General features: G+C 41.9%; 6 protein-coding genes, 1 long non-coding RNA gene and 1 pseudogene across 7 annotated transcripts; 4 read left to right on the top strand and 4 right to left on the bottom strand.

The window, feature by feature from the left end:
* Positions 1–11,394: 11,394 nt before the first annotated feature.
* LOC138982954 (protein LSM12-like) lies at positions 11,395–18,420 on the bottom strand. Its single transcript, XM_070356351.1, has 5 exons — positions 18,226–18,420; positions 16,676–16,815; positions 15,492–15,601; positions 14,917–15,079; positions 11,395–13,197 (listed from the first exon to the last, which is right to left on the bottom strand). The coding sequence occupies exons 1-5, from the start codon at positions 18,377–18,379 to the stop codon at positions 13,081–13,083; spliced, it is 684 nt and encodes a 227-aa protein (XP_070212452.1). The 5' UTR covers positions 18,380–18,420; the 3' UTR covers positions 11,395–13,080.
* A 5,326-nt stretch (positions 18,421–23,746) lies between these two features.
* LOC138982942 (uncharacterized) lies at positions 23,747–33,149 on the bottom strand. The gene is made up of 7 exons (XM_070356338.1): positions 33,089–33,149; positions 31,510–31,568; positions 30,405–30,537; positions 27,713–27,794; positions 27,040–27,213; positions 25,536–25,587; positions 23,747–25,167 (listed from the first exon to the last, which is right to left on the bottom strand). Exons 1-7 carry the CDS (start codon positions 33,095–33,097, stop codon positions 25,014–25,016), a joined length of 663 nt encoding a protein of 220 aa, XP_070212439.1. The 5' UTR covers positions 33,098–33,149; the 3' UTR covers positions 23,747–25,013.
* Positions 33,150–33,161: 12 nt separating this feature from the next.
* LOC138982938 (DNA-directed RNA polymerase I subunit RPA2-like) lies at positions 33,162–67,339 on the top strand. Its single transcript, XM_070356333.1, has 30 exons — positions 33,162–33,263; positions 33,603–33,680; positions 35,507–35,566; positions 37,122–37,196; positions 37,691–37,810; positions 38,655–38,720; positions 39,194–39,268; positions 39,808–39,906; positions 42,722–42,817; positions 43,618–43,694; positions 44,617–44,763; positions 45,693–45,746; positions 46,014–46,131; positions 47,827–47,911; positions 49,357–49,599; positions 49,981–50,054; positions 51,292–51,498; positions 51,851–52,048; positions 52,947–53,054; positions 53,982–54,158; positions 54,667–54,750; positions 55,977–56,034; positions 59,536–59,620; positions 60,796–60,937; positions 61,828–61,886; positions 63,019–63,116; positions 63,552–63,677; positions 65,179–65,306; positions 65,642–65,806; positions 66,316–67,339. The coding sequence occupies exons 1-30, from the start codon at positions 33,189–33,191 to the stop codon at positions 66,532–66,534; spliced, it is 3,396 nt and encodes a 1,131-aa protein (XP_070212434.1). The 5' UTR covers positions 33,162–33,188; the 3' UTR covers positions 66,535–67,339.
* A 578-nt stretch (positions 67,340–67,917) lies between these two features.
* LOC138982936 (uncharacterized) lies at positions 67,918–72,887 on the bottom strand. The gene is made up of 5 exons (XM_070356332.1): positions 72,751–72,887; positions 70,814–70,876; positions 70,275–70,416; positions 69,424–69,766; positions 67,918–68,037 (listed from the first exon to the last, which is right to left on the bottom strand). Exons 2-5 carry the CDS (start codon positions 70,869–70,871, stop codon positions 67,969–67,971), a joined length of 612 nt encoding a protein of 203 aa, XP_070212433.1. The 5' UTR covers positions 70,872–70,876; positions 72,751–72,887; the 3' UTR covers positions 67,918–67,968.
* A 1,474-nt stretch (positions 72,888–74,361) lies between these two features.
* On the top strand, positions 74,362–79,847 carry LOC138982937 (uncharacterized). The gene is made up of 2 exons (XR_011461008.1): positions 74,362–75,692; positions 78,702–79,847. It is a non-coding gene; the product is annotated as an uncharacterized lncRNA (long non-coding RNA).
* LOC138981604 (uncharacterized) lies at positions 77,465–79,847 on the top strand (annotated as a pseudogene).
* Positions 79,848–85,210: 5,363 nt separating this feature from the next.
* On the bottom strand, positions 85,211–96,891 carry LOC138982935 (uncharacterized). The gene is made up of 6 exons (XM_070356331.1): positions 94,560–96,891; positions 93,878–94,170; positions 93,272–93,392; positions 91,307–91,405; positions 89,410–89,584; positions 85,211–88,783 (listed from the first exon to the last, which is right to left on the bottom strand). Exons 1-6 carry the CDS (start codon positions 96,679–96,681, stop codon positions 88,756–88,758), a joined length of 2,838 nt encoding a protein of 945 aa, XP_070212432.1. The 5' UTR covers positions 96,682–96,891; the 3' UTR covers positions 85,211–88,755.
* Positions 96,892–100,990: 4,099 nt separating this feature from the next.
* Positions 100,991–113,266, top strand: LOC138982934 (polycomb group RING finger protein 3-like). Its single transcript, XM_070356330.1, has 8 exons — positions 100,991–101,133; positions 103,213–103,338; positions 103,948–104,044; positions 105,238–105,293; positions 105,760–105,822; positions 107,151–107,380; positions 108,016–108,096; positions 109,286–113,266. The coding sequence occupies exons 2-8, from the start codon at positions 103,230–103,232 to the stop codon at positions 109,331–109,333; spliced, it is 684 nt and encodes a 227-aa protein (XP_070212431.1). The 5' UTR covers positions 100,991–101,133; positions 103,213–103,229; the 3' UTR covers positions 109,334–113,266.
* The last annotated feature ends 3,629 nt before the right edge of the window (positions 113,267–116,895 follow it).

Here is a 116,895-nt window from a genome sequence, read left to right as displayed (position 1 = left end):
GGAAAACATGATGGTTACGATGTTTCACTCTCGATTTCAAAAGACGGTAGAGGCGAGTTGCAGCAGCCAACACCGCGACATTCCCCACATCCAGATGTGCACTCTAGTCCGTGTTTCCTGCAACTACACCGCTTTGTGTCACAACCACTTTTGCATGTGCAGCGAATCACCTTTAACACATCGGCTGGTGCTGCCGGCAGATCTGTTGTCACTGGAACAAGGATGCCATGCTCAAGTTTCCAGCCGTAGTCCGTGGGATCCATGGCCACTTTGAGTCCCATCCATTCTTGTACTTGCAAGTACACTCGCATGCTGTGGAATCGGGCAGCTGCTGAGGTGGGTGGCAGAGTGTGAATTTGCACAAACGTTGTTCCAACAGCTACCTTTGAACAGAAGAGTCGGTAGCGAAGTTCATCGAGACCCTCTCTGGAACTACCGTTGTAGAGCAGCACTAACGCCTTTTCACCTGCTGATAGGATATCCTCTAAGGTCGCATTGTCTTGGAGGAACACTTCAGCAAGTGTTTGCAACTGTAGGTTGTTTCTGAGTTCCTTCATCGAGGCTGCTTCTAACTCTAGAACACCGTGAAGCTGCACAGCAGTGTCCTTATTGATGCTCAGTGCGTCAACTTGGTTCACATTGAGTTCAGACTCGTAAGGGGTCGAAAGTGTTTCTGTCTGCTCATCTTGCGTGTTTTTATCTCTATTCTTTTCTGTGTCACTTTCGGGCAGTGGCAGTGGCACACGGAATATGTCAGACAGCAACAGCATAATTAGTGCTGCGTCAACAAGTATGTGTCCTCGAACGGCACGCAGCACAGCTTTCCCTTGAAGCATGTTGCTCGCTGCGTTTGGTGCGTACACAGTAGACAGCACTTCATGAAGACCCGTTTCTTCCATCAGATGGCCAATACACGCCAGGAAACTCATTTCCAGATGGAAGGGTCCAAGGCGAAGGACAATGGCCAGGCTTTAAGGTCGCTGCCATCTGGCTCACTGGAGATGATGCCAAGAGCTTTCCACTATAAGGGTTGGTCAAATGTCAACACAGGTGTCGTGTTGCTGCGCTTTGCCTGAGCACTGATGAAATGCAGGGTAGAAAATATGCACGAGGTGTCACTGGGATTCATGTCGATCATCGGCATAAATATTATGGATGACTGTCCTGGATATCTGCCCTTGTGGATGGCTTGCATGAAACCAGACCAAGATGGTCTGTCGGGTTGCAACAGCCAGCAAGCTTTCCACAGCAGATCCACCTTTGATGTTACATCTTCTACAAACACGTTTTCAAGATGTTCAAATTTCAGCTTCAGCAGGCCATCACACGCTTGTCTGTTGTAGTACTGAATGTCAACTTTAGCTCTTTTCACTATTTCTTCTGGCTTGACGTCAGTTCTTCTTCTGATCCTGTCTGTTTTCCTGATGGTCGGAGTGACAGTGGCGATCATTCCCATTCCATGAAATGTGTTGCACCCGTCAAGTGTTGCTGTGTTGTGGTCGAGGTTGTCTGCGATATATTGGGTAAAATGGCCATCAACTTGAAACGCAACGTTGTTTTCTGAAACGGCAGCATTCATTTCATAGGTCAGAACCTCCTTGTACGATGAACAGAATCCCAGAGAATACAATGTGTCAATGAGAAACTTTGAATCAAAACAGTGATGCATTTGCACAGCTAGTCCGATCTGCAGGGGACACAGCAACAATCGTGGGCGAGATGCCTGCATAATTGCCTGTCCAATCGATGAGACTTTCACGCTGGTTTCCTTTCCACTGAAGATGTTTTCAAGAAGAATCTGTAAGGACTTTGGAACAAACTCTAATTTGGCGCCACGCGATGAAATGTCATCATCACTGGGGTACATTGCACGGGATGTCGGCACTGCTCTTATGTCATTCTTTAGCAGTTCTGCAGCGGTTTTGAGAATCAGCTCTTTCTGTGCATCCTCATCTTTGACCTTTTTTGCATAAAAGTTATGAAGACTTGAAGAGGCTGTCTTCCTGAATGTTACGACATTTGACTTGCCGTTGACTTCCGTGACGATGAGCTGCTCACCAAAATAATTTTGAAGTTCTTGTTTCATCGTCGGGTGGCTATAAGCATCATCTGTAAACTCCTTCATGGTAGACTGCATCAGCAGCTGGCAAATCTGATACAAACTCCAGTCTGCTTCGTACAATGTCTGCCCATTCATCACAGCGCTGCGAACAAACTTGAAAAATTGTGCGTTCAAAGTCAAGTGTCCTAACTGGATACACTTTGGGACGAGAGCGCGAGTCAAGGTTTGCTTCCTTGCCGCAAAAAAGGCAACATTTAGCAAAGTCAAAACATTATTACTGTGAGCACAAATTCTGTGCTAGACTGATTTGATAAAGCGTTCTATTTTTCTGCTTTCTTCTTCAAAACGCTCTGAATGTTACGTGCATTCGTGTAATTGCGACGACAAACCTCGTGCACTGCTTCACCTTCTGATAGACAAACGGCATCACCACGTTCCAGACTAGCCTTGTTTATGGTATAGATCTCTTCCTCTGTCTGTTGGCACAACAGTCTTCTCTCCAAGGTTGAGCGGATCACCACACAAAACACACAGCGCCATGGTTTGTAATTGGAACAAAAGCTGCAAAATAAATTAAACTGAGTATGAGTCATTCTGTGTTATATCACTTTAGACATTTAATCTGGCAGGGAATCACACACACACACACACACACACACACACACACACACACACTCACACTCACACTGCATACACGCACGCACCGTCACACACACAAACGCACACGCACACAGACTCGCACGCCCAGTTCTCAACACGGCAACGTTAGAATATACATGTAGCTAAATTACCTCATTGTTTGATCATGAGAAGTACAATAATGTCTTTTTTCCGGTGAATCTATTTTATACACAACACTGTCTCTGCAGCTTTAGATCTGTTTCGCGAGCCATACTTGTGACCTAAAAAAAACATTAGCGCCGGCGTGAAGGTGAAGGTCGGCTTAAACAATTCGGTCCTATTTACAGTAAAATACAGATATTTAGCTACTGCTGATTATCATCCTCTTGCGCATTCCAAGAAAAGTAGTCAACTAGATCATTTTTATAAAGAAAAAGACAAAAAAAGAATTAAAAACATATATTCGAGCGAACACTGCAGCGTATTACAGACTGTCAAAGCATCGTCTGCTGCAGTATCAAATCGATCGCTTCCAATCGCTTCCGATCGTTTATTTGTCCTATAACAAAGTAAAACCTCGGAAATATTCATTGATATTGCAAGTGTTTAGTGGCAACTTTTTAATTCAAACTATAAATCGCACAAAAAAGACGAAATACTTTACTTACCAAAGATTTGTTGACGTGCAGAGTTCTGCTTCAAATGCTCGCGCAAAACGAAGTTGTAGTTGTCTCCCGTGGTAAACAAATCACCCAAGCTATGGCTGGCCAGTGAGGGCACATTAAATTCTACCGTTTTTCAACTTGAAAATGCTCCATTATGCAGAGGCGTACATAGGTATAACATGATGCAATTGTTAGATCTACATTCACTTTACCATTTCCATTCGATATCATTTCTGTAACCATTTTTTTTACCCCTTTTGCCCCGTTCCCCAGGTTATAAGGTGTGTTTGAAGAATTGTTGTTCATCCCAATGCAGACTTCAAAAGCAATATAGAAATGTTTACCCGTGTTACTGCTGTTGCTTGTGTTGTTCCAGTCGCATGATTTAGAAGCATATGACTGCAGGGTTTAACTGCTGGAGATAAATATACCTTCCTGTCTTGCTAAATTATTTGTTCATGTGAAGCAGCCTTAGGTTGCTACCACTTTTAACATAGTCTGTTTCTGTCCGCCCCATTTCTGGGGCAGAAGTAAAGTGTTTTTTGGATGCAGTACTTAAACTTCTTTTTCTCTCTGAGCTTCTGTCTTAGTATATCATCACTTCTCTTTCACCAAAAATCAAGGATCCATTCAAAGAGTATAACAAAATGTGATGGGTTTTGTGTTTTAAGATTAGCTCATTTTGTATTATGCATGCTTGGCACCTCAGTCAGTCTCTCTTGATACATGTACAACCAGTCTGGTACATCTCTATTTTCTGTGTGTCTGTATAACTTGAATGTATGCAAGAGAATTATTATCCAAAAAAAAGTCAATGTTTGTAAAGATTTTAGTCAAGCAGTATGTGAGAAATGTTAAGTCCTTTGTACTGGAAACTTGCATTCTCCCAGTAAGGTAATATATTGTACTACGTTGCAAGCCCCTGGAGCAATTTTTTGATTAGTGCTTTTGTGAACAAGAAACAATTAACAAGTGGCTCTATCCCATCTCCCCCCCTTTCCCCGTCGCGATATAACCTTCGTGGTTGAAAACGATGTTAAACACCAAATAAAGAAAGAAAGTATTATCAAAAAGAGAACCAGCATCTAAAAACACTAATTAGCTGGCAGGGTTATATCTGTTCAGTCTCAATGGCAAGGTAATTTTCTTTTGCAGTTGTCAGAAGACTTAAAAATGTAGAAACAAAATGTTTGAAATTTTTTTTATTTGTAATGGCATCATGCTTCTAATAATTGGCAAAACCGTACAAACAGAACTGGAAAAAAAATGTTCACACACAGGTACCTTTTCTTAACAGTATTAGTTCATATAACTTTATGAAGATTTGATTGTGAAACAGCTGCCTATACAGTTTGGATGTTCTTTTTTCATCCTTAATCTCATACCCACAGACTTTTTGTTGTTTTGTATTGCTGCTGCAGAAACATGCAATAGATTTTGATATTAATAAGTTAACTACTGTATAAGCAACTCTCTTTTAAATGGTGACTGGAAGAACAAGAAACCCGCTATTTTATTTTACTCTTTGTCTGATTTTGTCCGTGTTCTATGTGAATGGTGTGATCGAATGGTTTCACAGAGCGAGAGAATCAGAACATATATGAGAGCGTCACTCACAGAGTTCTGCAGTCTGTACAATTTTTTCAAACACTACCATCAATGACACTGCAATTTCACGGAGAACAACTACTTCAGACAAAATCTGTTATTCGTTCAAATACAGCCAAAAGTGGACTGGCAGTTCTCTGCAGAATAACAACTTCTGTTGTTTTGTTGTTGTTATTTATTTTTATATCAAAAGACTAACAAGACTTACTTGGCTGTTCTCTGATGATGGCAAATGTTATACCATTTTCTGTGTTGCAAGCAAGACAAGATGTGTAAATTGAATGGATCCTAACGCTAACAACTATGTGGTCGATTGGTGGCTCAGTTTAATACCTTTTAGTTGAAGTGTAACAGCAACAAAACCAAAGAACGCAACCTCAGCCAGTAACTGTCTGAAGCACAGCACTCAGCACAACAAGCACCAATGTCACTTTTCATTCATTTATTGAACGCAAACACACACACATTCGCATCAATCAAGTTTTCGTTCCAAAACAAAACAAATCTAAAATAAAATAAAATGGCAAAAACAGAAAAGGATCCACTTCACAAAGAACCGATTCAATCCACCGCAGAGAACTTGTAAAAAAATTGTCAACTAAAAAAATTGTCAACTCTTGCTGACAACCTGTCCTGAAAACATAGCACTGATATTCAATGTATCAAGACCTTTTTCTCTGGTTGCTCATTACAGTACAGTGGTAGAATTTTGTCAACTCTTGCTCAACCTGTCCTGAAAACATAGTACTGATATTCAATGTATCAAGACCTTTTTCTCTGGTTGCTCAATACAGTACAGTGGTACCTGCGGTGAAAGACACCCTTGGGATCAGCCAGGCCTTTCATAACAGGTACATTTTGGTCAAGAAAACCAAACTAAAATGACAACAGAATATGTCCTGTCATGGGGGGGGGGGGGGGGGGAAGGGGGGGGGGGGGGGGGGGCAGTGTCCTCAAATAAAAAAGGGCCTCAAATCACAGGTACCACTGTGTGCATTTTGTTCCTGCAGAGAATGATGAATGTCCTTCCACAAAAACTGACGAAAGATTTTTGTTTTGTTTTCAGGACAGGGTGAGCAAGATTAGACTTTCCCCCACAATACTTGAGAATAAAAATGTCTTTTTTTACAAGTAAAATGACTATTTCTAAGAATACTCACCTCAATTTAACTAATAGGAGTTACCTTACTTACGAGTGCTAGACTGAGAAGCGTCCTATGTTACAAGTACTAGACTGTAAACAAGGTCGTTAACTAGATTTCCGTCAGTATACCATTTAGGGGAGTAGTCTCCCCTTGTCGGTAGTACCTCTCTGCGCATGTGCCAATGCCCATAATCCCCAGTTTCAATTCGAAGCTATTAAGTCAATAGCGGGGTTGGTGGGAGGGTCTCTGGTTAAATTGAGGTGAGTATTCTTAGAAATAGTCATTTTACTTGTAAAAAATACATATTTCTTTCGAATACATCACCTCAATTTAACTAATAGGAGAATAGATAACAGGCTGGAGGGTTGACTTTCGATCGGTAAATCTAGTGTCACCTCACCCGACTCAGCCCATTTGTCCGGAATCCCCCCTGTAAAATCGGGGGAAGAAAAGGATAGATCATCGGACTGAGAAGCAAGAATCCCTGAGTCGGGCGAGTGGCAAGTTGCATTGTTGCCACTGTGTCAACTTGCTCCAGAAAGGGACAATCGAAAGAAAGTCCCACCTGTCAATGTAGAGCTGGTTTCTACTCGGTGGTCGTTACTATTCCTCTGATCACTTTGCCTTTATCAATGTTGGGTTATGGTTATGACTTGCCATTATGCGCCTTGGGCGACCCAACTCCCCAGCAACGTAAAGTTCTGCAGGCGGATCAGGTGAACGACCTAAAAGATGAGGAATGGTCTGTGGGGCAATCAGAGATAACAATTCCTCTAATACCTTGAACTTATCACCAAGGTGCGTCTCAGATAGCTGATTTAAACACTCTCCATGAAAATGGAATTTGTAAGATCAACTGACTTCTTGATACCCTTTGCCAAGAAAAGGATTATATCCCAATAAACTGACTTCTTGATACCCTTTGCCAAGAAAAGGATTATATCCCAATAAACTGACTTCTTGATACCCTTTGCCAAGAAAAGGATTATATCCCAATCAACTGACTTCTTGATACCCTTTGCCAAGAAAAGGATTATATCCCAATCAACTGACTTCTTGATACCCTTTGCCAAGAAAAGGATTATATCCCAATCAACTGACTTCTTGATACCCTTTGCCAAGAAAAGGATTATATCCCAATCAACTGACTTCTTGATACCCTTTGCCAAGAAAAGGATTATATCCCAATCAACTGACTTCTTGATACCCTTTGCCAAGAAAAGGATTATATCCCAATCAACTGACTTCTTGATACCCTTTGCCAAGAAAAGGATTATATCCCAATCAACTGACTTCTTGATACCCTTTGCCAAGAAAAGGACTATATCCCAATCAACTGACTTCTTGATACCCTTTGCCAAGAAAAGGATTATATCCCAATAAACTGACTTCTTGATACCCTTTGCCAAGAAAAGGACTATATCCCAATAAACTGACTTCTTGATACCCTTTGCCAAGAAAAGGACTATATCCCAATAAACTGACTTCTTGATACCCTTTGCCAAGAAAAGGATTATATCCCAATCAACTGACTTCTTGATACCCTTTGCCAAGAAAAGGATTATATCCCAATCAACTGACTTCTTGATACCCTTTGCCAAGAAAAGGACTATATCCCAATAAACTGACTTCTTGATACCCTTTGCCAAGAAAAGGACTATATCCCAATAAACTGACTTCTTGATACCCTTTGCCAAGAAAAGGATTATATCCCAATCAACTGACTTCTTGATACCCTTTGCCAAGAAAAGGATTATATCCCAATCAACTGACTTCTTGATACCCTTTGCCAAGAAAAGGACTATATCCCAATCAACTGACTTCTTGATACCCTTTGCCAAGAAAAGGATTATATCCCAATAAACTGACTTCTTGATACCCTTTGCCAAGAAAAGGACTATATCCCAATAAACTGACTTCTTGATACCCTTTGCCAAGAAAAGGATTATATCCCAATCAACTGACTTCTTGATACCCTTTGCCAAGAAAAGGACTATATCCCAATAAACTGACTTCTTGATACCCTTTGCCAAGAAAAGGACTATATCCCAATCAACTGACTTCTTGATACCCTTTGCCAAGAAAAGGATTATATCCCAATCAACTGACTTCTTGATACCCTTTGCCAAGAAAAGGATTATATCCCAATCAACTGACTTCTTGATACCCTTTGCCAAGACAAGGACTATATCCCAATAAACTGACTTCTTGATACCCTTTGCCAAGAAAAGGACTATATCCCAATCAACTGACTTCTTGATACCCTTTGCCAAGAAAAGGATTATATCCCAATCAACTGACTTCTTGATACCCTTTGCCAAGAAAAGGATTATATCCCAATCAACTGACTTCTTGATACCCTTTGCCAAGAAAAGGATTATATCCCAATCAACTGACTTCTTGATACCCTTTGCCAAGAAAAGGATTATATCCCAATAAAGATGTCCCATCCTGTGTTTGCATACACTTTAATTCTTCCTTGTCCATTTTTTTTCTCATGTGTATGTATGCAAGTTAATCAAGTTAAAGTTGGTAAGAAAGTATTCTTTATCCAATTTGAAAAAGTACCACCACGTGGTCTCTGCTGAGTCCACCATGATCATGTGATAAAAATACCAAAACCATAGTCTGCCAACCGCAGAAAAACATCGTTTCCCAGAAACATAGGAGAGAGAATTACTTGCCTTTCTCTGAGAGTAAAGGAAGTTCCCTCCGTAATACTCCCGGAGGCGCATATTGAGATATGTTTGGTTTTCTTTCCAAGCGGGCGAGGTTTGTTGTTGTTATTCTTCGATACAACCTCTTTCAGTTCTATCAGCGTTCAAGCGTACTGCGTTCCGTAGCTACGCTGCCCGCAAAAGCCATCGCCGTTTGTAATAACCGAAGTATTCATACGCCGTATGTAATCTTCGCGGGTGCTCGGTACTTTGTACGTGGTATCCCATAAGCCTAAAAATTCGGATCGGAAATGCTCGCGCTTCCGGTTGGGATAACGCACATGGCAAACCTCGCTGTAGTCAATATAAATGCTGTTAAAACGCAAAAAACTTCCCGGTAATTGCGAAGTTGAAGGTCTTGTTCGTATTCCTACATTGATTTGATGTGTAGGGTGACCTGCCGTTGCTTTCTATTGAAAGCGGCAAGGTGAGTTATCGTTCGCGGAGTTCTATTGCGCCAGTGGAACCGGCCAACCGCTGTAAATATCTGTTCGACATTCGTAACGACTAAGTGAAGAATAATTGTCGCTCAATTGCATGTTCACTAGTTTTAAAAGACTAGTAACGGAGCCTGTTAGGCTCTGTGTCTCAACAAGGTATCATAGAAGTACCTTCTACTTAAGACTAACTCAGTAACTTTGTTACATTCGTTTCACTTTCATTTTCACGGTTCGTTACGTTGTTCAATGTGATGAATGTATACGGGCGTAGTAATCACCCTTAAAAAAGGGAAGCCCAAACCGTGATTGAAGGTGAATGTTGAAGCTCCTGTGAAGGAAGTCTTCTTAGACGGGAAAGGTCTAAATACACATCTAGCTTCCCGTAGCAAGAAATTGAAACTGGGGATTATGGGCATTGGCACATGCGCTGAGAGGTACTACCGACAAGGGGAGACTACTCCCCTAAATGGTATACTGACGGAAATCTAGAGTTAGCGACCTTGTTTACAGTCTAGTACTTTTAACATAGGACGCTTCTCAGTCTAGCACTCGTAAGTAAGGTAACTCCTATTAGTTAAATTGAGGTGATGTATTCGAAAGAAATACATTCATTCTTTCATTGGGCTCCTCAGATTATTACACGCACACTCTGTTTAGATCTGCAGTGTTCACTATTGTCACACTCTCTGTAACACTCCGATTCATAACTCCATTTTGACATAGAAAAGAAGAGGAATTTGTTGTTGTTGTCGGTAACGCATTTAAACCTGCCATGTTATTTCTAAACTGGCTCAGAAAAAAAGAAAATAAATTTAAATATAGATTTGAGAACAGTCTCTTCTCAAATAATCCCGACACAAGACAAAGACGGACATAAAGAAAAACAACCCAAGACTAAAAAGAAGCAACACAGACAGGGACAATGGCAAGAGAAACAAAAATAAAATTATACATTAACATTCACATTCTGATACACACACAAACATTCTGCTTTCTTAATTTCCCTTCTCTCGCAATTTAAAAAAATCAACCAACCCCTTGGATCAGTTACACTAAACAGTGTAAATTCTAAACCGTACCTTAAATCTCTTCTAGATTTTGGCTAGAGACTGACAGAAAACTTGCAAAATAAGTACTCGCCACATGGACAATGCCGAGTCTAAAATTGCAGTACTTACAAGGCAGACATTAAGATTAAAAACATGAATGCCTCTGTGACTCCATTAACAGAGAGTGAAACCACAAGTCTTCTTAATTAGTCAATCATTGTTCGCACCTTTCTCATACCTAGAAAGCATGAACATGCCGATTGATCTTCTGCTACTGATAACATTTTAAAACAGTTATAGTACTTATACTACATCTATCATTTTTTTTCTCCAGCTCTTAGTTTTCATCAAGTGAAATCTAGAACGATTTCATAACGTTTGTCAAACATTTCAGAGCTCAAAGTCCCTATAACAATTTGTAAGGCATTTTGATTTCAGGGATCTGCATGATGCTAACTTCCTGCAGTTTTTATGATTGTGTCAAAAAAATCCTCTGACATACAAAATGTGATACACTTTGACACAGATATGCATTTCTTCAGGTACACACGCATGGCCTGTTCATTTCTTCAGGTACACACGCATGGCCTGTTCATTTCTTCAGGTACACACGCATGGCCTGTTCATTTCTTCAGGTACACACGCATGGCCTGTTCATTTCTTCAGGTACACACGCATGGCCTGTTCAGGTAAAACAAACATCTACATCATTTCACAGCATGACACAACATACTCTAAAAGGCATTCAAAACTTCTCTACACATAAAAATATGCTCTCTCTTGGAACTCAAATTTATAACACCCTTGGGCTCATCTCCCCCAACGTCAAATTTGCCTCTTGAGTTCAGAGAAATGTCCACGGTTCCCCCCCCCCCCCCCTCCCCCCTAAATAAAACAAAAACAAAAGAAAAATCAGCAGGCATCTCTCAAGTTGTATAGCCAAAGGACACAAAAAAGACAACAAAACTAATATAAAACCCAAGGCAGAGAAAGAAAAAGAGAACAAAATAACAGACTCAGAGAGAAACACTTGCTTTGCCAGAAAAACACAATGGAACCCCCTTTTAGGGCCCCGAATTTAATACCCCCCCCCCCCCCCCCTTATCTCAAGATTACATACCTCCATTTTAAAACCTGATTTGAGAATTTTAAAAAGGGGATTCTACAGTATTGATTTAATTAAATCTCTCCTCAGTTTGCATACATGGCTAGTGGTTGGTGTAGTGTACAGCACAAAGAATTTTAAATAAATGCTGCCAGAACAGATCAACATAAGCTTCAACTTTCATCAACTGCAGGAACAAACTTGGGGGAAAAATGCTGCCAAACTAAGGATGGAAGAGATGTTTTGGACGCAAGTCTATCTATCTGTTAGTTCAATTTTGAAACTGAGAACATGCTCATCTGGAAGTGTGAGGTTTGCATGGTCTCGCTTGGCTTTTTTCCCTAGTGCCCCCCGCCCCCCCCCTCCAATAAAAAGTTTAATGTAAACAGCTTGATGTTTTGAGACCACCGATATGAATTAAGACAGATGCCATTAAGAATCAAATTCCTACTTTCATGTACATTACAAATGAGATTCTCTATTGCCTGGCCAGGTTGTTGCTAGTTTTGGTAGCCACAAGAGACTAACAAAATTAACCTACTTGTTTATTTTTCAGCTCTTTGAAAAACTATAATACATTTTTCTTCTTCTTTTCAAAGTAACTCTACACTAACACAAGAATCCTTACCCTCAAAAAGTGAACCAGATTCTTCTTCTTCTTCGTGGGTGGATTTTTACGTGTATGACTCGTTTTTTACCCCGCCATTCGCTGCTTTCGGGGGAGAACAAGATTCAAAGCACTATATAGAATCTACATCAACCATTTTCCAATATCTACTCACAGAATATCAATCCAAAACATCATGCTGTAAAATATCAATCCAGGCAGTTTTGGCTTTGAATATAACTCATCTAAAAACTGGATAAAACAGCAAGGATTCAAGAACAAGATTTTTGCTTGTCACATAAGCAAAGTCAAAACAAACAGTTCAACCTAGTTTCCACATTCATAGATGCCAACCTTGCATGTATATAGCTTACCTAGGCTCAGTTCTTTGGGCTTTTACAATTACCATGCAAAATCTAAATGGAAATATTTCTTCAGTTGGAAAGCCCGAATACTTAGCATTAACAAAAAATTCATACTATATTCAAAACTTTCTTTTCACTACAAACTTCATTTATTGAATGGGCATGCTCATTGTTATTTTTTAAATTTTATGCCATTGTTTACTGCAAACAACAATCACTTCATTACCAAAATGAGCATACTTATCGCCACAACTTTGAATCTATAGGCAAGTCAAGATGGGGAAATGCTCTTGACAAACCCTAAACCCTATAGACCAGTAAATCCAAAAACAAAGAGACTGCCAACGTTCCAACAAATTACCTTTTTTGTTTTTGATTCCTTTACACCAGTGTTGTTCTTAGGCCTCGGTCTTCGGTCACTCACTCACTGATCCTCATCATTCTTTGTAATCTGATTTATTGTTTTGACCCCCTGCTGGTCGACCGTCTGATAGTTTTGACATACAGAAAGTTTTCTAATAAAACATTTTTTTTGTAGCCAGGACTTTTGTACTTATCCATATTTTCAATCCAGGCTGTTAGGCCACTAATATGACGACCAAGATGAAGGGAAATGATCGTAGCAGTGGTGATGACGGTGATGGTGGCAGTCTGGCTGAGTGGAGCGGAGAAGGAACTGAAGAGAAGAGAAACTGTCTAGGAGGCAGAGGAGGTGGAGGAGGAGGAGGTGGCCGGGGAAGGGGACATGGATCTCCTGGTGTCGTTTGGTGACTGGCTCTGACGCACCGTCTCGTCTTTTTGGTGCTTCTCAACCTGCACACACACCACAACATTCAAGGTTAGCTTTCAGCGACAGAACACAGTTCAACCTGCACACACACCACAACATTCAAGGTTAGCTTTCAGCGACAGAACACAGTTCAACCTGCACACACACCACAACATTCAAGGTTAGCTTTCAGCGACAGAACACAGTTCAACCTGCACACACACCACAACATTCAAGGTTAGCTTTCAGCGACAGAACACAGTTCAACCTGCACACACACCACAACATTCAAGGTTAGCTTTCAGCGACAGAACACAGTTCAACCTGCACACACCACAACATTCAAGGTTAGCTTTCAGCGACAGAACACAGTTCACATCACCTGCACACACCACAACATTCAAGGTTAGCTTTCAGCGACAGAACACAGTTCAACCTGCACACACACCACAACATTCAAGGTTAGCTTCCAGCGACAGAACACAGTTCACATCACCTGCACACACCACAACATTCAAGGTTAGCTTTCAGCGACAGAACACAGTTCAACCTGCACACACACCACAACATTCAAGGTTAGCTTTCAGCGACAGAACACAGTTCAACCTGCACACACACCACAACATTCAAGGTTAGCTTTCAGCGACAGAACACAGTTCACATCGTACAGTGGTACCTGGCAGAAAAGAACGCCCTCGGGGCCCTACATTTGAGGTGGCCTTTCAATTTTATGACTAGTAAATTTTGGTTTGGAAAATAGACAAAGGGACAACAGGGCCGAGGTGCACGAGAAAGTTACCAACTGGTTGGGAGCCAGCCGCCGTGTTGAATTGGTTCAAATGGAGATTTGTTGTGATTTCCATGAATCAGACCCTGCGGTTTGTTCTCTCCCATTTGGGTGGCACCCACTTTGGGTTCATGCACCTCAGCCCTGGTGTCCTTTCAGTTTTATGGGAGGTGTACTCTCATCAGAGGGGTACGGCACGGTTGGCCTTGTGGTAAGGCGTCCGCCCCGTAATCGGGAGGTCGTGGGTTCGAACCAAGGCCGGGTCATACCTAAGACTTTAAAATTGGCTTTAAAATCTAGTGGCTGCTCCGCCTGGCGCCTGGCATTATGGGGTTAGTGCTAGGACTGGTTGGTCCGGTGTCAGAATAATGTGACTGGGTGAGACATGAAGCCTGTGCTGCGACTTCTGTCTTGTGTGTGGCGCACGTTATATGTCAAAGCAGCACCTCCCTGATATGGCCCTTCGTGGTCGGCTGGGCGATAAGCAACCAAACAAACAAACAAATGTAGCACCTCAGTTTGTCAAATTGTCTAGCTCTTCTTGTGCCAGCTCTAACTCATTAGTTAACATTTAAGAAAAGAACATGTTTTGAATCCAAGTTTACACCTGTCAAGTTCTCAAGATGTCACTTGAATGTACAGAAAATGAATCCATGATGACATTGACATGAAAGCAACCAAGAAAAGAAATCAGTTCACCACACAATTCAGAAAGTTGATTTATGGCATATGCCCAAGTGGAGGGACGTTATAGCCAGGGCAGATCTGAGATAGTGAGCAGACATTTTTCACGGGAAGGACTGTGCCTAAACGAAATGATCACTGGTCATGTTAACCTTTGTCATGTACATACCAGGATTACTTCAAATAAGCATTATATGCTTGAGTTAGTTATCCTAAAAACCATGTATTGTTTTTGTTATGATACTAATTGAATAAAGTTTTGTTTAAGCCAAATGATCACTAGAATGCTTACAATCTTGAGTATATGTGACAGAGTGTTTTGATTCTGATGGGTTGGCTGGGCTGGCTGGTTATCCTTGCCTATCAGCTGACACTGAGCCGTTGTGTAGGGAGGCGTGATGGTCACAACGTTCATCACAACTATGACGTCCTTGTCCCACCGTACCTCTGTTATCCTGCAAAGACAAAGGGACAAGATAATATGCCACTTATAAAAATCAGAGCTTTCCAGACAACGTATTTACCTAACATTTCACAATGCTTTTCTCTATGGATCTGATTATGGAGAGAACGCTTTCATGAAGATGAAAACGAATAGGAAGGATTTCATCAGCACAGAATGATATTCATAATCATAAGCAGTTACTGAGGAAGTTGTCCATTTAAAATGTGTTTACACTTTCTGCAGGTTGTAGTTGAAAACTGTAGACAAAGTTGGAAAAGAAGTACAACAACAACAAATTCTGACACCCCTGTGTCACAAGTGAAAGAAATTGTTCTCAGATTTAGCAGTTGGTCCTTCCCGAACATATATCCCTGTAAGTGTTGGAACACCACAGTCTTAACAAAGTGCGGGACAATACTCACGTTTTTGATATACGGTTCATTAGTAGCTGTCCCTCAGGGGGTACATCCACGCCCACAAGGTTCAGCTGCTGCTTCCTTTCAAACAGGCTCTCCTTGATACGCTTTGACAGCTGCAAAATCAGAGAGCATCAAGTGATTACAATTAACAGGTCTAACTTTTTTTCAAGATTAAAATGTACAGGTCATACTGTTTTCAATCACACAACTTTATTACAGTGATTTTCACTGTTAGTTGCATACCTTCTGAAAAAAATAACATTGTTTGTTTTCATTTTCAATGAGAAGGCAAACAAATTAGGCTGGGTAGTGGGTAGGTCGGTTATTTTATTTTTTGTTTTGTTATTGCAGTTTGTTTTTCATTTACACATGCACATGTGTCCTTTTTATTGGTCAGAAATCGTGTGAGCTGTGTCCCCTGGATGTCAGAGAAGAATAGCTTTGCTTGTAAAGTCTGCAAAATCAAGTTTCGTCATTCTTAATTCATTATTTTAAAGATAAAAACAAGTTCTAGGGTCAAGAGAGAAAAATAGGGGTCGTTGTGGCATCAAAAAGAGTGATTTTTTTCTTCAGCGTTCAATAACCTAAACAAGAAGAGCAAACGCTCGATCGAGTCACTTTCGCAGTTCTGAATATTATATGAGGCATCAGATGGACAGGAAGAAATTGCTATTCACAACACAATGAGTCACGTTCACATAAAATTTGAGCCCGGTCACTTTTATAGTTTCCGAGAAAAGCCCAACGTTAAGTTGTGTGTTGCCGAACAGAAAAGGCTAGTTATCTCCCTTGTTTTTCTGATAACGTTCGTAAAAGGCTACAGATGTAAATACTTTGATGTAAAGAATAATCCTACAAAGTTTCAATCACATCCGATGAACTTTGTCAAAGATATAAAATGTCTAATTTTTCCTTTGACGCTGACCTGTGACCTTGAAAAAGGTCAAAGGTCAACGAAACCATCGTTAAAGTGTAGAGGTCATTGGAGGTCACGACTAAACAAAATATGAGCCCGATCGCTTTGATAGTTTCCGAGAAAAGTCCAACGTTAAGGTGGTGTCTACGGACGGCCGGCCAGACTAACACTGACCGATTACATAGAGTCACTTTTTCTCAAGTGACTCAACAAAAACATTACTGACAAGATTGCACAGACCGAGTGCAAGTTTTGGGTGCAAGGCACTGACCTTGTGTGATGGGACAATAGGCAACGTATCAGCAGGCTGAGTCTGCAGACCGGGCTCCTCAGTGCACTCCATTTTTCGCACCAGATCCAGGTTCACAAATTCCAGGTCAAACATACCATGCTGCCCAAGGGATGGTCGCTCTGAGCAACCAGTTAAGGAACATACATTCTACTGGACTGTTCACTTCTTCAAGAAGAAGAAAGTTCTAAATAAATTACATCTAGAATCTCCATTTTTAATTATGCTCCCAGTCCCACACTTGAAAAAATACTTAATAATATTAATAAAGAGAGAAAAAAACAAGACAAAATGTATACAGAAAACCACTCATCCTGTAACCAAACTTTCACTCCAGTGCTAAGACTGACTGTCAGAACTGCATGATCACCTTAATCAACAACATTACCATACCTCAACAGAAAGATGATGTACTTCGTGACAAACTATCAGTGACAGTCATACAAAACATCATGTTATCATTAATAGGTGATCCAAAATAGTAAGAACTAAGACAAATCAAAACTGAGATTTTACCAACATTGCATATAAAGAGGTGAAGGTCACCTGAAGAAAAACTCGCGTGCACTTGAGTTTTACACATGCACCATCCTCAGAAAATAGTTAAAAACGTGACCTGCCTAGCTGACAAAAGCATTGAATCGCCTCCAGCTATGTAGGTGGTAATACACGCTTCTTCTTCTCTTTGCATCATCCTGACCTCAGGTCAAAATGAGTTCGGCTCATTCTATCCCTGACAGGATGCCTTGGTTTTCCTTGTCTGGCGAGGAAATCGATTTCTTTTACCTATTTAGATCTTTTCGTAATGTGTTATGGATATAAGCAGATTCGCGATCGTCGATAATGATTTTTCATGGTGTTGTGTAATTTTTAAATTACAAAGGAATTGATATGTAAGACAGTTTCAAGCGAGCTATTTTTCGCGGCTGTATTTACTGTGCAAACAACTCTAAATATGGCAAAAGTGTCACGTGATAATCAACCGTTTGGTTTCGGCGCTCGCTGGAGCAGACGATTTTTTCTGACAGTGATGCAACCATATATTACGGTCTCCTTCCGGCAGCAGTCCCAAAATTTCGACTTGTTTTGACCTTAGAACTATGTCTTTATCATAACTGTGAAGAAAAGAACGGAGATCACTGTCGGAGTCGGCCAATCTGCAATCATTTTCGTCTCGTGAACACTGCTCGCGAACAACATATGGGAGATAACTCTGTATTCTTGTTTTGATAGATTCGCGTAGGACTTTAGCGTTCGGTCAGAGAGATAACTGGCGATAGCCGTGGAGCGATGATGATCAGAATGCTCTCTGCATATGCATGGGTAACGCCGGTAGAATCCAAAACTTTGGCTTAGTACCGGCGGAACAACTAAAACTTTCTAACGACTAGATATAAACGTAACTTACTCCAATGCCCGAACAGACAGTAAAGCACTAACAATCGTCTTGGAATAATTCTTAAAATAATTCATTCACAGTTTCTGAGTATTTGGGTGATTGTTATTGCAGCAGTGGAAAACTCGAAGGATACTGATCAGCAACATTTTGGTGTTGTAGTCAAATGCAACAACTTCTCCTCTTCTTTCGGCGCTGTTTGCCGTTACAAACTTTACCTGAGCGCCGACCGTAAAATATTCACCACTACATTCGGAGCTAGCCATTGTTGATGGATAAGAAATTCGCATCTCTCCACCAAAGCAAGCAACATGAGGGTACTTCCGCTAAGACGTAGGGCAGTCAATGGCGTGCTCCTTTTCCATTGGCTAAAATACGGTACTACAATATCCGGCCAACCGAATTGTGGGATGGGCAAAGGGGGCGTGTCAATTCTCTGACCATCGGTCAAGAAGTTATCAATCTCAGAGAGAAAAATTCTCTTTTCATTTCAAAGTTTTCCTTTTCAGCCGCTGTAGAATGTTCAAAGTTACGGCCTTTTGTTGGCGTGTACATACATTTGTTGGCTGATAGGCTTTCTTGTTACATTGCATTTACTGTGCTTGTTTACTTTCGCCGGGAAGCTAGTGACCAGCTGCACATGACAGCGATTCAGTGATAATACATGTATCATCTTTTCTTTTCTTTTTTTTGTACTTCCCAAACTGAAATCCGCCGAGGAAAACGCTCGCACAGAAAGGAATAAGACAAAGTGAATCACAAACGACGCTAAACATTTTTTTTAAATAGATAGGCTACTTGTCAATAAAAATAAAGTGATGACATGGGGAACCAACGATAGACCCGGGATGAGAGGAGGGAAGAGATGCCTGCCTTTTTCGACTAACACTATTTCGAGCTCATCATCTCCAAGCAAGCAAACATTGACATGCTTACATCGGTTACCATAGGGTTAAACAACTTACTCAACGCCTCTGTGACGTACGTCTGTTCAAGAAACGTGGGTTTATCCACAAAGTTGTCTAGAAATGAATCAAAATTGGCTTCTTAAAATAGTTTATGCCAGAGGTAGGCCTACCCAGTATATTCACCAAAAGGCTACATTTCCTTCAAATCGGGATTTTGCAATAGATCCAGCTACCAATGCAAATGCGGCAGGGTTGTCACGTCAATATTTTCAACTCAAATTGTGTGTTGTTTGTGTACTACATACTTATGTCTGGTCCTGCATTGCAAGAATCGCATACAATAGTTTGTAGAAAATCCTACCGCTGTTGTTGTAAAACGTTGACCCAGGACCCCCACTTTTATTCTTCGTATATGTGTATTTGTGTGTGTCTGTGTGTGCGTTTCTACTGGGTTTTTCTGTACAGTAAACTTTGATATAATTATGTAAAATGTTTAGGATTCATGAAAGGATAAAAAATACTGACAATGCAATAGTGTTGAATCTGTTCAGCTACATAGCTTTAAAGCTGTAATTGTGTGACACAATTTTGATAACCTATCACTGACTATCCCCCTCCTGCTATCCCACTGCCTCTCTATCTTCCCCCTCAGTACCCCCTCAGGCCCGTCTATCTCTAAAATAAATAAAGTTCAAAGTTCAAAGTTCTCTTCCATCCGTCTACCCTATCCCCCTGAACATCTATCTTCCCCCTATCTTCACCCCTCTTCATATGCTGTCCTCCCTCTTCCTATCCTTCCCCTCCATCCTACCCCCTATTCTATGCCCCTCCTCCTATCCCTCTCGTGCCTCTAAACTGCAATTCACTTGTGTGACAGGGCGACCAGTCACCAATTATGGAGTAAAGTTTGTGTCATTGTCCAATCTAGTGTTTGTAGTTCATGTTGCCGATCGCTTTATGTTTTGTGTAATGTCATTATCTGTTCTAAGTTAAATTTTGAGATGCACATGTCCAGTCACCGGTAGATCCTAAGCCGTCTGTGTCCATGTTCTGACCAGTCTTTGATATTCAACTTAAGCCCTCTCCTAGGAAGAGACGGGTAGCCGCTGGCCTGCAGGTGGTCGTTATGTAATGTGCCGCCAGCTTGACTGGGTATGTTGGGGGATTCTATGACGGCTTACTAGCGCCAAAACTAAAAATTAGTAATTAACCCGTGAAAGTTACTAATTTTCACGAGAAAATTTACAATTTTCACACGTTAATTACTCATTTTCAAGTGTTAATGTCTACTGTAATTCAATCAAGTTTGCGTTTTAATGAAACAGATCCTGTGATTGGTCAGAATGCCCCAACTCATTAAAAATTACCGGTCATCAATTGTCGATAACCGCTCGCTACAAAATCCATTAACAACCTACTGGCGAGGCGCATTGATACAGCCTCAACTAGTCTCGGTTAGCTTTGAGGGTCATTTTACAAGTAGAAAATATGAAGGCCAACGAAATACCGAGACCATAAGGTATGCGAAGTGATGACGTCGAATACGTGACGTAAGTTGATGCATGAATTCTTCCTGACTACGTCAGTCAATTCCAAAGATCGCTTTTGGTTTTATTCAACGTTTGTGCTTTATTTACAAAAAAACGCATATAGAGTAAACAACAACAAGCATAATGCTTATAGTGGTGTTTACAGTTTTCTAGAAAAATACATATAAATGGCGGCTATATGTCAGTATTTTTCTAGAAAACTGTAAACACCACTATAAGCATTATGCTTGTTGTTGTTCACTCTAGATCGCTTTTGTGATGTTTTAGAGTTTGGTGTCCAGAAACCCGTCAAAAAAGAAGGGAAAATGTGTGTGAAAGAAAACAAAACAGGAGCAGAGTGATACGATAGGAATACAGAGACATATTTCTTGGGACTTGACCCTTGCAGGAGGTGGACTGAAAGTAGTGTGTGAACAGAACAGAACCAATTCTGTCTCTTTACAACCGCATGAAAGCAGGAAAGAGATCGTCGTCAGATTGAATTACAATAACATTAACATGCTTCCATTTGAAACTTCTCGGTCTTCATCGGGGATTGACGCCCTCCCAAAGTCTAATTGCAGCTCCGTCGGGCTTCAATTAGCTTTGGTCGGGCGTCAATCCACGATGACGACCTCGAAGTTTCAAATGGAAGCAGTGTGTAAATGTTTTTATCCTACATACGTGAGAGAGACACTCGTGAGATAATAATCGTTCAAATAACACGTGTGTATATCATGTAAATGACTGATGTCATGTCAAGCAAGTCTGGCAGGGACCTGTTTTTTCCACTGCTTATGATGCCAAAGTCACCGAGACAAACGTCATTATAGAAAAAAAATTGCCCTCGCTAATTACCCTCGATGAATTTTTAGAACTAACACGTCACGCCACACTTTCAGAGTGACATTTCTTTGCTTTGACGTAATATATTGCACGAGGCTTTAGAAGAGATCGAGGTTCCAAAACAAGCGTTTTCAATTTAGCAGGACATTTTCAGTAAAATACACGTAAGTACAGTTTGTAGGATAAACAGAATACTACATGGCTTGCCGAGGCTGTTTCGTACCAGATTTACACTCGTTGCGTTTTCACTGAAATGGTGAACAGCTCGCTTTCGCTCGCAGTTCAATATTAAACAAGAAGGGCAAAGCCCATACGACTCACATGCTTGACCTTGACCTTTACATGACCTTGACCTTCAGGGTCAAGGTCAAATAACTAAACCTAGCAATGACATCATACACTAAGAACTGCTTTACACATTTTCCCTACCAAAATACATGTGACCTTGACCCAAGGTCAAGGTCATCCAAGGTCATGCAACACAAAGCTGTTAATTCAAGACATAGGAAGTACAATGGTGCTTATTGGCTCTTTCTACCATGAGATATGGTCACTTTTAGTGGTTCACTACCTTATTTTGGTCACATTTCATAAGGGTCAAAGTGACCTTGACCTTGATCATATGTGACCAAATGTGTCTCATGATGAAAGCATAACATGTGCCCCACATAATTTTTAAGTTTGAAACAGTTATCTTCCATAGTTCAGGGTCAAGGTCACTTCAAAATATGTACAAAATCCAACTTTAAAGGACCCTTGCGACCTTGACCTTGAAGCAAGGTCAACCAAACTGGTGTCCAAAGATAGGGCTTACATTGCCCTGTATAGCATACATAGCTAAGGTTGCCATTCTCGATAACTTCAGAAAAAAATGCGAAAATGTGAAAAATGGTCGTTTTTAAGACAACAATTACGGCCCCTGTGACCTTGAACTTGAAGTGAGGTCAAGTTGCCGCACATGTTTTTTGAGATCTTGTAACCATACACCATCAGGCCACATCAGGTGTTGATAGACTTAATAGTGTCCAAGAAATATCCAACGTTAAAGTTTTCCGGACGGACGGACGGACGCCGGGACGGACGGACGGACGGACGGACGGACGACTCGGGTGAGTACATAGACTCACTTTTGCTTCGCATGTGAGTCAAAAAACAAACTCGTGTAAATCTGGTACGACACAGCAAGCCATGTAGTATTCTCTATACCAACATCAGTTGTAAACACATGTGTTTTTTTAGGAGGTGCCCATCTGGGTTTGAAATAATTGCCCCAACGAGAGAGAAAGAAAGAGAGAGAGAGAGAGAGAGAGAGAGAGAGAGAGAGAGAGAGAGAGAGAGAGAATGCGTGCGTCAATGTGCGTGTGTGTTTGTGTGCGTGTTTGTGTCAGTGTGCGTGTGTCTTTACACCCCCGGTATAGGGGTGTGTATAGGTTTCACTCGATGTGTTTGTTTGTTTGTTTGGGTGTGTGTTTGTGTTCGCATATAGATCTCAAGAATGAACGGACCGATCGTCACCAAACTTGGTGAACAGGTTCTATACATTCCTGAGACGGTCCTTACAAAAATTGGGACCAGTCAAACACACGGTTAGGGAGTTATTGGATTAAGATTCTACAAGGACTTATAGCGGGACATATTAATGGTCAAAGGGAAATAACCTTCTCAGTTGGTGGCAGTGAGAATGGTTATTTCCCTTTGACCAACGGGGGTGTTTTTCCTACCTCGGAGGAATTTCTTGTTTCGTTTGTGTGCGTGTGTGTGTACGCGCGCGCGCATGTGTTTGTGTGTGTGTGTGCTGAATGTTGCGCACGTGCGTGTGTGTGTGTTTCCATTCCGCCTTTCTTCTTCCCTCTCTCTGCATCTGTCTGTGTTTGTCGGTCTGTCTGTCAGTCTCTCTGTTTTTCTCTTCCCCCCTCTCTCTCTCCTTTCAAGCATACACGTTATAATCCAAGCATTTTGTTCATCAAAAAGGTACTGCTGTTAATCTCAAACGTGAAAAAATACAGGAACAGATAACAAATAAACAAAGAAGATCACTTCTCACCACTGAAAACAAAAAGAATTGCAAGAAACTTCCAATAGTGTGCTAGCGTGCCTTTGTGTCTGCCTGTCTGTGTGTCAAGGTATGTGCGATTATATGTACGAACTGTGCATTATTATGTTACAGTCAATAAGTGAAATCAGTCATTACGCGTTTCAGTCATTACGCGTAATGACTGTTTCATACAGGCAATTACATTTCTTTTGATTAAAGGTAAATAGAAGCAAACGACTGAGAGAGAGAGAGAGAGAGAGAGAGAGAGAGAGAGAGAGAGAGAGAGAGAGAGAGAGAGAGCGACTGAGTGAGAGAGAGAGTGAGCGACTGAGTGACAAAGAGAGAGAGCGAGAGAGCGACTGAGAGAGAGAGAGAGAGAGAGAGAGAGAGAGAGAGAGAGAGAGAGAGAGAGAGAGAGCGACTGAGTGAACTTGAAGAAATAGAGATAGAGAGTGAGATAGAGACTGACCTTGACAACAGATAGTATTGTCTGCGCGATTTCCTGCTGCTTTGTTCTTTTACAGAGAGTAATTCGCCGATTATCTCTTGGTACTCTTCCTGGGATAGAAGATTCCTGGCCTTTTGAAGCCTTTTGGCGTTTTAGATCTTCTAGAAATGTCTTTTCCAACGCATTCAGTTGTTGCTGCTTTGTCGACTGCTTTCAAAAGTATTACTGTCACACACAAAGTGGCGTGTTCGACTCCCTTGAGCAGAGAACGTCGTGAACTGTCCTCAAGTTTATTTGACGTGATGTTAGTGAAGTACAACCAAGGCCAAGAACGTTGTGAAAAAATGTCACTATATGGGCAAGAATCTACTCACAAGTACACTGTACTCAAGGTTGTTTGACGTGATGTTAGTGATTTACAATACAAGGTTAATCGTCATAAGAAATAATAAAATAAACGCACTGACAGTACTATAACCATTTTGACATCTTTTCATTTTGTAAATAAAGGAAATGAAAATCCCATGGTATAAATCTACAGAGATTAGCTTTAGCCAAACAGATATATTGAATACATGTACAAAGAAATGTTAGTCATTACGCTTATTGGCTGATTTCCCCTATTGACCGTCACCTCTGACGATCCAGTCATTACACGTAATGACTAGAGATTTTCGTCATTACACGTTACGTAATGCCTGTATGAAACAGTCATTACACGTAATGACTGAAAATTTCAGTCATTACGCGTAATGACTGATTTCACTTATTGACTGTAACACATGTGTGTGGATCTGTTGCTCCTGTTATCAAGCCATGCGGCCGTATCCAACCGTGCTTAAAGTGTAATAACTTATTAGTTAATAATAAAGTTAATAAACTTAAATAGTTCATAAAGAATTGTAAAAAAGAATAAAGACTAACTTATACCCAGTAATAATATCCACACCTTATTCCTCATTTGTTATTCTATCAACGAGAACACAATCAGCTGCCTCGGCAGTTTGTCTGGTCGTCTACGATTGCAAGAAAATCCAACCAACAAACATCTTTAAAATTTCTTTGACTTAGTAGTAGTCCTTTTCATTAGTCGACATTTTCAGGCCTTCTTTTCGAGAGCAGCCAAACAAATCGACTCCCTGGCAGGACCGGCACCATCTATTGGTCGGGTTCGTGTAGGTTTCGACCAATCATGAAGAGCCTTTGCTGCAGCAGGTCTTTCTGATGGCGCAGCCTGTTCTCCAATGCGATGGCCTCTTCTAGCATTTTACCCACGTTGTCCAGACAGATGGATTCGTAATCTTCGCTTTCTCTGTGCAAAAAAAAAAATGAGACAGTGGTTGAAAACAAGATTCGATCTCCTTTCAGCTATCTAAAAACATTTCGTCGGGGATTTATATTAGTAAATGTTGTATCCCGACGTTCTTAGTGATCCCGTCGCGATATAACCTTGAATGGTTGAAAACGACGTTAAACACCAAATAAAGAAAGAAAGAAAGTTCTTAGTGATGATGCAACAATGTTATTCAGTCAGTCACACATACGCACAAATACAGACGTATACATCTAAAGTTCAATCTCTGTGTTTCTGTCTGTCTCCCTGTCTGTATCTTTGTCTCTCCTTCTCTCTCTCACACACACACATAATTATACACACACGGGAGATCCAGTGAGACTGACCTGAAGCTTTGTGCCATCTGAATAATGACCATCTTCGTTGATTGAGCAAGATCTGCAATGAGGAACACGTGTTTTTTGTTTGTTATTACATTTAGTCAAGTTTTGACTAAATGTTTTAACGTAGAGGGGGGAATCGAGACGAGGGTCGTGGTGTATGTGCGTGTGTGTGTCTGTGTGTGTGTGTAGAGCGATTCAGACTAAACTACTGGACCGATCTTTATGAAATTTTACATGAGAGTTCCTGGGAATGATATCCCCAGACGTTTTTTTCATTTTTTTGATAATGTCTTTGGTGACGTCATATCCGGCTTTTCTTGAAAGTTGAGGCGGCACTGTCACGCTCTCATTTTTCAACCAAATTGGTTGAAATTTTGGTCAAGTAATCTTCGACGAAGCCCAGACTTCGGTATTGCATTTCAGCTTGGTGGCTTAAAAATTAATTGATTACTTTGGTCATTAAAAATTTGAAAATTGTAATTTTTTTTATATAAAACGATCCAAATTTACGTTCATCTTATTCTCCATCATTTTCTGATTCCAAAAACATATAAATATGTTATATTTGGATTAAAAACAAGCTCTGAAAATTAAAAATATAAAAATTATTATCAAAATTAAATTTTCCAAATCAATTTAAAAACACTTTCATCTTATTCCTTGTCGGTTCCTGATTCCAAAAACATATAGATATGATATGTTTGGATTAAAAACACGCTCAGAAAGTTAAAACGAAGAGAGGTACAGGAAAGCGTGCTATCCTTCTCAGCGCAACTACTACCCCGCTCTTCTTGTCAATTTCACTGCCTTTGCCATGAGCGGTGGACTGACGATGCTACGAGTATACGGTCTTGCTGAAAAATTGCATTGCGTTCAGTTTCATTCTGTGAGTTCGACAGCTACTTGACTAAATGTTGTATTTTCGCCTTACGCGACTTGTTTTTGTTTTTGCGGTAAACATCTTATTACAGACCAAAACGCCTTTGAAATCCGGGTGTTTTTTTCGGACTCGTAAGAGGTGTGTGGTATGTTTGTTTGTGTGTGTGTGTGTGGGGGGGGGGGTGTATGACTTTGACAAGAGTTTTCCGCATGTTACATGACAACAGATAATAAGAGTCTATCTGCTCACACATCAGAACCACCACAGTGATGATGGCGAATGTTTCATGAAAGTAGAAGCACTGTCACTTGTATGTGGATCCGAACCTACTTTAACAGGCTACGCTTGCTGTAATGATTATGTTGTGATACATTTGCATGCACTGAGGAATGTGTGCGGCTATGTCGAACAACCCACCTCCACACAGTCACAGGTCATAATTTCGCTAATTAGTCTAGCTAGTTTTGTGCCACACACTTACTTCTGAAGACGGCCAGGGCCTTCAGTGACGTCATAGGATGAAGGAGTGTGCATGTGTCTGCGCGCATGTTTTGGACAAGTTTTCAACATACTGCATAAGAACCTGTCTGCATGAATGTCAGGGGCGATCTATCTCGAACAACTCACCTTCGAACAATTCATCTGCCGTGTCGCATAATGAAGCTTTGCTCGAGTCTCGTTCTACGCAGTTGGCCGTGACGTCATCATGCTTTGGCTTTTGTTGCTGCTGCATGAATTCTTCCTCAGGATTCTCACTTTCTCCCGCTCGGTCACCACAATTCATCTCCTCTTGCTGTTCGTCTGGGGGAAAAGGGCATTAAATTAATTGTGTGTGGATTTTTTCTCAAGAATTAGTAAACAAACGACATATCGCGTAATCAGTTATTAAATGCCGCACAGTCCTTTCTATATAAACGATTCGGCTCACCATCTCAGATATGGCCAGGCTTTTACATGAGATAAATACATAACTCCACCGACATGGACACGGGTTACACAACATACAGCCTGGCTGAGTCAGAATTTTCTACAAACCTCAGTGTGGACAATGCCGTCAAAGTTCAAAGAAAAACTTCAAGTTTTGAGTCTTTCGGATTCCGAGTTTGAATGTGATGACTAACATCCACCGGCGGAGACCGGCCAATGCGTGCGCGTGTATGCGTGCGCGTGTATGCGTGCGTATGAGTGTGCGCCCGCCGTGCGTCCCCAGTGCCGTGCGTGTGTGTGTGTGTGTGTGTCGTGTGTGTGCTCGTGCGTGTGTATGTGTGTGTATGTAATAATGATTAAAAACATTACAGACCGTTGTCTGAGTGGCCAGGAAGGCCGTACTGGTTGGAGCTCTTTGGTATGTCCGGAGTGGCCGGCGTCACAAATCCATCTTTCTGAAGAAGAGATGTAGGGGAAGGGCTCCTAATATGTACCACTTTTTGTTTTATGCTCATAACTAGCTTGTTTTCTTGCGGCGAAGAAGTTCCATTTTTGTGTTTGGTTGTCCTTCTCTCTTAGGTTAACCGTTATGTCTAATTAGAGTGAATTAGCTTTGATAGAAATTCAGCAAAAATTAAATACAGACAAAATCACAAATGGTCCATATTAGGAGCCTGTGCGTCCAATATGGACCAGTGAAGAGGCCTTCACGAATCGCTGTAAAAAGCTCTCTATACTTCAAAATAACATGATACAAGTCAGACTAATTAAAATATGCTTTAGATTTATCTGTTTCGGGTTGATGAGAGAATTTTTTTTAGCACACCAGGAAACTATAGAAGCTTATCCAAAACTGAGTGAAAATAGGTAAATGATCAACTACTACGAAAAGATTTTTTGTTTTTTGTTTAGAAATCTCGAGTGCTAGTTATAGGTTATTTTCAGCAAGCTTTTTAATGAATTAATGAAAATAGCCTTTAGCTTTTATTTTCTTCGATTTGTTGAAGGTGGTCCATATTAGGGGACACACACATACTTTGATATTTTGCTGTTATTATTTGTTTGCAGTAGAAACTCGGTGTCAACTCTGCTCAAATGTAACAAATACGGTCTTAATGGAATTGTTTTGAGCGCTCTAGCGCCGTTAGTTTGTCAAAACAGGAGGTGGTCCATATTAGGAGCCGGTCCATATTAGGAGCCCTTCCCCTACAATTTAAAATTTGATTATTATTATTTGATACTATGATAAGCAATCAAGGGTGTGTTTTTTTTGTCTCTGTGTGTGGGCGTTTTTTGTTTTTGATCTACTGCTGGTAATAATGAAACACATTGTGTTTACGATTGAGTAAGAATCTGTAACGAAAATGAAAATAGTAGATCTAAGCAAGTTTGAGAGAAATACACCCCTCATTTTTCCCCTGTTGGATAGAAAAGGAAGAACCCCAAAAGTTATGAAAAAATATGAGTGGATTGTGCCAGCCTTGTTTATGCTCAATATCCAGTTAAAGGCACAGTGCAGCTCACAGCCTACGTTTTGCGTTTTTGTTGCAGCTGAGTGCATTTACAGTTCAAAAATCCTCCTATGGTAGTAAACAAACCCAAAACAAGAGGCGAAGCCTTCAAGGCTCACGTAAGAAATCGACAAACAGTAACACAAACTCAATCACTCCGTCACACAAACACACACACACACACACACACACACACACACACACACACACACACACACAGTAAGCATAGGTGACACTGTGCAAGAAAGCGAGACACTAGATCTAGATCTGTCTGTCTGCATGTAGCCTACTTACAGGGACACGACTGCCAACTAGTCTCGGCCCGCTCAAAATAACAATGACCAAGACTTTCAGTAATTCCTTCGCGTGACGTCTAACCCTCTTACGTCATAATGTGACGTCAATGTAATGTGACGTCTTCAAATGTTAAAGTTTCTACCACAGACATACACACGCACGCACAAACGCACGCACGCACGCACGCACGCACGCACGCACGCACAGACAGACAAAGTTACGATCGCATAGGCTACACTTACGTGAGCCAACTACCCAACGACGACATCTGTGAAGCTCGACAGTTTCTTGTTCACGCGAGTGCATAAATTAACCTAGTTATTACGTGGTGTTTGGTCGGAGTTCGATTCAACTGAGTGATTCCGGCCTCCATTTTGTTTTATACAAACTCATGATGACGTCTGACATAGTTTGCTAGTGACTGTCTTTTTGTGCATGATGTGGTGATCTACCTGATCTAAATTTAGATCCAAAAATAGGTCAAGACCAGCCGTGTCCGAGTACGAAATTAATTCGTAAAAAAATCGCAGTTCTTGACTCTTTGGGTGCAAGTCAATGAAACTTGGTAGTTCTTCTAACGGATAGCTGCCTGAGGTATGACTAAAAGCCCCAGGGGCTCCGTGCACCTGGATTTGACAAGTTCAGTACCTTTAACTCGACAAATCAAAATTATACAACTGACTAACTGAGCACGTTTAAAAAAAATACAGGACAAATATGTTATAGATTGACAATGTGAAGGAAGGTTCGAGTAGCGTTGAGGGAGATGGCAGGAAGGAACATGTGTACGATTTGCATATGAATGCATCCTTCAATTCACAATTAAAGGCACACTCCTTCCCGTGTAAACAGTTCGACTCACCATCTCAGATCTGGCAAGGCTTTTACACTGGGATAAAACCATTCCGGTCTCTACTTGGCCACATTCCGAAAATCAGCACCCTGATTGTTTGCTGTGGTGAGCTGGGTTTTGTTATGAAATATATTCTTAAAAAGCCACTAGCAGCTTCTACAAAAATAATTCATCAAAAAATTTCCACTGTGCACAAAAAGCACTCAGGCTGTTCATTTTTGGTATTTGGCCAAGTGGAAGGATGGTCGTATCCCCCTATAAAAGCCTTGCCAGATCTGAGATCATGGTGAATCGAACTGTTTACACGGCGGGAAGGAGTGTGCCTTTCAGAAATGCACCGTTTTATAGTGTTTTTAATCATCGAACGCAGAAGAAGAAGAAGAATAGTGTTTTTAATATCTTACATCCATTTTGCGTTTTCTGCTCTGTGTTTTGCGATCTCTTTCAGAGTTGAGCAGCTCGTCAGACGGGGACTGACTTCTTCCAAACAAGTCCACGCTCTGCTGCGTCAGGCATTCGTCTTGCTCCGTGTCACCACTGAACAGCGAAAAATAAAAGGTGTACGCACACGCACACATATCCCTCACTGGTAGTTGATTATCTAACAAGAGGCGAAGCCTTCAAGGCTCACGTAAGAAATCGACAAACAGTAACACAAACTCAATCACTCCGTCACACATACACACACACACACACACACACACACACACACACACACACACACACACAGTAAGCATAGGTGAAACTGTGCAAGAAAGCGAGACACTAGATCTGCCAACTAGTCTCGGCCCGCTCACAATAACAATGACCGAGACTTTCAGTAATTCCTTCGCGTGACGTCTAACCCTCTTACGTCATAATGTGACGTCTTCAAATGTTAAAGTTTCTATCACACACGTCAAACACTTTTGACCGAGACGTAATCGTCTTATGCGAGCTTTATCCATAGACTCGGAAATGTTAAAGTTTCTATCACACACACACACACACACACGCACGCACAGACAGACAAAAGTTAGCATCGCATAGGCTACACTTACGTGAGCCAAAAACGTGAATGGTCAAACAAATTGCAAAAAAACAAAACAAAAACCACTGTACTCGATCGATCGTTGTACATTGCTCAGGGTCACCAGGATTTGGCAAAGAAAGGTTCGGGGGGTTGTCATGGAAACTGACATGAAAATCGACTCTCCCCCTATTTAGGTCCTTCAAAGGCCACGCCGGAGTACATAATGTCTGTGTGAATCATGAACCAGATATTCGTTTTAGTCCAAGCAACAAATCACCATCGCTATCATCACCATATATCCTCATCGTCGTCGTCGTCATCGTCGTCGTCATCACTCCGTCAATCATCATCATCATCATCATCATCATCATCATCATCATCATCATCACGAGGAGGAGGAGGTGGGAAGAGGAAGTTGACACAAAGAACAATGTTAAATACATTTCACGGACTGCCAAATAAAGGATCAAATTGAGTAATGTGAAAACACTACTTACAATTTCAAATCAAAGGTGCAGTGTTCGAAGTCATTGGAGAATGAGTTTGGAGAGGCAACCTAAATTCAATATATATACATGTAAATAAACAGCAATGATAGTCTTGCACACAAAAAAGTTGTTTAAAGGCTGACATAGTCATATTTAATTAGTTTAATTACTTCCAGGGCTTTTCCCATCGTTGCGGGGATGTATAAATTAAGCTTCCTGCAAAGTTTTAGGTTTGAAGTCCTTATACCAATTACGAGAAATAATTAATTCTTTATTGCATTGTTTAACAACAGTTCTCCAGGACTTGGGCTATTTTTAGACCGTTGACGTCACTTCGTGACGTTTCGTACAAAGATGGCGTTTGAGACTGTTCTGTTTACATTCGACACTATCAACACCACTTTGCAATACTGAAATAATTTTTTCTGTGTTCGAAAGCTACAGCCAATCGTTATTATATCCCCTTAGGTACAGTTTTATAACATTATTGGCACATGTAAACAATATGAATTAATTAATGAACGCTACGAATATGGCAGCCTTTAAAGGCTCACGCATTCATTTCTTCCCGCCGCGAAAAACTTGGCCTTTTACCGCATCTCATGGCTAGTCAGGCCTTTAATCATACTGTCGTTAGGGATTTCGTCAGAACATCCCTTCACTTGGACACAGACCAAAAATCGACATCCTGTCTGCTTCGTGTTCACAGTGAGATTTTTTATGAACTCATTTTATTAAGCAGCAGGTGTTCGGTTATTTAAACAACTTGAAACTTCATTAAAAAAAACATCCGGCCTCTGCGCAAAGACAACCAAGTTCGTGTTTTTTGGGATGTGTCCCAGTGAAGGGATGGTCTTATCCCATGTAAAAGCCTGGCCATATCTGAGCTTGTGAGTTGAATTGTTTCCACAAGTATGGTGGGTTTGATCATGGAAGCAAAGAGGGTAGAAGCAGAGAAATTCTCAGCTTCTACCCTCTTTGATGGAAGCGCTGCCACTGTCAGTACGTCACACCTGTCACGATTTCATCTTTCGCCTGTGTACATATGATATATCAGTTTTCCCCTCGACATTATACTCAAGACTGAAATGTTGTTTCCTGGTAAAATTAAGAAGTGAAATTATTTATGGACGAAAAGCATGTCAGTTTCTTGCATGTGAAGAAAATTGGTGGTAAAATGTAATAGATTTCACCCCCAAAATCGAATTCTTCGAAAACGTGTACTGAGTGGTTACGTCCCTTGAGTAAGAAGGAAAACATTTTAGGATGGACAAATTTGGCCCCATGAATGTAAGGTACACAAGGTCGCTCATCAGTACTGTCGAAGGTTGTTGTTTTTTTGTTCAGTGTAGAGTGTATACTTGATCAACGAGGCCGAGAAGCGAAATATCAACACGGCGAAAGATAAAAACGTCACACCGGCCGGGCCGCGAAAACTGACAGTGACTGACGGCCGGGGCAACCTGTTAAACGACATACCACCGACTTCAATAATCACAAACAAAATAATGTTCAAAGATATAACTATCTGCGGTTTTCTTTCCAAATATTCCTCATTGTTCTCATTCATTTTAAAAGTTACACTTACAGATGTCATGATTCATCGGGAAAGCAGACGATTCTTTGCATCACAAAAAGCTCCTTCCGATCACAAGAGCTGATATAGAGTAGTTTCCCTTCCAAAGCACATGGCGGAGCGACTCGCAAACATGGCAAAAGAATACAGCATGAAAGGCGGTGTACCCAGGGAACAGCAATGGGCGGTATGTTTAAAACTCTTTTAGGATTGACTTCAAGTATTTTACGTGAAATTAAATTGTATTGTGACCTCTGTGACTGCGATGAGAACTAGACGAATCCTCCTTTTTTCACACTTCGTCTCTGTTCAACGAACACAAACACCACACAACTGTCACCACAAACGTTACTCCCATAAGTTTGTAGTAATTAGATAGAGTACTTGGAACGACAAAAACAAAATAATAGAAAAAGAAAATAAAGATGTGTGTTTTGCCTGAAACACCATTTCGCTTTTCAAAGTGTTATTATTATTAATATTACCTTGTTCAAAACTTTGTTATGTTCATGACTGTCATTTTCAGGCTTTACAAGAACTGACAAAACCTCACATTGATTCTTTCAACTACCTGCTCCACGAGGGACTCAACAAAATTGTACAGGTATACTTGTTATAGAATGTATGTTGCATTGTCTGAATGGTGTTTAATGGGATTTTTTCTGGTGTTTTAAGCCTTAAAATTAAATCCATCCTTAATTGAGACGAAACTCAACTTCACAAAGTTCACGATGTCTTTAGACAGAAAACCCGCAGCTACGGCGAAGACGCTGAAGTACTTCATCCCCCTACTTTGAAGTTTTGACATGCGAAGCTTTGCCATAGCTGTGACAAAGTTGCAACTTTACTGCTGTTTTTGTCAGTAGAGTGCCGTTTATTCAAGATGGATCCAGGAGAAATCAGAATCGATACTGAAGTAAAGGATGTGTTTGTCAACTTTGGTTGACCCCTAAGGCCTAAAAAAAAAATAGGTGTGGTTACGGTAACCCGACCTACCCTATTTTTAGGGGCCGATCCTATAACTTTTTATTACATTTGTCAAAAAAAAACAAAAAAACGAGTGCAAAAAACGCAATGAAAGCGAAAGCGCCCGTGTCGCACACTTATTTCCCTGTCAAGTAGGTTTAATTTGTACACATTAGAAAAAAAAGTTATAAAAAAAAAAGTGATTGCCTACCTACCTACCCTATTTTTTTTGGCTATGTTACCGTAACCACACCTTTTTTTTTTTTTGGCCTAAGTACATCAGGAGGGGTCTAAGTCGACCTAAAGTGGTTGCATTACCTGTAGGTACACTTCCTTTAGGCGTCTTCCCTGTGTACAGTCAATGCACCCTGGTGCATTTCATGTAGCGTTTTGCCAATCTCGCTGAAAGTCACATGATGCCATGGGACATTGGTAGAATTTGATATTTTTCTATCCGTGTTTTCCTAATATTGCAAAGAGATTCGATCCAGTGCAGCAATTTTTATTGAAGAAATACAAAAATCCATTGAGTCCTCCTCGAAAATGCATTTTGGATGCCAGTGAAGGAAATCAATGCTGAGGGGAATCACGCGCTTGGCGCAAGATTGAGCGGTATCGTACCCAGGTGCATTCCCTGTATACAGAAAAAATGCCTACAGGAAATGAACCTTCATGTAGTTCATAGTGAGATAGCCTGCATTTTACTGTGTGTGTGTGTGTGTATACTTCAGTTAGTGTGTCCCTGTCTACTCTAAGTTAGTGAGCATTCGTGCCCATGTGCAGTTTGACCTATTCATTTCTCACTGTCTGAATTCCCAATGCAGGTGTTTTTCATGTGTTTGTCACAGGAGCCGATTACGACTGGATGTGATATTTAGAGGTGTTGCATCCTATAGGTCTCATGCTGTGTTCCAATAAGTCATCTTGAACAAAGCAAGTGTTTGTCTACCCCCCGCGGGTTAGGGGGGAGAATTTACCCGATGCTCCCCAGCATGTCGTAAGAGGCGACTAACGGATTCTGTTTCTCCTTTTACCATTGTTAAGTGTTTCTTGTATAGAATATAGTCAATGTTTGTAAAGATTTTAGTCAAGCAGTATGTAAGAAATGTTAAGTCCTTTGTACTGGAAACTTGCATTCTCCCAGTAAGGTCATATATTGTACTACGTTGCAAGCCCCTGGAGCAATTTTTTGATTAGTGCTTTTGTGAACAAGAAACAATTAACAAGTGGCTCTATCCCATCCCCCCCTTTTCCCCGTCGCGATATAACCTTGAACGGTTGAAAACAACGTTAAACACCAAATAAAGAAAGAAAGAAAGTGTTTGTCTGCTCTCAAAAGTCCATCCACTCGGATGAAAAAATAATGTTTCAGGGTTTATTTAATGAAATCTATATTTAAATTATATAGCTTTTTCCAGTTGTGCAAACTTGACATCAGCTCATTGTTTCATATTTTATTTTCAGCACATGTTGCCAGTTCAATTTGAAATCTCAGGAGGGAAGAGGTATTCCATTTTTATTCAGGTAAGACAACACGATATTGCTTTTGTCATTGAAATGTCAATGTGTGTGCGTTTCCCGTACACAGTCGCATTTCATTCAAATTACAGCCTTTGAAATATTAGGTACACACACACAAACTCTTTCTCTCTCTTTCCCCCTCTCTCTCTCTCTCTCTCTCTCTCTCTCTCTCTCTCTCTCTCTCTCTCTCTCTCTCTCTCTCTCTCTCTCTCTCTCTCTCTCTCTCTCTCTCTCTCTCTCTCTCAGCTTGTTGCGTCAGTGCAATCTACTCTATAATTCTTAACTCATGTCAAATTAACTTACATTTTTCATTCAAGCAATGTATTGTATGTAAATTGATGATATGTTCTTACTTTCATTTTATTATAATCATGTAGCACAGCAGTAGTTTTCTTTACAGCAGTCCCTCTCATGAACGGACACCCTTGGGCCATAGCAAATCTGTCCGTACATTGCAGGTGTCCGGTCACGGGAGGGGTGACCACATGCGGTACCTCCTCCCCCATACACACACAGAGACACACAAACAACAGGATTGAGTCTATGCTAATCACTTCTTGTGGCTGCTAAACAATAAACTCCTAATAGTTCTTTAAACGTTCTGTAAAAATGATTTTTATGAAAAGTGTTGAAAAGAAGAGATAAAATAAATCCTCAAGGCAGTGAACACACTCACCATGCACTGACATGTATACGAAAGCAGCCACACAAACACAGCACAGAGGAGCGTGTGCAGATGCCTTGCAAGAATAAGCTTGAAAACCAGTTTGAATAAATAGCAGCAGATAGAGCTGCATGTCATAATCATGTAATTTATTTTCTTCTTGTCTGGCTTTATTGACTGCATGCCGATCATGTGGCATGGCAGTGACTTTTCACTCTTCAGTCGGAAATACACTGTACATAACACAGCTCCCACTACCAAGAGCCGGACTGCTCTGTTATCGATTTTGTTGTGGTGAAAATTTGACGATGGTCTGTCCGTACATTGGAGGTATGACCTGCTGTTGGGACCGAAAATGAGTGTCCGCGTCCACGTTTTGCAGGTGTCCGTTTAAGGGGGGGCAAATATAGAAGGAAAACACTCCGTGCCGAGCAAATGTGTCCGTACATGTCAGGTGTCCGCTCACGCCGGGGGCCGTACATTGCAGGGACTGCTGTACTTGCTTATTCTTTAGCAATTTTAGACTAGTCCCTCTTTAGGGCGAGGGCCAGATGTAAAAAAGCAGATCTATTACCCTCGTTAAATAAAGAATTGTTCTTGTTCTTGTTCTTGTTCTGTCTCTCTCTCTCTCTCTCTCTCTCTCTCTCTCTCTCTCTCTCTCTCTCTCTCTCTCTCTCTCTCTCTCTCTCTCTCTCTCTCTCTCTCTCTCTCTATCACTCACACAGGCACACAATGCATACACAGTAGTTTTGTTTGGAAATGTCATCAATCAACAGATTTAATTGCTTTAACAGTTGTATATATATATGCATTTGTGAACCTGTGTTTGTATGAATCTTTTATGGTAAGAATACGCCTTGTTTTATGTTTTACATTTACTTCTCTCTGTTTTAGGATATGACAATTTTGTCTCCCCGACTGCCAGAGTCAAACAAAGTTGCCATCACAAACAAGGTTTATCCTGCAGAGGTAAGGATGCGGCATTTTGCAATCATTCAGGTTGTGATCCCTCAGCTGAAGTTTCAATGTGTCACAATGGGTTCAATATGATGTCACAATGGGTTCAATATGATGTCACAATGGGTTCAATATGATGTCACAATGGGTTCAATATGATGTCACAATGGGTTCAATATGATGTGCATGCGCATGCACGCACACGCAGACAATGGTGCATCCAAGCAAATACCAACACAAGTTTTCACTGTAGAGTGCATAAGAGTAGATTGTAGAAATACATTTATGACAGAGAAAAAGAATAAAAAGGTGAATTAACTTGAGAAGAAAAACCAATATTTTAAACACTGTTGTATTTATGTGATTTCGCAGAGCAGAAAGTCTTATTTCTCAGTTACAGTATGTTCCTGAAGAAGAGCTCCATAAAATCTATTATGTTATTTTCTACTTGTGACAGGTAAGCTTCAGATCTCTTTTTGTCAGTTAATAGTCAGTGTTGATTGCAGTGCCGTGAACGATGCACAACATACAAGGGGGATGTCATGATACGTGTGGCGTGGAAATCAGATGGAAAACTGGAGGGATTTGTGGAGAAAAATGCTGGACAAATCCCCATCATGGTCAAGGTAAGTGCTGGAGAAAACAGAACTTTATACAATCTTTTGTTTTTAGCATTGGAAAATCTTCAAATCGTTGTCTTTATGTATCAGAAAATAAGGTGCACACCAAAACGATGTGTAGAATCTGAAAAAGTTCAAAACGTGGAGAGAGAAAACTGTTGATTTTTGCAGGCGGGCGTGTTTTGCTGGTGTTTTTGGCTCACGTAAGTGTAGCCTATGCGATCGTAACTTTGTGTGTGTGTGCGTGTGTGCGTGCGTGTGTATGTCTGTGGTAGAAACTTTAACATTTCGTCATTTGAAGACGTCACATTATGACGTAAGAGGGTTAGACGTCACGCGAAGGAATTACTGAAAGTCTCGGTCATTGTTATTTTGAGCGGGCCGAGACTAGTTGGCAGTCGTGTCCCTGTAAGTAGGCTACATGCAGACAGACAGATCTAGATCTAGTGTCTCGCTTTCTTGCACAGTGTCACCTATGCTTACTGTGTGTGTGTGTGTGTGTATGTGTGACGGAGTGATTGAGTTTGTGTTACTGTTTGTCGATTTCTTACGTGAGCCTTGAAGCCTCTTGTTTTAATTTAAATATACATGTAACTGCAAAGTGGGTTGTGCGAATTATGCCAGGTTTTCTGGAACAAGGTCATGCATAAGAAGCTTCATCATAGTATTGGATTTAAATTTGTTTGAAAATTTCAGTTTGTGTACATGTATTTCATCATATACAAATGTTTTATGTGTGTGTGTGTTTGGTCTCAGGAACTTGAAGTAAGAGTTGGCTGGTAGTGTTTTGTGTGAGAACATAGTCTTTGAAATCTGTGTATTATGGAGACTTTTTTCTATTGGTTGACAGTCAGATGCATGTCACCTTGCCAAGCTGTCACCCAAAGACCTCATCAGGCATGGAGAGGAAGCAGAGGTAAGAAAACAGAACTTGTGTGTTTGTCTGTGTGCCTGCATATGTGTTTGTCTGTCTGTATGTATGTCTGTCTGTGCGAGTCGCCATACATGTGATAATGTATCGATCTACAAATGCATGTAAGTTTTCTTCTTTTCATTAATCAAGTTTTCCATCACTAACCATGTACTCTTCACCAGTACTGCCCTGGTATAGTTACAAGTTATATTTTGCGCAATACATGTACTAGTGTCTGTAGTAAATATTGATGTTTTTTGCCAAGAGGACAATGAACAAGTGAGTATGGTGGGGGTATAAATGTCTAAAATCTGGTTTTACAATAAACGGCCTCTTCACATAGATCTACACTCAAACACACCCATTTCTTATGACGGGTAGTATACATTGTAAATAGTATTTCGTCTTTTGGAGTGACCTATGCACTGATTGTATCCTTCATCTTGTTGACCAGTAGTATTGATGGTGGTGTGCAGGAGATGGGGGGATACTTCATCGTCAACGGTCAGGAGAAAGTCGTCAGGATGCTCATCTTGCCACGCAGAAACTATGTGAGAGTTTGCTTGTTAATATTAGGATACAGTTGAACCCTCCTTTATGAGACCTCCAAGTGTAATGGAGACAGTTGCCTCCTATTGTTAAGCACAGTTTGCCGAGAAGAATAATGTTGATGGTGTGTGTCTATCTGTCTGTGCACGTGTGTGTGTGTGTGTGTGTTTTGAGAGACAAGGAGCGATTTACTGAATATTCTTTATTTGAATGATTAAGGACTCTGCAAGTAAAATGAAAGCAGTTGCCCACGATTGTGAAGCACGGAGAATAGTATTGATGGTGTGAGTGTGTGTGTTTTGTCATTTTCTTCTGCGTCCATGGGCTGCAACTCCCACGTACGTAAATACATGCTTTGGACAAGTGTATCCATTGCCATGTTTTCCCTGCCATTAAGGCAGCCATACACTTTTCTGGGAAAAGTGTTGTCATTTCATTGAAGCAAGGTGGGCTGAAAGAAGTTGGAATGATTATAGCATCACCCTTTCTCTTCACCAATGATCAGGAACTTGGCACTGGGCCTTTTTTGTTTTACTTGTAGCCATTGTGCATCAAGCGGCCATCTTGGAAGACCAGAGGGCAGGATTACACCGAGTATGGTCTCACAATGAGATGTGTACGGCCAGACCAGAGTGCCATAGTAAGTGTTACGATGACAGGACTGTGGTATTTTGAAGGTATAGAATAACATGATACAATGTACAGCTAGACCAGAGTGCCATAGTAAGTGTTACGATGACAGGACTGTGGTATTTTGAAGGTATAGAATAACATGATACAATGTACAGCTAGACCAGAGTGCCATAGTAAGTGTTACGATGACAGGACTGTGGTATTTTGAAGGTATAGAATAACATGATACAATGTACAGCTAGACCAGAGTGCCATAGTAAGTGTTACGATGACGGGACCGTGGTATTTTGAAGGTATAGAATAACATGATACAATGTACAGCTAGACCAGAGTGCCATAGTAAGTGTTACGATGACGGGACTGTGGTATTTTTAAGGTATAGAATAACATGATACAATGTACAGCTAGACCAGAGTGCCATAGTAAGTGTTACGATGACAGGACTGTGGTATTTTGAAGGTATAGAATAACATGATACAATGTACAGCTAGACCAGAGTGCCATAGTAAGTGTTACCATGACAGGACTGTGGTATTTTGAAGGTATAGAATAACATGATACAATGTACAGCTAGACCAGAGTGCCATAGTAAGTGTTACGATGACAGGACTGTGGTATTTTGAAGGTATAGAATAACATGATACAATGTACAGCTAGACCAGAGTGCCATAGTAAGTGTTACGATGACGGGACCGTGGTATTTTGAAGGTATAGAATAACATGATACGATGTTGCATGGCTAGACCAGAGTGCCATAGTAAGTGTTACAATGACAGGACAGTGATAGTTTGAAGGTATAGAATAACATGATATGATATTTAACAGATCAACGTCGTCCTAGAATGTTGGCGTAACTCGTTTTAAATAGCTTTTCAGAAGAAGGACGAAACATTATTTTCTTATGAAATAGTGTTTATATTCGTTCCTGGTATGGATAGAAAGATAACAGAATGTTAAATCATGTATTGTTGATGGTATTTAAGAGAATATTTTCATGGAGAATGATTTACGTAGTTTAAAGCTCAAAAACATCAAAATCGCCAAGAATAGAGTTACCCTGAAATTCCACAATGACATCGAGATGCTTCTGACTAGAGAGAGAGCTGAGTGTGCAAAGCTTCTTTTTGGTTAAACACAGGTTGTTTGGCATTGTTTATTTGTCTCGTTTTGTGTACATTTCATTTCATTTCATTTTCATTTTCATTACTTTATTGTCCCATCGCTGGGAAATTCGGGTCGCTTCCTCCCAGTGGAAAGCTAGCAGCAACGGAGTCGCGCTACCCAAGTGTCTGCGTTTTTAGGTGTATTCAGCCACCTGCACTTATGGCAGAATGACCAAGGTCTTTTACGTGCCATTGTGATGACACGGGAGTGGGACATGGCTTCCGCCTCTGGGTCTGCACATAAAGTTGACCCGTGTCCGTCCCGGCCCGAATTCGAACCTGCGACCTTTCGATCACAAGTCCAGTGCTCTACCAACTGAGCTATCGGGCATCCTGCACAAAGATGCCTTGTTATTGATATTTTTGGGTCATATCAGTGATAAAAAGGACATGATTCGGAACAGAATAATTATGCAGTTTAAGATGCAGTCCTTCTCGTGTAAATAATAAAGTTGACCGTTGCCGATCTGATCAGACTTGTACATGGGATAGGGCCATCCCTCCTCTTGGACTCATACTAAAAATATAGCAAGTCTTATATCGCGCGCGTATCTCCAGACTCGGACTCAAGGCGCATGGATCTATTTATGCCGTGTGAGATGGAATTTTTTACACAATACATCACGCATTCACATCGACCAGCAGATCGCAGCCTTTTCGGCGCATATCCTACTTTTCACGGCCTATTATTCCAAGTCACACGGGTATTTTGGTGGACATTTTTTATCTATGCCTATACAATTTTGCCAGGAAAGACCCTTTTGTCCATCGTGGGATCTTTAACGTGCACACCCCAAATCAACAGGCTGGATGCTTTCTGTGCAGAGTTGTTTTTAAAGGTACTGAACTTGTCAAATCCAGGTGCACGGAGCCCCTGGGGCTTTTAGTCATACCTCAGGCAGCTATCCGTTAGAAGAACTACCAATTTTCATTGACTTGCACCCATAGAGTCAAGAACTGCGATTTTATTACGAATTAATTTTGTACTCGGACCCGGCTGGTCTTGACCTATTTTTGGATCTAAATTTAGATCAGGTAGATCACCACATCATGCGCAAAAAGACACGTCACTAAGCAAACTATGTCAGACATCATCATGAGTTTGTGTAAAACAAAATGGAGGCCGGAATCACTCAAGTTGAATCGAACTCCGACCAAACACCAACGTAATAACTAGGTTAATTTATGCACTCGCGTGAACAAGAAACTGTCGAGCTTCACAGATGTCGTCGTTGGGTAGTTTTGGGTTTGTTTTACTACCATAGGAGGATTTTTGAACTGTAAATGCACTCAGCTGCAACAAAAACGCAAAACGAAGGCTGTGAGCTGCACTGTGCCTTTAATGAATGAATTTCTTAAAAGCCATAAATGTCAATCTACACAATTACTTCAAAAGTCTCACTCTGCACAGGAAGCAGTCAGCATGGTGATTTTTGGTATGCGTCCAAGCGGAGGGATGGTTGTACCCCATGTAACGGTCTGGCTAGATCTGAGACGGTGAGCAGAACTGATCATGGGAAGGACTGTCCTTTAAATCTAAACCACATGGTTTTGATGAATTTTTACTGTGAGATTTGTGCTTTGATTTATTCAAAGGTCTGGATTGAACACAATACTTTTTTTTTTTTTTACTTTAATGCTGGGTTTTTTTTCCTGCAGAACATGACATTGCACTACCTCCAGAGTGGTTCTGTGAAAGTGTGCATTGCCTACAACAAGCAGCTCTACTACATTCCTCTCATCATGGTTCTGAAGGTTGGTGGCAGTCTTGTATGTTCTTGATGATCAGGCAGCTGTAAGAGAGAAGTTGTGAACAGGTGCTGTCATTATGTACATTTTGACAAGTAAAAGCCCAGTGGTGTGTGAATGCCAGGGCAGGTTTGGTTTAACAATGAAAGCTTGTTTGGTAGTCTTTTACATGTCAAACTGTAAATTTAAATGATGTTTTGTTATGAAGATTACATTTTGTTGTGGCCGATCTATTTTTGTTGTATGTATTTAGAATATTGTGAAAGTATGCTGATGTGTTGGTGTCATTGCTAAAGTGTTCAAAAGTGATTCTGCATGGGACATTCTGCCTAAGATAAACCATGGAATTATGAATTAGCATCAGAAAAGTAGCTTTTATCAAATGCGCAGTCCCCATTGTTCTTCTGCTAACCAGGCATGGGAATTGTCCGCGAAATCGCGGATTTCCTCGAAAAGGAAATTACGTTTCAGCGGGGAAAAAAATTGTCCGCGGCATTCCATTATTTGCTTACACAAGAACTATCAAAATATTGGTCTAAAATGCTAAAAATTTGTTTTCTTTTCGGGCCCCTGGTCCCCCCAATGGGGCTCTGCCCCTGTACCCCGCCAGGGCCTAGGCAACCCCTGGACCGTGGCCTATTTTCAGAGTTTTTTCTATTTTGGAATTCCCATGCCTGGCTAACTGTTTTATGTTGGTGAAACAGTGTTTTCTTTTTTTATGAATGACCTGGATTATGTAGTGATTAGTTAAACCACTTTCATAACGTGTATAGTTGTCTTCATTCTTTATTTTTTGTTGCATGCAGGCTTTGCTGGACGTTTCGGACAAGTACATCTATGATCAGCTCATAGGTGGAAAAGAAGATGACTCTTTCTTTAAAGGGTAAGTAGCGTTATGTGTATTTAACAGAGTGATTAATGCCTGTGTCAAGCACAAGCGTGACTTGTGTGTGTGTGTGTGTGTGTGTGTGAGTGAGTGAGTGTGTGTGTGTGTGTGTGTGTGAGTGTGTGAGTGAGTGAGTGAGTGAGTGAGTGAGTGAGTGAGTGAGTGAGTGAGTGAGTGAGTGAGTGAGTGTGTGTGTGTGTGTGTGTGTGTGTGTGTGTGTGTGTGTGTGTGTGTGTGTGTGTGTGTGTGTGTGTGTGTGTGTGTGTGTGTGTGTGTGTGTGTGTGAGTGAGTGAGTGAGTGAGTGGGTGTGCGTGTGTGTGTGTGTGTATTTTTGCAAGGTGCTGGCCAGTAAGATGAGCAGGTCTTGTATTGAATTGCTGTAGATTACATGATTATTATGTGAAGTGCAATATGACATGTCATGGAATGCATATGTGTAGACCATAGCGCTTAAAGATGTGTGCAAGTGAGTCATGGCTTATAACATGCAAGATCTGAAGTTTTTAATACAAACACAAAAGCCGGTCTTTAACAGCTCTCCATTTCTTGATGATGAGATGGTTTAGTAAGAGCATTTGGGGGTACTGCTTACGACAAGGAGGGCTGAGATTTGGCGAGAATGGCGATCATCTCTCTGGAGGTGCACACACGCAAGAAACCATGGCATTGGCTGACCACTGACGACTCGTTCGATGTCAACCAATCCTATTTTATTTCTGGATGGTTAGTTCAAAATCATTCATAGACACCCTCGCCTACTCGCCAAGCAAGCAGGTAAGTTTCTTAGCATTTCTTGCCTGTACAAAACAGGCATCTATACTCGGTGCGTTTGATGAAGGATAGGAGATGCAATCGTTGTATAAAATATTACAATTTGTGGATGTAAATGTCAGTGTAGTGGACAGTGATTTGTTACAGATGTGCAACATACATGCTGTATGACATGCTGGAACAGAACTTGCTGACACGAACACAAATGCTGCAGTACCTTGGGGAGCGATTCCGTGTCAGGCTCAACATGCCTTCATGGTACACTCATGAGCAAGTTGGAGAGTTCTTAATCTCGTAAGTCATCTTTGTACTTCTCTGTTCATGTGTTAAGCCTAATATTAATTGGATGTGATCGACTTCATGGAGTCTACTTCAAGAAGCACACGGCAAGAAGCTTTGGCACTGAAATTTTGGTCAAAGTCAACTCGCCCTCAAGTTAGGACAGTGTTTGGGGAATGTATCTACGACCGAGAATTTTAAATTGTTAAGATTTTTTGTTTAGGTTGTGCTTTGTTATTGCAATGACTGAATGTATTTGTTCATTTTCTTCAACTGTTATTGCTTGTTTTCTTTATTTTTGTGCTATTTTTTTCTGTGTGCCACATGCCCTTGAGTTGCACTTGTGTATTATTTAGAAGAAAGTGTAGTATTCTTTAGAAGAGAGAGAGAGAGAGAGAGAGAGAGGGAGAGAGAGAGAGACAGAGAGAGAGAGAGAGAGAGAGAGAGAGAGAGAGATATGTGAGAGAGAGAGAGTGAGCGAGAGAGAGAGCGCGTGTGTGTGTATGTGTGTGTGTGTTAATGTGTGTGTGTGTGTGCGTGTGTGTTTGTGTGTGTGTATTGTGTGTGTGTGTGTGTGTGTGTTAATGTGTGTGTGTATTGTGTGTGTGTGTGTGTGTGTGTGTGTGTGTTAATGTGTGGACGTGTATGTGAGAGACAAATGAAAGATAGACAGCTAGACAGAGAACGCCAGAGAAAGAAAGAACGCACGAGAAACAATATGACGTCATTAATCATCATACAATTTCATGACACTGTATGTCACGTGCCGTCATTCCATTCTTTCCATAAGCTTACCATCCCGAAGAAGGCAGTAATGTGCCGAAATATTGATTATAGATATAAACGTACCTAACCTGGTTACTGATGTGTTTTCTTTTTATTTGAAAGTGTAGTGTAGTTGTTTTGTTTAAATGATTTGAAGTTGTGCCTTTTTCTTTGTACAGACAATGTATCTGTGTCCACTTGGAGTCTAACCTGGACAAGTTCAACAAGATGGTGTAAGTAGATTTGTTTGGTTTGGGCCATTCTTCATTTTGGGTCATATTTTAGTTTTGTGATAGACACTGCAAGGTTTTATCATTATCATTTACCTGAATGTGTGTGTGTGTTTGTGTGCTGTTGTTGGGAAGATTTCTCAGATGATGCAACAGGTTTTTTTCTTTCTCCAAATATCTCAACAGCTGTTTTCATAGTTTATTTAGTTTTTAGGTTTTTTTTAAATTTCTTGTCATACCTGTGCCTTTCTACCCTTTTGACCTGCACAGGTACATGACGAAGAAACTGCTGAGCTTTGCCAAGGGGGAATGTGCGGAGGAGAGTGCAGACAACCCCATGAACCAGGAACTGCTGCTCAGTGGACATCTTCTGCTGATGCTGCTGAAGGTGATTCACTGTGAACTATCTCATCAACAAGCAATTATTTGCATCTCTTACATTTTGAAATATGCCATTAGGCCAACAACAACAAAAGTTTGTTTTCAATGACAAGGCCAACAAAATTAGGAATGGACGGTCGGTGACTTTTTTGGGGGAGGAGGGGGGATTGAAGTTTGTTTTGTATTTACGCAGGCGAATGTGGCTCTTAACTGGTTAGAAATTGTGTGAGCTGTGTCCTCTGGATGTCGGAGAAGAGTAACTTTTCTTGTCAAGTCTGCAATATCCAGTGTTGTCAGTTTCAATTCTTAATTTTTATTTTTTTTAAAGGGACAAAAAATGTTCTTGGGTTGGGAGGAAAACAGGGGGTCGGTCGAGGCATCAGAAACCTTGAGTTGGTTTTTTCTTGACCTTAGCTCAAGGAAGCATGGTCGATTCACAATACTGTGGTACCTGTGACGAAAGGACAGCCTTGTACCCCAGCCTAAAATGTCCTGACTTCTTTCATTGTAGGTGTGCTTTAGACATGTTAGTAGAAAAATGAAAAAGAGGAGGTACCCTGTCATTGAAGAAGCCTTCGTTCCTGGCATTGCTGTATGTAAATGTAAATTGTGGGTATCTCCACTTTTCATTCTTTGTATATTTTCAGTACACAGCGTAAGACATTGCTGGTGTCCATCTGTTTGCTCTATCCTCTGCCTGCCACCGTAGCTGACTGGCTGATACGAAACAATTGATTATTAGTACTCAATTGTTACCTCATGAAAATGAACTCGGTTTTGCACATGTAATAAAGTGATGTTGTGATTGTTGTGTTGATGGATGTTAGGAGAAAGTTATGCTAATACAGTGGAACCTCTGTTTTGAGACCCTCCATTGTAAGACGCCTTCTTCCACAAGACCTCATTTTCTTTGACATTGTCTTCATAGTGTCACTAGTTTTACATCTTCTTCTTCTTCTTCTTCGTTCATGGGCTCAGACTCCCACGTTCACTCATGTTTTTAGCACGAGTGGAGTTTTACCTTTATGACCGTTTTTACCCCACCATTCAGGCAGCATACGCCGATTTCGGGGGAGGCATGCTGGGTATTTTCGTGTTTCTATAACCCACCGAACTCTGACATGGATTACAGGATCTTTTTCGTGCGCACTTGGTCTTGTGCTTGCGTATACACACGAAGGGGGTTAAGTCACTAGCAAGTCTGCACAGAAGTTGACCTGGGAGATCGGAAAAATCTCCACTCTTAACCCACCAGGCGGCAGCAACCGGGATTCGAACTCACGACCTCCCGATTAGGAGGCCGACGTCTTACCACCACGCCACTGCGCCCGTCTCTAGTTTTACATCCATATTTAAGCATCCCTCACCTTTCAGACGTGATTTTCTCAGTTTGTTGGAGCTCTCCAAAGGGGAGTGTTCCTCTGTATATGTGACCCTCCACCACGGAATGAGTCGCATGTCACCTTTGCATGATTTTCATATTTTTACATTTTCCTAAAGAGTTTTGTATGCTCTATCTAGTGGTGAAAACCGTTTTAGAAAAGAGCGAAAACTGTTTGAGTTATACGCCTGTGACTAAGGTGACCCTCACACTGTTACCAGACACTCCCCGGACTTATATTAAGCCTAGCGCAGAACCGCGCGAGGTGACATGCGACTCATTTCGTGGTGGAGGGTCACATATATTTTTTTTGGTTATCAGGAAAAGGCGGAGGGGTGGCTGTACGGCATCAAAATGGGTCTGGACAAGGTCATCAAGAACAAGCCTCAGACCGTACTGAACGCAGGTAGGGTTTGGATGCTCAAGGGCAATCATTGTATGGTATCACACTAAGGGTTGTGTCTGTGTGTGTATAGTACAGTAGCATGTAGACCAACTTTTTTGAGGGACTGTAGTTGTCATGACAGTTTTTGTAGACAGAAGCTGTAGAGAGATTTGTTCTTCTGGTTTATTTTTGTTATGTCCACCATTATGAAAATGTGTGTAATGTAGTATTGTTCTGGTCACGTAATATAAACATTTGCTTGACGGTGCGTGTCCTAGTTGTATGTTTTGAATTGTTTAATGGTACTGAACTTGTCAAATCCAGGTGCACGGAGCCCCTGGGGCTTTTAGTCATACCTCAGGCAGCTATCCGTTAGAAGAACTACCAAGTTTCATTGACTTGCACCCAAAGAGTCAAGAACTGCGATTTTTTTTTACGAATTAATTTCGTACTCGGACCCGGCTGGTCTTGACCTATTTTTGGATCTAAATTTAGATCGGGTAGATCACCACATCATGCACAAAAAGACACGTCACTAAGCAAACTATGTCAGACGTCATCATGAGTTTGTGTAAAACAAAATGAAGGCCGGAATCACTCAGATGAATCGAACTCCGACCAAACACCAACGTAATAACTAGGTTAATTTATGCACTCGCGTGAACAAGAAACTGTCGAGCTTCACAGATTTCGTCGTTGGGTAGTTTTGGGTTTGTTTTACTACCATAGGAGGATTTTTGAACTGTAAATGCACTCAGCTGCAACAAAAACGCAAAACGAAGGCTGTGAGCTGCACTGTGCCTTTCATGCGAAGAATTCTGAAGAAAATTTTGTTTAAACCAAGCTGTAGAGGGAAGCTCTTTATTAACCAACGTTTGTAGGTAAGCCACGTAGAGAAAGATTCTGTAAATTGATGTTCAAGCTGATTATTAACAGCTTTGATGTTCCAGTTTATTTGTCAAGAGAAAGGGATAGAACAGTGGGCTGGTGTATTCTCCCTTTGTCTGTGTCTTTGTTTGAGAGCACCAACAGTCATTGCTCTTCCTGCATCCCACCCCCACCCCCAACACATACAAACCCTTGTGAAATGGCTATGCCATGCCTCTGTTTGTATGTGTGTATGTCAGTGTTTGTTTATCAGCACATCAGGTAAAATCCTTGCTTATAAATGTTGAAATAGAGCTGGATTAATCATATTTTTTTAAGGCCCCCCAAAAATATATGTTGAATTTGGGTAACGTGACCTAAAGGATTGGGTCGGTAGGTCGGCTTTTAAAAAAAAATTCATAATTCAGTCAATTCTAAAGGTTACTTCCCTTAGTCTCCTTATGGTTCGCAAAATATACCAAATTTTTGTTTTTTCTTTTGGAAATGAAAAAAAATTTAAGGAAATAAAGGTTGGTCGGGTTACCTTAAACCAGCATATATTTTTGTTTGGCCCAATGCTTTTCCTTCCTTATTTCCAGCTGCTTTCACAGACCCCTGCAAGTACACCGCCAGCTTAACTCGCCCACTGGAGTACTTGCTGGCTACAGGAAACCTCAACTCACGCTCAGCATTAGGCCTCATGCAGGCTGCTGGCCTTAGCGTGATTGCCGACAAACTCAACTTTTATCGCTTCCTGTCTCACTTCCGCTGCGTACACAGAGGAGCATTCTTTGCACAGATGAGAACCACTGCTGTCAGGAAGCTGCTTCCAGAAGCTTGGGGTATGTCCGGTTGCATGTTTGGTGTGCTGGTTTGTGATTTTGGTGTAATTAAGTTTCTTTACAGGTGTTAACGAGGTGTAGCAGAGAGTAATGGAAAGAGGAGGGTATGAATGGGAGTGGAGCAGGTGAGACAGGATGAAGAACAAGACTACTGCAGGGGACGTAGGGTATGTCAACTTCACTGGCTTCTACCTCTGATTTTCCAAAAAGAATTCAAAATTGCCGTTTAGATGAAACCAGGATTGCAGATTAAGTTCCTTAGCTTATCTGATTGGTATTTTCGTGGCTAGGTAAACTCATACCAGTGTTTTTAGTCCTCAGTTACAGCAAAGTGTGAAGTCAATGTTGAGGAGTAACGAACATATATGTTGCTTGTTTAAGGATTCCTGTGCCCTGTACACACTCCAGATGGGACTCCGTGTGGATTGCTCAACCACATGTCAGCCGATTGCCAGGTAATACATCAATCCTTTTTTGCACTCTTCCTTTTTGGCCTCTTATTTTCTCCTTGAATCATCTGAGCTGTTGCCTGGTTACATGTTACCATTTACTTGCACAGGTTTGCATAAAGTGTACATGTCATCAGGAAGTAAAATTGTGCTAAAACTCTAGCTTGTTTGCAGAACTTTGGTGGCAAAATTGTCACTGTACAGGTTTTATACTATACACTCACTTTTTCAAAGTGGTGTAAAAATATTATGTGGCCTAACTTTGAAATTTGTCTTTTTATATTTAGTCAAGTTTTGACTAAATATTTTAACGTAGAGGGGGGAATCGAGACGAGGGTCGTGGTGTATGTGTGTGTGTGTGTGTGTGTGTGTCTGTCTGTCTGTCTGTCTGTGTGTGTGTGTAGAGCGATTCAGACTAAACTACTGGACCGATCTTTATGAAATTTGACATGAGAGTTCCTGGGTATGAAATCCCCGAACGTTTTTTTCATTTTTTTGATAAATGTCTTTGATGACGTCATATCCGGCTTTTCGTGAAAGTTGAGGCGGCACTGTCACGCCCTCATTTTTCAACCAAATTGGTTGAAATTTTGGTCAAGTAATCTTCGACGAAGCCCGCGGTTCGGTATTGCATTTCAGCTTGGTGGCTTAAAAATTAATTAATGACTTTGGTCATTAAAAATCTGAAAATTGTAAAAAAAAAATAAAAATTTATAAAACGATCCAAATTTACGTTTATCTTATTCTCCATTATTTGCTGATTCCAAAAACATATAAATATGTTATATTCGGATTAAAAACAAGCTCTGAAAATTAAATATATAAAATTTATTATCAAAATTAAATTGTCCAAATCAATTTAAAAACACTTTCATCTTATTCCTTGTCGGTTCCTGATTCCAAAAACATATAGATATGATATGTTTGGATTAAAAACACGCTCAGAAAGTTAAAACAAAGAGAGGTACAGAAAAGCGTGCTATCCTTCTTAGCGCAACTACTACCCCGCTCTTCTTGTCAATTTCACTGCCTTTGCCATGAGCGGTGGACTGACGATGCTACGAGTATACGGTCTTGCTGAAAAATTACATTGCGTTCACTTTCATTCTGTGAGTTCCACAGCTACTTGACTAAATATTGTATTTTCGCCTTACGCGACTTGTTTTTTTTAGATTTATATAATATAAGGCTCAGTAGCCCTAATAAATTATTATTGACAGTCTCTATTGTCTGACTGCTGCAGGCAGTGAACACACCATGTGCTACAGACCCAATTGTGGAGCAGCTGCAGACGCTAGGTATGTGTCCTACAGGATTGCCGCTACCTATTGTCATGTCCCATTGCTACCCTGTGCTGCTGGACGGACGACTTGTCGGCTACTTTCCGGACGACATCGCTGTGGACGCCACCAATCAGCTCAGAGCTCTCAAAGTGTTGGGTCTGCATCAGGTGTGTTGATTATGTGGTGCGAAATAAGTATATACAGTGGAACCCCCCTTTTAAGACCTCCAAAAATGAGAGAAAATCGAGTCTTAAAAAGAAGGGAGTCTTAAAATAGGGGTCATTTTACTGTTATATACACAAAGTCTGAGAAAACAAGGTCTTAGAAACGAGGGAGTCTTAAATTGGGGGGACTTGAAAGGGGGGTTCCACTGTATAATGTTACATAACAGTGGAATTTAACATTATGTAACACTTTACTTATTCAGTAAAGAAAATGGCAGTGAAACAGGATTGAAATTTATCACAAGCATTTAAATTCTACCATCTCAAAAGTCTTAAAACTTGTTGCTGAACACAGATTCCTTCGGTGCTGGAGATTTGCCTGGTTCCCAAGACGGAGGTGGCCAGCCAGTACCCAGGGCTCTACCTCTTCTCCACACTCGCTCGCATGGTGCGGCCTGTGCTCAATCTCCAGCTCAACAAGACGGAGATGCTCGGCACTTTTGAGCAAGTCTACTTGGACATCGCTGTCTGTGCGGAAGAAATTCACCCTGGGGTGAGGGTTATGAAAATCTAAGAACCCAAACGATTTTGCCGATATTGTACTCTTGATTGTCTAAAATATTATCAGTACGATCGGTGAAGAAAAAAAATCCTAGACTACTTTTCTTCACAAGTACATCTCAAACCTGTTCAGTTGTATTTTGACTCGTCCATTTTTCACGTCACGTGACAAGTAGTCTCGATTAACCCAGTTTAGTGATAAACATGTTACTAGCGCCATTTTGAATCTTTTAAGAAGTGATGAGACGAGAGTAGATGATCCGGACAAAGCGCAAAAATCACTGTCATTTGCGTTGTTCCATCATGCTGAAACATCAGTGCAATGCGCAGCATGCTTGAATCTTTGAAATGCGGTGTGGAATGCACTGATTTTTCTGAAAAGACACAAATGGTGTTTTTTTTAGAATACCCCAAGTGCAAAATTGGGGTTCCCAGGTCTGGTTATGGCTGGGGTTGTGTTACCAGTTGAGCAGAGGAAAGGGCTGAGGAGAGTAGTAGGGATAATCACACCAGTCGGATGGGGGTGAGAACGGGATAATAGGGCTTTGCTGTCACACTGAGAGTAGTGGTGTACGAGAGTAGAAAGATAACCACTGTGGGATTTGTCGTGGACAGGTTACAGGTCTTCAGGCCATGGGGCATTTTGTGTCTTTTGTAATACCTGCAGGAAAAAAAGCAGAAGTGCATGTTGAGACTCGCTGCTTCAGATTTATAAACTGCATGTTGTAAGTTATTGACTAGTGATCGACAAGAAGAAGAAGTTATTGACAGCATGAGCAGTTGCAGATGAAGTAAAACTTCATGGCTACATGAGCTGTGTCTTAATCGGTTTTCGTTTTTGGGTTGCAAAATTGACTTTGGTGAATTTGGTGAATGTTTTTTTCTTGTAGGTGACAACCCACATGGAGCCATCAGAACAGAGCATGCTGAGTGTTATCGCCACCCTGACACCATTCTCTGACTTCAATCAGAGTCCTCGCAACATGTACCAGTGTCAGGTAACACATCAGAAGCACACGTTACTACATTGTTTTTTGTTTGCATTCTAGCGTTTTGTTGTGGTCATTTTGGTCAGGAGACAATGAGTATGTATAATTGCGGCTAAGAAAGTATGCTGTAGTTTTGTTATGTTATGTTAAATCTTGTCTGTAGTTCTGTTAAGTTAAATCTTGTCTGTAGTTCTGTTATGTTAAATCTTGTAAGTATAAGAATAAGAAATAACACCCAAACACCAAAATGAAATAAATATTTCGGAGTGAAAACTCCTTCTTCAGTAATCATGTAATGGAATCAAAACAAACGATGACGTAAAAACAGAAAAAAATCTTGTAAGTATCTAATTTTCTAGTTATGAAAAATGTCATTGAATTCCAACCCTTGCTTATCCGACTTGATTACTTTTGATTATTTTTCTCTGAGGTTTAAAATGAACTGGAGTTGCTTTTGGGGTGGTGGAGGGGAGGGAGAACAGCGGTTGTTTGTTTGTTCGTTCATCGGCTGAAACTCCCACGGCTTTTACGTGTATGACCATTTTTACCCCGCCATTTAGGCAGCCATACGCCGTTTTCGGAGGAAGCATGCTGGGTATTTTCGTGTTTCTATAACCCACCGAACTCTGACGTGGATTACAGGATCTTTTTTGAGCGCACTTGGTCTTGTGCTTGCGTGTACACACGGGGGTGTTCGGACACCGAGGAGAGTGCACACAAAGTTGACTCAGAGAAATAAATCTCTCGCCGAACGTGGGGACGAACTCACGCTGACAGCAGCCAACTGGATACAAATCCAGCGCGCTACCGACTGAGCTACATCCCCGCCCCAGAGGTTGTTATATACATGCTTTTATTCATCCAAATTGATAACATTTTGTTTGATGTGGAAAATCCAAGTGACTTATACAGACGTTAATTTTCAATGTGGCACAGATGGGTAAGCAGACAATGGGGACTCCCCTACATGCATACCAGCACAGAGCTGACAACAAACTGTACCGCATCCTCACACCCCAGACACCGCTTGTACGACCACAGGCCCATGAAAAGTACAACATTGACGAGTACCCAATGGGAACCAATGCTGTTGTTGCAGTGATTTCCGCCACTGTAAGCATCCTCTTCTGTGATCATTTTTAATAATTTTTGTGTCGGAGTGTTTATAAATGCTGTCAGTATTTTCTGCCTCTGCCAATTTGCCTTGCTTTGTGTTGATTCATATGTCTGCCTGCTTGCTTGACTTACTGTCTGTCTATCTGTCTGTATGTGTCCGTCTCTCCTTTTTTTCATGTGGATACTAAAACCAGCAATCCGAAGCTAAGCTAAAAATAAAAATCTGTAATGTTTGCTTACCATACTTCATTGCCTCCGTGTTCATTTTTTTTAAATGTAAATTTCTTCTTCTTTTTCTTCTTTGTTCATGGGCTGAAACTCCCACGTTCACTCATGTTTTTGCAGGAGAGGGTTTTTTACATGTATGACCGTTTTTACCCCGCCATTCAGGCAGCCATACGCCGCTTTCGGGGAATGATGTTAATTCATGTTTGAAGAGGCGAAAAATGTTCCTAACACAGTATCGCTGTTTTTGTCAGCTTTCAAGTTGTATTTGTACTTTCAGGGCTATGATATGGAGGATGCAATGACAATCAACAAGGCATCTTATGAAAGAGGATTTGCTCATGGGTGCATCTATAAATCTTCAGTAAGTTCACTGCCTTCATGTAAAAAATTTCTGGAGCTGTTTTCATTTCTGCAGGAAGTATTTAGGTTTTATTTCATTTTGTATGAGTCTGATATTCAAACTGATCAACATGGTAGGCATTTTTTGTCTTCTGAATGCTGAGGCTATCATTCATGTACAAAGGTACACAAGAAACCTGGTACAGTGGAACCCCCTTTTAAGACCCCCAATTTAAGACCCCCCCCCCCCTTTTAAGACCTTGTTTTCTCAGACTTTCCGTCTGTGAATGTATCCCCATTTTAAGACCCCCTCCTTTTTAACACCTGATTTTCTCAGATATTTGTAGGTCTTAACACTTTCTACCCCACCTATGTTGACCAAGGTTTTTTTTAGCCGAGACCAGCTGTGCTGCAGCAGGTCACTCAGAATTGTAGTAACTGTGTAGAAACTGTGCATCAACACGCTGGAATGCAGGCGTTAGATCGACGTTACAGGAAACGACTGAAGCTAAGTGTCTGAGATGATATATCGTACCTGGTCAGATAGAGCCATGTGTGTGGGTACGGATATATCCGTACCTGGGAGACAATGAGTTAAATGGGGGGAGGTTCCACTGTACTAAAAAGTGAGGCATTTGCGGTTGTCTTCCAAGGTCAGAATCTCATTTGAAGAAGTTTAGCAGAAATGTGAATGACAGGTGTATGAGAGACAAGTGTAACTGTTCTTGTTGGCTCATGTAAGTGTAGCCTATGCGATCGTAACTTTGTCTGTCTGTGCGTGCGTATGTGTGTGCGTACGTGCGTGTGTATGTCTGTGGTAGAAACTCTAACATTTGAAGACGTCACATTACATTGACGTCACATTATGACGTAAGAGGGTTAGACGTCACGCGAAGGAAGTACTGAAAGTCTCGGTCATTATTATTTTGAGCGGGCCGAGACTGACTAGTTGGCAGTCGTGTCCCTGTAAGTAGGCTACATGCAGACAGACAGATCTAGATCTAGTGTCTCGCTTTCTTGCACAGTTTCACCTATGCTCTTTCTGTCTGTCTGTCTCTGTGTGTGTGTGTGTGTGTGTGTGTGTGTGTGTGTGTGTGTGTGTGTATGTGTGACGGAGTGATTGAGTTTGTGTTACTGTTTGTCGATTTCTTGATGGCTTCGCCTCTTGTTTTCATAATGCTGATGTTGGAGGGGTGTGATCTGTTCTTATCTACCATGTGTTTATTCTCAGTGCTTGATGGCTTTCAGGTTGTGGACTTGACTTTGCTACACAAAGACAAAGCAACATCAGAATCTCTGGTCTTTGGTAAGTATTGTTGCAGATTGTATAATACAGTGGAACCCCTCTCTAGCGACCTTGAAAATGTTGACAAAAATCGGTCCTTATGGAGGGGGGTCCTTACAGAGGGAGGGGGCGGGGTCAGGGGGCCACAAAGAAAGTCACCTCAGATTTTCTTAAAAAAAGAAAACAGAAGTTTGAGTTGCTGACGACCGTTTCCTCAAGCAAACTGCTTCGATTTCATGTTTGACATTGTCGATGGTGTCCACCAGTTTTGATGCATGTACAGTAGTCCCTTCCATTTCCGGCCCTTTCGTGGGCGTGAACCTACCCGGAGCGGCCAGCTTTCCCATGACTAATGAGTTTTCCTTCTATAATTGACTCTTAATGGCCGTTAACCTGTCTGACGCGGTCAACGGTCACTGATTTTTGCCCTAAGGTGCCCCTCTTACTCGACAGGAGCGGCCACTTAACGGCCACTTGTCACTTTCGCGGGCGAGCGCCTGTGGTGTGTGTGTGTGTGTGTGTGTGTGTGTGTGTGTGTTGTGTGCACAGACGGCACAGCACGAGCAGACGACATGAATACTTACGCATGCGCAAACTGTAAATACAGACATGCGCATACATGTACATTTACGGCAGTCACTTCCGGATCGATCACAGCTGATGTGAGTTTGAAACACTTGTTTATCTGACACTCAAATACATATATAATAATCCAAACAACACACATAGAAACATACGAAACAATAGCTTAGCCAGGACGATCGAGTTAAACACGCAAATAATTAAGATGTATAAACGAAAGCAAAACTAACAGAGACAATGAATCGGCGGCTCGTGGATGATCGCTTTCTTTTCTTCATGAAAACTTGATCGTGTTTTTGGGGGTTTTTTGGAGGAGGAGGGGGCCTGTAATGAACGGCCACCTGATATTTGCGGTCACCTTTGCAATGACTAATGGGTGACCGGATATGGCAGGTACTACTGTACTACCCTCAGATCTCAGTACCCTGGCCAAGTTTCCTCTCAAGACATCAAAGAGACCGGGCTATAGGTTAAACTCCCCATAGGTTAAACTCGGTCACTGACCCGGGTGCAGGAAGTGTTTCCTCTCTCATTGTGCATTTTAGTTAATGGACTGATGATGTCATTTGTATGGAGTCGACGCATGTGCGAGAATATGTATGTGTGGGAGGGGGGGGGGGGGGGGGGGGGGGCGCGGGAGATGGAAACTTGCTGTATGTTATGTTATGTATATATTGTGTGTGATACGTGGTAAATGTGATACTATTTATTTGCATGTGTGATACAGGGACAATGTGATATCTGTAGGCCTAGGCCTATACTAGTGATTACTGTGTGTGATACATGAAATGTGATATGAATGCTGTTTTTATATGTTATACTCTTACTTTCTGCCTATGTCTTAATCCCAAGCGCAAGACAAATTCTTCTATGTGAAAATTGAAGCCAATAAAATTTGAGTTGAGTTGAGTTGATATGCAGACCTGTTTACCCTTACGATTTTGGCGTAATTTATTACGATTTTCTGCAAAAAATACGCCATTCCGCTATCCGTGTCAAGACTACGATTTTCATAAATAAAAATAAATGTAAAAAATTTTTTTTTTTTTAATCAATTCACATGTTTGGCATTGTTTTTTTCAATGGCATAATGGGGTGAAAAAGCACAGGACTGACCAGAGATCTGTCTGATGAGACGCTGGAGAGCCTTATTCTAGTGGTGAAGTCTCGCCCTCACTCATTCGGCAAGCGCAAGTTCAGTAGAGAAGCGCTTGACACACTGAAAAAGGCCTACTACGAGCAAAAGAAAAAGAATCAGTGATGCATGTGCTTTTGATGTGATCTTCTTTGAAATTATGATGACCACAAAAACTGACTGATGTGTTTTGTTTGTGAATGATGGATATATGTGCATGATTGCGTTTCGCAGACACAGTTGTCATGTGCGTTATAATTGGCGACGAATGCTGGATGATTACTATTTTTGTGCCAGGATTACTATTTTTGGGGCTGAGCATTACTCCAAAACACTTATGGGGGTAAACAGGTCTGGATATGAAAGGGGAACCACCTCTCGTAGCTAAAACTGGGTCAATGACCCCTGGGAAGAAGGTCAGTGTCTTTTAACAAGGCCACCCAGCTATCACAATGGACCTGCCTTTGATCTCAATGATTGGTTTGTGATGTTTACTCAGCCCACCCAACCATCACACCTCTCAGCGGTTTAGTGCCTTTGCTTACGCGAGACGGTTATAACTGGTTATAACCGGTTTGTCAGTGATGCGTTACGCTGACTGAAAGTCTTGGCTTTGTCTGACAAAGTCGTTGCACAAGCTGTTAGGTCGGTCCTTAGACGTTAGAGCGGGGTGGTCGCTACACTGGTGACAACTATATAAGGAAACACATCGGTTAAAAAAAAAAGGGGTCGTTGTGGCGGGGTAGTTCTTAGAGAGGGGGATCTTAGAGAGGGGTTCCACTGTATTATGAAATAACAGATTGTGTGATGTCCTTTTGGTCTTACTACAGCACAGTTTCATCTTAAAAGGGAGTGAATGAGAGGTATATGAGATTCCGTATTGTAGAAACACTCAGAACTGTAGGTGCTATTTTGATGTCCGATGCTCTGTATACTTCATGGTACTGAACCTACAGCTTCAGAATTCATTGTACAGTCTGGGATTATGTAGATGCAGTCCTGAGCATGGGCTCCAGGGGTGAGGGGCACGAAGCGAAAGTGGGTGCCAACCAAACCTGAGAGAACAAGCCGTTGAAATCACCACAAATACCCCCCCCCCCCCCCCCCCCCTGTGGGTTAGGGGGAAGAATTTACCCGATGCTCCCCAGCATGTCGTAAGAGGCGACTAACGGATTCTGTTTCTCCTTTTACCCTTGTTAAGTGTTTCTTGTATAGAATATAGTCAATTTTTGTAAAGATTTTAGTCAAGCAGTATGTAAGAAATGTTCTTCTTCTTCTTCTTGCGTTCGCCGTCACACCATCAGTTTAGTCTGCGAGACGAATGACGTCGTGGCTTCCAGGTCTTGTCTGCTCCCATAGAGTTCGGTGCGGAGAGGGAGTAAGAAATGTTAAGTCCTTTGTACTGGAAACTTGCATTCTCCCAGTAAGGTCATATATTGTACTACGTTGCAAGACCCTGGAGCAAATTTTTGATTAGCGCTTTTGTGAACAAGAAACAATTGACAAGTAGCTCTATCCCATCTCCCCCCCCTTTCCCCGTCGCGATAAAACCTTCGTGGTTGAAAACGACGTTAAACACCAAATAAAGAAAGAAAGATCACCACAAATCTCAATGTCAAGCAATCAGTCCCCGCGGTGGGCTCCCACCCACTTGGTTGGCACCCACTTTCGCTTCGTACACGCCAGCCCTGGTAACGACTGTTGGGCAGTGACAGTAGATGATGGTGCTGTGCCTAAGAGTGTGCGCTAGCATTGTGTTGTTGTGAAACTTGTCAGAATGAAATTGTGTTGCTGTGATGTTTCAGGGTGTGAGACGGCAACAGCGGGCCTGGATCCTGACGGTTTGCCCCCTGTAGGTCAACTCCTGAAGGATGGAAACCCAATGTACAGGTAAATTTACCCTCACTATGATCCCCCTTCTTCTTCCCTCTTGCGCCCCCCCCCCCCCCCCCCCCCCCAAAAAAAAAAAAAAACCAAACCAGTTCAGTGCACACAGTGTTTATCTTACAATTGTAGAGTCATCTGTCATCGAAAGAGTCCATCGCTTGGTCCGACAGTTGGTCAATAATTAAATGTACCATAAATTAACCATTCTGTTTAAGAAAAGGTTGTCAGTTTTGTATCTTGTACTTTTAGGTTCTAAAATAGTGAAACACTGAAGATTACCATTCCGTACAATCCTTGTTGTGTACAAGATACATTCAAACGTTAAAGCACGCAGAAGTTTAGATAATGGAATGCTTTCCTGTTTCAAGTACAAGCATGCTAACAGTTCTGTGCATTTTCTGTTGTACAGTGGAACCCTCCTTGTAAGACCTCCACAAATCTGAGAAAATCAGGTCTGAAAAAGGAGGGAGTCTTAAAATGGGGGTAAATTTACAGAGGTTATGAACAGTAAATCTTAAAAAGTGAGGTCATAAAATGGGGGGAGTCTTCTTCTTCTTGTCGTTCGCTGTTAGATCGTCAGTCCGGACTGCAGGGCGAAACGTGCTGTCCTCTCCAAGTCCTCTCTGGGGCCGTATAGCTTCTTTTGTAGCGCTGTCTCCTCTGGCCAGGTGGTGTCCCTCAGGGGGGGGTCTTCTTCTTCTTCTTCTTCTGCGTTCGTGGGCTGAAACTCCCACGTACACTCGTGTTTTGCACGAGTGGAATTTTACGTGTATGACCGTTTTTACCCCGCCATTTAGGCAGCCATACGCCGCTTTCGGAGGAAGCATGCTGGGTATGTTCGTGTTTCTATAACCCACCGAACTCTGACATGGATTACAGGATCTTTTTCGTGCGCACTTGGTCTTGTGCTTGCGTGTACACACGGGGGTGTTTGGACACCGAGGAGAGTCTGCACACAAAGTTGACTCTGAGAAATAAATCTCTCTCCGAACGTGGGGACGAACTCACGCTGACAGCGGCCAAGTTAATACAAATCAAGCGCGCTACCGACTGAGCTACATCCCCGCCCCTGGGGGGGGGGGGGGGGGGGGGGGGGGGGGGGGTCTTAAATTGGGGGTTCTTTAAAGGGAGGTTTCACTGTACTGGTATTTGCTTGACGTGACTTTTCTCTTACTTAGCTACATCAACCTGCAGACCAACACAACGAGAGTGGAGCGATACCGCGGGGCAGAAGAAGCCTACGTGGATCACATCAAGATTCTGGGCACAGAGTCAGGGCAGGGCAAGCTCAACAAAGTCTGCCTGGTGCTCCGCGTTGTGGTCAGTATTCTTTGTACGGCATCGGTGGGATTCTTCCGGTATATTCCGGAAATCCGGATGCGTAATGTCTGTGGTGACGTTTTTGGGGTTGTTAATTATACAAATCCTTCAGCGTCTGGGGCCCCCAGAACCTCCCTTAAAATTCTTCAGGATTCATGACATGTTTCAGTCCTACCCATGGTACTGTCACTATAGTGTATGTTTTTTTTCCCCCACCACCTCTCCCTTTTTTCTGTATTTGTCTTTCTGTCTGTCTACCCTGTTCCCTCTCTGTGGTTATTTCTGTATACAGTGGAACCCCCCCTTTTAAGACCTCCAAATATCTGAGAAAAATGGGTCTTCAAAGGGAGGGAATCTTGAAATGGGGGTAATTTTACAGAGGTTATGAACAGAAAGTCTGAGAAAACAAGGTCTTAAAAAGGAGGGAGTCTTAAACTGGGGGATCTTTAAAAGGGGGGTTCCACTGCACCTCCTTCTCCCAGTACATGCGTTCAGTCAGTCGAGAAAGCCCAGCAGTAAGACAGGATCACATGGACCTAATCCTACCATCCTGGAGCAATTACATTTTTATTGTCCTCTTGCTGATGCTACCACCCCAACCCATGGGCCCCAAAATATATTTCTCCTCTATCCCTTTATCTCTCTCTCTCTCCATCCCTTCCTTCTCCTTCCAGCTTATTTCTCTTCTTTCTATCTCCATCTCTTTTGCCCCCCCCCCCCCCCCCCCATCTCTCTCTCTTTCTCCCTCTCTTGCTCCTTCATCTTGCTGCCTATCTGCTGGTCTGTTTGTACATGTATTTGTCAGTTCTTGTACATGTATGTCAATATTTTGATTAAAAATTGGTACCACACTCAACACAGTTGAAATGAATATTACTTTTCTGTGACAGAGAAATCCAACAATTGGTGACAAGTTTTCCAGTCGTCATGGTCAAAAGGGAGTGTGCAGGTCAGTTGGTCAAGAGAAAGAGTATGGGAGAAAGAGGCTGAATGTGACAGATTGATAGGAAGAGGAGGGCAGATGCATGTACTGGCATGAATGGTGTGTATGATGTCTGCAATAGTACAGTCGAACCCACTTAAAACGAACACGCTAGTTACGAATTTTGACTTATAACGTATTAGTTTTAAGTTCCCAACTGAATACCTCTTTCTTCATGCTTAAAAAAAATGCTTGAAACGAATTCTTTGTAACGAATTTATGCTTATAACGAGCACTTTTTGGATTCCCAAGCATGCATAATGTCTGTAATTTACTCACGCTTATGGCAAAATCTTTAAACTCGTCCCGAGATCGACATATCATATCATTTGCATAACGAACCCCTCTTTTAACAAACACGTTTTCATCGCCCCAGAGCCGCTTTGTCTCTAAAAGTCACAAGGCTACAAGGATCTGCGTGTGAGGCAGGTCAAAGACAGGTCCATTGTGATGGCTGGGTGGCCTTCTTTATAGACACTGACCTTCTTCCCAGGGGTCATTGACCCAGTTTTAGCTATGAGAGGTGGTTCCCCTTTCATATGAGAGAGGAAACACTTCCTGCACCTTCGTGCCCGAGTTTAACCTATGGGGAGTTTAATCTATGGGGCGGTCTCTTTGATGTCTTGAGAGGAAATTTGGCCAGGGTAGTACATGCACCAGAACTGGTGGACACCATGAAATCGGAGATTGATCAGAATGTGCATGTACATGCTTTTACACGACTTTTTAAATTTTACTTCTAAATTGTGACAGTAAAAAAATCAATCAATTCTCTTAATGCGAATTTCGGTTAAGACGAACTTATTTCCCGATCCCCAGTGATTCGTCTTAAGCGAGTTTGACTGTATGTTTTCTTGAAACTCTTTCTGGGTCTAAAGCCAGAACTGTGCAGGCTGTGCTGATCGACCAAAAAGCCATGAAACAGAAACAAAACTAAAGGCACAAAGAAAATCTGTGTTTTTATGTATTTGTGCATTTGAAGATGCATGCGAGTGTGCCCATTACCTGTCATCGTTCCTGTAAGTGTACAAATCTGTGCATGTACGACTCCTCTGCAAGACTTTATTTTCAAAACTATTTGCTTGATTTGTGCATGCAGTATGCTGTGGCCTGCAGAGAACATGCCTTTCACAGCCAGTGGCATGGTGCCGGACATTTGCTTCAACCCTCACGGCTACCCCTCCAGAATGACCATTGGTAAGTCCAGGCGGTGAGAATGGTGTATGTCTTGCTACTGTTCAGACTGTTTCCAGTCCTTTGATGAATTTTGCAGTCAGTTTTATGGCACCAGACTTGGGCTTCACTGTCATATTTACATTCTTTCTATGATGTCCATTGGTTTGCACAGTGTTCACAAAGATTACAGAGAATCTGCTACAGTGGATCTAAAAATGATTTGACCTAGAGTACATTTTTCATGTTTTCTGTGAAAAATATTTTGCAAGAATTCAGTTGTATTATGTCAGCACACTCGATTTATTCCCTGTCAGGGATTCAGAACTCCCCATGATTTGAATATCTTGGGTTATATAAGATCATATAGGCTCAGTTATTCTTTTTTTTCATTTGCTTTTTCCTACCAAACATGCTTTCCTGTAGTAAACTGTAAAACAAAAATTGTGCTGTGTTGAGGAATGATGATTGAGAGCATGGCGGGCAAGTCAGGAGCACTGCACGGACTGTTCCATGACGCCACACCCTTCACCTTCTCCGAGGACCAGCCCGCCGCTGCCTACTTTGGGGAGCTGCTTCACGCAGGTATTGCAGTTACATCCTCCATTTGCAATTTTCTTTGAAGTCATACACTCCACAAAAAGTGCATATGTGACCCTCCACCACGGAATGAGTCGCATGTCATCTTTGCATGATTTTTACATTTTCTAAAAGAGTTTTTTTTGCTCTATCCAGTGGTGAAAACCGTTTTAGAAAAGAGCGAAAACTGTTCGAGTTATAAGCCTGTGACTACGGTGACCTTCACACTGCTACCTAATACCCCCCGGACATATTTTAGGCCTAGCGCAGAACCGCGCGAGGTGACATCCGACTCAATCCGTGGTGGAGGGTCACATATCAAGATTGTCTGTTCCTTTCACACACATAATTCATACACAGCATGATTCAGTTTACTCTTTGGCGATCTTGGCATGGAAAGGAAAATGCTCTCTGTCATGGATTTTGATGGTGTCACACGAAAACAACAGATTAGGCCTGCCGTGACTTTGAAGTTGATAACTTCAGTCGCCCAGAAGAAACAGTGGTCATGTTAGTTTCAGATTTGTTTGCAAATTCTTCCGCATACACTATTGATCTACGGGCAAATCCTCTAACACGCATTGTTTGATGCTTTGGTTTAAACCAAATTTTATTCAGAATTTCTTCCCATGAACAGTTCAAAACACACAGCTAGGACACGCACTCAAGCAAATGCTTATATCACGTGACCAAAACAATACTAAATTACACACATTTTCGTAATGGTGGACACAACAACAATAAACCAGAAGAACAAAATGCTTTGATGCTTTGATGGTTTATTATTAGCTAGGAAACTACAGTGGAACATCTCTGTTAAGACCCTCCATTATAATACTCCCTGTATTGCAAGACTTCATTTTCCCCGACGTTTTCTTCATAGTCATTAGTGTCACTAAATGTACCTCCGTCTTAAGACTCCATCTAGGGCGGGGATGTAGCTCAGTCGGTAGCGCGCTGGATTTGTATCCAGTTGGCCGCTGTCAGCGTGAGTTCGTCCCCACGTTCGGCGAGAGATTTATTTCTCAGAGTCAACTTTGTGTGCAGACTCTCCTCGGTGTCTGAACACCTCCGTGTGTACACGCAAGCACAAGACCAAGTGCGCACGAAAAAGATCCTGTAATCCATGTCAGAGTTCGGTGGGTTATAGAAACACGAAAATACCCAGCATGCTTCCTCCGAAAACGGCGTATGGCTGCCTAAATGGCGGGGTAAAAAACGGTCATACACGTAAAATTCCACTCGTGCAAAAAACACGAGTGTACGTGGGAGTTTCAGCCCACGAACACAGAAGAAGAAGAAGAAGAAGACTCCATCTCTGTCAAGACCTAATTTTCTCAGATTTTAGGTCGTGAAAGAGAGGTTCCACCGTAATTGTAAGATCACACATTTCTATGACGGAGAGAAGGCCGACTTGATACCCTGATACAGGCCAATAGCACTGAGATCACGCGCTTTGGAAAATCAAAAATGGCTGTACTTTTAAAGATATCTCCTTTGTTTTCAGCGGGCTACAACGAGCTGGGCACAGAGACCATGTACTGCGGAGAGACAGGCACAGAACTGGAGGCCAGGATCTTCATGGGTGTGGTGTACTACCAGCGCTTGAGGCACATGGTGTCCGACAAGTTCCAGGTTCGTGCAGAACTGTTGTTTTACCTTTCCTGCGTTATTTCAAGAATTAAAGATGTTACAGTGAAATAGTTTATACAAGAGCTATACAAAGTTTTCAGTCACAACAGCCTTGCTTATCATGTAATTGCACATACTGTACCATACCTTACTTACTGCCTAACCCTGGGTTGGCCAGACCACACCAAAACAATTCGAAAGATTCTGATAGATTTTGGTAATTTTGGTAGTTAGCTGTAAGTAAGGTATGGTAAGTATTTTAATTCAAAGTAGATTTAGGAAAAAATACACCTGGAAGTGAGATTTAATTTGGTTGGAATGTTTGTTGTCCATTCAAGGTTCGAACCACAGGCCCAGTGGACCCTTTAACTCAACAGCCTGTGAAGGGTCGAAAGAGAATGGGTGGCGTGCGGTTCGGTGAGATGGAACGCGATGCCCTGATTTCCCATGGAACAAGCTTTCTGCTGCACGATCGACTCTTCAACTGTTCGGACAAGTGTTCAGTAAGCAACTTGACTTTTTGATTTTGTTTTCTGATGTTTGGACTGTGATGGTGTTGGGAGCATTAATATAAAGTAGAAGAGATAGAATTTAATTGAGTTTGGTTGAATGTTTCAGGGCTCTCTCACTTTCATCCTCACGGTTTCTCTTTTGTGGAGTTTGCTCCTACTTTCGTTTTTTATTGTGGTGCATGCAAAACCCCTTGTATTTCAAGTTTAAGGTTGCCGAATTTCATCTCCAGAGGTTTTGATTTACTACTAAGTGAATTTGGGTACCAAAAACTGCAACAGGGTTTTGTCTCAAAGCTTCAATTGTAAATTTTTTCATTGGGCTTTCATTTGCAGATCTATAGGTGAGGAAAGAAAAATAAAAGAGCAAATTTGTACAAGTTAAGTTCCATTTTGAACAACTGTCACAATAATTGCAGCTCTGTTTTATGTGTCTTGTTCAAAGGACAGATCCCCACATTCCATTTCTGCACCCTCTGTTAATCAACTTCACTTTTCCACAGAGCTACCTGTGCAAGGGGTGTGGCAGCCTGCTGTCCACAGCTTGTGATAAACCCTCAGCCAACATCGCCGCAGCATCCTTTGAAGCCAAGCGCCGATGGACGTGTCTCACGTGCGGAAAGTCTGACAAAGTGACACTGGTGTCTGTGCCTTACGTCCTCAAGTACCTTCTTGTGGAGCTGGCTGTGATGGGCATCAAGTTCAAGCTCGATGCCAAATAATGAGGTCACACATTAAAGGTCGTTTCAAGAACATTTGACAGGTTCAAGGACATGTCAAAGACAAATGACGCATTCAAGGTCATACTAAGGGATAATGACAGTGACAGGGCTGCAATGTCAGACACTGTCTGTATGTCTATGGAGAACATGGCCAGTTGTTCTCCCAGGAAGTGCTTCGGTGATTGACAATGATTGACCGTATGACCTTTTTTGAAACGTCAGCTTCATGATTACAACTCTTCCAAGAACTGTGGTGGTGTTAACATTTCATCTTACACTGAAAGACTCCCGGTATTTTACTTTCAGAAAGCATGGATGTGTTCACCCATTTTCACAACAAGAAAACTGAATGTACAAAGTTTAGAGGATGCATCAAATTGCATATGTTATAATTATGTGGTGCATCTATGGCTTTCTCATTGTTTCCGCCTTACGCTGGTGACAAGTGGGTGTTGACTGCTTCCCTTGAGAAGAGTTTGTTGGATGCATACTTTTATGCATACTTTATTGGTAATATGGCATTTAGGTTTTGAATGTGTGTGCTTGCATGTGTGTGTGTGTGTGTGTGTTTGCCAATATCATTACATTTGTGTACAAGGGCATCATCTGATGCAAACAAATCAGCTTAGGATATTTTGGTATTTGACACATCAGTGTCTAAGAAAGTCACAATTTTCATGTCTTTCTGAATTAAATCTGAGAATCATCCATGGTGTTTTGAACAAATTTCTTGAAAGTACTGCATGCAAGCACTCAATAAAAAATCTGGAACTTTTGCATAACCAGGGTGAATGGTTCTATATCTTTGAGGTATATATATGAATAAGTGCAACAAAACCGACACTCAAACACAGAAAGTCTCTCTCTCTCTCTCTCTCTCTCTCTCTCTCTCTCTCTCTCTCTCTCTCTCTCTCTCTCTCTCTCTCTCTCTCTCTCTCTCTCTCTCTCTCTCTCTCTCTCTCTCTCTCTCATGTGTTGAGGATGTATTTGATGAGGCACCAGCCATCCCCTGTACATACCCATACATGTATGTATTGTGCGTGCGTGCGTGTGTGTGTGTGTGAGTGTGTGTTTGTGAGAGAAGGAGAGAAAGTCAGAGTGTGTGTATGTGTGTGAGAGTGGGTGAGAGAGAGAGAGAGAGGGGGGGGCTGTCATGTTTGATATATGTACCGGTTGTAACGGGTCAGTTGGCCTAAACAATAAACTTTCTGAGTTCTGAGTTCTCTCTCTCTCTCTCTCTCTCTCTCTCTCTCTCTCTCTCTCTCTCTCTCTCTCTCTCTCTCTCTCTCTCTCTCTCTCTCTCTCTCTCTCTCTCTCTCTCTCTCTCTCTCTCTCTCTCTCTCTCACACCCACACACACACTTTTATAAGTTTATACCAGAAATATGTGTGTTTGCTTTTTATTTAAGCAAAGCCTTTGATTTGCTTTTGGTCACTAAAAACCGAATTCCAGTGCAAGTTCCTCATCCACAGAGCGGAGAACACGAGAGTGTGGACTAGGCCCCTGAAAATGAAAACAAAAAAGTGTGCAAGCGCTAATAAGATTGCTTTCACATACAATCGCAGAGGTAGATGCATATGAAGGCGTCTGCTTCAGTTTGGTTTAAACAATGCTTATTCATATTTACCTTTTCAGGAAATGTACATCGACATAGGGTGAAGACAACAACAAGCCTACGGCTTATGGTGGTGTCTTCAAACACATTTACAATAAGAACATTGTGGGTGGCCGAGTGGTAACGCACTTGCGCTCGGAAGCGAGAGGTTGCGAGTTCGACCCTGGGTCAGGGCGTTAGCAATTTTCTCCCCCCTTTCCTAACCTTGGTGGTGGGTTGGCAAGTGCTAGTCTTTCGGATGAGACGAAAAATCGAGGTCCCTTCGTGTACACTACATTGGGGTGTGCACGTTAAAGATCCCACGATTGACAAAAGGGTCTTTCCTGGCAAAGTTGTATAGGCATAGATAAAAATGTCCACCAAAATACCCGTGTGACTTGGAATAATAGGCCGTGAAAAGTAGGATATGCGCCAAAATGGCTGCGATCTGCTGGCCGATGTGAATGCGTGATGTATTGTGTAAAAAAAAATCCATCTCACACGGCATTGAATATGTGCGCGATATAAATTGCATAAAAATTTTTTTTTTTTTTAAATCCCTGCGCTTAGAACTGTACCCACGGAATACGCGCGATATAAGCCTCAGATTGATTGATTGATTGAAGAACATGGCAGACAAGCCCTTACACAGTAAATAAAAACAATCCGTAAATTTTACTCAAAATATTTACCAAATATTTACCAAACTGCTTCAGTTTCTTTGTAATGTAGGGGTATGCATACACTAACAGAACTCGCATGCGCAGGAACACACTCCCTCACACATTTGTACACTTATACATGTCCACACACAGCATGGTCATTAAAGCTGTGGTCTATTTATGATTATCCGGGGCTACGAGTTTGAAAAGATATAGGGCTATAAATCATGTACAGAATTCTGTACAGCAAACGCTACCCGAAACCCCATCTATACTTGTATGACCTTGCAAAATTCTAGTGTTGAGTAGCTGTAGCTCTCAAAGTCAAAGTCATACATGCGGTATAGGTGGGGTTTCGGGTCGCGTTTGCTGTATAGAATTCTGTACATGATTTTCAGCCCTATCTTTTCAAACTCGTAGCCCCGGAAAGTCATAAATAGACCACAGCTTTAAAACTGAAAAACTGACAAAATGTTTCTGTGCTTTTTTTTCTTGCATTTGTATGGCTTGTATCACTTTTAAACCCTACATTGCACACTTACTAGCATACCCACACACACACACACACACAAACTGAACACACACACTCTTTCTCTCTTTCATTCACTACTATCATAAAACAAAATAACAAACCACTTTCTCCTCGATGGCATTGTAGCCTCCTTGGTCTTGCTCTCTCAACCAGCTGATCAGAGACATCAGTGCGCTAGAATTCAAGTCCGAATATTCCAGAGGTTTCTTTGTCCCAGCCTGGCTTCCTCTCTTTTCTGACGGTGCGGGAGTTTTATCGATGATGGTGGGAGTGGTGTGGGGGTCGACGCTCTTGTTGTTGCTTGGGGTGGTGGAGTCGTTGCGACAGGCCTTGATGGTGAACCATCCACCGCATCCCTTAGTGACCCACCAGTGGGTGTCGTTGTGACCGAAACGACGCAGCGTCTTGATCTCGCCATCGCCGTCATTCACTTTCATCTCGCACCTGTGTGTTTTGGGAAAGAAAAGTTTTTGAAAAGTCCTGTTTTACAACATATCTAATCTTCTCAGCCTGATAGAAACTGTGTTGAGTAGAAAATGTTGCTTGGATTTATTTTCTTTGGCAAATTTGGGGAAATGGCCATGAAAGTTTCAGGAATATTCACTGACTGTTAAGTTTAAGGCAGGTCTAAGTGTTTATCTTTCGCCCAGTGTGCAGCTCTGCTAAAATGCCCGCAAAGTTTTCGTCGATTTGAAAGAAGTCTTGCTGACTGCTGACAACAAATGACATGCCTGTGACTTATAATGACTAACTCCCCCCCCCCCCCCCCCCCCCCTTAAATCAAGCAGCACTATAGAGGAATACTTTTTTCAAGGCCGAACCGTGTACAAACCCTACCACATCCCATCCAGCCCCATTTTCACTTGCACTAAAGTACACACAGGCAAACAAACGAACACAAACACAAACAGACACTCGTGCACTATCATGATCATCCTTAAAATGTACTGACCAATAAAATGAGCGTCCTTTGGACAGATCAGGCTCCACAGAAGTGATGACGTAGTCGGGGGGTAGGGGCAGAGATGAGGTCACCACTTTGTGCGTGAAGTCAGGTCGGGATTGTAGCTCTGCCTCATACTTCTCACAGTTCTCTGTGCGGGAAGATACAAAAGTTGTCTTTTGGTGCAAAAGGAATGGAAGGATTACACTGATTTTGAAACTGCACACTATCTTTTGCCTTTTATGACGAATTTTTCAATCACTCCCCTTAGCTGCATGCATTAGATTTAGAGTCAGTGCTTGAAAAATAGCGACTAACGAAAAACAGTAGGCATAAAAGAAATCTTGTTCATCACGCAAGCACATTTTTGGACCACCCTGTAAGTTCTTTATTATCTGTGTGTGTTAATAAACTGACTAATAACAAACATCTGTTCGTTCGTCTGTCTGTCTGCGTGTTCGCGTGTGTGTATGTATATATGTACACGGCTGTCTGTTTGTCTGTCTGTCTGTTTGTCTGTCTGTCTGTCTGTCTGTGTAATTACTCACTTGTACTTTGTGACAGAGTCGAGGCGACCAACAGGAACGGCAGCAAAACGTAGAGCATTTTCACTGAGACAAAGAAAAGGAAATGCAGTCAGTGGCTTCTCTGACTTCTCTCTCTCTCTAACTCTTTCTCTCTCTCTCTCTCGCTCACTGCAATCTCTCTCTCTCTCTCTCTCTCTCTCTCTCTCTCTCTCTCTCTCTCTCTCTCTCTCTCGCTCACTGCAATCTCTCTCTCTCTCGCTCACTGCAATCTCTCTCTCTCTCTCTCTCTCTCTCTCTCTCTCTCTCTCACTGCAATCTCTCTCTCTCTCTTTCTTTCAGTCTCTATTTCTCTCACACACACGCGGCACATATACGCTCACACACACACACACACACACTGACACACAAACTCACACACTGAGACACACACACACACACACACACACACCACTGTGACACACTGACACACACACACGACGACAATAAAGTGTCAAAGTGACAGTGATGAAGGTAAGCAACAGTACTGACGACATAGCTATAGGTACTTGCCTGCGCATAGGGGGAAGAGGAAGTACCACTATAAAAGGAGGCAACCCGACAGAATAGAATATTATGCTGAGTAACCAAAGCTTGAAGGTACACTGACTGTACACTGAGTACGTAGATGTGTGTGTGCGTGCGTGTGTGTGTGTGCGTGTGTGTGTGTGTGTGTGTTTGTTTGTGAGTGTGTGTGTGTGTGTGTGTGTGTGTGTCTCTCTCTCACTCTCTCTCTCTCTCAGCCTGTCTCTCTCTCTCTTCCCTCTCGGACTCGCTAACTCAGTCTGTCTGTCTCTCAGTGTCTCATACGGCCGGGTTAGGCCGGTGTGTGTGTGTGTGTGAGTGTGTGCGTGTGCGTGTGCGTCTATGTGTGTGTGTGTGTGTGTGCCGTCAGTGCTCAAGTTGTGCCACGTACGGAGTGTGTGCGTGTGTGAGCGTGTCAGTGTGTATGTGTGTGCCGTGTGTGCGTGCTTGTGTATGTGTGTGCCGTATACTGACGTCTGTCTGTCTGCGACCAGCCAGTTTACCAGTAAAAGAGCAATGCAGGGGCTGAGAGAACCGTCATTGACGCGAGTCCGCTTCCTTTTCGTGCTTAGTGTGACCAAAACTGATCGTTAGAAAATTAAACTGAACGAACAGTACTAAAGTCGACTAAAGATACCCAAATGCTAGAGAGAGAGAGAGAGAGAGAGAGAGAGAGAGAGAGAGAGAGAGAGAGAGAGAGAGAGAGAGAGAGAGAGAGAGAGAGAGAGAAGTCCGAAATTTCAGAAGTCAGAGAGAGAGAGAGAGACTGAGAGGGAGGGAGAGAGAGAGAGACGGGGCCGGGGGGGGGGGGGGGGGGGGAGAGAGAGAGAGTGTGATGGCGCTAGTATTTTTCAAGTCAAACCGGTACGCAAACTTTTATGCTGCAAACCGTCCAGACAAAAACGGTAGGCGTCTGAGTAGTTAAGAGTCCAACTCTTAGTACTGGTTTTGTTATAAATTTCAATTCCACACTGAACTTACACAAAATGCGTTATATACCATACCACTGAGAAAAAAACGGTAGTTCTACAAATCAACCGGTAGGTCATACCGGCAGCCAATTTTGATCCGGTATTTTCTCATTTCAACCGGTTAACGCCACTGTACTGGAGAGAGAGGAGAGAGAGAGAGAGAGAGAGAGAGAGAGAGAGAAAAGAGAGAGTCAGAATGACAGACAGATAGAGACAGAGAGACAGACAGAGAGAGAGACACTCAGACAGACAGACACTGAGACAGACAGACAGGGCGTGTTGGGATAAATTAGATTTAAAAACTTGAAAAGAGAAGAAAGTTAGTATTACAACAAAAGAAACAGGAGAATAAACGCGGTTAAAACTGCGAAGAGCAAATTCTGGATGAGAAACCGGGACTCCAATGAAATGAAACCAAGCACTAACCTTTGGAGAGAACTGCGTCGTTGTGGACTGTGCATGCCACTTATCGACACAGAGAAACATCGGACTACAGGCAGGTAAGGAAATCACAGCTCATCAATCACCCCATCAACACCGTCACTTTTCTTTTCGGGTCTTCCGCATCACAGGCGCTAAAATCATGTGACCGCCAGAATGCACTTGCTAGTCTGGACTTTACTATAGAGGATGATAGCTACAGAAAGCAAGACACTGACTTTACTGATGGACACGTTTATTGTGTGACCATGCCATGGTAAATCAGTGTTTTAAATGAAACAGAAAGTACCAGACAGTTCAAGTTACTGGGACTGTGAAAATGAAGACAGAAAGCTCATGTTTATGCTGTGTTTCTTCTCTTATAACTCTCAATTCCACACTGAACTTACACAAAATGCGTTATATATATACCATGCCAAATTTTGAGGCATTTAGTTACATTTGGTGACAACCTAGCCGACTATATATAGAGCACTTATGTCCCTTTGTTTCTCAGACGAATTTAGGGGATGTCACCACCACAGAAACGTGTGACATCATCTAAACAATACATTGATTGATTTGGGTACCTGTGGTTCCTTAGACACTGTAGCTGGAGGATATTACTGAAAATGAAACAGAAGCAGATATGGCTCTTTGAGTGGAGGACCCCCTCAAAAATGGCCGCAAAACGTGCCTTTTTTGGCCTCTGAAACGGTTGATCCCTACCGCCTTTGTGAAAAGGCTACACAAAGACTAGAGAAGTAAGATGCATCAAACAAAATGCTCTGAACTGGAAATTGAATGGCCTTTCCAACGGTGGTCGGGAGTGTTTGGCCAGTGCACATTCTGATTTTTTTCAGATTTTAAAACACGGGGCTATGGTTTTTGTCAGGTCGATTTTAGGGGTGACCTTGTTTGACAGGCTGTAACGAGATGCCAATACAAATTACCACCGATCGGACAAATGATATGAACGGTGGACATAATTACCTTTTCCAGCATATTAAGTTGAACTAAAATGGATTGCGTTTTACCGCTTTTGTTAGCGTGCAAAAGTTGTTGCAATAATTTTTTGGCCAAGTTTATGTACATCCACTGGGCCCGGTAACTCAGTTGGTAGAGCACTGGACTTAATGAAGGTCGCAGGTTCGAATTCAGACCAGGACGGACACGGGTCAACTTTATGTGTAGACCCAGAGAAAGAAGCCATGTCACCACCATGGCACGTAAAAGACCTTGGTCATTCTGCCATAAGTGCAGGTGGCTGAATACACCTGAACACGCAGACACCTGGGTAGCGCGACTCCGTTGCTGCTAACTTTCCACTGGGAGGTAGCGACCCGAATTTCCCAGCGATGGGACAATCAAGTAATGAAAATTAAAATTTAAAAAAAATTGGCACCAGAAAGATTGCTATCAAGGACAGTTTGTATTATTCTTGTTGTCAGTTATAGATATTGGTTGCACTGTTTTTTTCATCATATTGGCTACATCCCAAATGTAGCACCAATCGTAGATTAGCAAGTCCCAGTAGCTTTGCTTTGAAAGGTGCATGCAAACATGACCATAAACCTTTACATACATGTATGCATACATTGCTGCAGAAAAAAAAACCAGCTTGTAAACAAATACATTTCGGCTTCTGCCATAAATGATTTTATGACGAGCTACAACCATCTTTTAGCCTAACATTCGATGGAGGCTAAAGAACACACTTATCCCTAAACGGTTCAGTTGTATGCAGACTCAGTGTCACGTGGGAAGAGTCTAGCTTTAGCCTCTTCGGATCCTGAGTCTACACAGAGAACAACGCTAAACAAATTTGCTACAAGGAAAAAGAAAAAAGACGACCAAGCATCCGCAAGCGACGATCAGGGTTTCAATTTTACTCTCTTTTATCTTTAGTAGTCTTAAGTTTATTAGGTGAAAGAATCGTGAATTTTGTCAGTAGATTAATGACTTTAACTTAATCGATCGGAAGCGTGGGTCGACAGAAGACCGGTTTCCTTTGTTCCCGGGATGGCAGAACGGGGGCTGGCACTAACAATTAACAGCCACAGCGCTGGAAGTGATTTTGCGCTGGAGGATATCGCCTATCGCTACACTAGAGGAAATCTTTAATCTGCTACCTTTAGTTGGGGACAGTGCTGCCGTCGGGCAACGTTTTCGAACTTATTCCTCCTGAATCAGTGAATGTCGTAACGAGCTAAAAATAGAAGTAAGCTTCCAGCAGCATGAGTTTACACTGTGCACGCGCGTGATGAGTCATGCGACCTACTTTGGACAAGCAGTGGAATCGGGTTGCTTTTAGAGTGGCGAGTTTCACCCCAAAGCTAACAAGCTTACCTGCCCAAGTTCGAACGAGAAATTCGGAAGTAATCAATTCCATCGAATATTCATTGAGGATGAAAGTAGCTTGTTCATTTCAATGCTTGTGATTCTCTCAGGTGCCAGGATAAGGTTCCGTTACTCTTGCTTACCCCATAACACATGCGTATGCATGCATAAAGAGCGATTACTTCCCTTTGTTTATTTGGTGTTGAATCACTAGCTTTGGAGTGCAAATGTTAGCAATACTAGTGGCGTAGCAGTAGCACTAACAAAAATTAGAAGTGCACCCAACAGCAAGAATAACAAGCAAGCCGAGTATGCAGGGCAACAACTGATAACAATGTTAATAATAATATACTAATTGTTTAACAGTTACTTAGTTGATCAGGTAACAACATGTTCGGGAGGCCGACCTCCTAGAGCAACCCAGGGGAAGAGACCGACAAGGCCACAGGAGGAGCTGCCTAGGCCGAGGGAGGCTGAGAACAAAATACAGCGCCGGACAGGGACCGCAGCTGCGTCTTCCCACGTGCCCAGCAGTGACAGTGACAGCCAGGGGGCCTGGTTTGAAGAGGCGGAGCACGCCAGCAGACAAGAACCTCAACAACAGCAAGGTACTGATGCGGGCTTCGTTAACAGGTTAAAATCCCTAGAGGTGGCGGCCAATCAGGCTAGACAAGATTTTGAAGCCAGGATTAGGGCGTTAGACTCAGGCTCAGAACTTTATTACAAAAGGATAAAGGTTTTAGGCAAAGCCTATTCTTCCAACCTGTCCTTTATACAACACATATCAATCAATCAATATGAGGCTTATATCGCGCGTATTCCGTGGGTACAGTTCTAAGCTTGCGCACATATTCAAGGCGCAGGGATTTATTTATTTATATAAAGACAGACGCACATTACAAATATGAATTCAATCATTACAAATATGAATTCAATCATACAGAAATACATTGTATGGAATGCAACACAATGTGCATTTAAGGAATTACATAAGGAGAACACAAAATTACATTGACATAGTTATACCTTTCATTGGGAATAAAGTTGCTCCGATCAGCTACACATCCGTCAACACTAGTGCAAAATGTTTAACAAAATAACAATCGAACAAGACATTTCATTCACGAATGATGTGTGAACGTGACTGTCTCTTAAACATTTTCACTGAAGTTGCATTTCTTATCTGTTGGGGGAAGGAGTTCCAGAGAAACGCTCCCGAGAAGGCTAAGCTCGATTTGTAGAGGTCTATGCGAGGTATAGGAGGGACGAATTTTTGGGACCCATACCCCTTTAGGCATGTTTGAAATGTGATTGCAAATATTTAGGACAGTCGTCATTTAGAATTTTATACATGAACACAGTCTCGTTTAACGTCAACTGATCTTTCAAGGGGAGGAAATTCAAGAGCTTTCGTTTATCATCCGTGGACCTATTCAAACCATGCAGAATAAGTTTTGCAGCTCGGCGATGCAGGGAATTGAGTCTTTTTAAATGAACATCACCGCAGTTATCCCAAAGTGTCGATGCGAAGTTTATATGAGGCATTATGTGGGCGTAATAGAACATTTTAGAGCTGGTTGTAGCAAGTCAGCAGGGGCAAAGCGCTGAAAAGGGGGAATCAGGCTCTGGACAGCCCTTTCACTTCGGTAACGGACAAAAGTAGCTGCGAGGCGGTTGACACCCCTCCAAGCCAGGGCTTAGATGGCTTAGCCACCTCGCCCATCTGCCTGGTGAAGTTAGTTCATACATTAGAACAGTACCCCAATCAAGCTGATGCTCAGGTTCTTAGGGAAGGATTTTAGCCAGGGCTTTAGGATACCATATCAGGGAGAAAGAAAGCATGAAAGACTTGATTGTCTCCCCTGTGGGGTTGGTGGAAGTTTACACCAGGAGAACACAGACTGATATTTGATCTTTCATAACCTCATGAGGATAGTTCGGTTGACGGAGGTATATCAGCTAAGCTATGCGCCGTACAATACACAACTTTTGATGCAGTAACATGTATGAATGGATATCAAGTCTGCATTCAGACTCCTTCCTTTACACCCTTTAGATTTTGGATTGATGGGCATGTTGGTCGAAGGCATGTTCTTTGTTGACAAGGCACTGCCATTTGGATGTTCTAGCTCGTGCCCCCCCCCCCTGTTTGAGAAATTTAGTACCTTTCTAGAGTGGTGCATGAAACAAGCTAACTTCTCCTGTGATGTAATCCACTACTTGGATGAATTTCGTGGGGGTGGTGCTTCGAGGAGCAAGCTCACGCAATGTTGGACAGTATGCTATCAACTTTTTGCGATTTAGGAGCCCCTATTGCCCATTGCCGCAGACAAAGTAGAGCGTCGCAGAGAGGCATCCGGAAGCCTGCCCAGTATTGGCCATGCAGGCTTATCTACAAGTCAGACCCAGCGGGTCAGGGCTGCTCTTCAAGCATTTTGATGGCGCGCCTCTAAGCCGCTACCAGTTCCAGGCCATGCTGAAAAGTGGGGCGAAGGCACTGGGCTGGGAGGTGAACAGATTCACCTCCCACTCATTCCGCATCGGGGCAGCCACCACAGCAGCTATGAATGGCACACATAGGGGCATGAGTGGCCTGTACCGTCACAGCATGTTATTCATTTTGCTGCCCATCTCTCACTAACGGGAAGGGCCCATACAACGGCTCGCACCTATTTGGCTGGGATTGGTGCAAAACACAAGCTGAATGGATGGGATGACCCCACAGAGCATTTCCTGTTGAAGAAGTTATTGCAGGGCATGGCTAAGCTGGATAGACGACAGGATCAAAGGAAACCTATCACTTTTCAGAGACTCAAGGATTTAATTGGTGTCCTCCCGGGGGTGTGTGCTAATATTTTTGAACAGGCACTGTTTACAGCAGCCTTTTGCTTTGCCTGCTGCAGCGTTTTGGTTTCTTTCGGGTCAGTGAAATAGTGGGCCAAGGGAACGCAGTAAAGGGAGGGCGAACTGGGATCAGTTATGCCGATGTGGTACTAGGAGAAGACCTGACCGTCCATATTGCGGGGTCGAAAACAGACCAAGCAAACAAGGGCGAAAAGGTTGTGATGCGTAGAGTCGAGAGGCATCCCCAAGTTTGCCCAGTGAGAGCGATGGAGGCTTACCTTAGGGTTAGACCATGTGGACCGGGCCCGCTGTGGAAGCACTTTGATGGGTCATCACTGACCCGATACCAATTTCAGGCGGTTCTAAAGAAAGGGGCTAGCGTTCTGGGTTGGAAAGTAAACAGGTTCACTTCCCACTCATTTCGTATTGGGGCAGCAACCACAGCTGCGGTCAATGGCACGCCCATGAGAGACATTATGGCTTTGGGAAGGTGGGGATCACAGGCAGTGACAAAGTATGTCAGGCCCGACTTGGAGTGATAGTATGGGTCTTGTGTAAATAGAATAGTGGCCAGGTTTTCACCGCCAAAAGATTTTGTGTGTTTTGTATGAGGCTGGTTCACACCGCTGCAGCGTTTGTTTTTACTTTGTGTTTTTCTTTAATATTTCAGAGTTACTGCTTTGGAAGGTTGTCACCTCCAAGTAGTGACGACAAAAGGTACAGGTATAGAAATGAGTTCATGTTTTAGTCCTAATCCACCTTCTCTATCGTAGTTCCAGGAGTCATCGTAGTTCCAGGAGTCCTTATCCTGGGATCAAGTCTGGTGGTCAGGCTGCAGCAGTTCTGCAGTACAAAAGGCACTGGGCTTCAGCTACCGCTGCCGGTGGTGTGGGCTGGGAAGTCCGGCCTTGGGTTTCCCCGGGCTCGGGCCAAGCTGATTGAAGCACTGGGGGCGCCCCCTCACCGAGCTATGTGGTACTCCATGTCGGAGGGAACGACGTGTGCCGGGTTGACCAGAAGCGCTGGCGTGAGGAACTCGATGATCTGGTATGCTTTGTTAGGGCTTTTTGCCCGAAGGCGACCGTTGTCTGGTCGGACATGCTCCCGCGAAATTCGGGAGACATGAAAGCTTTTCCAACGGGGGGAAAATTCCCGCAACAAAAAAAAAAAAAAAATTAAACCGAAAGGCGAGAGGCCGCATTATGCAAGAGAAAGAAAAGGGACGGATTGTTTACCACCCAAATTTTGACCACAGCTACCTTGCCGAAGATGGGGTGCATTAGAGCACCAAGGGGCTGGACCAGTTCAAAGCTGACTTTGAACTGCAATTAACAGCTATGCTTTTAGGCTAAAAGGGGGCTGGAATGGGTACGGATTGGCGAAAAACATCTATAGAATAGCTGTTAGGTGGCGGAAGATAGGCATGGAAAAGGGGAACACTTTACATGTCTGTCTATTTCAGTTTGTTAAAGTTTTAAAACATGTAATTTCTAGTGAAAATGAAACCTTTTTAGAGCTTTTCGTAGCTGTACTGCAGGACCCCAGTGTGAGCCCTAACAAGCCACGGGATGTGGTGCGGTTCGGGGTCCTGTCACCTCCAGATAGCCTGAAAGCCTAGAATTCCTCTGTGAGGAGCTGGGAGCAGCGCACTTACAAAAGCAGCAGCATGTATGCCTAAAGAAAGCACTGGGTTGGTTTACATCACCCACATGCTAGCTGAGGTAGTGCTAGGATGGTCAGAAAGACCTGTTGCTGGTCAGTCAATCTGGGGCCAGCTAACTGGGGGGGAAGGGGTTGCTAATAGTGTTCACTTTAACCATGTCTATCTGCTACCTATCCGTGCCCATTCATATGCCAAATATGTATAATACAAAGATTGCAACATGTGGAAAACATGAATAAATGTGAATTGAACTGTTCATACCTCTTGTGTCTTCAACTTACCTCCCTTGGCATAGTAGAGCGAATTGCTGATCATCACTTTTGTAATTGCATTGACAAAGTATAATTGGCCCAGCATAACTGTAACGGTTATTTGGATTGGTATCCTAACTGCGATCGCCCAGTTGAAAAAAGGTTATGTGTGAGACCACAACTGGAGGATCAGTGGTAGGATAGTGATTGGGATAGAATGTCATTTGTGATGCCAAGGGTGGTTTTGTGTTGCATGGTTGTTGTCTCGTAATAAATACATTTCGGCTTCTGCCATAAATGATTTTATGACGAGCTACAACCATCTTTTAGCCTAACATTCGATGGAGGCTAAAGAACACACTTATCCCTAAACGGTTCAGTTGTATGCAGACTCAGTGTCACGTGGGAAGAGTCTAGCTTTAGCCTCTTCGGATCCTGAGTCTACACAGAGAACAACGCTAAACAAATTTGCTACAAGGAAAAAGCCCACCCTCCATCCCCTTTGTCATGTAGTAATGTGTAAGAGTTGCGTACTTAGTTTAACACTCATTTGGATAAATGTGACGGTCCACCACGAAACCAGTCTTAAGTCGCAGCAGACGAAAGCGAGCTAGTTCGAGGAAAAGGCACTGAGGGTCTATCTGGGTGAAATTCACTTTTTTGCAGAAACGTGTTCTGTAGACCCCAAATTACATGACAACCAAACAAATATGCCAAAATCAATCGCTAAATAGTTAAATTATTGGATTTAAATGCAATACATTCATCAAAAAAGTCCAGCATGACATCAAAATGCCTCACTTTGACCGATAATTTGCTTAGTGTATCCCTGACAGGGCCCCAACAAGTTTGGTACCGTCGGAAAGCTTATTGCATCAGCTTTCGCGCCCTGCTGCGCAGTGGTTCAAAATACCCGTCCACTTCCTCCAAATAAGGAAACCGGCACGTAAACAAATTTTAAGATTGAACCAATCAGCTTTGTCTGCCTTCCAAAAAGGACTAGCAACGGCCTCCTCATTGGTCAAATCAGTCCAGGGGGAAGTAACACAGTATAATTTCCGTTCGCTGAACGAAACCAAAACAATGACTGACGTACGCCGATTGACAGCGCTTCTCAACTGCGATTCGCTTGAAAATAACCACGAACTCCAAGATTTGTTGTTGGATTTCTTTGCCGAAGACGTTGCTGGATTCAGTGACTCCGATTCTCATGCCGAAATATGTGACGCTTGCTGAATATGCGGACGAAGAGGAGACAGACCGTCCGCTTTTCAGTGTCAAAAACACCGTTGGCGTTTCTAATGGCACTGCATCAACTGCAAGAACACACGTAGTTGAGGCGAGTTGTAGAGGAGATGTGATGGAGGTGCATGCTGTAGTTCGTTAATTGCAACAGGGCTGTGATGTGCTCGAGAGAACTCGCCTTCGTTGCTGCAAAGCCAATGGAACTGGCTGCAAACAGATTAAAGTTCCCGACGCTGCACCCAGAAATACTCGTCGTGGATGTATCACCCAGTTTGATCCGGAGGAAATTGTAGCTCTACAGCTCTCAGTGCAAGACATGTGACATGTATAAAGGTGAGGTTGGAGGTGGTGTCAACATTGATGTGCAAGAGCTTTTGTGGTGAACAGACTGTCACAGTGGAGGAGTTCCTGTGTTTGGGATCTACATTCTGATCTGTACGTATTCCTATTCGATGCCAACAAAGTGATTGATACAAGTAAGTTGATTTTGCTCAAGTGTTTGTCAAACTAATGGACAAAAACGTAGGTGAGATGCATGTAACCTCTTTATTCCTGATAATGACAGTGAAAATGTTTGCTGATGTGTATGACCTGTATTTGACCGTTTTCCTCCACATGTATGATGTAAACAAAGCCTTCAAAAATGGTGATAATTGTTCTTTTAACCCTTCGTTTTGCATTTAAATGATGCATGAAAGATCAAAGTACACTTGTGCAACATTTGGAAGGGTGAGGTTAATTTTCAACCCCCGTTGCTAAGGAAAATGTGAAGCTGGTGCCTTCCAAAACTTTCAAGCCCGATTTCTCAAAATGGCCGCCGGTCAACTTCTTTCATAAAAATGGCCGTAATATCGTTATTTATTGACCTAGAGCTTTAATTTTTTTTTCTAAACATCCAGGAAAGACTAACAATTTCAAAATAATAACTAACTCAAATCATCCAAATTTCGACTTAAGACTGATTTTGTGATGGACTGTCACAAATGCATAGTTTGAATGAAAAAGCCCACCCTCCATCCCCTTTGTCTTGTCTTGGTGGTAATATTTACTTAATTGCTTTAACACGTGTTGTAGAAATGTATAATTTGTCGTCCTTTAGCGTATCATCATGTTTTTTGCGTGCGCGCGTGTGTGTATGTTGTCTGCTCGGCACGAATGGCGGAAGATAGGCATGGAAAAGGGGAACACTTTACATGTCTGTCTATTTCAGTTTGTTAAAGTTTTAAAACATGTAATTTCTAGTGAAAATGAAACCTTTTTAGAGCTTTTCGTAGCTGTACTGCAGGACCCCAGTGTGAGCCCTAACAAGCCACGGGATGTGGTGCGGTTCGGGGTCCTGTCACCTCCAGATAGCCTGAAAGCCTAGAATTCCTCTGTGAGGAGCTGGGAGCAGCGCACTTACAAAAGCAGCAGCATGTATGCCTAAAGAAAGCACTGGGTTGGTTTACATCACCCACATGCTAGCTGAGGTAGTGCTAGGATGGTCAGAAAGACCTGTTGCTGGTCAGTCAATCTGGGGCCAGCTAACTGGGGGGGAAGGGGTTGCTAATAGTGTTCACTTTAACCATGTCTATCTGCTACCTATCCGTGCCCATTCATATGCCAAATATGTATAATACAAAGATTGCAACATGTGGAAAACATGAATAAATGTGAATTGAACTGTTCATACCTCTTGTGTCTTCAACTTACCTCCCTTGGCATAGTAGAGCGAATTGCTGATCATCACTTTTGTAATTGCATTGACAAAGTATAATTGGCCCAGCATAACTGTAACGGTTATTTGGATTGGTATCCTAACTGCGATCGCCCAGTTGAAAAAAGGTTATGTGTGAGACCACAACTGGAGGATCAGTGGTAGGATAGTGATTGGGATAGAATGTCATTTGTGATGCCAAGGGTGGTTTTGTGTTGCATGGTTGTTGTCTCGTAATAAAGACGCACAAATACAGAAAGAGAGAGAGAGAGACAGAGAGATAGAGACAGAGAGAGAGACAGACAGACAGACAGAGACACACTCACACCCACAATCCAATGCTGACACACTGTTTTTCAAATATGCTTTTTTTAATTATCACAGTTCCAGTCGCATTCAACTTCAATTAACATAGGCAGGAAAACGGAAAAATGTAGAATAAAAAAGTGTTCCAGTCACATACATGTACATGTGAGTTAATAGCTGAAGAATACTTGGCGACTCAATCAGAAACTACAACTCTATGAACTGTCATGAACTGAAAAGAAGTATTGGTGGGTTCATTACGGTAAGACGGGCGGGGATATAGCTCAGTTGGTAGCGCGCTGGATTTGTATTCAGTTGGCCGCTGTCAGCGTGAGTTCGATCCCAGGTTCGGCGGAAATTTATTTCAGAGTCAACTTTGTGTGCAGACTCTCTTCGGTGTCCGAACTCCCCCCCCGTGTACACTACATTGGGTGTGCACGTTAAAGATCCCACGATTGACAAAAGGGTCTTTCCTAGCAAAATTGCTTAGGCACAGTTAATAATTGTCTACCTATACCCGTGTGACTTGGAATAATAGGCCGTGAAAGGTAAATATGCGCCGAAATGGCTGCAATTACTGGCCGTATAAAATTTCATCTCACACGGCATCACTGCAGAGCGCCTAGAACTGTACCCACGGAATATGCGCGATATAAGCGTCATTGATTGATTGATTGATTGAAGACTGCAGTTTACTTCTCATTGCTGTCAAACATGAACTGAGAGGGCATCAATCAATCAATCAATCAATATGAGGCTTATATCGCGCGTATTCCGTGGGTACAGTTCTAAGCGCAGGGATTTTTTATATTTTATTTTTATGCAATTTATATCGCGCACATATTCAAGGCGCAGGGATTTATTTATGCCGTGTGAGATGGAATTTTTTTTACACAATACGTCACGCATTCACATCGGCCAGCAGATCGCAGCCATTTCGGCGCATATCCTACTTTTCGTGGCCTATTATTCCAAGTCACATGGGTATTTTGGTGGACATTTTTATCTATGCCTATACAATTTTGCCAGGAAAGACCCTTTTGTCAATCGTGGGATCTTTAACGTGCACACCCCAATGTAGTGTACCAAGGTGACAGTGCAAATTGCCAACCCTGCTAAGCCCCCCTCTTCCCTTGAACCATTTTGAAAATACAAAGCAAAAGGGTGCAATCTGGCAAATCCTGAGCCACTTATTAACATCAAAAGGTACCCATTCACAATTACATGTTAAATTGGGATGATACTCAGGCCAAAAGGCACTTGAAAAAGCATGCCAATTAGACAATTATGCTACACGTAGAATGTTCTACAAAGCAGGAAATCACTGCACTAATCTGGAAAATAGGGACCGGAAATGGAACGAGAAATTCCGAATGAAATCTTGAAGATTGGCACCTATGCCTTCTACAACAAGTTCAAACAACAACATTAGATTTATATACATCACAAAATCAACACAGTATCTATCTGTATGAAAATACTAAATACGAGTGTGTCCTGAACCTTCATCAAATCATGTTGTGGACTGCAAGAAATGCAATGCTCCACCTTCACCAGTGATGGCGCTAGTATTTTTTCAAACCGGTACGCACATTTTTATGATGCAAACAATGGAAGCAGAAAAAAATGGTAGGCTCGTCATTGGAAAAGTCCAACTGGTTTTGTTGTTTTTACCAGCGAAAATACCTGGTAGTTCTAAACATCAACCGGTAGGTAATACCGGCAACCAATTTTATTACGGTATTTTTTCATTTCAACCGGTAAAATACCAGTAAAATGCCACGTAAGTTTGGCATAACTTGACTTTGAGATAAAAAAAAAAACGCAGAAAATATAGAAACAAAGACTTCCGGCAATAATACATTGCTATTCCAGTATCTGAAACTGTCTCAGGATTCACACACTGCCAGATACAGTTAAACAAGAAGAGCAAACGCTCGATCGAGTCACTTTCGCAGTTCTGAATATTATATGAGGCATCAGATGGACAGGAAGAAATTGCTATTCACAACACAATGAGTCACGTTCACATAAAATTTGAGCCCGGTCACTTTTATAGTTTCCGAGAAAAGCCCAACGTTAAGTTGTGTGTTGCCGAACAGAAAAGGCTAGTTATCTCCCTTGTTTTTCTGATAACGTTCGTAAAAGGCTACAGATGTAAATACTTTGATGTAAAGAATAATCCTACAAAGTTTCAATCACATCCGATGAACTTTGTCAAAGATATAAAATGTCTAATTTTTCCTTTGACACTGACCTGTGACCTTGAAAAAGGTCAAAGGTCAACGAAACCATCGTTAAAGTGTAGAGGTCATTGGAGGTCACGACTAAACAAAATATGAGCCCGATCGCTTTGATAGTTTCCGAGAAAAGATATAAAATGTCTAATTTTTCCTTTGACGCTGACCTGTGACCTTGAAAAAGGTCAAAGGTCAACGAAACCATCGTTAAAGTGTAGAGGTCATTGGAGGTCACGACTAAACAAAATATGAGCCCGATCGCTTTGATAGTTTCCGAGAAAAGTCCAACGTTAAGGTGGTGTCTACGGACGGCCGGCCGGACGGCCGGCCGGCCGGCCGGACAGACTAACACTGACCGATTACATAGAGTCACTTTTTCTCAAGTGACTCAAAAAACCGCAAGATTGTTCAATTTCACTGTTGCACTTGTAAATCACTACACATAAAATGTTATAACACATCACAGTGTTCACAGACTGACTGAAAATATGAATACACAACCAACGGGAATAAAATCATAACAATCACAGTCATTAATCAACATTTGATTGGCTAATGGCAATGCGCAAAAACTGTTAGCGCACTCCAACTTTTCCACAGAGCGTATTCTTACGCCCTTTGCCTAAGCGAGAGTGTACTCTCATCCTCAGAATTAATTAATGACATGTAGCTTATATTCTCCACAATACCAATGATTATGACCATAAATTTCCTGCTTCTCAATTAAAGCAGGTGTTTTTTTCTGACAGATTGCATGTGCCTGTGCCACAGTTGCCACTGATCTAAAAATAGAACCCGCTGTGTCTAATTTTTAAGTTTCGACTTGCGAAGATTCCTCTCATAATTATGCCATGTTAGTGGCATGGAGCTTATTATCCACATTACCAAATGATGAGTTAGTATACAATTCCCAGCAGCTAACAGAAAACACAAGTGTTATTCCGATAACGTAGCAGCTAGATCAGCACGCAGCAGACTATACTGAAATACGACTGCATCTGTTCAGTAAATGAATGTTTTCCGAATTATTATTTCAAGGCAAGAACAATCGGAATCGAAAACGTGTAGGGTTTAGAACGTTCTTACCAAAAATAAGACTTATTACCAGCCTGGCTCATGCGTGCAGACTCAGTGCAACGTGACGAGCAATTTTTGTTTTTGAAATGAGACTCAGTGCAGTGGTTTGATTGCCATAGCCTAGCAGACGACATAAATCCCGCTCAGCAAATTAACATGTTGGGCAAATGTGTACGATAAAACGATGGGGATATAATACGTGTAGGGTTCAGAGCATTCTTACCATTCATATCTAGTACCAGATGAGTGAAGATACCACACGAGAAACATGCCACATTTATTTAGAAAATGTGCTTTCCGTCGACCTTGGCAAGGGGCAAAACTCTGCATAGTCAATCTGTCGAAGCTCGATGAAGGTTTTGAATCGCAAATAACTAAGAGCACAGTCCTTTCTCCGAGTTTAAATGAGGTCTCTATGAAAGATCATCACTTTTTAGCTTAACGCAACACTGGAATTTACCAACAGAAATTAAAACAAGAGTTTGCGTGAGACGAAAGCACGACACACTTGAGACAGCCCACACAAAAGTAGATCTGACACAAACTTGACCACACAGTTACGCCTATCCAAATGCGCATTGCAAAATGTGCGTTTTCAATCTTCTTTTTTATCTGGCGGTACTGACAATATCAAGACCTTTGGCAGAGAGCTGACCAGAAACCAGCGGCGCAGCAAATTCTCCGGAGGAAATGGGGCTGGATAGGGCACACCCTGAGAAAGCCAGCATCCAGTATCACGAGGCAAGCCCTGAAGTGGAATCCACAAGGGAAAAGGAAGAGAGGCCGGCCGCGCAACAGCTGGAGACGAGACACTGAAGCAGAGATCAACAGGCAGGGGAAGACCTGGAGCCAGATCGAAAGGGCAGCCCAGGACCGTGTCGGATGGAGAATTGTCGTCGATGGCCTATGCTTCCCCGGGGGTTCATAATGGCCTAAGTAAAGTAAGTAAGTACTGACAATATCGTTATAGAAACAATCCCAGTGCACTAAGGGATTTATAGAGCAAATCTCGAAAATAATGATTGAACTCAGCGCTATGCGCTTCATTCAATAATGAATTTTCTCGATTTGCTCTATAAATCCCTTAGTGCACTGGGATGTCTCAATAACTTAAATAATAATAATACGAGAATTAATAACGCGGACATATCTCAACACAAGGCGATCCAAGGAGCAATTATCAGCAACTACTATAGCCAGTTCCTTTTCAAAATAGATTTGGAAGTGTATATACACGGCTGTTCCTAGCTTGTGGTTTAGGGTGAGTTAAAAATAGCCCAGCAGAGGGAATAGTTTGGCTACCAACGGTTGCAGTCAGCACACTGTTAAGCTCGCTTGCCTGTTATACCCAACTGCTTCCACGCTATACTGGGAGATTGGCTTTCTCTGTGCATAGCACTGATAGAGCTACTAGCTGCTGTGTTATCTCTGCTGTGGAGAAAGAATGGGTGCTAAAAATAGCCTGTAGCTGAAGTAGCAAAAACGAAGCACTGGGAACAGCCGTGTATACGATTTTAACATAAGGAACACAACATTGTTTTGTAACAACCACTTGTAATTCCCTTTAGACTGCTGAAGAAAAAATATCAAAATCACTGCATGCAAAAATAAACCCCAGCTCGGTGGAGTCAGTAGTTGGTCAAAACAAATTCAAATACATTTTACAATCTAAACGAAAGGGGTGCACAACAACAAAAGGGGCACTCACCAACAAACTCTCTCTCTTACAGTTACACACTCATATATTTATAAACACACAGTAACCAATCTCATCACATACTGTGCAGCAGTTTAGTGTACATTTTATTTCAACCGCAATGAAACAATAATGAGCGCTTCTGGGGTGATAACGCGAGACACCTCCTGTGATCTTGCCGCGAGGTGGCGCCAGTTACCAGCAGAAAGAAGGAAGGGGCATAACCTCACAAGAACCGACCATTGTTTGTTTACCGTATAAAATGCACGACTTACACACGAACTGTTACCAAACCGATATGCTATTTGGGACCAATGCAAGTTTTTTTCCTTTCTCGTGTGATCTTGCCGCGAGGTGGCGCCAGTTACCAGCCGAAAGAAAGAGGGGGCATAATCTCACCAGAACCGCCCATTCCAGTCTTGACAAAATATGATCACAAAAAAACACCAAAAAGATTATCACTGGATAAACAAAGACAAACACATCATCGTAAAGACGGCGATTTGTCAAGGTATTCTGGAATATGTTGTTGATTCTGTATCCCTTTTCCTCGATTATATATATTCAATGTATTTTGCACAGTCTTCATCTTCACAACACACAAGTAACAGTAACACACATGAACATTGCTGTTGTTTTGCATTGACATGGGACTATCCTGTGCTGGCAGAGGCAATATCACTGAAACAGACAAACACACAAGTTTCATCTATCATACATGCGAAATTTCAAATAAAATCCAACTGCTTTTTCTGTTTGGTATGATAATTGTTGATTCTGGTTTAACTAATATATGTAGCTTTGGTGCACCCTGTCATTTGAAAAGCAAACTCTTAATATCTATGCATCCATGGTGTGAAAGAAATCTGTTTGTCCACGTGTGAGGAGAAAAAGAGTTTTAAGGAGACACACACACACACAAACTCTGTCTCTCACAGCCCCCCCCCTCTCTCTCTCTCTCTCAGAAAAGAGATCTACTGTATATAAATCATATGGTAAACACACACGAGCATACACACTCTCCCTCACACACTCTCCCTCACACACACACTCTCTCTCTCTCTCTCTCTCTCTCTCTCTCTCTCTCTCTCTCTCTCTCTCTCTCTCTCTCTCTCTCTCTCTCTCTCTCTCAGAAAAGAGATATATAAATCATATGGTAAACAAACAAACACACACACACAGACACACACACACACACACACACTCTCTCTCTCTCTCTCTCTCTCTCTCTCCCTCAGAAAAAAGACATATATATAAATCATATGGTAAACACACACACACTCTCTCTCTCTCTCTCACTCTCTTACCCATCAGTCTCCATGGGTTCAGGAGAATGCACATACTGGAGAAGGATGTCACTGTGCACAGTTTTCATGTGACGGATGAGGGTCACCTCACGCGTGTACTTCCGATTGCAGTGAGCACAGGACCACAGCTGTGACTGCTCTGAGTGAACTATCCGCTTGTGTCGTCTTAGGTCACCTGTACAGAAACAATAGCTCAGCATTCAATTTTATTGCTCCCCCGAAATCGGCGTATGCTGCCTGAATGGCAGGGTAAAAACGGTCATACACGTAAACATCCACACGTGCTAAAAACATGAGTGAACGTGCGAGTCTTAGCCAATGAACGAAGAAGAAGAAGAAGAAGAAGAAGAAGAAGAAGAAGAAGAAGAAGAAGAAGAAGAAGAAGAAGAAGAAGAAGAAGAAGAAGAAGAAGAAGAAGAAGAAGAAGAAGAAGAAGAATTTGATAGCAGTGATGCATGCAATGAAAAGACACGCTTGGGACAAGCCAAAAGTGTCCTTTTATTGCAGGTGGCTTATGATGACAAGTATACTTTAGTCCAATTAGTAGACATGTCTTTAAGTGTTCGGGGCGGGGATGTAGCTCAGTCGGTAGCGCGCTGGATTTGTATACAGTTGGGCGCTGTCAGCGTGAGTTCGTCCCCACGTTTGGCGAGAGATTTATTTCTCAGAGTCAACTTTGTGTGCAGACTCTCCTCGGTGTCCGAACACCTCCGTGTGTACCAGCAAGCACAAGACCAAGTGCGCACGAAAAAGATCCTGTAATCCATGTCAGAGTTCGGTGGGTTATAGAAACACGAAAATACCCAGCATGCTTCCTCCGAAAACGGCGTATGGCTGCCTAAATGGCGAGGTAAAAAACGGTCATACATGTAAAATTCCACTCGTGCAAAAAAACCCACGAGTGTATGTGGGAGTTTCAGCCCACGAACGCAGAAGAAGAAGAAGAAAGGTAAGTGTTCTGTTATCAGCGGGGCCTCACGTCACAGGTACCACTGTACCTAACTAAAAATAACAGCAACGGTGGCAGTGTTAATAATGACAATGAAAGAAAAAAGTTTTGACCGTCAGTGTGAAATAACACTATAATTATCTGCATTAGCAAAATGCAGAATGAAAAGAGGATATGGGTATGGATGACGGGAAAGCAACCACTGATTTTAACATCTTGAAAATGCAAATGATTAGGTCATGTCTATCAAACCATACCACAAAGAGATAATGATTACAGAAAACAACCGCAACCACAGTTTTTTGTGTTTTTTTTCGTTCATGGGGTGAAACTCCCACGGCTTTTACGTGTATGACCGTTTTTACCCCGCCATTTAGGCAGCCATACGCCGCTTTCGGAGGAAGCATGCTGCGTATTTTCGTGTTTCTATAACCCACCGAACTCTGACATGGATTACAGGATCTTTTTCGTGCACACTTGGTCTTGTGCTTGCGTGTACACACGGGGGTGTTCGGACACCGAGGAGAGTCTGCACACAAAGTTGACTCTGAGAAATAAATCTCTCGCCGAACGTGGGGACGAACTCACGCTGACAGCGGCCAACTGGATACAAATCCAGCGCGCTACCGACTGAGCTACATCCCCGCCCGCAACCACACTAATTTAGAGTTGTTTTCAGGGCTAGGTTTTCAGTCACTGACGCACTTGATCGGAAGCATGGGTTTGACCCCTGACCCTCTGAGGCTGGGAACAACACCGCTCATTATGTTTCAATGACTAAAATCAAGAGTCAACTGTGACTAACACTTACGCACATGCACACTTGCAAAAAAATTATCAGTGAAGATTTAAACAGATGCACTCATACAAACTATGCTTCTAAAACAAGAACAACAAAGAATAAAAATAAAAACGAAAAAGAATAAAAATAAGAATGAAAAGACTAACCTGACTGATAAAAGCAGCGTTCACAGATCTCACACTTGAAAGCTCTTTCCTTGGAATGAAATCGCTCGTGCACCACCAAGTCACTCTTCCGTATGTAACCTGCAGCACGGACAAGAATAGGTTATGCACAGATTATTATCTCTTCTTAAAGGTTTCTCCAGAGCTTAGTGACAAAATACATTTATATATTTTGTCAAAGTGAGTGGAGTCAGAGAGAGAGAGAGAGAGAGAGAGAGAGAGAGAGAGAGAGAGAGAGAGAGAGAGAGAGAGAGAGAGAGAGAGAGAGAGAAAGAGAGAGAGAAAGAGAGAGAGAGAAAAAAAGTAAATAACCTTAACATGTTTTACATTTTTAAATGACCTATAGAACTGTATAATCATTTTTAAGTTCATAAGTCTTACAAGGTGCTAAACTAGAGCTGAAAATGACCACAAAAAAAGAAGAGGGTTCACAAGTTCAAAATGAGTAAAAAATGTCATGATTTGCATGCATTCCTTATCCCACACATAACCAAAGTGCTGTTGACTACTTCACAATCAATACTGAGTACCAGGAGGAGTTAAAATGGAGGAATTCCTCCAAAAAGGAGAAGAATCTCATCACTACACATGTAATGACATTTGTTTGCTGCATCCTGCAGCTTAAACAAGGGTCACACCGCAGCAATTCAATCGTACGAAATCCTGAGCCGACATTGACTCGCATGCAGCAACTCGTCACACGGGTAGACATGGCTACATTCATTGACTCGCATGCAGCAACCCGTCACACGGCTAGACATGGCTACATTCATTGACTCGCATGCAGCAACCCGTCACACGGCTAGACATGGCTACATTCATTGACTCGCATGCAGCAACCCGTCACACGGCTAGACATGGCTACATTCATTGAGCGCGAGCAGACGCTTTTTGGCGAAGCAGGTTAATCTGATGTAAAAACATAGCTCTCACCCTGTCCATAGACCATTTATCCTGGACCGCCAACTAGCTCTCTCTCCGCTCTTTCTCTCTATTACGAGGTAGCAGCCTCTCGCATTTAGGAACCTACGCTTACAAGCCTTTCAGAAATCAGGGGGACGTGATATCCGGTGTCGATTGTAAACATGGACGAAGTTGCCGAGGTAAGTTCTGAAAATGCTAAAATAAACTCAGCAAAAAAGCATATAGAACATGTTTTTCGATGAGTTTTGTTAAGTTTAGTTCTTCTTCTTCTGCGTTCGTGGGCTGAAACTCCCATGTACACTCGTGTTTTTTGCACGAGTGGAATTTTACGTGTCTGACCGTTTTTTAGGCAGCCATACGCCGTTTTCGGAGGAAGTTTTGTTAAGTTTAGTTTGGAGTTTTGGAAAATCCAGTTCATTGTCACCTCCCATTGTCACACATAACTGGAGCGTGCTTTCTTTTCACTGTCTTCGAATCGCTGGCCTTTCAAACCGGACGCGACGCGCCCCTGAAAGTCGAGAGTCGTAACCTCGAAGGGTCACGTGACGAGTTGGCGGTCCAGGCTATTTGGTCTATGCCCTGTCTTAAAATACCTTCAAGCATAAGGCATTCAAAAGAAAGATATTAGGCAGGCAGTTGGGTCTGATGGTTCTCTACCATAGAACACCCCTAAAATGTCTCCTTTGCATCTGATAAAAGAATTGTTCTTCCACAAAAGTTTTGAATCGACGGAAAGAAACGGCTGCTGTCCGCCATTTTTTCTAGTGAAGGCCGCAACGGCGCAGTCGCATTGGTTCTGACTTGCAATTGACTCGCAGAGAATAGAGCCAGTTCTATCGTCTGAAGCAATAAGACAATCACTTACGAGTGACTCGAAGCACGATCGCATGTGAAAATTGCTCCATGTGACAGGGCAAATTGTTCAGTGTGACCGCCCCATTAATTTTGAGCCCTATGCTTAAAAATTGACTAAGGCGGAGGCAGGAAAAGCACATCACAAGTTAACATAAACTCTATAAATACCTTTGCCACACGTCTGGCAGTGGAAGGGATGCTCGTCGGTGTGAATAGCCATATGTCGTTTCATGTCACAGCGTTGCAGGAACGGCCGATCACAGTATGGGCATTTGAAGTGCTTGTCCTCCTGTGGAATAAGTTTTAAGAAAATAACAAGACACAAAAATTGAACAAATGTTTTTCTAGATCCAATTTTAGCTAAGGAGGATGGAAAAGTGGCAGACAGCTAAGACAAAAGAGAGGGTATATAAAATAAAGATAAAAGGGTGCTGATATAGCTTCTTTTTTTTTTTTTTTTTTTTTTTTTCACAAAACAAAAGATTTAAAAAAAAAAAAATTTTTCTGGATCTAATTTTAGCAAAAGATTATGGAAAAGTGGCAGACAGTTTAGACAAAAGAGAGAGTATATAATATATAAAAGAAAGATAAAAGGGTGCTGATATAGCTTATTTTTCCACAAAACTTTACTTTCTCACTGCCCGTTATGCCGGTTGGAATGTAGGGTAGCTTTTCCTAAAACTATCCGAATAGAAATGATAAAATGTTCCTAACAATGATACTTGATACATTGTTTTCACCTCACACTTTTTCATTTCTGTTGTGCAAGCTTACCTTTAAGTTGACAGTGTGCACCTTCCTGTGGCGTAAGAAGTTGCCACGGCGAGTGAAGACCGCTGTGCACAGGTCGCACTGGATAGATTTCTTGCCCTTGGCTGTTGCAGACGTTTTCATGAACGTAACAGCAACACCGTGTTTATCCTCTGTCTCTTCTTCGCCTTCAAATTGTCCTTGATCTCCGGAGTTCAGATTATTGTCCTGGGGGATATCGTTGCTAGATGATGTTGCAGCCTGCGTCTCACCAGCAATGTCTCTGTGTGATGAAGGTGTAGGTTCTGCTAACTCACCTAAAATGCCAAATATGCTGAATAAGTATTAATTTGGTAACAAACTAACATCAACTGTCAAAAATCAGAAACCATCCCTCTCATCCTCTTGTTTATAACCTCTGCTCCCCCAAAACACAGCCTTCCTCTCTCTATCACACATTCACAAACGCATGAGCATGCTACTTCTTCGGGAGCTTCAGGTCAGAAACTATAGTCTGCCCTATCATCCCATCATTTTCAAAATTTTCAGATTTTATAATAATAAATGCATTCCGCATAAAAGTGTGGACAGGAATTGCAATATGAAGTAATATCAAGTGGATGTGGTGTGGTGTGTGCGTGTAAGTGTGTGTTGGTGTGCGTGTGTGTGTGTGTTTGTGTATGCAGCAAACTATAAGCCTCCTCACCACTGGCGTTGTTTTGCCCAGCCGCCTCCTGTCCAGACACAGGAGTACTGTCAGTAACATCCATCTCCACGGGGTTGATATTCACCTGTCGCTTCACACCGTCCTCCTGAATGATGCAGATGATGATTGGGCGGCACACGTCCGACGTCAGCTTCTCTTTCACTGTCAGTGGGATAAACTTCTGTATATCATCATTGTACTGGTGACTTTTCTTGCTCTTTCTTGCGTTTGGGTCAGGAACCTTGACTTGCACCCACTGAGTGCTTGAATCTGTGGCCGAGTTCTGAGAGACAGTTTCGTCATCATTTTGACGCTCTTCATGTGAATCATTCCTTGTTTCCTCATTCACTGAGTTTGCCTCTGCTGATGCTGTTTGGTTGTCAACAAATGCAACAATTGCTGGTATGGGTTTGTTTTCAGATAGAACTGAACTGGCAGCAGATACTGCAGCACCATCAATTTCATCTTCTTCTTCTTCAACATCTGTATCAGCATTGCTTGCATCAAACTTTTCCCCAGAAACAGATGTCAAAGCTGGTTGCGCTATGGTTGAACTAATGATTGTTCCTGACGCAGAACTTGTGGAGGCTGAAGCAGAGTTCGTTTGACTCTGGGCACTTGTCCGTGAAAGATTCCGCCTCAGCACCACCACGACTGAGTTGCTCTTCTCACCGAGGCCGGGGACCTTGAAGGTTGAAACCTCTATGTCTCCATCCACTTCTTTGACAGACTCAAGCCGAGGCTTAGAATATGCAGAACTTGGTCCAGGCTCTGTTCCAGCAGGCAAGGTAAAATCTTTGGGATCTGCCTTTATGTTCCATAATTTGCTCTCACTCTGTGTGTTGCTTCTGTCTGTAGTTGTTTTGTTTTGCTGCATGTAGTGGTCAAGGATCTGCTGCAGCCCTTTGCTTACTGCAGCGTTGGGTGGAGTACAACTGATAACCAGTGGGTGTTCATTTGTCTTACTACTATGCTGGGATGTTGACAACGATGATGAAGGTGATGACGATGATGAAGAAAGTGGGGTTGTCACACCAGGAATCACTATGCTACTTGTACTAGTGTTTGTGCTGACAGAGTTTAAATCAACTCCCACATGACCACTTGAACTTGAAGAAGTGCATGCAGAATCATCTACACAAGATTGGGTGGCTGTAAGTGAGGCCTCTGATGCAAGTGAAACAAGTGAAACGAATGGTGCAGAAGCTGGTGCAAGCACTGAAGAAGTGTTAATGGGAACAACAGAAGGAACGTAGCTGTCAGCATTGCCAAAACCACTGACAGACCCTGAGTGCGCAGTACTGACCGGCAGAGAAGTCAAGAGGTTCAGACCTAGTGCTGACAGCTGCTCTGTATCCAAACCAGCAGCAGGAGGCAATTGTATCACTAGTGGCGATGAAATTCCTGAAGCTGACGGCAGAAGGCTGAACTGAGGAAATAAGGTGGAGCTCAGGAGCACTAATCCTGGGGGGAGATTCAATTGTTCCTTTGTTGATACAAACGTACTTGCTTGGGGTGGGGACGGTGAGGCAGAAGATGAAGAAGACGACTGCAAAGTGACACCCTGGAGAACGTTCTTCACAAAAGCCGCTGAAGTGGCATTACCAATGACAACAGGGTGGGACTGGGAGACGGGTGTCAGAAACTGAAAAGGTGACAGGAATTCTAGTTTCTGATCACCCGCCGTCACATAGTCTTTTGAGTCTGCTGTATTTGCCAGTAGAAAAGTTTGTGGTGCCATTGGGTTGTTTTGTTTCTGTTCTGATGAGCTTTGTGTACCAGACAGAAGCAAGGTTTCTCCAGTTAGATTGCTGGGCAAACTTTCAGTATCTCCTGTTATGCTGTAAGCAGAACCAGTCGCGTCACAGCTTGAACTTTGCGGAACAGAAACACCATCCGCGAGTGATGAACTCAGGATGCAGTCAGAATCAAACCTGGAGGAATCTCCGGCAAAGTTGAGAGTATTTTCAGTACTGAACGGATCTGCTGGATCGCCTTTGTCGTCATTCTCCATGCAAGAACCTGACAGAAAACCGCCCATATCAGACGACAGACCGTCCGATTCGGAGTTGTGATGATCACTGGCTATCTCCATCTTTATACACACTTCAGGAGACGCCATTGCGGCTTGCCGTCGAATGTATAATTTACAAATAAAGATTATCGATTGGAAGCAATAAACAAAGTGAAATCGCAGCTGAGGGCATTGAATTCTGTTGCAAAAGCGTTCGAAGTCTATCTTATCATTTCCTGAAGCGATGAAGCCGAAGTAATCACTACTGCTGATTGTGGAATGTGGGCAATAACGGAAAGACAAGACATTCGTCAGCCATGTTTCTTATCTCCCAAAGTTTCAGAGTTCTTTCCCCTTGCACAGGCACAGAACAAAAAGCATTTCTTTGGTTTAAAAGTGCCCGTCACCTTGAACAGAAATGTAAAAAGCGCCTGTCAGTGTCATTACAGCCCCCAGAATCGGAGTATGACTGCCTAATGAGCGCGGGGGGTGGGGGAGGGGGGGGCGACCATACACTTTACATGGGTCATACGTGGGAGTACGTGGGAGTCACAGCCCGCGAGTTGCCACGCGGCAGAACCGCCGAGACTGATTGATAAGAATCGAAGAGTAGGCTACATTTCATTGCCCATGTAAAGAGTTCAAGATTACCCAATGATTTTGATATCATTGAGTTTTGTGATAGTTCAGTTTTGAACGTGTATTTTGTTAAGAGAAAGTTATTTTATTTTTATTTCTTTTATTTTTTATTTCAGTATATTATACAGAATGTTATAAACCTCGGATCTTCATAGACATAATGCAGACAACATGAACTTGAAAACCAACAACCACAGGATGAAAATGGAGTGAAAGAAATGTTGTGTTGTGCATGACACATGTCCTAAGCCTTAGACACATGACACTTAAGTTGCCGGCGGGGAACAAGACTGAGGACAGCCCACCTCTACCGAGTGTCATGAGCCTGTGTTTCAGATTACAGGACTTTTGTGGTATACCTTGGCTCTTGAGTCATCAAGCGCAGCACACACTTGTAAAGGAAATAAACCAAAACACGAAAAATGATATCCTGAGCCGGTAGGAATTACCCAATTTTGTGCATTTGCAGTACCCCTAACCTGCCAGTAGTAAAAAAAACCCTGTGTGTGTAACCCTTGAGCTTACAGCTAGGAACTCGAATTATATTGTTGTGTAATGCAGAGCTAACACGAACCCACATCTGTAAAGATGTATTCCTGAATGACCAGGAGCACAATTTTGCCGGTTAATTTGTTCTTTTGTGCATGTCCCTGAGCTAATCTCAAAACTGACTGATCGTATCTCCAAGTTCCCTTCTTTCAAGTCTTTTCTCCCTGCCTCCAACTCTTGCAGGCTTCCCTTTCTAAACCCTTCATGTCAAGTTTTCTCATCTAGACCCCCTCACTTTCCGCCCGGTTTCTCCCATTTTTTTCACGCTTTCCTACATCCCCAAACCCCCCTCTTCTATACATGTCTCCGTCCCCCCAAATCTTAGCCCCCTCCTCAACACGCCTCTTTCCTATAACTCCCCGGCCCCTCTGCCTCTAAAGCCCCTTCTCTACCCTTACCCCCCTCCACCCCCCCCCCTCTAAGTCCCCTTTTTTACCCTTCCTTTCTGGCCTCTCTGAGAAATCACCCGACTACAATATCTATACTGCCACCTCTAAGCCCCCCCCCCCTCCCCCCCATATAGCCTACGTACCTTACCTCAGTTTACTTCTCTTTTCAGTCCCTCCTTTACCCGGCCTTATTCAGGCATGAGACCAAAGGTAGGGCGGATCAGGTGAAGGGACGGGGAATGTTTACAGTGCCGTGTGCCGGGCTGAGAGTAGTGCCCGCCAATGTTTACTCAGGCACCGGTCGCTGCAGACGCGCCTTACTGAGTTATAATTATATATGCCAGAAAATGCAGCGCGCTATTCTGGCCATCAGGCAAACTGTCGTCCTCATCTCTAAGGCAGACTGATACCACTGAAGAGGTGTAAGTTACACCCGCCTTCAGGCTCAGGCATTTTCAAACGCTCGACTCAAGACTATATTCTCCCTCAAAGACCCCCGACCCCCTGCTTTACCCTTACCCTATCCAAGGTCTCTCTGTTTTACCTTTACTTTTCCCTCTAAGGCCCCGCCTCCTTTTCTCCCGCATCAGTCCCCTCTGAGCCCCCTTCACGGCTTTGCCCTTGACCCCCTCTACGCCACCCCCCCTTACGGCTCTTAACCCCCCCCCCCCCTCTCTAATGCCCTACGTACTAGAATTAGTTCTGTTCAGCTTCCAATCTAATTGTCCGTACCGTATCAACCTGATATTGTTTAAAAAAAAAAAGCACCGATATATTTGATTGAAAAATGCGGTCGGCACAGTGCGGCCTCAACTTTTTTAACAGAAGGATAGGACGTCATCAATAAGATTATCTATAAAAAAATTAAAAAAAACACACACACACAAAACAAAAACAAAAAACAAAAACAAAAACACGTGTGAGGATATTATTAAAAATATTCACATGTAAAGTTCATGAACATCTGTTCTGTGGTTATCTGGGATTGCTGCTCTACACATACACACACACACACACACACACAAACACACACACACACACACAAACACACACACACACACACACACACACACATGCGCGCGTCAAATATGGAGTAATGAAAAAAAAGAGAAAAAAAGCCAGACTAAAAACAAAACAAAAACAATATAAAACAAGATCTAAGTCTCGTTGAGAGCAAGAGCTGGGAGTTGAATGGAAGAACTTATTTTATCGTTGTTGTACTTTCCGTTGTGTGTATTTATTAATTTTGTTTAATTTTTTGGGGGGTAACTCAATCAGTCTTGCAAGTATCTAAAGAAGATTTTTTTTTCTCCGTTCATTCTTCTTTTTCTGTATTTGTATCTGTTGTCTTGTCTTTTCTATTTATGAAACCCTTCCTTCTTGCTACAAACTGACATATTTATGCATTCTTAATGTCATTTTTGGCTGTTTAACCACATCATAGCAGGGGCGGACCTAGGGGGGGGTTCCTGGGTGCCCGGAACCCCCCCCCCCACCCCCCATCCGTTTTTTTTTTTACTTTGTTATCTTCCACGAGAGGCCTCCGATTGACCTAAAAAAATAAAATTCCTTCAGCATCTGGGGGGCAAAGCCCCCCAGACCCCCCACCAGGGCTTTGCCCATGGACCCCACCGGGGCCTGAGCGGACCCCGGACCCCAGCTCCAATTTGGAACCCCCCCCTTATCCACAACTAGGTCCGCCCCTGCATAGTGTAGCACATGCCAAAATTGTTCAGCTGAGCGTCCTCGTCGCTATGTTCTAAAGCATCTGTTGGGCGCAAAGTAAGAATCCGGGGCAGAGTTGGAATAATCGGGATTTCCCGAAACCTCATTTGATTTCCAACAAAGCGCCGCATTTCCGGAAACGAGCTGCCTCGTTCTAGAAATGGCAACCATTCGACTGGCACAAAAAGTATACCCTTTTCACAGGTCATGAATAAGGTATATGAAAAAGCAAGGTCTTATACAGGGGAAGTCTTGAATTGGGGGTGTGGGGGTACACTGTGTAACAATTCTCTCAGTGACACTCAGCGCATGCAGCTAGCTAGTTGCTGCTGTCTCGATCTATTTTGAACACAATGATTTTTTTCTCAGAGTAGAGTGTTAGTTTGTTACAACAGGCTGAAATCATCTTTAATTTGAATCAACATTTTGCAACAATCAATCACATCAATATAGCGCACAGACTTGCACAGTTACGTTTCAAGAGCCTAGATTACCATGCAGTGACAAGAGCCTACTCAGTAAAGGGACGTAATGCTGTCTCTGCAGCCCAGAGAGACTGTGTGAGTTTAATATATAATCAGTTAAGACTGCGTAAAAAAATATTACAGTCGATAGTTACCAGTGAAAAGTTATATCGGAACACTCTTGTTGTGTTTTTGTTGTTGTAAAATGTAAGATCTGAAACGTTAAAAATTACGTAAAATTGGTGCGTTTTGGTTGAGTGGGATGGGTCGTTGAACTGTGTTGTTACAGCCCGCCGAAGTTATCAAAAGTGTTTTTGCTTTTTGTAATTCGGTTGGTTTGGTGCGTTATACAATGCATCTGCTTTTTCAAGACTAAGCATTGATCACTTTAAAACACAAGGATCATCATGGGCCATCATGACTTGTATAATTTTACATCGCATTTTAAGAAAGAGCAGAATTCTCACTATGCGCGCGGTACATTTCTAGAATCGCGTAGCGCAAAGTTGGAATTCCTACAATGGCGGCCATTGTTGGAATTCCAACAAAGCGCAGGTCATTTCCGGAAAAGCGCCGATGACGAGATGGGTTGCAACACATCCGTGGAAGATCATCTCCCATTGGTCTGCTCTCGGCAAATGAAGCCAATGAAAGTTCCTTTTACATGACGAAGTTCTTCCGACGCATTGACATTGTCATTGATTCCTCCCGAAGTGTTTGGATGATGAACAGGTGCGATACAATGTATTTCTCCAGCAAACTTTGATCTTCCAAATGACGTTGGACCCGGGAAGGTAATGCATTTCTATGGACAATTATGCTGGCGTAAGTGAACGAGAAAAGGTGTGCGCGAAACAAAAGTTCTGAGAAAAATTCTTTGTTGAAAATGATAATGCTCATTAGATTAGTCTTCATTCAACTTGAACTTCAAGTTGAAGTAGAACCATACAGCTCATTCCTGTTGTCACTCTTACAGTTCCCAAACATTTCACCAATGACTCAGTATTATGTAATACAATTAAACTGACATTCACGATTCCCTGATTTATTTCTGTCTTGCTTTTATGAGCTGAATTTACAGACCTGTCAATCTGTGCAGGGGGAAGCTCTGTCAGTGCACTGTACTGCCATCCTTGGCCTACCAGTACCATCTGTTTGTGTGTACGCTGTGTGCTCATGTGCATGATACACTCAGTGCGTATGCGAACACCTGTTTGTGTTTCTTTGCACAGAACTGCTACATGAACCATCTGTGTGTGTGTCACTGTGTGTGTTTGACTTAAAGGCACAGTAAGCCTCCCGTAAATCATCACAGAGCTCCCCGAGCGTCTACATACAGTACAAGCATACTTCCATTTGAACGCTCACCGAACGGGAACATCCTGGCTGCTTTCTGTCGAGCGTGAGAAATTTTCAAAGAATTTATTTTTGTGGACTTGCTCCTCTACAACAATGGCGCCTCGTTTTGGTGCTGGACGGCTGTTATGAATATTCAATACCGGAAATCACGCCCGGACAGTAAGCCTCCCGTAAACCATCACAGATACTGTCAGGCTTTTACACACAGTACAAACACCCTTCCATTTGAACGCTCACCAAACGGGAACATCCTAGGTGCCCTACGTAAAGAGCGAGCAATTTTTAAAGAATTAATTTTGCAGATTGTCTCGAACACTTTTTGGACCCATCCTGAACTCAGGTCAAACATGAGTTACTTCCCTTCGGGTCTCATTCTATCGATGTAAACTGGCGATAGCCGTGGATCGATGATTATCAAAATGTTTTTGGACCGTGGTGCGTTTTTGCGCTAGACCTAACTTTTAAAATCTAAATAATAAATTGACAGCTTGTTACACAAACATTCTTTAATCATAAAAGAATTCTTTTTTCATCAAGACAAGATCTGTACAATTCAAAGTTGTGAAAGTTTGAAAAGAGAAAAGCCCGGAAGCAGGGTCACGCAAGGGTCGTAGCAGACGACGGTTTATGCATATCGCCGTTCCTCTCAACAGTCAAAAGCCATCGCTAGAGTTCTTGTGAACCACAGCCGTTTGTTTCGTGCATAAAAACGTGCAATTGTAAATAAGCTCACATCGAGTCGCATTCAAATGACTAACTGACGACTACATTGTGAAAAAGGGAAACTGGATCACACGGGTTCACGATGGCTCAGGGGTAAGATAAACCACGCAAAAATAAATTCTTTGAAAATTGTTCGCTCTTTACGGAGGGCACCTAGGATGTTCTCAATCGGTGAGTGTTTAAATGAAAGGGTGTTTGTACTGTGTGTAAAAGCCTGACTGTATCTGTGATGGTTTACTGGAGGCTTACTGTGCCTTTAAGAGTCAGGCAGAGTGTGTGTACTCTACATCACCAAATGTGTGTATGGCCTATGGGGGTGGGGGGGGGGGGGGGATCCTGGTGATATTTCAAATGCATGGGTTTGCTATTTGGGCGGGGATATAGCTCAGTTGGTAGCGCGCTGGATTTGTATTCAGTTGGCCGCTGTCAGCGTGAGTTCGATCCCAGGTTCGGCGGAAATTTATTTCACAGAGTCAACTTTGTGTGCAGACTCTCTTCGGTGTCCGAACCTCCCCCCGTGTACACTACATTGGGTGTGCACGTTAAAGATCCCACGATTGACAAAAGGGTCTTTCCTGGCAAAATTGCTTAGGCACAGTAAATTGTCTACCTATACCCGTGTGACTTGGAATAACAGGCCGTGAAAGGTAAATATGCGCCGAAATGGCTGCAATCTACTGGCCGTATAAAATTTCATCTCACACGGCATCACTGCAGAGCGCCTAGAACTGTACCCACGGAATATGCGCGATATAAGACTCATTGATTGATTGATTGATTGATTTATGCAGGTGGTAGATTGCTGAAGATGATGGAAAAGAAGAGCCGACTGAAGACAGTCAACCCTCAGATCACGTGTACCCTGTGCAAAGGGTATTTGGTTGATGCCACCACCATCACAGAATGTCTGCATACATGTAAGTAAAGTGTATTAAACTATTATATCATGATTTGTTCATGTGACAGTTGACATATTACAGCTCCAGTGTTGTTTTTAGACTCAGAGGACAATAAGTCAATTGAACCTAGGTTTAAAATATTATGTGCAGGTCCAAATGTCCTGGTTACAAAAAGATTGTTCCGTCAGATGACCACATACTTTTAAGAACTATATTTGGACAATATATTGGACAGTTGACAGGCCAGGATCAGACCATTGTGCCAGTCACACAAGATTGAGACTTGAAAACAGACAGCTCAAACCAACAATAGTTTACTTAGCTTAAGGTAAACATTGGTTTTGAGAAGAAGGGACCCTTTGGGCACCCTACTTATGTAGAAAGTATGGTGCCAAAAAAGCAACCAAAAAAAGATATATCCATAATGTTTTTAGAAAAATATGATCTGACTCAGTGACTGGCAAGAAAAAAATAAGTGGAGTGGAGAAAAGTTGGTTTCTTTCTTGAACTTGAAGACATTACAGACAACTTTGGGGGTTATACTTCTTCTTTCTTGTGAAAGTGTTTGTATTGGTCAAGTGTTAGTACAGGTGTACTTATTTTTGATGTTGTTTTCACTGTTTTCAGTTTGCAAGACATGCATTGTCAAGTTCCTGGAAGAGCACAACACCTGTCCAAAATGTCACATTGTAATTCATCAGAGCTACCCCTTGAACTACATCAGGTAACATACTCTGACACTGAATCAATGTACTAATAAGTAAAACAAAAACTGATTTGCTTGAGGATCATCTAGCGCTAGCAGGGTAAATGTCAGGCCACGGCAATCTGTGAACGACGCATAAAACCTGAAAATGATGCATTGTTCTAATCGACGAATTCGGGAAATAACTCTGCTGGGTTTGTATTGGTTGTGAAAGACTCGAAGAGTAAATACCCTTGCTTTTACATTGTAGTGAGACAAACAATCCACATATGCTGATGTCCATGTGTTTAAGACACACCTCGCTAGTGACTGGCCTGGTGTAATGTGACATGGGAAAGCTTACATTTTGCCTCGTGACATTATAGACCAGTTGGGCGGGGATATAGCTCAGTCGGTAGCGCGCTGGATTTGTATCCAGTTGGCCGCTGTCAGCGTGAGTTCGTCCCCACGTTCGGCGAGAGATTTATTTCTCAGAGTCAACTTTGTGTGCAGACTCTCCTCGGTGTCCGAACACCCCCGTGTGTACACGCAAGCACAAGACCAAGTGCGCACGAAAAAGATCCTGTAATCCATGTCAGAGTTCGGTGGGTTATAGAAACACGAAAATACCCAGCATGCTTCCTCCGAAAACGGCGTATGGCTGCCTAAATCGCGGGGTAAAAAACGGTCATACACGTAAAATTCCACTCGTGTAAAAACAAAAACCACACGAGTGTACGTGGGAGTTTCAGCCCACGAACGCAGAAGAAGAAGAAATAGACCAGTCACTAGCGAGGGTGTGTGTCTGAAACATGTGGACATCAACATGTGTGGATTGTTTGTCTCACTAAAAGCAAGGGTATTTACTCTTTCACAACCCATGCAAACCCAACAGAGTTATTACCGAACGTGGTCCATTGAGAAAAGGACAAATGCTGTGCAGTCAGAAGTACTGGCAAAACATTGATAGCTGACAACCCGTTTACTTTTAGCATGAAACTTTGATGTTGTGGAGGGTTGGGGCAGATTTTCTAGTCTTGCCTCACTTACACTGCAGTGCTAAGCCTAAGAAAGTGTGAGGGTGTTGTCTTAACCACTCAGTCATTGCGCCCATCATAGTAAAGATCTGTCGATTGTATACGTACTGGTGGGACTTGGTATTGAGTATTGTCCGCTGTAACTTTTAAGTGTAAGCTAATTTTGAATTGAAGATCTGTGTGTATCTGTTCCAGCTTCGACAGGACAATGCAAGATATTGTTTACAAGCTGGTCCCAAATCTACAAGAGAGTAAGTATATTGTTTAACTTTAAAGCAAACAATTTTGCTAATGGAACCTGATCTAGCTAGGTTAAAGGAGAAATGAAAGAGAAAATGGACTGCAGTCTCAGCTTAGTATGAGATCAGCCAGTTTGCCATGGTTGCCTTCTGCTTTTCGTGGAAGAATGTTCTGTCTCTAACAATTTGGGTTGCTGGTAGTTTTTTGTTTTGGAGATCTGGCCATCATATATCTTGTTTTGGTTGGACTGTCTTTATTGCTTCGGTCAGTTTGCTGACTTTTGCATGTGCCATTTTGTTACCAAGGTGGATGGTGGGGCGATGAGGGAGAGTGAGCTATCATATTTGTTAATGTAATTCTTTCTGTATTGGCACAATTCATTAAAATTCTCACTCTTGAACTTTGAATGTGTGGGTAAGTTTAATGTTGATGCAGTTTCCTTGCAATTTGTGTAAAGTGTAAATATTTTGTTTTCAGAAGAAATGAAAAGACAGATTGAATTTTACAAGAAAAGAGGACTTCCATTTCCGACCCAACCTGGTATGTTGTTTCTGTAGACGGTAGTGTCTACTTGTTTTGCATTTATTGATATTTGCTGGCTTGAGTAATGGTGGAAGGCTTATTAGGCCCCCAAAAAAAAATAGTCTGTTTACGGTAACCCGACCAACCCTATTTTTTTCGCGCAACCCTAGACTTTTTTTTTTGGCATTTGGGAGAAAAAATAAAAAATAAAAAAATAACGTAAAAATATGTTTTTTTGGATAAAAAAAATTTTTTTTTTAAATCCCGACCTACCGACCCTATTTTTTTGGCCTATGTTACCGTAAACAGACCTTTTTTTTTGTGTGCCTTAACAGGGTAGTCTTTCTTTTCCAGAATGGACGATCACATTATCTCAGGAAAAGTTGAACTGTAATTACTTTTGCAGTGGTGTACCTTAACTTTAAAAAAAAAATTGAACCGGCCCCCCAAAATCCCAACCGGCCCCCAACCAGCCCGGATTTCTTACAACCACCTCAGCGGCTCGTCGCGTGCTAAGCACATACACAAAAGACGTACATTCATACTTACAATGCATACATGACGTAACATGTGGATTTGCACTACTAATAGTAATAACTACCACAAACATACACAAGACTTGATAAAAAAATTATGTTTTAATATAATAATTAACCTTGTTTTAATAAAAAAATTAAAAATAAAAGCCGCCACAAAGAAACAAGAAATCAAAAGTGAAAAGTCCACCATTTAAAGTTGAACCACCATACGCATTTATGTGGTCACAATTTAGTTTTTAGCTTTGCTCTGTTGAGAGTGTTTTTGTTTTGATAGCAAAGACTAGTTAGTTGACTGCCTACCCCTTCAAGCAACAGTTAGATCTGAGAACATGTACAATTCCTGTGAAAATGCAAAGGAATTTTGTGCACATAAGTAAGTGGTGTTGCATGAAGAGAATAGGGCTGGTTATGGTGGTGCCCGTCTTTTATTCAATACCGTAAGAAATCTCATGAGCATGGGTGGGGCCAGCGCAATCACCATGCCCTGCTTCCAATGCTTCCAGACTTTTGCAGATTCTTTTCTTTCGAACATTGTGTTCATGCTCACGCAGTTTTTTCTGCAGTGTTCATACTTGAACATAAAAAGCAATCGTGTCATAGACATAAGAATCTTCAGACTTTGGTTTGAAATCAGACTTTTTCTGTGAGCCCTAGAGATAATTTCAGAGCAATTGAATAGTTCATGCCCAGAATTTGTACATTTTGTGTGAGTCGTAGAGCACTTTCAGACTTTTTCAATCATCCCAGTTCCCATGTCTGTATAGAACCACTTAATCATTCAAACAAAAGGGTTTTCACAACTTTTAGGGAGCGACGAGAACAGCAATGAACGCTGCAGGACGCCAGTCACAGCCAACGGTGGGGACCAGGACTCTCATCGTACTGATGAGCAAGTCAACATCTGTCTGGAATGCATGGCCGACAGCATGCGCAACCTCAAACGTCGCTTTCTTCGCCTGTCGTCTCAGGCCACCATCATGCACCTCAAGAAGTTCATTGCTTTCAAGCTTTACAACAACCTTGGCAGATGCAAAGATGTAAGCTGTTTTTTTGTATTGTTTGTTTTGTTACTGTTAGTGCTGGTTACTGTAAAAATACACATCAAAACAGAGTTTATTTTCTTAAATTAAACTTTGCAACATTTGTTCAGTTTTAGTGAAAAGAACTCTGCAATGTGGAATATTTCCTTTTAAGCATTTCATGGGTGAAGCGTTTGTTTCACTGTAGATCTACAATTGTCATTGTTAGGGGGGAAATTTGGGTTTGACTTCTTCTTCTTCAGCGTACGACGGTTTTGACTTGAAATGTGCTCCTTTCTCTTCCTGAAATGTGCTCACTCTCTCTCTCTCTCTCTCTCTCTCTCTCTCTCTCTCTCTCTCTCTCTCTCTCTCTCTCTCTCTCTCTCTCTCTCTCTCTCTCTCTCTCTCTCTCTCTCTCTCTCTCTCTAGATCTCTCTCTCGCTCTCTCTCACTTGTGCTCTCTCTCCCCCCTATCTCTCTCTGAAAAGAGATATAAGTTATATGATAAACACACACACTCTCTTTCTCTGTGCTCGATCTCCATATTTGACATGCAAACACAGTTCTTTTCCTGTAAACACGGGTTTTTGTGAAGATTTGATATTTTTCTTTCAACAGATTGACTTGACATGTTCATGCTTTGTGTGTTGCAGGTTGACATACTGTGCAATGAGGAGATTTTAGGAAAGGACCACACCTTAAAGTTCGTTTTTGTCACGCGATGGAGAACAAAGGTGAGATTTTTTTTATCATACAACCATAGTAGTGCTTAGCCGGTTGAAGCATTTACACACTGATCAGCATAAGAATGATATTTGTCTTGCTGTAAGTAAGAGGAGCAAAGAAAGTAAACTTTACCCCTTCACTGCCACAGTATAACAGCATTTTGGTATTGCTGTGTGCCAGGGCAAATTTTCGCTTTCTTCGGTAGGTTCACTGCTCGATCATTAATTGAGATATCACTTAGATCTTTGGCATGTGTTTTGCTTATACCCTTGGCTATTAGAGGATGACATGATCATTGGACTTTGTTTGTGATTGTTATAGTAAAAATTGATATAATGACCAATTTTGTCAAAAATTACAGTTTCCGGACTTACACACACACACATTGCAGCACGTAAAACCACACAAAACACTGCTAAAACTGGTGTCAAACATCAGGTACTCACATTACAGCCCATAAAAGTATTCTTCTGTGTGGTAATCCATAAATCACTTCTTGTAGAGCTTCCAGAACACTGTATCGCTTGAAAACAGGTCTACGAGTTGAGGTCCGACTTTCGGCCACCATTGTGAATGCTATAGATCGGTTCTACATTTCTAACACAGTTTTCAGCACGTGGTACTAACTTATCGGAACGGTCTATGGGAAAGAACTGTGTTTAGAACCCCTACAAGTACTTGGACAGTGGTTACCTCCCATTTAGTTTTCAGAAATGTCCTGAAATGTTGCTAACGCAAATCCCACGTACTAGGTACGGTTATGGGCGTACGACAAACCGAAAATGACCACGTACCTTGTACGGGGTGGGCAGTGAAGGGGTTAAATGGAAATTTTGTGTTGGCGTCATGTTAGAGCCGCTGTGATTGATTTTGTAACTGGAATGTTCTGCGCTTGACTAGGGTGGCTGAAAAGAAATATAAAGGCTGTAACTTTGTCTTGATTTTCCTTTTGTTTCTTTTCTTGTTATTTTTTTGGGGGATCTTTTGTGATTTTTTTATTGGCTTCATTTTCCTTATATTCAGTTTTCTTGAGAGTAACTAGCTAACTGCTTTAGATTTAAAAAAAAAAAAAAAAAGTATGCCTGATTTGGCTTGTTTAGTAAGAACAGCCACTGACATGATTACCTCCCTTACGTAAGTATGGCCGATCATGGATGAAGTAAAATTGTTGAATAATGGAGCATTTCGTGTTTTCAGGACACACCATTACTACTCCACTACAGACAGAGAGTGACAGAGTTGTGACCTTACGCCACTTTCTTCTGGAACACCAACAAATTCGCTGAAAAAAATGCGCAACCATGCAATGTCATCGTTAAAGTAGCACCACAGTTATTTGGACTCAGTACGTTAACATGCAGTTTGGGAGAGTGGGAAGGGAGAGTATCATGCATTATTTGATAAGGTTTCTGAAGACCACCGTTTTTGTTCTTGCCTTCTGACTATTATTGATCTCTTGCAGAGCACTTTTTGTTCAGCAAGAATTATAATGCTTTCTCTGTCAGTCAAGCGGACAAGCAACATTTCTGTGCAAATGGTGTGTTCTGAAGGTTAAAACCTTGTGATTTCTCGCAGTATACTGCCAGAAGTTGCGGCAGAGAGTTCCAATAAAATACAATCATTTGGAGAAGTTAGAAAACATGCGATAAGAAGTGACATTTTTCTAAAAACGTCAAGTTCTCAAAATATTTTGCCAGCGAATTGCTTCAATACATTGTGACATACAACCCCAGCATGTTCATCAAGGATTTTACTATTATTGCCAACATGGATTGCTGGCTACAAATAAAGGCTTCCGTCACTTGTTATGCAGGGTCAACGTGTTTGTACAGTTTATCCTTTAAGTTTAAGGATAGTCAGCTATGGTGTGTTTTTCCCTACGTGTTTAAAGATGTGCAAAAAATGTCAATGAATACAAATTATGCCAGTCTATTCCCTGTAATGAAAAGTCAGTGTTGACTCAAAACATCAGTGTATTTTACCCTTGTTGTTTACACTGCATTGTGCCCCCTTTATAAGCCTGGTTGTTGGCTAATACTGCTCCCCCTCCTCCCTTAAAATATATGCATTGGCTCTCTTTAAACTTTATGCCAAAGCAGTAGTCAGTATGATCTAGTTTATGTGTGTATGTACAATATATATGTGTACTTGCAAGCAAAAAGTAGAGGTAAGTGATTTTAGTCAAGGGAAGACAAAACTGAATGCACCATACTTCACATTTCAAATTTTGAGAAAGCTGTGTGTCAACTCTTGCTGGTGTATGTGGTTCTGTTTTTGTGAGATATCTTAGTTTGTCTTCCAGCTTTTGACAGGCAGTTACCAATACGTTTAAGAATGGAACAAATGTGCTTCTGTTTCTGACACAAGATGCATAAAGTGGTGAAATGTGTTTGGGAGTAATTTATTGACAGAATGTATGTTGCTGGCAGGTCTTCATGTTCACAGAATAAAGTGACCAGTAGGTGGCCCAAGGGCAGTGCAGTAGGTAAAGCAAGGAGTAAGATTGCTTGATTCGGGTTTCAATCCCAGCTGTTCTGGGATCAAGCCAGGATGGAGGATAATTTCTTATAGGTGCACAGATTAGATCAAATCTGATAAACAAAGGGAAGTAAGCACCTTAAATGCATTCAACATCTGTAATCGAGTATGAGTTATTCGAAACCAATCTCCTGGCACATGAGAGAATGACAAGTGTTGAAATGAACAAACGACTTTCATCCTCAGAAACGAACAAACTCAACTTTTGGGGGAACGGAGAGCTATGCGCCGAGTATCATGAACCAGATGAAGATACATATAAACAATGAATGCAAAAAATAACGATGAAAGAGAGTTGCCCTGACAGCAGACACAATTAACCGGTAGTTAAAGAGCTTTAATGTCAGTTTCTAGTCGATTCATTCCACACAGGAGAAGATAATGGAAGAGCTGACAACCTTATAACTGGAAAGCTGAGATTAAGTTAAATGGGAACAGATGTTCAGTCTTGCCAGTGTTCTTTTTTTGCGTTACACCCTGTGTATGAAAACACCTCCGCGCGGAGGGGTTTTGCAGCCAGCGCAATGAAGATAAAGAGGGAAAATTTTCTCGGCTTGCGCGGCAGCAAGCAGGATGTCTCAAGACTGGTTAAGAATTGTTTTTGTCATATGCTTTCACTTTAGCCAGTTTCTTTTAGAGGTCAATTTTTCCATAATCCGCTCTTAGTATATTTTTAAGTGCTGATTGGTAAAAAGGCCTGTAAGTCTTGCAATGCCTGTATTTGCACACCATTATTGTGACTAAACCCTTTTGTCAGCATCTATCTGTTTTACTTATTTGTGTGCTTTCGTTGATTTGTTAATTCATTATCAGCTGTAGACCATCAATCCTGCTTAATTAAACAGGCCAAAATGATGAACTTTCATATTTGAACTGTTTTTGAAAAAGAAACATTTCCTATCATTCCTGTCATGATGTGTAAATGTGGAACTTGATTGTACTCTGTAGTTGTTACTTTGTTTTAATTTATGCACAACCACGGTGAAGGGTCATACACTGCGTTGAATAAATTGAACTTTTGTTTCATGACTCCATGTACATTTATGTGGTCTGGAACAGAAATACAGTGGTACGTGTACCTGTGAAGTGAGGCCCCTCCAATGAGAGTAATCTTCCAAGTCAAGGACACCTTCCATTGCCCCTCTGTTATCTTGACCAAAATATAACTGTCGTGAGAGGCCACCTGCAATGTAGGGCCATTTTTGTGGTTGGTTCCTAGGGTGTCTTTTCATCACAGGTACCACTGTCCAGGAAAAATTGGTTGGCAGTTGATTCTGCTGACTGTGTGATAGCTGTCTTGGAGGTCCTTTGAGTTTTGTACAGAATGTGAATGCATTTGGTGAGAGTTAAGTAAAATCTCATCATTAAAATAGTATGATGCCATACACTAGCTCTTGTGTCCTTGTAAAGTGATGATTGTATTTAGTGCAAGACTTGACTGTCTTCAATATTAGAAGACTGCGCGTGTATGTGTGTGTGCACGTGAGTGTGTGGATGCATATAATTATGTGAATGTGAGCATATGTGCTTGTGTATTTGCCTGGTACCTTTGAGAATTGGGATAGGTTAGTGTTCTTGTTCGCTGTTTATAAAAAAAAATTCATTCTTTGAATCAACATTTTTATCAGCAGAGGCAAGATAATGAACATGAATTTTGTCAATCATGATTTTGTGTTGAATTCGGAAGATACATTCTTTAACCAAAGACCTATTCAAACACACTTTTGATTGGGGTCTCCTTTTTGACAACCTTGTATAGATAAATACGCATTTGTGTTTGGGATCTTTTCGTTTTCCCCCAGCGCTATTATAGGATGATTATGACCTTTAGATAGCATCTGCAGGTCTGAATAACAACTTTTTAAGACTGCGCAAATCTGAGAAAATGAGGAACTCTCAGTGGATTTACAGATGTTGTGAACTGAAAATCTGAAAATGCAGAATCGGAAACCATGGGGAAAAAATGGTGTGTGTTTGTTCAAAGGTGTTTTCCAGATTTGTCAAGAGTTTATACTGATTAGATTCTCATATTTAAACTTGTTTGCAATTTGTACTGGCATTTTGGTGGGCACATTTCATCAGATGTATTGTCTAGTCTGCGCAGAATTAAAAAAGAATCTTGAGTTTTCTCTAGTATAGATTATACAAAACTGTTGACAGAACAAACTGACAAAAACAAGATGTTTCAAAAATGCATGAGTAAAGACTCCAAAAAGCTTACTTTTTGCATGATTAGACAAAGTTTATTGTAAAAGAATTGGAAAAAGGTCTGGAGAAAAGATGTTGAATGAGACTCTGGATTGCCTTGTTGTGTTGTACTTATTAATTGCATGCAAAGCAAGGATTATGTTTTCAGGTTAATTTTGATGATGACCAATACACAATTCTGTCTTTTTACTCCAGTTTGTTAAAATTTGAGAGACAGGCATTAAAACATTATTTGGAGCAAGATCGAGGTGGAAGCATGTTTGTTGTTAAGTGCAAATGGATATCGCTGTGAATGACGGATTGACTTATGAATGTTCAGATTGGTGAGTATCGTGGTTGATAGTTAGGGGCGATATGTAAGTTTAGTTGCTCCAATTGTTGGTTTTGTTTTTGACAAAGTCATGTAACTCGAATAAATCTTTACACACAAGACTTGTATGTTTTTCATTGTTTGTTATCTGAGTCAAGTGTGTGTGTGTGTGTGTGTGTGCTTTTTGACTATTATGCCAGTCCACTTACTCGTCTAAATGAGAAACCGTTTTGTTCATGATGTACGATCCCATATTGGCATGGAAGACATCAACACTTTTCAGGATCAGGTTCAGGATCGATACATTGCAGGAACCTATAGGTTATCGTCGCAACGGAAACGAGAGAGTGCAACCCCAAAATTTAAAAATTGTAATCGTAGGAATTATTGGGTCCTAGTCTTTCCTCCTATTTCCAAGGAGATCAGTTAGTAGGGTTAGGGGGGCGGTTGAAGAACAGGAAGCATCGGAGTAGTACCCCCAGCCTCCCCCCAAAAGTAAGAGCGTATTCTGACGCTTAAGGCCTTCCTTACTTGAGCCCCAACGTACTTGACTTCGCGAAGACTTGGGAAAAGTCTTAGGCCAACAAAAAAAAGAATTCAGTAGGTCGGGATTTTATTTATTTATTATTTTTTTTCCAAAAAAACATTTTTAAGTTATTTTGCCTAAAAAGACTTTATTTTTTATATTTATTTTTTATTTATTTATTTTTCTTCTCCCAAATGCCAAAAAAAAGTCTAGGGTCGCGCGAAAAAATAGGGTCGGTCGGGATACCGTAAACAGACTATTTTTTTGTTGTTGCCTTATCAAAATTCAGTGCCATTGCTTCGTGCAGTAAGCTTTGTGATGTCAACTTTGCCCTAATATCGGAAGTATGAATCATTTGAAAATACATTTTACACACACACACACAGTTAATGACCATATTATAAGAAATTACACAAAAAGTTATTGAGTAGCCAGTTACATGCAACAGCAGCATTCTTATTCAGTCTCATCTTCATGACACAAAGAAAATGAAGGTAATAATTATATATATATTTTCATTTCTCACTAATTATTGAAATACTTGATAAGCTTTTTTTTCTGTAATTCTAAATGAGGCAGTTGCATTTTCATATTCTCATTCAAATTATTAACAGACATTCAGAGGTACATGTAGCTGCATGCCCACAGAATGCCATTCAAGTTATCTCGTTCCCCTGTTTTTCCGATCGTTGTTTTACCGGAACTTACAGACGTGTCAGGCACGCGCACTTGCTGTTTGTAGAAATTGAGCAGACAAGCTCCAACCGAAAAATCTAGCAGATGTTAATGGATTTTTAGCATCAAATTAGCTCTTCTGCAACATGTTCAAAAATTTGAAGAAGAGGATTGAGCAGGGGGTTGCTCAAACTCCGCTTAGAGCTGCAGTTTCTGCCCTTTCTAAAGTAAGTTAAACAGGAAGTGTAAGCCCATGTTTACATGCAGACGAATTTTTCCAAAACGCTTGGGGAAGTTGCTTGTTCTGCAATGTTCGTTGCTAAAGCAGTTAGATCTGTTATATTTGACCATGCATCATATTGCTTTGACGTTATTTGATTTGTAGAAGTTGCACATTGAACGAACAGACGATAATCTTGCAAGATAAAGAAGCTGTGGTAACAATGCCAACTCGATCTCACTGATGGCCCAAAATTCAATAAATTGCATGACTCATTTCATTGACCCCACACTTACCTATTACCTATCATCAGTTTGGTAAATCATAAACAGTACGTTTACCCAAGCAGTTAATTATGGCCTGCATCTTCTCGTCACAGCCAAATGTATGAGCTTATCAAAACACTGGAAAAGCTTATTTGTAAAACGGTCAATATTTTGATACATAGTACTATGGTAGTAACATACTTTTCATAGGCAGTTAAATAAAATATCCTTTTAATTCACAATCACATAATTTGCTGTTCAAGCCATTTTACCAAGTTTAGCAGTGTTGCATAGGAATCAGAGCGCTTTTTTTGAGCCAAGTCGCTCGTTTGGCCTATATTAGTCAACAAATCATAGCGAGACAGGGCGCTTCAAGATGGCGAAGCAAAAAGATGACAATGATGCGAGATGTGAAAGAAAGATTTACTACTCGGGCTAGCAGACGATTCGATCAGTGAAAGTGTCGGACCGAATGTTGTTATTATGGGAATGTTAGCTGCTGTGGTCACGATATATACATTTATAAACCTTCAAATGCAGTTGATCCATTGGTTCACGTCAAATACCACGGCGAGGAGATGAGATGCTACACGCCATCACAGTTCCAACACCACTGCCATTTTTGAAAACAGTGTGCACTGCTGGCAGCACATCCAAAAGCTGCTTGCTGCATGTGCACTTCACGTGCGCTTTTCTGAACTGCATAAAGAAACAGCTTTTTGTAAAGCGCACTGCAAGTGCTCACGATTGTGGCTTTAACTGGTCGATCATGTGTTTCCCGTTTCCCGTTTGACCATGTGTTTCCTGTTAAGGTTGTTTGTAAGAGGTTTTGTGAGCGGGGCGCAACTCCCTTCCGCTTGTAAAGATTAAGTCCTGACAAGAGTTATTTCCGAAAATCGTCTATTGCTTTAGATCAGGAAGTCTTTATGCCTGCACTTGTTCATAGTAAGAATTATATCAGATTTGTAACGGTAATGTTCCCTTACATCTTACTGTTTGTGTAAGTAGCAGTACCTAACTTCTGGCTGATGAATGTCATAATAAAATCTAACATAGTCAAAAATACAGCCAGTTTCTCAGGTGCAGTATAAGGCCTAAAAAAAAAAGGTGTGGTTACGGTAACCCGACCTACCCTATTTTTAGGGGCCGACCCTATAACTTTTTATTACATTTGTAAAAATAAAAAATAAAAAGAGTGCAGAAAACGCAGCGAAAGCGCTTGAGTCGCACACTTATTTCCCTGTCAAGTAGGTTTAATTTGTACACATTAGAAAAAAAAGTTTAAAAAAAAAAAAGTGATTGCCTACCTTCCTACCCTATTTTTTTTGGCTATGTTACCTTAACCACACCTATTTTTTGGGGGGCCTAACTATTAGTTAACATTCCTATTGCTCCTGACAGAAGAGAGATTTGCAAATTGCAGAGCTTAAAGGTGGTCGTCTACAGTTTTGCTTTTTTTCAATAATCTTATGGTTAGATTTTGCTATAAAGTTATGTCAGATGATGAATGAACCATGGGGAAAAAAGTTATAGGAAAAAAGATATATGTAAAAAAAGATTTTATTTTTGGGTAGCGTGACTCACGCTTCCAATATTTTGTTTTCTGTTTGCTGAGAACATGTGCTTTGCCTAAAAATACTGACCAATCAAATTCATGTCACTATGCTTATAGCCACGCCCAAACAAGTGCAGCAACAGTTTGACACTGGAGCGCTGTCCACGCTTTTTTTTTAAATGCACGAAATGCACGGGATTTGAGAGGAATTTTGCGCTTGGCATTTTCCAAATAAGGATATCCTACTATGAGTACTACGCTGGAATACTACAATGAATTTTCAAACGGCTACACTGGCTTCGTCTTTCCTGATCGAAAGGGGGTGTATTGTTGATAATTGTAGATAATAGACTCTGCATTTTAATGGTCAAATGGCGATTTCGGTATAAAAATGTAGACAAGGACCTTTAACACTATTGTGACTAGCACTGCCACGGCGTTAACGTCCTGCCTGCCCAAGCTTGCCACCAAGAAACTTCCCAAAAATCAGTAACTGTAAAGAAATCTGT

This window comes from Littorina saxatilis, linkage group LG12 (assembly GCF_037325665.1).
Source record: "Littorina saxatilis isolate snail1 linkage group LG12, US_GU_Lsax_2.0, whole genome shotgun sequence".
In the NCBI taxonomy this organism is placed as follows: domain Eukaryota; kingdom Metazoa; phylum Mollusca; class Gastropoda; order Littorinimorpha; family Littorinidae; genus Littorina; species Littorina saxatilis.
The sequence above is the reverse complement of the archived record's forward strand: the minus strand, read 5'-3'. Positions and strand labels throughout refer to the sequence as shown.

Excerpts from the sequence above, each read along its gene's own strand:
- LOC138982954 (XM_070356351.1), bottom strand. The coding sequence starts at position 18,379 with ATGCGAATTTCTTATCCATCAACAATGGCTAGCTCCGAATGTAGTGGT. Across the intron at positions 15,602-16,675 it reads CTATTGTCCCATCACACAAG|CTGTCAAAGCGTATCAAGGA; the intron begins GTCAGTGCCTTG and ends CTGATTTTGCAG. Across the intron at positions 13,198-14,916 it reads TGTCACATATACTCAAGATT|GTTGAGAAGCACCAAAAAGA; the intron begins GTAAGCATTCTA and ends GTGTGTGTGCAG.
- LOC138982942 (XM_070356338.1), bottom strand. Across the intron at positions 30,538-31,509 it reads TGCACCTTTGATTTGAAATT|TGGTGACACGGAGCAAGACG; the intron begins GTAAGTAGTGTT and ends TTCGCTGTTCAG. Across the intron at positions 25,168-25,535 it reads CAGATGGCACAAAGCTTCAG|AGAAAGCGAAGATTACGAAT; the intron begins GTCAGTCTCACT and ends TTTTTTGCACAG.
- LOC138982938 (XM_070356333.1), top strand. The coding sequence starts at position 33,189 with ATGGCGGAGCGACTCGCAAACATGGCAAAAGAATACAGCATGAAAGGC. Across the intron at positions 51,499-51,850 it reads AAGTGTTGGGTCTGCATCAG|ATTCCTTCGGTGCTGGAGAT; the intron begins GTGTGTTGATTA and ends TGCTGAACACAG. Across the intron at positions 65,307-65,641 it reads TGGTGTCCGACAAGTTCCAG|GTTCGAACCACAGGCCCAGT; the intron begins GTTCGTGCAGAA and ends TGTCCATTCAAG.
- LOC138982936 (XM_070356332.1), bottom strand. The coding sequence starts at position 70,871 with ATGCTCTACGTTTTGCTGCCGTTCCTGTTGGTCGCCTCGACTCTGTCA. Across the intron at positions 69,767-70,274 it reads AAAGGACGCTCATTTTATTG|GTGCGAGATGAAAGTGAATG; the intron begins GTCAGTACATTT and ends CAAAACACACAG. Across the intron at positions 68,038-69,423 it reads ATGCCATCGAGGAGAAAGTG|GGGCCTAGTCCACACTCTCG; the intron begins GTTTGTTATTTT and ends TTTCATTTTCAG.
- LOC138982935 (XM_070356331.1), bottom strand. The coding sequence starts at position 96,681 with ATGGCGTCTCCTGAAGTGTGTATAAAGATGGAGATAGCCAGTGATCAT. Across the intron at positions 94,171-94,559 it reads TGGGCAAAACAACGCCAGTG|GTGAGTTAGCAGAACCTACA; the intron begins GTGAGGAGGCTT and ends TTGGCATTTTAG. Across the intron at positions 91,406-93,271 it reads CTGCCAGACGTGTGGCAAAG|GTTACATACGGAAGAGTGAC; the intron begins GTATTTATAGAG and ends TCCGTGCTGCAG.
- LOC138982934 (XM_070356330.1), top strand. The coding sequence starts at position 103,230 with ATGATGGAAAAGAAGAGCCGACTGAAGACAGTCAACCCTCAGATCACG. Across the intron at positions 103,339-103,947 it reads CACAGAATGTCTGCATACAT|TTTGCAAGACATGCATTGTC; the intron begins GTAAGTAAAGTG and ends CACTGTTTTCAG. Across the intron at positions 108,097-109,285 it reads TCACGCGATGGAGAACAAAG|GACACACCATTACTACTCCA; the intron begins GTGAGATTTTTT and ends TCGTGTTTTCAG.